Source organism: Sinohyriopsis cumingii, chromosome 4 (assembly GCF_028554795.1).
Source record: "Sinohyriopsis cumingii isolate HCF-2022 chromosome 4, ASM2855479v2, whole genome shotgun sequence".
NCBI lineage: Eukaryota > Metazoa > Mollusca > Bivalvia > Unionida > Unionidae > Sinohyriopsis > Sinohyriopsis cumingii.
In genome coordinates, this window is record NC_142964.1 from 15486302 (window position 1) to 15617305 (window position 131004).

Consider the following 131004-nt stretch of genomic DNA (forward strand, 5'->3'; position numbering starts at 1 on the left):
CTTTGCCGTGGAAAATGATTTTAAAACAATTATAAGTGATGATGACCAATTCAGAAGGGTTTTCTTTTTATTCCGAAAACTACGTCAAAGGGTACTCTTCAAGGCTATTTTTGTCTCTATGAAAAGAGACACATCTCAATGATTGCCAAATCGATTAAACTTGAAACCCTTTCCCATGATTCATTTGTGTTCATACGTGAGTGTTTAGGTATCTTATCTATGCTAAATATTTTTTATTTTAAAAAAAAAACAAGACAAAGAGACATCTACATTTCATCTTTCGTATATTCCCTTTAAATAAAAATCATATCTAAATTTCACGACACATCAAAAAGTCCATTTTCGATTCCTTTTATCACTGTCAGTTTCGTCTGTTGAATTGTTTCACTCGTATGTGATCCTCTTTAATGTCTTCTAGTTGTCTTGCCTTCTTGTAGTACATGACTGGTATGTGTTCCTCTTTAGTGTCTTCTAGTTGTCTTGCCTTCTTGTAGTACATGACTGGTACGAGTTCCTCTTTAGTCCTCTGGTTGTCTTGCCTTCTTATACATGACTGGTACGAGTTCCTCTTTAGTCCTCTGGTTGTCTTGCCTTCTTGTACATGACTGGTACGAGTTCCTCTTTAGTCCTCTGGTTGTCTTGCCTTCTTGTACATGACTGGTACGAGTTCCTCTTTAGTCCTCTGGTTGTCTTGCCTTCTTGTACATGACTGGTACGAGTTCCTCTTTTGTCCTCTGGTTGTCTTGCCTTCTTGTACATGACTGGTACGAGTTCCTCTTTAGTCCTCTGGTTGTCTTGCCTTCTTGTACATGACTGGTACGAGTTCCTCTTTTGTCCTCTGGTTGTCTTGCCTTCTTGTACATGACTGGTACGAGTTCCTCTTTAGTCCTCTGGTTGTCTTGCCTTCTTGTACATGACTGGTATGAGTGCTTCTTTTATTTCTGAAGAACACTCCTCATCCTACTTATGCTTGTTCTCGTTTTCATGAGACACTCTAAGGACTAACGTCCTTTTTCCTGACAGTGATTACAGATATATTTTTCTTTGTTTATATTTTCTCTTGTCTTTCATTTTCTTTGTCTTTGTGGACATTCTTGAGCCCGATGTCTATTCTCGTGGCATATATATCAAGTATTTTGACTTTATCTAAAATGAAGTAATCCATCGTCTACATGGAAGTATAGCTTAAAATGGCCCTCTGACGAGAAGGACGAACTGTTTTGACTCTTCCATCTTGTTCACATTCTGAAAGCTGAGCAAATACATACTTAGGGTGAGATGCTCTTTGTATATATAGGGAGAGAGTGTGTAAAACGTAGTCCAAAACAAAATTAGGATTAAACTGAAACGATCACACTTTACTGACAAGAAACCAAGAGGCGACTTCGACTTTCTTTGTCGCCTCATACGGTAAGTGAAGTGCTAGCACAAGAGGTTTATAACATGTCATGTGTGAGCCTAAACCAACATCTGTCACAAGACCAAGAGAATCAGTATCCACCTAAGAAATCATTCATATCGTGTGTCAGTGTTGTTTTAACGTTTTGAAGGAAGAGTAAATTTGTTCAAGAGAAACAAACAGTGATTATGAAAACATCGGAAAATTCTTCGCAAAGTGGTGAGACAGAAAATATCCATGAGTCAAAAGACAAGAAAAAGCAGGTTCAACACCCTTTTCTGTAAAGAACTTACACTTGTACCTTTCGATCATAAGGGAGGACCAAACTCACTTTAGGTCCATACAAACGATGAATGGGACTCCATGGTTGCTACAAACAACGGATACTCCACTCACCCCCCTAATCCTAATTTCACCAAGATATCAAAGTTACAACAAGAATTACAATCGTTGATGGATGGAACCAAGTTGTCAGAAACAGAAAAATCACTAACGATACCGTCAAGTAGTGTAACATTTTCAACTATTTCACAAGGAAGTTTAAAGCGAAACAGCTAAACCTATTCTGAGAGATTTTAGGACAATCATGAAAAGAGAAGAAAACGCCACGAAGACAGACACAGCCATGGGGATGGAAAAAGAAGAAAACATGCAGGAAATGTTTCAAACTACATCGGCTCTAATACCTAGTAGGGTTGAAGCTTCCTTGTTGACACTTTCCACTACTCACATACTAGAACAAATGAACGCTTAGAATTCAAAACAATTATGTCAACCCCTTCTTCAGCAGAATAATAAAGAGAGACGGGAAGACATAAGTTATAAGACATCAAGAAAAAATTTATCCAGAAACCGATGACAATTCTTGCCCATGGTGCTCGTCGTCAAACATCTTTGTAATCCCCCAAAATACCACACGAACATCAACTTAAAAGCTGTATGGAACAGTGGGTAAATAATCAAGGAGCAGCAGCGACAACAGTCAAACTTATCATGAATACATTTTTGGCCAGCATTTATTACAGCCATGCTCATGATGATAAATGTGGATAAGTTTGAACATTGTATCGTGCAGCTAAAATCAAACTTTACGGTGTATGTCTCCCAGATGTGTTAAATTGTTACCAGAGCAATCGACGTATACATTACACCAACCCATTCGACGAAACCCTTCAAGAAAGTGAATGAATCCAAAATCGCTGGCATCGAACATTAATGCAAGCAGATTTAGCTGTTGTCTCTAATTTTACAGTGTACTCAAACGAACAGTGTTGCATCTGCCACCAAGAGTATCAAACGTTTGAATTTACACAGCTACCAATGAGTTATTATTATTCATCAAGGGGAATAAAGTATGGAACTTGTGCGAATAATATTTCATCTACATGTAGGATATATACAAATATATATGTTTTCACGCAAAGAGTGATACTGAATACATTTTGGATTTTCACTGGAATAGAGATTCTGATAAATTCAAAAACAGAACTCACAACTCTTGGCGTCACTTTGACGACCACAAAGTATCTTCAATCCCACTGCTCTATCGTATAATCAAAAGGTGCCACCACGCATGGTCTGCCCTTCCCAACCTTCCAAAGGATCCCTAAAGAGCCCCCTGTTCACGCCAAACGCTTTGGTCCCGAAAATTTTGGTCCCTCACCAAGGTCAAACCACTATCTTCCTCCAATCCAATGTCACCACCAACAGTAGCGCAGAAGTTATATTAAACCCTACCGGGTCCTACGACTCTGCATTCAAATATATCAGCCAAAATCACACCTACGAATTCTTACAGCTAACTGACTAAAGCAGTGTAGTACATACACAAGACACGTTTACTTACAAATGCAGTGATAGAAGTTACGCATGCGTGCAGATAAATTGCTTGTTACGTATTAAATCATTTCATAGGAAGTACTGTAAAGGATTATTATTATAATAACCAGGCTTGTATATGAAACTGTATCCACGAAGAATATTCGTACAGAACGAAACGAATTCGGAACATCACTTCATTCTTTAATATATGCAACATTTAAACGAATTAGTATCGTCATTCAGTAGTAACTTGAAAACAGACCATTATGTATCTACTAACTTGGCGTTGTATGTCAAAGGTCTGATTATCTGTAAGATTTAGAATAAATACTCGAACATCAAATATCTCAAAGAATTCTGTCACATAATACGGATCACAAAGAGAGAATTCAATTTTATTTTTCACTTATCTCTACAACTGAATATTGCTCCCCTAAAGTGTACAGTTTCCTGACAAAACTTGTGCTGTGTTGTGAAGCTACTGTCTAACTCTGTCTTTTACTACCCCGGCTTTGGTGCAATCCACAGCCCGAGAACTTAAGAATACCAATTTTCTCATTGCACGTAATTTGCTCGCGCAGCTTGGGGTGCACCGAACTCAATACTTTGAAATAATTTAAGAAGAAAATAAACCACTCCCGGGTAACGCCGTGAGCGGAAACAAAAGCCGGTCACATTTTAGTTCCGGTATAATGCATAAACATTAATTATACACAATTTTAGGTGGCTGCGTATTTGTATTGCTGAGTCTCCTATCAATCTCTCATATATTCTATATTTAGACCTCTGGGTTCCTCTGGATCTGGAGTATCGGGATGGATTAGAAGGAGGATCCATCATGCAGGGGTTGTTGTGACATTGACGAATGGCGAGAGGTGGCTTATCCACAAGGGCAGTGGGTATGGTGACGCAAGCAGCACCGTGATAACAGATGCAAACTACATGTCCAGCAAGTAAGTTGTGCTGCATTGTTAATATGAACAATGACAATAATGTAAACAAAACAACATTAGTTATTATATTATCATTATGAGCACACTTGTCAAAGTGAAATTAGGACGATCTCTTTTTCGGAGAAAATAAATACTAAAAAATACTACGCTAATACAAGTAGTTGTATGAGGCACATATATGACAAACAGGAAATCCAATATTAAAATGTCCATACGTTTAACATGGGGATAGTACGATGGGGCCAAAAGTTAATCGGGATAAAGGATCGAAAGTTTATGGGGACAAATGGGAATGGTAAATGTTCACGTTAATAATGGAAAATGAGTCGTATGTTCATGGGAACAAGCTAGAATGGTAATGATAAAACCGTTAAGGGGTAAAGTTTCAAAAGGTTATGGGGACAAAACAAAATGGTAAAATTAAATTTTTAGTAAGATGCATTCTAATACACAACATAGCAGCCTTTGTTTACTTTCGAGATGTGTTTATAAATATATTTAACTTGCATGCATACAAACATGTTATCACATAAGATAGGATTCGGTGTAAAGAGGAATGAAATAAACACACATTCTTACACAGACATACTATCGCACAAATAAGGTACGAAGTATTTATCGACACACTACAATACCCTCACACATACAAATACCCTCTAAAGAACGGTATACCGATTTAGATCCTCATCCTCCCCTATCCAAAACAGGCAGAAGACGCCGTCCTCTAGTATACAATTATTAACCTGATTCCTATGCCGCAGGATTAAAGTAAGTACAGCCTCTTTGATTTTATAAAACAAATTATCACATAGTCGGTACACTTTGCCAACAGTGTGTGCAGTTTCGTATTTTTGATATTATAAAATGTGAACATATCACTTTATGTGATTCTGATTGGTCCAAATAAGCCCATGAAATTATTTTGCAGTATTGTCTTTACTGATTGCTGCGATCGTGGGAAAACATTTGTAGCCCTGCCTTCTGGAATGGTTTTGTTTTTTTTCAATGAACATTTTGGCGGCAATTTTTCAACTCGACTCGCGAAAGAAAATTGAGGAAAAATTATCTCGGCTGTCTGATTATGGACAATTGATCTCCACAAGGGTTTGTCGTGTCGTATATAACATTATCATCATAAGAAAAAAGCTAAAAACTCCAATACAAGAATAACAACAAGAAGTGAAACTAAGGGTATTGCTCAGTTCATAGCGGGGGTGTAGGGTTGGGTCCAAACAGGAGAGGGTCGGTGTGTAGTCAACCTTGTCCGATGGGGCCAGGCCACTGACTCTTCCTGTAGCTGTGGTGCTCTACAGACCATGACACACATTGTGAACAACTGTCCCTTGACAAAGTTCCTCGGTGGACAGCAGGTTTTGCACTTTACTAATGATGACGCCGTTAAAAGGCTGGGCATGTACCGGTCTCCAAACTGACAGAAGCTTGTCCAACCACTGCATATTTACAATTCCGAGTCAAAATCAAATGTGTTTACATATTCTGTTTTCTGCTATTCCAGGTCAAGTACTGCAAATATCCGGTCACAAAAAAATTACAGTAAATATGTGAATTTCTGCACCCAGTAGTCCTTCTTTCACATGAATATTGAAACAATGTAAAGTTTAGTTGTGAAGGGTATATAACTGTGGATCGTCTTCTGCACGGTGTATTGCAACAAACAATGCGACATCATGCTCATTGGACATTCTGTGCTGAAAAATGATTGAAACACAGATTTTTATGCCACAGATATTTTATGATCTTATTAAAAAATCTGAATATATCCATTGAATTTAACTCTCCATTTAGTTCTTGTTGAAAATTATCTTTACAACGTTGTTAAAATATAATAAAAAAGAATTCTTCATCACCCTCCCCTTGATTAACCCAAACTTTTCGCTTTCCGTACGGAAAATGTAGATTCTTAACTTTGTTCATCCAGCACTTACCGTGTTCGCCCTATGCATTTTTAGAAAACAATACACAGACAAGATATATGTAATAAGATACTGTCCTTATCATGCATTCACTAAAATACCAGCATTTATATCTTCTTAAGTATCTCCCTTTTCGAAAGACTACAGTTTAGTTGGGGTTTTGTTTCTTCAGTTATATCTTTTACTTTCAGTTGTTGCAATATTCATTTATTTATAATTATTTCGAAGCTAAATAGCAGTATCGGCAAAAGCAACCAAGTCATCTGCATACACAAGTGCAGATAAATTAGCGAATTCTAATGTTTACATCGTTATTCTGCTCAGAAATGTCTTTAAATCGTTTAAGAATAATTAAAATTAAAAAAGGTGATAAAATGGAACCATGCCTTACCCCAGCCGGGCAGTTAAATATTTATGTCAAGCCATTTGGTGTTTTCGCACAAGCTTTGACATTTGTATACATGACTTTCAGTATCGTAAGCATTTTACTACTAATATTTTGATTTACTAATTTATGATAAAAGCAAGCCCCTGTCAATACGTTCAAAGGCTTTCTCGTTATCAACGAAATGGCATAAAACCTACCTCTTTGTTTCCTTAAATATTTACATGTCAGTGTGTTTAGGGTAGATATATTATCTACAATGGAATATCCACCTCTAAAACCAGCTTGTTCTTCACCTAAAATATCATTTTCTTTGATATAGTTCTCCATTCTCATTTAAAATGAAGGTAAATATTTTGCCGAGGACTAGAAAAGGCTAATCCCTCTACAACTTTTAGGCATATTTATATTCCTCTTTTTGTGAATGGGTGTGATAACTGCCGTGGACCAACACTTTAGGAAGTGTCCAAGATCAGATAATTTATTGAATATAGATACTAAGATAGGTAATATTTCCAGTTGCCTTAAAAAATCACCTGAAAGGTGGTCAATTCCACCTGATTTTCCAGACTTCATACTTTTTATAGCATGTTGTATTTCTGATTCCCTTACTTCACCGTCCAAATTTTCATGACCAATATGAGTTGTTTAATTAATCTAAACAAAATTCCATCATCATATAGTATAACAAATAAGTCAGAAAAGTACTGGTACCATCCCGTGATTTAGACCGATGGCCTATGTTACAAATACATTAGTAGTAGTAGTAGTAGTAGTAGTAGTAGCACAACTTCGTAGATGAATATGTGACCGACGTGGGTTTGTGAGAGAGTTTACCAGTGGCTTCCAGTATCCAGTAGTTATATTTTATTTTTTGTACTTTCAGCAGTGACAACAACAACAAAAAGTTCCCTTTTACAATAACTGATAAAATTAGTGTACATTGAACTTGTTCTGCTTCATTTCTTCACCACATGGGAGCAGCCACTTTGAATAACTGTCTACTTTAGGCAGCGCGTTTTTCCCTAATAAGATATATAAATAAATTGTATTCACAATACATGGCATCAGCATAGTGTTAGGACTCTGTGATCTTAAACTAAGCAACAGAAAACAGCGAAAACCAGCAAGTTTTGTAAAATTCATACAATAATTTGTTTTACTAAAATGCAAAGAGAACTTACATTATTGTGAATTAAATCCAAAGCAGTCCCAAACGTTTAATCACAGATGCAAGCCTATGAAGTTCCAATTGAATTTTAGTGGTGTTCCAAATAAATTGAATTTTTTGTACGTTTATGTGGTATCGAATGTGCTAATGTGCCAATGGCCTGGAATATAGTGATGTGTTAAGTCCTTTTTTGTATCATAATAATATGGTCCAAATGCCATTGTCTGAACTCACTATAGTTCCAAAATTAATGTTTAAGTCCAAAACTATAATTTAGCTCTTTGTAATTCCAGTGAATAATAATTTGAATACATAAATCAACTAATACAACAACAAGAATAATTCTGCTTCGGATTTTTAGGTAAGACTAATAATCCTAATTTAAACAAGATTTTATATAGTTTGCCTCGTTCGCAATTTCTATTTTCTGGAAATATTTTGTGAACTTAACGGGAAATTTCCATTCTGGAACATTCTAAGGTCAGAATCAAGATTTCATCTTTGCTTCAAACTGAAGTAAACATGTTTCCAAACTATACTGATATAGATATTTAATATATACTCATAAAGAAATATTAGTAATGTATTATATTGTTTACAAAATAAATGTCACTGGTTAGGTACAGCATTACCTTGATTTTGGACGAAGGTCAATTACAAAATAGAGATATACATAACATATAATGCTGGAGAAAAGCCAACAAACTGTACAAATTAAATATACATAACACAAACATGCTTTACATTTTGCTTGTTGCAAATATACACAACATTATCTTACACTTGCCCGCGTTCAGAATACTGAAGAATTATACAGCAGACACATAACTGCTGCTAATGCTACTTATACTGTTCTTGTTTCTACTTCTAACGTCATTGATGCTGCTAGTGCCTTACTATTGTTGCTGCCTATACTGTTGTTGCTACCATCTGTTGCTGCTGCTATTAAATAATGATGTTGCTTCTACATATACTACTACTACTAGTGGTCTTCCTATGGTCATTGGCTGTCGCTTCCCAGATACGCTATCGTTTCAGCCTGCGATCATGTCGAAACCAACAAATTTATATGCACCACTGCTACTCTGTGGTTTTTCTTTGTGTTTTTTTTTAATTTATAGATCAAGCTATACAAACGAACATTCTATCACGTAATTCCACACAAATGACGCCTTTTCTTATTGTTTCTTGTGTATGTAATTCGTGTATTTCAAAATGATTACCCATTCGCATACCCGTTATATTTTATACCTCACTAGACCCGACTATCTGTAATTACATTGTTGTGTATGGAATTCCTGCCGAAAATTCTCTCATAATCCTTGAAAAAAAATTAATTTAAATCGACATTTAATGTAGTCTGATCGGACGCGAAACATGATTCAGTGAACGTATCCAGGTAAAGTAATAGTAAAATGAATGATTTCGTCCAATATTTAATCCGATAAATGTATGAAAGAGGACCTCTACTTTTGACAGTAACCTATCTTTGATGCTGATGCTGCAATTTAGACAACAAATGCGGTGAAGCCGAATAAGAAAAGTTTTAACATTATTATAAAGCTTTAATAGTATTATAAAGTTTGAATATTATAATAAAGTTGAATATAATTATAAATTTTGCATTATTATTATTATGAAGTTTTATTAGTATTACATTAGTATTTTAAGAGTCTGAGGTGAGAATTATTAAACGCAGAAAATTAAAGTGATTATTTTGAACATTAAAATTTTAAACTTTTTACAGTCATTTCTCTCTAATTTTGCCAACTTCGCTGTCCCAGCTCTCTTTTAGCTGGAAAGAGAAGCCATTTTGCCCACATATTAGATTCCAACATGGACCCTAATTTATTAGTCTAAGCTATTTTGGACTCTTTGTGTTCCTTGCTGCACAAAGTTTAGCAATTTCTCTCTCTAAGTGAGAGTAGTAAACGACTTTGATTTTTATAAGTTCCGATTTTGAATGAGATTGAATTTCAGGACAAAACAGACAAGGAAAAACGCTTGGTAATTTCTGCAAAGGACTTTAATTACAGTGTGACAGTAAAGCAATATATGGTAGGAAAAATATCATGATATATACTATTTACATTGAAAGACAATACGTTTTGAAATGGAAACCTGATACAAAGGAAATAAAGACTATTATGTCCATACGTATATTTTCTTTTATATTTCACTGCATTATTCACGCTTATAATAATAACGTGTGGGTTTTTTAACATTTTTTTGACGATACCGAGTCTTTAACCGGTTGCTATATACAATTTTCGGGGTAATCCCTCACGACTATTATCACTTCGATTATTACTGCTACTTCTTCTAATACAACGGCTACTACTACTAGTATTACTGCTGTTACTACTACTACGTTTCCGACTAATACTACTACACATGCTGCTGCTGCTGTTACACTACTATCATGACCACATTTTGTGATAGTGTCGCATTGCTACAAACTAATACCCATGCAAAAATGTGAAGTAGCCTCAACTAGTGTCGCATTGCTACAAACTACTACCCATGCAAAAATGTGAAGTAGCCTCAACTAGTGTCGCATTGCTACAAACTACTACCCATGCAAAAATGTGAAGTAGCCTCAACTAGTGTCGCATTGCTACAAACTACTACCCATGCAAAAATGTGAAGTAGCCTCAACTAGTGTCGCATTGCTACAAACTAATACCCATGCAAAAATGTGAAGTAGCCTCAACGAGTGTTCGCGGAATAAAGAAAACTAAATTATCGCTACAGTTATCAAAGTAATGTCTTTCATTACAAAATTATATTTTGTAGATGGAAGGCAGAGACAATATACGGGGCCCCAAGTGGCCGAGTGGTCTAAAGCGCTTACGGATCATTGCCATCTCACCTCTGTCTGCGTGGGTTCGAGTCTCTGATTCGGCCAATGTGGGTATATGAGAAAGCTTGCCAGTAGCTTCTCGTGGGTCTGTGGTTCTTTCTGGGGTTTTCCCGGGTTCTTCCTCCATCATTAATACTGGCCGCCATGTATGGCCTATCGTGTGCTGAAAAATGGCGTTAAACCCTACAACAGCAACAGCAACAGAGACAATATACAACTAAGGCTGCAGCGCTTACCTAAATTGTGTAAACGGTTTAAAAACAAACTGAACTAAACTGTATAATCGAAACGTTTAGAGAGACTCAACTTTGAATCTAACGACCCGTAAGGCTTACTGAACAGCCGAAAGATATTATAATAAGCATGGTGTACATCGCTCGGCTTGAGATTTGCGGTACGTCCTTTTAATGATACGGTTTAGTTTATAAGTCGCATCTCCGATAAATATATCTGACAGTTTTAGCAAAACATTCCCAGATTTCATTTATATTATTTCCTACCGTCACATATATGACAAGGTAGCAAAAATTTGATAAGGAATCGTACGTAATGCCTGGACCATGGGATGTTTTGTATAATTCTCAATGACTATGCACTTACAAACTTTAGTTTTATTATCTGACATATTGTTCAAAGCAAAATACTGAAGCTGACAGAAATTTCTGTCATCATTATCAGTAGATTAACTTGATGTGTAATCGTATGTAATGTGCGTTATAACAGGTAAGTTCAACGTGGTTTTTTTTTTGTTTGTTTTTTTTTTTACAATGTCACATGTGAAAGTCATAGATAATTACTTTAAGAAAAGTTTTCATAAAATCCATCCAAAGAATAATTTCAGGGAAAGATATGGAAGTATATAATTACCGTATATAATAGCTATTTCTTGAGTCCTGCTGCAAATTACACTGACCCAGATCTGCATAACGGGCCGGCAGATCTGGATTTGTGCAATTGTTAGTAGTAACCAGCAGAACAAACAATCTAGACCCTTATCTTCGGACTCCATAGACTACACAGGTCAGGATCTATGTTGCCTGCATTTTTACTCGACTTATAAGTTAGTTCATATGGTATAAGTAGTAATTCCTGCGTCCATGACAGTCCCATACAGGTCCGTTTACACGTTTACCAATTTTATACAAATTGATATGTGTAACCATTGTAGCCTCGACGAAACGCAGAACGTATACGATATATGCAACTGTATCATCATGTTAAGTCTAATTTCTACTTTTAATTGAAACGATATGCAACTTCTATTTTATCTTGATTTTAGGAATAAATGATTTAGCTATTTAAAATATGCAAACATTTCGGCATTAAATTATATATATATATATATATATATATATATATATATATATATATATATATATATATATATATATATATCAGATAAAAAGAAACAGACCATAGGTATTGAAAACAAAAATACACACATCAAGGACATGAGTTAATGGGGTCTGAGTTTCCGGAAGGGAGACACGTAAGAGATTCTATTTTCCTGCAAAGTTTTAGTTTCAACTCTTTTTGTTTTTTCTTCCAGCTGGAACCTTGAAAAAAGTGGGTATGTGAGTGGCAGCCGCACTGTGGACGATTTTCTGAGAGCAGGTGAAATTGATTCGTCCTACAATATTTTCTTATCAAATTGTCTGACTGCAGCCAATAAAATGTGGAGACTTGTGGATGACTGACAGGCGATATGTTTTTCTTGTACTTCCGGATAGTAATTTGCTGAACAACAGTACAATTAATTTTTTACAATAAAACAAACATTATCAAAGTGTCATTTTGTATTTACTATTTAAAGTCTGCTTCCTCTCTAACACGAATAACCATACTTGTGACGACAAAAGGTTGGTAAGGAAATTATCAGCTCTCAGTTTCATATATCACTATGACTTCTATAAGGCACCTTTTCAGTATATCTGGCACAATGTTGTCGAGAATGGAAACGGCCAAATTTCGTTGCTTCAAACACGGATGCCTTGGATTGCATGAAACTATTCTGGACAGCCTGACATGATATCTATCATTATATGAAACCTCCTTAACTGAACCAATAAACACTCGAACTAATTTACTGGACACATGGAGGGTCGTGTTAATCCGGGTTTCACTTTTCAGTTGATACAAATAGTTCATGGGTTGGCTGTCACAATGTCTTGCGAGACGGGTTAAAGTAATGGCTATAAAATGTTGACAAGTCAATCCACGTTAAGGCCTTTCTACATAAAGCAGTTTCAAGTAATGGTTATTAAACATTGACGAGTCAATCCACGTTAAGGCCTTTCTACATAAAGCAGTTTCAAGTAATGGTTATTAAACATTGACGAGTCAAGCCACGTTAAGGCCTCTCTACATAAAACAGTTTCAAGTAATGGTTATTAAACATTGACGAGTCAATCCACGTTAGGGCCTTACTACATTAGGCAGTTTCAGGTAATGGTTATTAAACATTGACGAGTCAATCCACGTTAAGGCCTTTCTACATAAAACAGTTTCAAGTAATGGTTATTAAACATTGACGAGTCAAGCCACGTTAAGGCCTTTCTACATAAAGCAGTTTCAAGTAATGGTTATTAAACATTGACAAGTCAATCCACGTTAAGGCCTTTCTACATAAAACAGTTTCAAGTAATGGTTATTAAACATTGACAAGTCAATCCACGTTAAGGCCTTTCTACATTAAACAGTTTCAAGTAATGGTTAAAATGCTGACATGTCAATCTACTCGAAGGCCTTTCTACATAAGGCAGTTTGTAGTTAATCACCAGTAGACATAATCTGGTAATTCAAATATTCTAATTTGTTTTCTTTCGAAGTTCAACGATTGTAAAGCTTTTGAAAATGGTATGCATGTTTATATACGTACTATTCACTCAAACATCATTTGTGTCATAACATTTATGTGAATTTAAAACTTGATATTTACTATGAGATGATACAAGATTTCTTAAAGTCTTGAATAATAGCATTTATTCCAGACACTGACTTGAAGTGGGGACTTATCATGTCTGACACAAATTTAAATGAGACTAAGCCAGACACTAACTTGCAGTGAGGACTTATTATGTTTGATACTAATTTGAAGTGGGAACTTACTTAAACCGATATTAATTATTCCTACCATGGTGAAGCAAGTTTGACTCAGAAACGGTTTGATTTTCTGCAGTCCACAGACGGTATCTTTCACAGCTAGCTATTTTACATATAGCAAAGAATATACGAATACAAATAATGCTTTTACCTTAGAATAAAAGCCTGCTTCATGCTAGTCAGGAAGCTACAAACAAATAAAGGTATCACTACATGCAGTGGTTGTGAATTCTTTCGAACAAAGTTAGGGAAGAAGTTTGAAGTGGATCCAACTGGTAGATAATGGAAAATTATAACAGATATCAACCTAAGATGTGTCTGGTTCACTTATTAGTATCGAACTGACAAAAGCAGCTCACATTGTTTTCTTTTAAAGCTAAACTTCTTCTGGGACAAGTGCTAAATCTCAGTGAATAATTTCCATATACAAAACGGATACACCTGTTTAATACACAAATAATCGCAATACCTTAATTATACCATCCAGATTACCAGTTTCTGTATTGTTATGGCTGTGATGCAGCGCGGACAACATACTTCTTTCTACCTGCAAGTTTAGTACAAAAGGTATATGCACCCAAGCAACCAATTCACTCCTCAGTGTTCATGGCGAAGATTCAGATTTGAGAAAATGTGATGCACGCGGTCCCAACACAGCCCCTATGAGTATGTAATATATATATATATATATATATATATATATATATATATATATATATATATATATATATATATATATATATATATAATTTCATATGGCGAATAACAGTCCTTTCAAGTGCCATGGTTCCAGAAAAAGGATTGCGTGTGTCAGGCATTAAGATAATACAATAAACTGATAACGAACAGTGCAAAACTAATTTCCAACCAGACTATGCGCATTCGACTCTAAATGAGTCTTTTCAAAAGCATATGCAAAACAGACAACAAGACAAACCAAAAAATAAAAGGCGTTGAGGGTACTAAATTTGACATGACTAATTCTACAGCAATAAATGTTCGACATTTATTATGTTTCAACTAGCTGGCTTTAACTTGATACCGATGCTGAAAAATATTTTATATTGACCTAGAAATCGATGAGCCATATGGCTATCTCATTTTTATTATTTTAATTTGCGTATCCGCAAATTATATCTCATATATTTCATTGTTTTATTAGTGATTATAGGTTACTGTGTAACAAATATGCAAATTAAACGAATAGTTTAGATGAAAATGTGCCGGCTGCAAAAAGACGATTTAATTGTGCGTGGCTGTAGTCTTCATGGTTTAAATTGCTTCAATGTTCAGTTATGCTTCTGATTACAAATGTACTAAAGAATATGTGCAAATAATAAATTTCTGTTGCACAGCTGACATAGTATATTACTAAGAAAGTGAATATACACAGGTGTGCCCTTTCGTAGTGTATTACTAAGAAAGTGAATATACACGGGTGTGCCCTTTCGTAGTGTATTACTAAGAAAGTGAACACAGCTGTTCCCTGGCGTAGTGTATTACTAAAAAAGCGAATATATTCTATGAATATAATAGGATGCTTACATAACCTTTCGAGAACTAAAAACACTTCTTTGTAATGAACTGATAAAGTAACCAGAAAACATCGTTTCGTTAAATGGGAACGATTTCTTGATACTGCATTAATAAAGTAACTAGCCAGATCTAATAACGTTCTGACAAGGAAGGAGGTCAGGCCGCCAAAATAGTCAATGTTTAACCCGAGTATACTGTAAACTGTATATTTCCGATTGATCCATTCCATGTGTTATTATCTATTTCAAGAAAGGCTATTCCATTGGAATTATCAATTTACCGTTGATACGATGGGATAATAACGTTCGAACCAGCCATTGGATCTATACGCTAGTTAACGTATTAAATAAAACGCTACATATATATAATACAGAACGATTACGGCGTAAATTCATGTTTACATATCTCAGATGGGTATTACTTTTCTGTCAACTGACAAGAAAATCTTAGCATTTCAGTCTGTATTTCAGCTTACACACATTTGTCCGTCTTTATATCAGGATGATTTATTGACTTCAGCTACAATGTTCATCGCCGGAGTAAAATCATTCTACTAAGAATATTCCAATAACCTCACTTCAGTCGATAGAAATTCACAGTGATATGAGTTGATACTGTCGGTTCTTCACTTTCCTTGGAATGCGTATTTTCATGAATTTCGTGAGTAGGAACCTTTCTCGGCCCACGAATAAAAAGGTTCATGAAAATTTCTTTTCTAGACTTTAAAAACCAAATAAACTTCTTCCAAGACATGAAGTAGGTCTCAATGAATACTTTCCATACACAAAACTGACAGAAATCTACCTGCTTACTACACAAATAATTACAATAGCTGAATTACATAATTTGATATTTGCCAAAATTGACTTCACAGTATAAAATGTTTGATTGACGGACCGATTCGCGTTGGTCAAAGGATTTCTTGGTTCATAAAACTTTCTATTCACTTCAAGAAAGGTCAATAATTACGTAGTATCTATCATGCCATGGTAGATTTTAAATCTTTGATGCTAGACAAATGTGATTCCAAGACAAATATACGAGGTCCTCTGTAATAAGAGACTACATAAATATACAAAAACTACATTCGTGTTTTGTTTCGAATCACCAGTAAGAACATGTTTGATAGGCGTAATGAACCATCATGCACAGGCGCATTTATACGCTTTATCAAAGGAGTTGTTTTCTCTAACTGAAAAAACAGCAAAGACTGTTTAATTTTTTTATTACATACTGTCCCTTTGTTCACGCATTCGAAATATTGTCTGCTCTTTGGGGAATTAAAAACATTGAAAACAGATTTATATTTATAACAGTACGTTTTGAAACATTACAACATCCATTTAGTTCCATTATTGGTGTGCAATACGGTAATCGCACGAAACGTTCATAACGAAGACCAAATGAAACAGGTAAGCTTAAATGAGTACAATAAATATAAGAATAATTTTCAAATGTAGAATTATCAACAGAATATAAACTGCATATTCAACGTCAATGTAACATGCATGAACCTAGCAAGACTGAGTCTAGTATTTGCAAATTCATATGTAAACTCATGATGTATTATTTTTCTTTGAACTGAGCTTGTAAATCGATTGGCTTGTATAGTATTGTCTTTCTCATTTGTACGGGACAGGAGACAAGGTAGGCAATTCGGGTTGAAAATCAGGTCAAGTTAAACAGATGGCATATATAAGTTTGTCGTTTTATAGGTTTAAGTTCATTTTTAGCACATGGTAGCAAGTATATCTGGTTAAGGATGAACCCAGGAAAACTCCGGAAAGAACCACCGACCCACGTAAGGTACTAGCAAGCTTTCTCATATAACCACATTGGCCGAGCCCAAGACTTGAACCAGCGCAGACAGAGGTGAGATGGCAGTAACCTGTAAAGGAGAGCGGCTTATACCACTCGATCATCCGGGATTCCTAGCATAAATAGGAGCAATAAATTAGCTCTAATGCACAACTGCACATCTATATCAGAAAGAAGCATAACATTGGCATTCTAATATACCAGATATACCACTTTGGGGCCAAATTATGTTAGCGTGTGTACAGATACAGCTTGGTAGCATATTTTTGTTTCAATTGCAAGCAAGACCAGTTACAAGTGATGTAATTAGGTAGACGGACATAGGTTGAGTAATTTAAAGATCGAGTACATACACACAGACTCATACATGGATAGACATGTGGAACTGCTATGTACGATGCATAAATATTTCAAAATTATTATGGGTAAAAGAAAAATGATAAGCACACCACTCTGCAGCTATAACAATGAAATTTAATTATGTCCTATATCTATGACGCTTTATCACTGTATACTAGGTAAAACCACCCTTGATTGACGGAATACTAAAACGAGTCATTTAAGCAAAATTCAACTCAATCTATGGGTATATAATAGTACTTGGAATGGAATTTTTAAAAAATTATTTAAGAAATCTCACAGGCATATTTTGCCAAACAAAAAGCACTGATGAATATTATGTCTGTATCCTTGATTTAAATTAATTTCTCCGATATGTCATTGTCAAATAGTGTGTAACAACCAAACACTCTTTTCTGTAGGATTTTATTGATTTTCTCCTAAAATGTGAAATCGGTCTTGATAAATGGTAAATCTGTATACCCTTTATCGCCATGCTAAATGCTCTTGCTAAATACATGCATTGATCAAGACATGAAGTCAAAACTATTCACATCATGAACCAGTAAATTGCAATTACGGTATTGGGTAGTTATCAAGTTTCTCTAGCCAATTATCAAGTATCTCTAGCAAATTATCAAGTTTCTCTAATTCAGTGAAATTCGTAGATTAAAGAGAGCATACCGATGGTTGTGCTAGTAACAACTAAAATTTATGCGTCTGATCCCGGCATTGACTCCGAGTCAGAGAGGTGAACAAACTTGTACGTCGTCCACGTGCTAATATCCTTGTTGTATCGGAGCACAAGTTCCTCTGAATATGGAATAGAACTCACAGAGCTGTTACTCTCACTCACAAAGTCCACGCCAACGTCATTTAACCAATAGTCCTCACAATCCCGCTCTGAGTCCGACTCGTCTGTGTAGTAATTCATAAGCGATTCAAGTTCCTGTTCCATTTTCTCTTCATAAATATCACAATACGATGAATCAGAGCTGTAATCAACAGAAGGTTTGTCGATATAACTTCCAGTTTTGGTGTCTACTTCAGATATATGAGACAGAACCTTTGGTCGGATGGGTTCATTTTCTACGGCGTGTTTGTAATTACAGCATCTCCAGTCAATGCTGTTGCACAGCTCGCTACCATCTGTGTACCTTTCATCAAAGGTGACATCATTTCTGGATGAAACGGTGGAAAGTGATGTATTTTCTTCCTTTACACAATTCACAATTCCTGCCTGTAAGGAAGGCAGGTAGCCGTTGAAGATTGTCCATGACGGGGTCCTTTTCTCAGAGGATCGTGGCGGAGTTTTGGAAGTAATTATATTCCTTCTTGTCATATCACTCTGCAACATCCTTTGTTTCCACTCTGAATCACCCAAAATATTTAACCTAGCATTTCTTTGTTCTAATTTATCAGTGACGTCTTCAATTTGTCGGACAAGAATCCCAATATCACTAACAATACCCTGAAGGTTGGTAAGTACTCCTTCCAAGCTGATGATAGTATTCTGAATACACACGCGAAGACACTCGTTACTTGGTGGAAGTGAACATGTATCCAGCGTTCGTACAGCCATATCACCATCGGCTAAATTTGTCTTTGTCCGTAAAACTGCACTTTTAAGCAATAAAATCTTACCTTGGATTGATAAAAGTAATACTAAGATTTGAAAACTTAAATAGGTTAACTTAGAACTTCAGTTTTGGAACCTAATATTAAACGATTAGGTAATTAATCACGTACCTAATATCAGACGATTACATATAAAGTCACATACCTAATATTATCTAAAATGGCCTTGTATATTTTCGCTAAAGGTTTTCGAAAATGTTAGGATGAATACGCAAATAATATTCAATACAGAAAAAAAAACAAAATCGTTACTTATTAAATGTCAGACAGTTCCATTTTATGCTCTGTCTGGCCTGCGGTTACTTGATAATGACAATCAACATATAAATATTCTGCAGATAAGAATTCAAAAGAAACCATGTCTTTAGGGCGGCTTGCTTGTGTAGGCACGAAACATTTAATTTCTACTGTACGTCTCGGAGCGTCACTGTTCAGTCTCTTCAGAAGAAAAACAAAAACATAATTTGATCTGAATGCTGGAAAGCGTCTAATATCAAGACGGATACAGTCTCATCCAGTTCGTGTCTTTCTAACTGCTCTATCGATAACTTATCGTTAATGCTTTTCCACTTTCAGAGTAATGCCGGCAAATATATGATCATGCAGTAGCGCTTCTGATGTTAGTGAATGGCATAAGAGGCTGACACTAAATTTGCCCACAAAATTAGTCTTATATATTTCTCAGCTAAGACGCGTTCTCGGCAATTCGATCAAAAGAACAGGACGCATTAATGCATACAATTAATGTATACAATAGTATACGATACTCATAATAATCGATTTTAATGTCGAGAGAATTACATATCTCAATTCACAGTAATGTATAATGCAAATCAGACAAAGTCTTAAAGGAAAACTACTACAAGCATCTAGTCACTTAGTTTACAAGCTCGAGATTATAACCATGCTTTGCGCTACTTTTAATTGTTAGCTATGACACAGATAAATCAAGACCGGAGTTTCCAGGAAAAATGTTTTTAAAGTAGTCCAGTGTACTGTTATCTTAAACGCATTATAAATCAGTGCTAAACAAACACTTACGTATCTCCTACTTTTAGAAGTGAATTCCAAAATAATAATTAAGAACACCGGAGTCACCTCTATTCACATTAGAAACCTACATGGAAACCGTGTTTTGTGGTTAACAATTATGCAAATGAAATGCTTTAATGCATTCAAAGTATAGTTTAATTAGTGAATAGTGATCATTACAGACTAGTGCGGTGCTTGTCTTCTGCCCCAGTTCTATTTATATACAAATCACACAAAACGCGTGCCTGGTTTAACACATTCCTGCCTCTCTGCGTCACACTTAAAATCCCATAACCATCTCATCACCGGTCACTTTTAACTGTCCCTCTGCCACTCCTAAGCACCTTGCAACTCCATACTATTGGAGAAGTAAATTTCATCTGCGAACTTTCTTCCTATGGTCTAATGAAACAAATGACACGTATCGTCTGTAAATAAAAAAGGTACCAAGTCCTTAACAATCGAGCAAATCATCGACTTTCTGTTTCACGTTCATCATCCATTTAGCTAATTCTCAGCTGTAAAAGAAATCCACTTTTCATTAACGTGATAGCTGTCAACAGTTCTCTTGCGCGGGGTTCGTCTTCTTTAATGAGTATCAACACACAGAATGTATAGGAAATGCAGTAAATGGTTCTTCTGCAAAAGTGTCTTTCAAATATTTCAGTGCGAAAAGCATAGTTTCACTGCCATTCAGTCCCGCATACACGCCTGAAATGAAAGTAGAACTGTGTAAATAAAAGTGTTACTTCATAAACAAAATTCTGATAATATTAGTGGACAATTATCAAAGTATGAAATCCAGCATTTATGTTAAATAATATTCTAGCGAGTGTCAGAACTTTAGTAAGGTCATGATTAAATCACGTGATTTATAATAGGGGTGTTAGCAAATCAGAAGACGAATCTTAACTGTAAACAAAAATGGTAGACAATTTCTTCTTCATATTTAAAATGCAAATATCTCATTTATGATCAAAATATATAAACTGGTATATATATATATATATATATATATATATATATATATATATATATATATATATATATATAAAGTACATGTAAGGTCCATCATCAGGGAATGTGCATTACTTGATTACTTCTTTTGCAAACTTTGTTTTTATCATATGTGTGTGTAATGAGGAGTGTACTTCCGTATCCACATGATACCATAAAAGAAAAGTTGGAGATTGCTTATTCTGTCCCCAAAATGCTACGGCCATCAAGCCCAGACATAGGCTTGATGTCATAATCCATTGCTCGGAGACTTTGCGTCAATTTTTAAATGTTTCCGAAGGCTAAACTTGTTGAACATGGATGTAATACTGACCATAGGACTTGTTGAACATGGATGTAATACTGACCATAGGACTTGTTGAACATGGATGTAATACTGACCATAAGACTTATTGAACATGGATGTAATACTGACCACAGTATTCATCATTTTTGCTTAAACATAACTACTTCTGACTGAAATATTCCAGGTTGCAATTGTAATTTTAAAAGGTTTGAAAATGCATGCCTTTGAATCTGTTCGAACCATGGCACCCAAAATTTATTTTATTTTCACCGCCAGGCTGCGATGCATATCTAGCATAGACAAAGACGATAAAGTAACTATACTGCCAAGTAATCGTACAATTAAAGTAACTATATTGCCAAGTAATCGCACAATTAAACTTTTCTCTGAATCTAAAGAAAAATTTTTTTAAAAAATATAAACCACTAAAAGATGAATGTACGAAAAGAATTTAATCTAAAACTATCATGCATACTGCCCTCAGTTGTCATTAGATCAAAATGCCTCAACGATTTATCTGTACAAAAATCACACTATACACAATATAAAAACTACAACATACAATTTCCCACTTGCACAATATCTTAGGAGCTGTTGGTTAATTAATATTAAGCTATATTTTATGGAAATTCTCGCTATGATCGAGACGGATTAAAAACAAAACCAGAAGAAGAAAAAATTGTAGAATGATACAAGTAAATGATTGCGTTCCTGGATATCTATTGATCGTTCTTGGATATCTATTGATCGCCGTTGGATATATATTGATCGCTCTTGGATATCTATTGATCGCTCTTTTTTACATAGTTACGGTCAGATTGTAGCTGCCACACGGCTGATATACAATTAGATTCTCCATTTGAAAGCTTTCACTACTACATGTCTGGTTCTCCAAGAATCGTCAAATTTGACATTAATAAGTATGTGCTTTGACAGTCCGTCTCCATCGGGCCAACATGAAAGTGAAGAACTGCGCAGCTAAAAACTTCAAAATATTCTCCATGCTCAACTGAAATGTTTTAATAAACTGCACTGAAGTATTAATTTAGGTCAAAACCACCATATTTTGTTTATACCTATTAAATTGGAGCTAAAGTAAAATACGTATAGAAAAAGAAACGGAACAGTGTGGGCGTTTTCATGATTATTGCTTGTATACACACATACGCGAAGTGGAAGCTTAACTGCATAGTAAACTATCAAATAGGGTGTCTGTGCTTTTTTTTAACCTTGCTTCACGCTATAGGAGATATTCGCACCCCATTGCTAAATGTTCTACCTAATCATGTCATTTAACGTTGATATACCATTTTAATTTACATCTACTTTGTTTCGCTTCAACATTTAACTGTGCTACGATGTTGATACAGAAATTGCAAAGAAAACATTGAGGGAAAATATTGTATCCTGTTGTAGCCATTCAAACAACAACAACAACCAAAATAATCAATATTTAACTACAATTAGGTGCTGATATTTTTGTTTGGCGTTAAATGCTTTATGAACCTAGACACTCCTGAGATCCACTAAGTTTATTATAATCACACTATTTCAATCAACATAATCTGTTGGTAATACTGGAATAATAGGTATCATCGCAGTCGTCTTTTTCACAATCCCGACGGTACTTTTAAAAGAATTCACATCAAGGATATAGAATGTCAAGACAATGCCGAGAAAACGTATTCGGCTGTTCGGGGGCAGGGGGAGACGGGGAGCGGAGGATATACATTTCTAATAGGCACCACTCTGATCTTATCTTGTCATTAGAACCAACACCCCGTGTAAACATGACGCCCTGCTATGATGCAGTCTGTGAGGTTTCAGCTAACTTTGGACGGTTTATTGGAACTGGATGTTGCCATGATAATCAGGCATGATTAGTTCATTAAGTGTACAAGAAGAATTTATTACTTAACAAAAAAAAAATGACTGATCGGTCTGCCCGTGATATCAATTATTATCGACGGAATATTATGATACAATCTGTCCGTCCGTACTGGTGTAATATCATTGAACAATGCTGATAACGTAAAATCTGGACACGTGAAACTTGGGTTACTGATAACTCCATGAGCAGAGATGATTGTGAAAAACTTTCCGAATTTTTTTCGAGCCCTGGGGAGAGGCTAAGGCTGTGTATGCGTGTGTGTGTGCGTGAGTGTGTGGGTTTGTGTGTATGCGTGTGTAGATTTGTGTGAGTGCATGTGGGGATGAGAATGTGTGGGTTTGTGTGTGTGTGCGTGTGTGTTCGTGCGTGTGTTTATTAAAGTGTGTGGGTTTGTGTGTGTGTGTGTGTGTGTGTGTGTGTGTGTGTCTGAGAAAGATAGTGTGTGGGTTTGTGTTTGTGTGTGTGTGTGTGTGTGTGAAATTACATAAATTTGGAATAACTCTCGATCTGTATTGTATCCCACGTTTTAGATATGAATATACATGAGTAATTACCCAACTTCCAACAAAACAAAAGACAGTGACCACAGGGCCATGCGCCTAATCCTAAGAATATAGGCCCTGTGTCATAGCAGACAAACTATTGATATCCTCACCCTACATTGTCGGATTACCAGATAGGCAGAGTAGGTACCCGCCTATGGGCCCCACGCCTTTTAGGGGCCCCGCAACAATAATTTTTTAATAATTTTTGTTTAATAACATAAAATGTTAAGTTGTTTAATAACATTAATAATTGTCAATATTTGTTTTGTGTAATAAAATTGGTTTAGTAAAATTGTTGTTTGGTAAAATTAAAAACGTATTGGGGGGGGGGGGGGCAAGATTTCGACTGCCGAAGGGCCTCCACGGGGTTTAATCCGGCACTGTCACCCTATCACTATATATGCTTTCAGGGGCATGAATGAAAAGAAATATGTTTATATTACAACTGACATTGTTCATTCCTACACAAAATGACTTATTTCCTGAGTCATAGTTGGATACTACTGAGATCCCACCATGAAACTACATACAAACTAACTAGACATGCAACAATAATGTATACATGCATCTGACACTGATCCGTGGGTCAACTCACACTGATCCTTGGGTAAATTCACACTGATCCTTAGGTCAGTCCACACTGTTCCTTAGGTCAATCCACACTGATCCTTAGGTCCATTCACATTGATCCTTGGGTCAATCCACACTGATCCTTGGGTCAATCCCTTTTCTATGAAAAGTAGCACCTAAGTCACAATTTGGAAGCTTCTGAGATCGCCAGCCCGTAATCGTGCGTACCTTACTAGGAATTAAAAGACAACTGACATGGACCCTGAGGGCTATCTACCCCTAGGAACTTAGCCCTCGGGTTATAACTTGGACTCTGTTCAGAAGCCCACCCAGTGACCATATATACACTTACTTGGCACGAAAAGACAAATGTAAACACGCAACCGACATGGACAATGGGGTCCATTTCTACACCAGGGAACTTAGCTGCTGAGTAATAGCTTGAACACTTGCGATCTAGTTGGTTGATTCATGAGTCTTGCATGGCTCTAAAATGCATCCGATTATATTATGAGACTCTGAAAGGAGGTTTTTATGTTAAAATCACTGGGATCTTCATACAGTTGTTTCAATTCGCATTATTATTTATTGTAAATTCGAGGGTGTAAGATGTATGCCTGCCCTGCCTCCCAGAAACAGATATTTCTTTTGGCTTTCTACAATACCATAAGGTCTCCGTTTGCACAAATAATTTAGGTGGAAACTCGTTGCTGCAAATGGCTGCAGTTGAACAGAGGCAAAGAGGATTACGAAATCAACTGTGAAAGGTTTATTAAATTCCATTATTGTGTGTACATTTAAACGAATTTAGTTATTACATTAGCGTGCGTTAATTAAAGCTACTTTAGTTAATTCAGGAGATTCGAACATTTTGCATAAACTGCGAGAAAGGTTGTACCTTGTAAATTCAAAACTCTTGCATTGATTTTTAGTATGATTCGACAGTATCAAGATTATTCAGACTTTTGACAGCACGCACACACGCACGCACATGAGCGCGCACGTGCGCGTTAAATACAAGTTATTACCATGGACATGTTATTTGCAGCGAAGGGGTTTTTGTGTGTAGTTTCACAGAGGAATTAAACATCTGAATTTGTTTGTAAAGTTAACTTGCACTTACGTGGCTCCCGTGTTCTCAAACAGGCTGCACTGCGCATGTAATACCGCAAGCGCGAATGGCCCTATAAACTATACTGCACATTGCAACAAGAAGACGGCATACATGTTGCAATACTGCATTCGCCTATTGGAATGCTTAAATTATTTCCAACAACGTAAAATACCATAAAAATTACTACTAATTCATAAGCACCAAAAGTACTTGGATTTCTTTACATTCCTGTATTATGTAAGCAAAGTTGCTGAACGTTTCATGACATCGGAATTTTCACTGAAGTCTAAATGTTTACGGATTAAAATTAAGTCTTAGAAAAGCGCCGTAATGGTTTTATACAGCCTGTCTGAATCACAGCATGTGAATCAAATCAGTGAAGCAATAGTAAAGCCAGTGAAATGAGCAAAGAATTTCGTCAGACTACGAGAAAGACGAGGTAAAGGTGGACATAAAATGCTTGTCTGAAAAGGAATCTAAGACATCAAACAGAATGGCGTGTTTGTAGGACACGGAGTAATCACTGACGTGTAATGTAACCCATACAATGCTGCTTACGTTCAAAATAACTTAGTAGCGAAAAGATGAACCAAGGAAACCCCATAAATGCATGCAAACTGAGACATTTTATTTTAGAGCATCGAAAGGGGATACTATATTTAAAAAGGGAATAAAAGTGTAATTATACAAATATTGGGTACACTTTTAGCAGACTGGGTGGAAATGATTCGTATAGACTGAAACTAATACACTGTCTCGGGAGGATATATATATATATATATATATATATATATATAGAGAGAGAGAGAGAGAGAGAGAGAGAGAGAGACAGACAGACAGACAGACAGACAGTCGCACAAAATTATCAGTGTTTTTTAAAATTTTAATTCTGAAATTTTAGCAGCATCATAATGGCATCAAAGACGATCCGCCGGACGAAATGACGTCTTTAAAAGTCCAATTTTAAAACCTTCCAACAAACAAAACAAAAGCAAATGAATTACGGTCCTCAAGGCAGCTTCTATAACAACTGTGTTGAAGAAGGAATTATTCTGTCCCATTATCGAACGTCAATTAAACGATGAAAAATACTACAAAAAGTCAAACAAAACCTTTCATTAGAAATAAAATCGAACATTTTCACATGTATTGATGAAGTCTCTTAGAATCTCTAAGAATAATACTTCGGTTTATAAAGAATCTGATACTATTCCCCCTCAAAATACGTACACCTCATACGTACATATTACCCAAAAATCATAAAAGCCCAAGAACATACTTTACCTTTAAATTATCAGGGTCGACTAATTATACAAGGCTGTAATTAGCACGCGGAGACGTATCCAAATCTATAGATAACGTTTTTTTTTTTAACCTTTAATAAAATATCTTTCTTTATACATTTAATATACTACTGATTTCATTAAACGTTCAGGTCTCTTCCAACACTATCTCAAAATTCCCTCCTTGTATCGTAAGATGTAACCTCATTGTATACAAATGTACCGCATGAAGATGGTATTGCGGTATGCAAACTTTTTCTAGACAACATTCTTAAAAATAACGAACTATCGAGTGAAGACATTTTAAGAAAATAAAACATATCCTGGGAAATAATGATCTCCAATTTAATAGTACAAATTACATCAAAATAATGAATTCTTCAGTCTGTAGACCTATGGCTAAATCATATGCTTCCATTTTCATAGGTACATTAGAAGAAAAACAACGTTGTTGAAAACGAGAATTTTAATCCCACTCAGTGTTCAAGATTTTTAGATGTCATCTTTTGTTCTGGAACCATGCAGAAGAAGAACTGCACAAATTTTCCTTATCGACAATGTAATTTTCACCCAAAATTAAATTTACCAGTACACAAGTATCAATCCTAGATGCAAATGGTTTGAAAAACTCTGATAATAATATCTCTTCAAATGTCCACGTCATATAATCTGATTTCCACCTGTATTTCCACCTGGAATATTAGTCTTAGTCTTGTCATCCTCGAACGTATCTAACAGGCATACAGGTGTAGCCAGACGATTTTCAATTACAAAATTCTTTGAATGAATGAAAAACATATTTCCAGATTGGGAATAATCTTATATAGGTAATTGATACTTTCGTGAATAAAGTCCGTATTCTTACTCAAAATAATGTTTTAAAAACAATAATCATACGAAAGAGAAAAGTAAATACCTTTCATATTACGATATAATCCTTCATTACCAAATATAGGCCTTACAGTTAATAAATAGTAGAGTCTCCTCAACTTAGCAAATAAAAACAGCCAATAAACACATTAAAAAAGCAAGCCAATTCTTACTTACAGAAGACCTAGGAATTCTGAAGATTTTGTGGGGTTTTTTAATCAGAATTTAGCCTACGGAAAATATAAAATGACATTTTTCAACATGTAAAAGTAACAGACGTAGGTGCTCTCAATGTACACATATTAGAGAAAGTACATAGTTTGGTAGCTCTAGTACAAAGTAATAGCTTTCTCTGCGTTATAACACTGCATATCAACTTGTGTAATTTGGGGCCCAAGATGGCCGAGTGGTCTAAAGTGCTCGCATTTACCGATCACTGCCATCTCACCTCCGTCCCCATGTATTCGACTTTCGGGCTCGGCCAACGTATGCACGTGAGAAACCTTGCCTGTAGCTTCACGTCAGTCACTGGATCTTACCACGTATTTTCAGGTTCTTCTTCCCCCAGTTATGCTTGCCGCCTTGTATGGCCTTTCATGTGCTGAAAATGGCGCGAAACCCAAAACGAAAAAATCGATTATTCATTACTGGATAACTATGAGGCGCCGTAGGGGACATAAGCTACTCCAATCAGAACATTACCGTTGAAATTTTAATGTCATATGTCCAGAATTCCAATCTCACGTGTTGTATCAAAAATGCTTGTCCTCAAAGTTCCATTTTCTATGTCGATAGTTTAGATTGTGTATTGAATCACAATGATTCTGCTGAAACTTCCATTTCGTATGTTGAGATTTTAGTTTTGTATGTATCTGTTCAATTACACAGCAGTAGTGAATGGGGGCACTTTAGCCTCAATGGGAATTAGCATTATAAACACCCCTGGGGCACTTTAGCCTCAATGGGAAATTTAACATTACGAAAACACCTGGGTCACTTTAGCCTCAAGGGGAATTTAACATGGGAAAACATCTTGGGCCACTCTAGCCTCAAGGGGAATTTAACATGGGGAAAAAGTCTTGGGTCACTCTACCCTCAAGGGAAATTTAACATGGGGAATTTTAACATGGATGGAACTGTAGAGCGTCAAGGGGAATTGAACATGGTGGGATTGTTTAGGGACAATGATGGTAGAGGGTCAAAGACAACAGAGACAGAGACATACATACACTAGCACAAGCGTGAGATTTATATATAAAGCATTACCAAGACCTGAAATCTTGCTGAGGTGTTCAAAACTTTGCATAATTGTAATGATGCTATAAATAGCTATAATCAAGGAAATGCTCAGCGACAAAATGGATGTGACTAAAAGTAACGCTAAAATGACGAAATTGTCCCAGAGTTTAAAGGAAAATAAACATATCCCCGAAAATTAAGTTACAATGGTTTAGACTAAAATGGATAAAATTAGTAACTACTTACAATATCAACTTGTGTGACGATCGTGGATAAACACCCATGTATCTATTTATAGCTATAATCGGCTAAAATTCACATGAAATCCCACTATTTATACTACAACTTGTGGGTTATTCCTTTGGAAAACCCCACTATATTTTTATAGCCTCAGCTTGAGTGACGTTCCTCAACTCTATGAACTCTAGTACATATGTATAGCTACAACCTGTGGAAATCCCCAAGTCCATATTTATAGTATCAAAATTTCCAGCGTCAGTGACGTCACTGTACTGGAAACTAGGGGATAAATGGCAACAGTGTTGCAAGTGGCTGACCTGAACACGCGCTACTGTAGCTAGGTAGAATGTATTGATAAAGGGAGTTTTATAGGGACAAACAGAGACCAATACACACACACACACAACGTACGCGCGCAGACATACGCACACACACACACATACACACACACACACACACACACACACACACACACACAGGGAAGAGGAAAAAACAAACCCCAAATATACTATCAACACAGAAGGGAGATAACAAAAACCCCAAATATACTATCCACACAAACGTACGCGAACGCATACAAACCCCAAATATACTATCCATACAAACGTACGCGAACGCATACAAACCCCAAATATACCATCCATACAAACGTACGCGAACGCATACAAACCCCAAATATACTATCCACACAACGTCGCTAACGCGTATAAACCCCTAATATACTATCCACACAACGTCGCTAACGCATAAAAATCCCAAATATACTATCCACACAACGTCGCAAACGCATACAAACACCAAATATACTATCCATACTCGGCAGGAAGAAGAAAAAAAAACAACCAAATATACGATCTACACAACGTACGCGAACACACACACACACACACACACACACACACACACACACACTCACACACACACACACACACACACACACACACAGGGAAGAGGAAAAAACAAACCCCAAATATACTATCAACACAGAAGGGAGATAATACAAACCCCAAATAAACTATCCACACATACGTACGCGAACGCACACAAACCCCAAATATACTATCCACACAACGTCGCTAACGCATAAATCCCCAAATATACTATCCACACAACGTCGCTAACTCATACAAACCCCAAATATACTATCCACACTCGGGAGGAAGAAGAAAAAAACAACCAAATATACGATCTACACAACGTACGCGGACACACACACACACACACACACACACACACACACACACGCACACCACAGAGGGAAAAGAAGAAAACCATTATACACTATCCACACGGAGTGAAGAAATAACCCTTTATATATACTATCAACAGAGAGTGAAGAAAATAACCATTATATTCCATCAACACAGAGTGAAGAAGAAAAAGTTTTTTGAAAGCACCTAAGCCCTCACATGCAATGACCAACTCTGCCAAACACCTACACCCCACTGCACCCCCCTCCCCAACACTACAAAACCCATTTAACCCGCTATCTTATGGCATCAGTGTGTGATTTAGGAAACATCAAGACACAAAATGATGGATGAATAGACTGACTATTGTTTACCGACTTGCATGCCTAAAGAGCGTGCGTGAAGGAAAACATCCTTCCATTTCAATTCTAACTAAAACATGATCCAGAGGGATAGAGAGAGGTGAAAGAGCACAATTTCATAAAGTGTGAATAAAAACAAAACACGCCATCCTTATTATACAATGTCAAGACCTAGAGATACTTACGTTTTCTTTCTGGTCTATTCTCTTTTAGAAGGTAGTATGAAATTTCACATCAGGGCCAACGCATCGGCTCACATTGTCAATTTTTCCATTTCCATGTCTTCACTGGCACAAGTTCTTCTTCATCTTCAATTTCTTCTTCTTCTGAATCCCTCTTCTCTTTTTCGTCTTGTTTCTGTTTCTTCTCTTTTCTCGTAGGGCACTCTGAATTCCAGTGTCCTTTCTCCTGACAACGATATTAGGTATCTTGACTTTTGTCTCTCTTTCTTAGACGAAGCAGGTATTTTGGAGACAAATATCCATTTACCTTTGCAGATATAGCAAACTTCATTAGCACACACTTTCGTATGACTCTCATCAAATCAACGACCAAAAGAGTAAGTTTGTTTGCCACTTTCACCTGTGAATTATGCTTTCGTATGACTTTTAGCAAATATTTGACCAGCAGGTCGATCTGTGCTGACTCTTCCATCTTCTTGATCGTTTGAGAGTGGAATGAATACTCCGACGCTAAGACACTCTTCTTATATACAGGGACCTGCTGCGTATGAAACCTAGTCAAATGTAATTTTGCAATAAGATGAAACGATTTCATTGAGGAAGTAAAAGGCAATGATGTACCGTATCGCCTCACACAAAACCTGAAGTGTTAGCTCAGATCCGTGTCAGCGATTTCGAAGACGACATAACTGAGCTTTCATCAATGCTCTCCATTTATGCCACAAAACCACGAGTCCTGATTCACGCCAAAAGAAATTTCGTTCGGTCCATAAAAAATAGTATCACATCCGAGAAACGCAAAAACGAACTTCCAGAAAACTGAGAACGACGGCTTACACCTACAACGTGAAATGTATGAGTTCAAGTAGTGCGTAAAACGTAGTCAAATTAAATTTTTATAGTCAAGACGAAACGATCTCTTTTCGAAGAAGAAAGCAGACACCAAGCTACAATTGCGATCTGTGTTACACAACACTTTTCAAAATGTATATGATCAGAGGTTTGTTCTAGCGATCTGCACGGTTAAATTAAATGTTGATGTATTTTGTAATAAGACTGACACAATTTCCATGGGATCGCCCATGGAACCATTGTTCGTGCATTAGTTTAATTTTTTAAAATATTTTTTTTTTATATAAATCGCCTATAGGATAGACCCAGTAAAGCATGGCCATTCTCGTCACTGTGTGAATAGCTACTCAAGTCAATTCGAAGTGAACGCGGTAAGAAAATAAGTATAGCCAATGAAATGGCTTACAACGGGTGATGCATTGTTTTGTTCTAGGACTGTGTGGCATAATAATCCCTATGTTCTTGCGTTGTTACCATTACAGTGCAGACAGACTGAAATGTGAACTTACAAGCTCTCTTTGTGTGTGTTGTACCATTTCTTCTTACCACATCAAAATACTGAGCGTCACAGTATTGGTTCGCGTTTTCAAGTCGACCATTTTTTTTATATCTCACTTAAACATTTTAACATAAACACTCACACTCACATCGGTAGAGTCAGAACAGATGTGTTACAGTATTGAGGGGCATGTTATCTTTTTTTTTTAAAACTAATAAATTTGGGGTTTGTATGAAGTAAAGAACCGAAAGTACAGTGAAACTCAAGGATGATGACCCAACCTGTCTGTCTATTGATGCGTGTATTTACTTAAGAAGAAATATGACCTCTAAAACACAAAGAGATACGGCAAGCATGATTAGAATGAACATAACGATGTTTTCCTTCACGCCCGTGAAATTTAGAGCTTCAATCCTCTCTGAAGACAAACTTGGTCTCCTTTTGTAGGGCTTGAAATAATAAAAAACCTGAAAAAATCTTAAGCACTTTGCTATAGATAATTTCATCAACAGACTAAACAACATAAATACCGTTACAACACTAGAAAGCCTTAAATCTTCTATCAAAAAGAAAAGCATCAAAAAATTAAAGATTAACGATAACTAACCAATGAAACCGAATTTAACAAAGGCAGTGACATGTGAAGAAATGGCTCTCACTTTGGAAAGGTAGGCGAATGTACTCTGTCATGCACCATCAACTTGAAAAAAAATTATAAACAGAGAGAAACCTGAATTCAAAATTCATTTTTTTTTCTTCAAAATTGTTTCGTTTCTTTTTTCTTTTTTTGTAACAAATCTAAGCACTAATATAGAGTGGAAAAGGGAAAATGCACATACAAGCTTTGATATTTCTGAAAAAATGAGGGGATATTCCTAACGTTCATAACCACCTATGGACTTGGACTTGTCTGTGACTTATCCACAAAACAAGATGTACATATTTCTGGTCAAGCTGCAAGTGTGTGCGTGTTTTTGAAAATGGTAAAAATTGGATATACAATTTTCTCGTGACACTTATAAAGTGAAGAGTCTGTGCAAGTGTCAAAAGCCAAAGTCATATAAGTTTTGTATTTTGTACGGCTTGTAAAGATTTCCACTTTAGAAAATGTGAAGTATCACAAGTTATTATCACAAACAGAAGTGGAACATAGGGGCTTGCAAGAAAGAAAATAACCCAGACAGTTGGTGTCATCAAGAGTGCTAGAGACGGTACCCGAACTTGCTTGCTTGCTTACTTGAATTAAAGTGATTTTCGCTCTAATGGAGCATATATCACTGGTTTAATAACGCACCGCGTGATTTTTAATTACTCCTGGGGAAGGAAAGAGAGCCTCATCCCCCAGGCTTTTATGTACTCACAGACTACTTTTAAATTTAGCCACTCAGGTGTAGGACTAACTAGTCCTTAACAACCTGACTGAAAGGCTTTAAACATGAGTGGGAATAGTCTTACCACACACTCATTTTTCTTAGTTGGTTTGAAATGCCACAGGTGTCAACCCAAGCAGTATGTAAAGCCTGCTACGATTGGTCGGTAGCGATGACGTCACATTAGGACACATGGGCGTGTGGCAGGTGGAAATCGTTCCACATTCTGCCACGTGTACGATGTCTGAGCGTGGTAAAGGAGGAAAAAAGGTGCTCAGCAAGCCAGCGATGGATGTTAAGTACTCCCCAAAACGCTAGCCCGTACTTATTTCAAATCAAGTCCCGTTTTTGCTAATGGACAATAAAAAGTACCAATAATGTGTTTTCCACCTGTGCAATTAGTTCAAATCTAACGAGTCTGTTAAATTTCCTACTTCCTAACGTATCTATCTAATATTAGTACTTAGTATACATAAAAATAACCATACTGGTCTTATTTAAATTAATATGTCTAAGCGACATATACAAGTTTTGTCACTGTTAAGTTTAACAAGTTAAGTTTGTTGTGATGTTCCAATGGGTCAAGTTTGTTTCGAGAATAGTTTAGTCAAGGAGGGATACCAAGCCAAATATGGTTCCCTATTTAATAAAAGGCAATCTTTTGGAGCCCTAAAAAGGGCTGTTTTTTTCTGCTAGAAGGTACTACGTCTCTCTTTCGCCCATACGATCTTTCCCGCACTCCTAGTCTCATGATTCTTGATATCAGGAAATGCGTAGCAATGATGGGCGACAATGTAAGCAGCAGCTTCTACAAGTTGACTGAAGGTATCCAGTGTAGGCTTGTCTGTAGAATTGGGGGAGAACTCTGACCCCAAATCCCCATTGAGAAGGTCCTGGTTTAAAGGTGTCTAGAGATTTGCAGGCAACGTATTGTATGGCTCTTATACATTGTCTTGCTTTGTTGACGTCATACAATGCTTGATCTAGCCCCATTTCGGTGTACTTCTCAACGAGGGTCAGCGTCCCCCTCCTCCTCCTCAACCGCCTCAATTTCCTCTTCTGGTTCTGATACTAATCCTTCAGTTGAGGTAGATAGTTTCAAATCCGCTGCTATGGTGTCTGTCGCTGTTATTGTTGTTGTGGTTGTTCTTTCAGCTGAGATTGCCTGTAGTATCGGAGTGAGAAAAGAAATTAGTGCCTCCGATAATTACATCTGAGTTTGCCATACCGTTTGTCTAACATAATTGGCCCTTTGTTTTGCCACCACTCTTTCCGGGGCGGGTTGTTTGTTAGGTATAGTCGGCTGTTGACTAGATGTTATTTGTGTTCTCGAGGTGGGTGGAGTGCTAACTGGCTAGGTCTGCATTTCTTGCTCCCGCTGCTGTTGCCTATATTTCTTCCCTCCACACCGAGTTCTGGGCCTAATTCTTTTCATTTCGTTGTACCCGAACTTACATTATCCATATTATCACCAACAAAAAAAAAAACGCACAGACCTAAAAGAAACACTCACTCACTTTTTACAGAACACTACTATTTTTAAAATTTTGATAAGCGACAGAAACGAACAACTTAGAGTCACACTTTCTAACCCAGATAAAGAAATCATGTGCTGATAGACTCACTTCTGTATTTTTTCTTCTAACTGACTAACATATCATAGGCAATGGAATGTTTTTTCTTTTCGAGAGTATGGGATAGCCCTGAAATATTTTTGTTGGGAACTTGAAGCTATGGCGATCGCTTAGGTTGTAAGATGGCGGCCTCCTCTGACGACAGGCTTTCTCACAGGATAAGGTCTGCTTCTTCGGAAAGAGAAGAAGAACTCTTTGGTGTCGATACAACTGTTGACAAAGCCTCTGTCAGGTTCATGCTGCTGCTGCGGTTGCTGCTCTCTCTGCTGTTTATGAAGTCTGTACTTCTCCGTCCATTCTTCTTTCTCCTTCTTGAATTCCTCCTTGAAGAGCTCTTTTTTCAGGTCTTCAGTGACTTTCAACATTATGATATTGTCTATCTCTTCAGGTCTCGGTATCAGACTTGTCATGACCCTATGCAAATTCACATAGGCTTCGTTCAACTTGGCTAATCTTGAGCACATCTTCGTAGGAAGATGAGTCGACAATGGATGGGCAGACTGGAGACTGCCCCGTTTTCATTTTCAAAGCGCGGACGTGAAGGAAATCATTACTACACGGTTTTCCAGTCGAACCGTTTAAATAGTGTTATGGGAGGGATAGAGAGAAGTCAAAGAGCATGAATCAGGATACCAATAGTTAAACAAACCACAAAGGCATTTTTTTCTTCAAAACACAACATTTTTATTCCAAATTACTTAACACTAACAAACAACTCTAACATTTTTTAACAATAATCCAACAATATAACATCAAACATTTTTTTCTAATCACAAACATTTTTTTTCAACTCACACATTATTTTGGACAGGGCTGACAACGTTGTGAATGAAATTGTGATTCCCACTGTTCTAAGTCATTAGGCCATTGATGGACACTACGTTTCCTAGTTAGAGACAAAAGATAAGCATACTGGTCACAAAACCATCGATCTACTTTCTCATCGTTTCTAGAAGAATGACGATCAAAATAAGTCACTAAATGTTCTAAAGAATAGCCCAGACTACGATGATGCAGAAAATACACACAATATTGTCCACACACCAAGGAATATGTGCCTTGTTATTTCACAATATTGAATCGTGTGGTCTGAGCATTTCTTCTCATAAAGTCGATGATATCGTCTTCCAAAGGGGGCAATCCATACGAATCGAAATATTCCACACATCCTTCTTGAGGAAAGTAGACGGCTACCCAGTGGGTTCCTGGGAGATGACTGTCGTCCGTGTTGATGACATAAGCTTGATGGTTTTGAGGTGTGCAATGAGGGAGTTAATCTTTAGCACAGACGACAGGATTCCAAGAAGCAGTGTACGAACTGTGGTTCAAAAGGTAAAGTTCCCAGGTATCCCTGTTTTGTGTGGGTTTTTTCTTCACAGGTAATGATAAGTGATCAATTCGATCCTGACTTTTTGCTTGAAAATGTCTGACAAGTAACCGTTTCTTCGCCTTGTCTCCCAACTCTGATCCAACAGAGCTTCGATGCGATGGATCTCTTGAGTTGTTAGTGGAGGACAATAATGTTCACGCAAGCCATTATACCACTGTTGTAAAACGTCTTCTTCCGAGATGAGACTCCAAGCTTCGTCCATATATTCGTCCAATTTTTCTTCTTGACTCAGCATCAGGCATTTATCGTGTTGAATTTGACTGGGATGATCGTTATGACATCCATAGCAATCTTTCTTGATCAATTCCTTAATTTTTTTTCTGTCAAGACTATAGCATATCAGGAAACTAAATGTGATTCTTGTTCTGGCCATCTTCATCATGATGACTTCTTCGTCTTTGTCTTGGGGTTCTCCTTCCTCAGGATCTTCACATTCCATGTCCAAAGAATCCCTACTAAATAAGCATTGATAAAAGTCTTCCATGACTTCTAATAGTGTAGAATGACTTCTCTCAAACTGTTGGTTTATATCGTATTGTCAAATTCAGCATACAGGATGACGTTCACCGTATTATCTGCGCGTAGATTTTCTGCAAACTGAAATTCCACACGCATCTGGCCGGATTTTATAGGGTGAAAATGTCACTCGTCGCTGTCCTGACTTACAATTCGTTAGAGAACCGTTTTCGAAAATGGAGTTTCACTGTAACTTTCGCTTTGGAGAATGGAATATTTTGTCCCAGATCTCCTTTTATAGCAATGTTGACAGTGTCTAAATACGACTTACTGACGGGTAAATAGTGAGGATGTACAAATTCACGGTGTACGTGATAGGTGTTTGCACCTTCCTGGTCATTGTTTGTGGTACTATCCTATTTGAAAGGAATGACACGCAGTAACGGCACAGAGGTGTGTCCCACCACGTTGTACTCCACCACATCGGAATACACAAAGATCAAATTAAGTCCTTGGTTCAGTTCTACCGGGTTTCCAAAAGCTCTGTAAAAATCCATATTACTGTTGATCTTGGGGCTCAAATTGTATGCGACCATTTCTGCATGTCCACCCAAAATTTCAAACAAACTACCATTGAACCTGAGGGACAATGTGTCCGTATCTTGAAATTTGATCATGAGACGATGAGCCACTTTATGGTACTCAATCTTCCCACTTTTTTTGGCTCTGTTCAGTGCTTTGCCAAAGGCTAAGTTGAACCTGTCCGCAATAGTGTCCACCAAATGTTCACCACTAAAAAAATAACCTGAAGGAATTTTCAAGGTGTAGATAATGAAGGCTGGATTGCTGGCTGGTCTTGTGTCCCCTAAAAACCCGATTTTATTGATTTCTTCCTCCAAATGGGCATTCAGGATTTCCACCTCGAAAGTGTTTTGCTTCTCGGTGATGTTTTTGATTTGCGTTGGGTGAATGATTTCCACTAAAGCCACTTCCCAATGGGCTTCGTGATCTAACTGGATGGTCTGAGGTAATTTGACCGTGTAACAGCACAACGTGTTCTTGGGAAACACCTCCATGGAACTGTCACTGGGTAAGATTAAGTAAAACTGGTTGTTATTGCTCATAATTCCAGAGTTTTGTGGCTCTCCGATGTGTTACTAGAAGTCAGAGGAGTGTCTCCTCCCAAAATGGGGTTGTTGTTGGAGTGGTGACTGGCACTGACACTGGACAAAAGGTTCCCGTTGTTCCCTTTCGAGGAGAATTTCAGGGAGGGATTAGGAAGCAGGTAACCGATGCAACTGCTCAATACAATGGTCCACAATTGTTGTCTCCTTGTTGCAAACTCAAATTGGCAATGGCTGCACCGATGACACAATACACCACGAAGGTTTGGCAGAAAAAGACGATTTGCGTTTTAGGCACACGTTCTCCATACCACACCCACAAGGGTTGTTTTTGTAAATCTTGCAGAGAAGAATTGGGTGAAGGAGTGATCGCAGTAGCTGAATCTGTGTGAAAGGGAATGATGGTCACTTCTTTTTATAGTCAATGACGTGCGAAGCGTCGATCCAAGAATGAAAACTTGGCAGATATCCTTTCCAACGTACTTTGACTTCTTTGACACGTCGTTTGCCCACTTTACGGTTTCTGCGTTTTGACAATGCCTTTGATGTCGTACACGTCGTCCTTTTTGGTGACACGACTTGATTTGAAATAAGTACGGGCTAGCGTTTTGGTGAGTACTTAACATCCATCGATGGCTTGCTGAGCACCTTTTTCCTCCTTTACCACGCTCGGACAGAAAAATGAGTGTGTGGTGAGACAATTCCCACTCATGTTTAAAGCCTTTCCGTCAGGTTGTTAAGGACTAGTTAGTCCTACACCTAAGTGGCTCAATTTAAAAATAGTCTGTGAGTACATAAAAGCCGGGGGGATGAGGCTCTCTTTCCTTCCCCAGGAGTAACTAAAAATCACGAGGTGCGTTATTAAACCAGTGATATATGCTCCATTAGAGCGAAAATCACTTTAATTCAAGTAAGCAAGCAAGCAAGTTCGGGTACCGTCTCTAGCACTCTTGATGACACCAACTGTCTGGGTTATTTTCTTTCTTGCAAGCCCCTATGTTCCACTTCTGTTTGTGATAATAACTTGTGATACTTCACATTTTCTAAAGTGGAAATCTTTACAAGCCGTACAAAATACAAAACTTATATGACTTTGGCTTTTGACACTTGCACAGACTCTTCACTTTATAAGTGTCACGAGAAAATTGTATATCCAATTTTTACCATTTTCAAAAACACGCACACACTTGCAGCTTGACCAGAAATATGTACATCTTGTTTTGTGGATAAGTCACAGACAAGTCCAAGCATATATAGGTGGTTATGAACGTTAGGAATCTCCCCTCATTTTTTTAGAAATATCAAAGCTTGTATGTGCATTTTCCCTTTTCCACTCTATATTAGTGCTTAGATTTGTTCCAAAAAAAGAAAAAAGAAACGAAACAATTTTAAAAAAAAAAAAATGAATTTTGAATTCAGGTTTCTCTCTGTTTATAATTTTTTTTCAAGTTGATGGTGCATGACAGAGTACATTCGCCTACCTTTCCAAAGTGAGAGGCATTTCTTCACATGTCATTGCCTTTGTTAAATTCGGTCTCATTGATTAGTTATCGTTAATCTTTAATTATTTTGATGCATTTCTTTATGATAGAAGATTTAAGGCTTTCTATTGTTGTAACGGTATTTATGTTGTTTAGTCTGTTGATGAAATTATCTATAGCAAAGTGCTTAAGATTTTTCAGTTTTTTTATTATTTCAAGCCCTACAAAAGGAGATCAAGTTTGTCTTCAAAGACGATTGAAACACTAAATTACACGGGCGTGAAGGAAAACATCGTTGTGTTTAATCTAATCATGCTTGCCGTATCTCTTTGTGTTTTAGAGGTCATATTTCTTCTTAAGTAAATACATGCATCAATAGACAGACAGACTGGGTCATCATCCTTGAGTTTCACTGTACTTTCGGTTCTGACTCTACCGATGTGAGTGTGAGTGTTTATGTTAAAATGTTTAAGTGAGATATATAAAAATGGTCAGCTTGAAAACGCAAACCAATACTGTGACGCTTAGTATTTTGATGTAGTAAGAAGAAATAGTACAACACACACAAAGAGGGCTTGTAAGTTCACATTTCAGTCTGTCTGCACTGTAATGGTAACAACGCAAGAACATAGGGATTATTATGCCACACAGTCCTAGAACAAAACAATGCATTACCCGTTGTAAGCCATTTCATTGGCTATACTTATTTTCTTACCGCGTTCACTTCTAATTGACTTGAGTAGCTACTCAGACAGTGACGAGAATGACCATGCTTTACCGAGTCTATCCTATAGGCGATTTATATAAAAAAAATATTTAAAAAAATTAAACTAATGCACGAACAATGGTACCATCGGCGATCCCATGGAAATTGTGTCCGTCTTATTGCAAAATACATCAACATTTAATTTAACTGTGCATATCGCTAGAACAAACCTCTAATAATATACATTTTGAAAAGTGTTGTGTGACACTGATTGCCATTGTAGCTTGGTGTCTGCTTTCTTCTTCGAAAAGAGATCGTTTCGTCTTGACTATAAAAATTTAATTTGACTAAGTTTTACGCACTACTTGAACTCATATATTTCACGTTGTAGGTGTAAGCCGTCGTTCTCAGTTTTCTGGAAGTTCGTTTTTGCGTTTCTCAGATGTGATACTATTTTTATATGGACCGAACGAAATTTCTTTTGGCGTGAATCAGGACTCGTGGTTTTGTGGCATAAATGGAGAGCATTGATGAAAGCTCAGTTATGTCGTCTTCGAAATCGCTGACACGGATCTGAGCTAACACTTCAGGTCTTGTGTGAGGCGACACGGCACGTCATTGCCTTTTACTTTTTCAATGAAATCGTTTCATCTTATTGCAAAATTACATTTGACTAGGTTTGATACGCAGCAGGTCCCTGTATATAAGAAGAGTGTCTTAGCGTCAGAGTAGTCATTCCACTCAAAAACGATCAAGATGATGGAAGAGTCAGCACAGATCGACCTGCTGGTCAAATATATGCTAAAAGTCATACGAAAGCATAATTCACAGGCGAAAGTGGCAAACAAACTTACTATTTTGGTCGTTGATTTGATGAGAGTCATACGAAAGTGTGTAAGTGCTGATGAAGTATGCTATATCTGCAAAGGTAAATGGGTATTTGTCTCCAGAATACCTGCTTCGTCTAAGAAAGAGAGACAAAAGTCAAGATACCTAATATCGTTGTCAGGAGAAAGGACACTGGGATTCAGAGTGCCCTAAGAGAAAAGAGAAGAAACAGAAACAAGACGAAAAAGAGAAGAGGGATTCAGAAGAAGAAGAAATTGAAGATGAGGAAGAACTTGTGCCAGTGAAGACATGGAAATGGAAAAATTGACAATGTGAGCCGATGCGTTGGCCCTGATGTGAAATTTCATACTACCTTCTAAAAGAGAATAGACCAGAAAGAAAACGTAAGTATCTCTAGGTCTTGACATTGTATAATAAGGATGGCGTGTTTTGTTTTTACTCACACTTTATGAAATTGTGCTCTTTCACCTCTCTCTATCCCTCTGGATCATGTTTTAGTTAGAATTGAAATGGAAGGATGTTTTCCTTCACGCACGCTCTTTAGGCATGCAAGTCGGTAAACAATAGTCAGTCTATTCATTCATCATTTTGTGTCTTGATGTTTCCTAAATCACACACTGATGCCATAAGATAACGGGTTAAATGGGTTTTGTAGTGTTGTGGGTGGGGGGTGCAGTGGGGTGTAGGTGTTTGGCAGAGTTGGTCATTGCAGGTGAGGGCTTAGGTGCTTTCAAAAAACTTTTTCTTCTTCACTCTGTGTTGATGGAATATAAAGGGTTATTTTCTTCACTCTCTGTTGATAGTATATATAAAGGGTTATTTCTTCACTCCGTGTGGATAGTGTATAATGGTTTTCTTCTTCTTCCCTCTGTGGTGTGCGTGTGTGTGTGTGTGTGTGTGTGTGTGTGTGTGTGTGTGTGTGTGTGTGTGTGTTCGCGTACGTTGTGTAGATCGTATATTTGGTTGTTTTTTTCTTCTTCCTCCCGAGTGTGGATAGTATATTTGGGGTTTGTATGCGTTAACGACGTTGTGTGGATAGTATATTTGGGGTTTGTATGAGTTAGCGACGTTGTGTGGATAGTATATTTGGGGTTTTTATGCGTTAGCGACGTTGTGTGGATAGTATATTTGGGGTTTGTATGCCTTAGCGACGTTGTGTGGATAGTATATTTGGGGTTTGTATGCGTTAGCGACGTTGTGTGGATAGTATATTTGGGATTTTTATGCGTTCGCGTACGTTTGTGTGGATAGTATATTTGGGATTTGTACGCGTTAGCGACGTTGTGTGGATAGTATATTTGGGGTTTGTATGCGTTAGCGACGTTGTGTGGATAGTATATTTGGGGTTTTTATGCGTTCGCGTACGTTTGTGTGGATAGTATATTTGGGATTTGTATGCGTTAGCGACGTGTGGATAGTATATTTGGGGTTTTTATGCGTTCACGTACGTTTGTGTGGATAGTATATTTCGGGTTTGTACGTGTTAGCGACGTGGTGTGGATAGTATATTTGGGGTTTGTATGCGTTAGCGACGTTGTGTGGATAGTATATTTGGGGTTTTTATGCGTTCACGTACGTTTGTGTGGATAGTATATTTCGGGTTTGTACGTGTTAGCGACGTGGTGTGGATAGTATATTTGGGGTTTGTATGCGTTAGCGACGTTGTGTGGATAGTATATTTGGGAATTGTTTGCGTTCGGGTACGTTTGTATGAAAAGTATATTTGGGGTTTGTATGCGTTCGCGTACGTTTGTATGGATAGTATATTTGGGTTTCTATGCGTTCGCGTACGTTTGTATGGATAGTATATTTTGGGGTTTGTATGCGTTTGCGTACGTTTGTGTGGATAGTATATTTGGGGTTTGTATGCGTTCGCGTACGTTTGTGTGGATAGTTTATTTGGGGTTTGTATTATCTCCCTTCTATGTTGATAGTATATTTGGGGTTTGTTTTTTCCTCTTCCCTCTGTGTGTGTGTGTGTGTGTGTGTGTGTGTGTGTGTGTGTGTGTGTGTGTGTGTGTTCGCGTACGTTGTGTAGATCGTAGACTTGATTGTTTTTTTTTCTTCTTCCTCCCGAGTGTGGATAGTATATTTGGTGTTTGTATGCGTTAGCGACGTTGTGTGGATAGTATATTTGGGGTTTGTATGCGTTCGCGTACGTTTGTATGGATAGTATATTTGGGGTTTGTATGCGTTCGCATACGTTTGTGTGGATAGTATATTTGGGGTTTGTATTATCTCCCTTCTGTGTTGATAGTATATTTGGGGTTTGTTTTTTTCCTCTTGCCTCTGTGTGTGTGTGTGTGTGTGTGTGTGTGTGTGTATGTCTGCGCGCGTACGTTGTGTGTGTGTGTGTATTGGTCTCTGTTTGTCCCTAAAAAACTCCCTTTATCCCTATTAAAAAAAAATTCTACCTACCTACCTACAGTAGCGCGTATTCAGGTCAGCCACTTGCTACACTGTTGCCATTTATCTCCTAGTTACCAGTACAGTGACGTCACTTGCGCTGGAAATTTTGATACTGTAAATATGGACTTGGGGATTTCCACAGGTTGTAGCTATACATATGTACTAGAGTTCATAAACAGGAACGTCACTCAAGCTGAGGCTATAAAAAGATAGTGGGGTTTTCCAAAGGAATAACCCACAAGTTGTAGTATAAATAGATAGTGGGATTTCATGTGAATTTTAGCCGATTATAGCTATAAATAGATACATGGGTGTTTATCCACGATCGTCACACAAGTTGATATTGTAAGTAGTTACTAATTTTATCCATTTCAGTCTAAACCATTGTAACTTAATTTTCGGGGATATGTTTATTTTCCTTTAAATTCTGGGACAATTTCGTCATTTTAGCGTTACTTTTAGTCACATCGATTTTGTCGCTGAGCATTTCCTTGAGTATAGCTATTTATAGCATCATTACAATTATGCAAATTTTTGAACACCCCAGCAAGATTTCAGGTCTTGGTAATGCTTTATATATAAATCTCACGTTTGTACTAGTGTATGTATGTCTCTGTCAATGTTGTGTTTGACCCTCTACCATCATTGTCCCTAAACAATCCCACCATGTTCAATTCCCCTTGACGCTCTACAGTTCCATCCATGTTAAAATTCCCCATGTTAAATTTCCCTTGAGGCTAGAGTGACCCAAGACTTTTTCCCCATGTTAAATTCCCCTTGAGGCTAGAGTGGCCCAAGATGTTTTCCCATGTTAAATTCCCCTTGAGGCTAAAGTGACCCAGGTGTTTTCGTAATGTTAAATTTCCCATTGAGGCTAAAGTGCCCCAGGGGTGTTTATAATGCTAATTCCCATTGAGGCTAAAGTGCCTCCATTCACTACTCACAGCGGTGACTGGACATTTTATTGTGTTTGTCAGAATTTTTATATTTATATCGTGAAATTATGTGTTTGGTGTTAAAAGTAATATTACACAATGTCCACTTTAACAATTCAAAATAATATCGAGTATTAAGACACATCATTCGTGTATTCAATTATACGGCACAATTACATTTCATGCATTTACAGTTTGAAAGTTACCATTCACGGGTCGAGAATTACTATGAATTTCTTCACTAGAGGTCGCTCTCGCCATATGAAATGGAACTTTCCTCACAAACAGTTGCATACAACGTATTAATTAGGGATTCTCGACATATGATATTGAAATTTCAACCATCGCTTTGTAATTCAAAATATAGACTGTAGAACGGCGACATAGGAATTAGAACTTTAAACCACCACTGTATCATTCAAGACATAAAATCTAAAATCTCGATCTAGAAAATGGAACTTTAAGGACATGCAATTTGATCCAACACGCGATATTGGATTTCTCGACAGACGACATCGAAATTTCAACAGCAACTTTCTCGTTGGACCATCTTTTGTCAACTACGGCTCCTCATAGATAACCTGTTTTAAAAAATGTAACATACGATATATTGGACAAATACTGCAACAAGTTTCCAAGAGAAGGAATTATCACATCTATCATATGAAAAGCACTGTACCGAACCTCACTTTTCCTCTAATGTTTCAGTGATTTTAATACAAATAACCACTATTTACGTAATGTTTCCTTCATGTCAATTCAATTGATAATGTGCATCGGTTAATACTAAATCATGGCAATTTTTTTTTTATATAATTTTAATCAAAGAATATATATATATATATATATATATATATATATATATATGACTGTTTATATCTATATTGTTATTTCACTGGTTCAGTTTTCGTTAAAGGCTCATGCATCATTCTGAGCCCATTTGAGATTATATGTAAAATATAGTTTTTATTTTAATGGAATTAGAGAGAAAGAAGAAATAATGTCGTTCATTCTGCTCAGACGATACACTTTTCATTTGTTGCGTGTGAAAAGTTTCCTATTCCGATAGACCTGCCATTTTGTATAATGCCCTTTGTACAATCGATTTGAAATAAGACCACCAAAATGTTGATCGAAAGAGAATAAATGAAAGACGGGGTAAGGAAAATTTCCATGGTCACAGCCTATCAGTAAAAGAGAATGCTGCGGAAGAATGTCATTGATTTATTTGGACCTATCAGAATCATATAAAGTGATATGTTAACATGTTGTAATATCCAAAATACTAAACTGCATACACCATAAGTAAAATGTAGCAACTATGTGACAAATATATTGTCAACCGTTTCTTTCAAAATAGTTTGTGCCTGAAGAAGCATACAGTAAATGGACTTATCCACTTATCGGTGTTTGCATTCATTTTAAATTTTCAATATATATATATATATATATATATATATATATATATATATATATATATATATATATATATATATATATATAAACACACACATACACAGTACAGTGATTAAACGGTGTGAGAAACAAATGATACCCGCCAACATCTTTATGTTGTATACAGACTTTTGGTTTCCTGTTCCAAAATTGCTTTGCTCAAGGCTCTGTAGAACGATAAACCAGTCAAGAAAGTCGCATGTACACTCATTCCAACTAGAGATAAACTATCGTCATGGGTGAGTTCTATTTGCGCACCTTTCCAAACAAAATAAGAAAGATATAAGAGGCGAAGAACGAATTTAATGGACACCGCCTACTAATAGCAAAAGGTTTTAGTGAAGTGACAAATCCGACATATTCGTCCAGTCCTAGTAACATTTCCAAATTCTTCCATCAAGTTCGCCTTGCTACTTTTATATCAGGGATTAACGAAGGGAGTAATGGGAGTATATAAATACTGCACTATTGTTGACATGAAGCAGCCATCAAGAAAAGCAACTTAAGGACTTACTTTATGGCAGTCTGAAAACTTACGGCGGTCGTTTAAAGAAAAAGAATTTCCTCGGTTTTCTTCCTTGGTTGTACTAGCTAAATAAAAACTACCTTATATAGCTTGGTTCTTTGTAAAAGAACGTTTAATTCCCTTTATTTTGGTAAATGATTGATGGTTGTACTTTGGGTTATAGAGTATACAGATTGGCCATATATGCACCAATCCAAAAGCTGCTAACTCCGCTTGGTCATTTTCACTTACTGGACTTCAAATGTACATTGTAAAAAAGAGCAGATAACATTTTTTACTTTGTGTATATTTTATGATTCATTCATTGCACTTTCAAAAGACGGTATTGGCTAGTCGTTGCAAAATTCGTTTTACCTATTTTAAAAACTGCTGGAAACAGTGTACTTTAGACTAATTGAAGTTGAATTTTTAGCACATGGGATCAGCTATTATGGTCAGCAGTGTGCTTAGATTATGTACAAGTTACCACAGGTACAATGTGCAAAGAAATTTCAGCCACTGTACATGAAAGTAACAGAGGTATGTCAACATTCTCTCCAATTTGCCTGTTTTTAGTGCAAACAACTTCACCTTACATCTCCTGTCACTCACTCAAACGTACATAATATATGCTGACACCACCCACCCTACCCCGTCTTGGAGGCAGAGCCAACTAGAGGGGGAGGGGCACCGGAGATATATCCCCTGGTCCCGGGCCCGTAAGAGGGTCAGGGTCGAGCGACACTTTTTAATTTTATAAAAGAATAATTTTGCTTGAACAAAAACTAGGAGAGGCCCAGGTGTTTCTTCCCCCAGGGCCCGTGATCGCTTTCTAAGGCCCTGCTTGGAAAGGGGGGGGGGATTCTTAGACAGCCGGAAGTGAAACGTCTCACTTAATAGCGGACTGAACGGAAAAAGAATACATATAGCAAGCTTCATTTGAATGCTATATTTACTGACCGTTTTTATGTGATACATATAGAATAAACTATATAGCATGCAGTGTTAGAAATTAGTTTTGCATCACATATCCAATGCGTAAAGATGCATATCGATTCAAAGAATCCATTCGACGGATACTGCTTGCTAGAAGTCGAAGGTAGAAATGATTATCTGGCGTACGCACAATGTGAAAATTTGCTAATCCTCAAAATTATCAACTAAGCTAATCCTTAATTTCCGTAGACGATTTCTTACCCTAGACTAAAGGAAGACAGGGGATGTCCAACCCAGTAACATTATCCTGACACAAGCCCAACCAGTCATAACACTTATCTCTTAATGCTGAGTGCCTAGCGAGGCAGCTGTAAGTATTATTTTTATGACTCGGCCGGGGTTCGAACATCTGACCTTACGCATCTGAGGCGGACGCTCTAACCAGTAGACAACCTAAGCGGTCAGATAGATAGAGAGAACGTCACAAGTTGAATAAATAGTCCACATAATCGGGTATTAAAGACAAACATTACATGCCATGTTTCCTTATAGTCCTCAGTAAACTGGTATCCTTAACTCCACGCCGGGCATGGTGTAATTTCAGGAGGTTCATCACGTGATGTGTTCTTTCCTGAACATTTTGCATGCAACGAAACTCAAGCTGCCCGCTTTATAATTTAGAAAATCAGCCCAAGTTTTTATTTATATATATATAAAATCTATGAAGCCGCTTTGAAGAATGTCACAAATATAGTCCATGCAACGAAATCAGCCCACTACACTACTAAGATCATGGAAAGTTCCAGCTGCAAAGAGCTCTTCGAGATTACTAACAAGCTAATGTCAAGGAACAAATCTACACCACTTCCAACTCCCTTCTATCCAGTCGACCTTCCGGACATGTTTGCAAATTTCTTCCGTGACAAAGTACAAACCATTAGAGATAAGCTTGACACCACTATTTCAATTGACTCGTAGTCACCATACAGTTGGGATACAGAATTTGAGCAGCAACCATTAGCAGCATTTGAACCTGTCTCTATGGATTTCGTACGTACAATCGTGATGAAGAGTGCACCAAAGTCATGTGAACTTGATCCAATTCCACCATCACTGCTGCTTGAGTGCTTAGATCCAGTACTGCCTTCACTAACTGATGTTATTAATACCTCTCTCTCATCCGGGGAATTCCCATCATTTTTTAAAACTGCCGATGTAAAGCCTCTGCTGAAAAACCAACACTAGACCATAACGATTTAAAGAACTACCGCCCAGTTTCTAATCTCCCATTCATATCAAAATCTTAGAAAAGGTTGTTCTATCCCAGCTTGTATCTCATCAAAATTCAAACGGTCTTTTTAGCAATGTACAATCTGCATATCGCCCTTGCCACAGTACGGAAACTACTCTTCTAAAAGTAGTTAATGACATTCTCTCTGCGTTGAATAGCGGAAAGATTACAGTCCTCACCCTCCTTGATTTGTCTGCAGCATTTGACACAATAGACCATGATATACTACTTCACCGTCTCCTGCATGTATTTGGCGTTCATGATACAGCCTTACTGTCGTTCAAGTCCTACTTGGTCAACAGGACACAAATTATATCTGCAAATGGAATACACTCCAGCCCAGTTGATCTATGTTGTGGTGTTCCACAGCGGTCTGTTCTTGGACCTGTTCTCTTCATTATATACACTTAGTCGCTCCCAAGTGTCATAGATCATCATCCAGTCTCACCAATTGTACGCTGATGACACCCAAATATACAAATCTAGCCACCCAACCGAAGTTGATGCTACCATCCAAGGGGTAGAGAGGTACACTTCTGATGTGAAATCATGGATGACATGTAACAAGCTGCAGATAAATGATGATAAAACTGAGGCCATCCTGATCACAACACAAATACTTTCTCATTCACATCCTTTACCTCAAACAATAAATATCAGCAACACCAACATTAAATTCACACAATCAGTACGAACCCTAGGTGTTACTCTGGACAGTACTCTTACATTGCCCCAACATGTCATGAACATATGCAAGGCTGCATTTCTCGAGCTGATACGCATCAGCTCAATTCGCACATATCTTTCAGTTAATGCCACTAAAACACTTGTGCGTTCATTAGTACTTTTAAGACTGGACTATTGTATCTCAATTCTGTCTGGTTCATCTCAATATCTGCTCCAGAAACTTCAAAAAGTTCAAAAACAGCTGCTCAGATCATACTTAGATTACAACGATTAGAGCACACCTCCCCGCTGCTCTGTACCCTACACTGGCTATCCATTCGATCCAGAATCAAACACAAAATTTGTTCTCTGTGCTACGTTTCACTGTCGGACTGTAGTCCAACATACCTATCCGACCTCACCCATGTGTACACACCAGCAAGATACTTACGCTCCTCTTCTGACATTCGTATACTCATTATTCCCACTATGAAAACAAAGTCATATGGACAACGTTCTTTTGCATACCAGGACCCAGCAACGTGGAATGAATTGCCCACTGAACTTAGACACAAAGACACAGTGATCCCATTCAAGAGTGCTCTCAAAACTCACGTATTTTGATGCAAGAACAAACTTAAAGACCTAATAATGTTTCCTACCTTAAGTATTCTCAGCATGTTTTTTTATGTTTTCTAATTTCATGGTGGTTTGTTTCTGTAATCATATAATCATATGTTTTTATCTTATATATATATATATATATATATATATATATATATATAAGGTTTGATACAGATTATGACAGACAGACAACATTCATGAAACGGATAAACAAGAAGAAGATAAGCTACTGCTAAACTCGTGAAGATATATAATGTAATTGAATCGCATACCCCCAACGATGGTGAATGCACAACATTTCGTAAAAAATATCAATCGTAGAAGATTAAAGTTTATTTAAAAAGGAAGCTCTATCAAATTTTGCAAATTCGTTTATGACAGCAAGACTGGGACTAACAATTAGTTCAAGATCTTAAGAAAACTATAATTTGTAACTTACTGAGAATAGAATGCATCTAGTGATCATTGGTTTTTTATGGGGGGTTGGGGATATCGGGTCAAAAAGAGTTAAGATGCACATATGTATCTAAAAACTGCATTATATTGCATGTTTGATATTCCAAACGACCGCTTACCAATCCTATCGAGTTATCTCTAAATGTTACCTCTCTTTGTTGAGTACTATTAACTTTCAACAAAAGTGGATAATATTTATATACTTTTCAAGCTTTAGGTACTTTTCTAAGTTATCAATGTTATTCTTGTATAATTACACACTCTTTCCAAGCCATTGTAAGAAAGAAACACTTGGGTTAAAATCGCATCATGTTATCCAGAAGAAAAAAAAATGACCTCGTTAGGTTGATGGCAACACCAAGGAGATCTTTATGTATTAATGCGCCGTTCAAGTGTTCTTTGACTTTGTTTTGTAAACAATGGTTACAATATAGTTCAGCTAATTATTTCTTGAGATTCGTTATCATTGTATGCCTTTTTGTTATTTTAAGAATTGAACTTCCTATTTCAAAGATTTCATGAAGTCGGGAAGCTTTGAAAATATTCGTTAGGACAGTTCATGCAGTCCCTAATCGATTTAAAAATAAAAAAAAACTGCAATCTCTACTTATGTCTGTTAAGTCTATAAATCAACGGAGATATTAAATATAAACGAATATTTCATTGATTATACTCCCTGTGAATTATCTACGGCCTAAATTTGCATGCATCAGTGCGCTGGCTTTCCATTACCTGACACAATATTCAATCATTGGCACATCACCTTTCTCTGTTGGGAATCTGGTTCTGGAAGAACAAGCCTCGACTCAGCAATAAAGATCCTAGAATTTACATGCTATTCTGTTCATAAAGAACTACAGTTCAGGTGCTTGTGTCAACGTACGATCCTTTTACTATTTAACCTGAGTCTGCCAAAGGACAATGTCCTCTTCAAGCGTTAAACAAATTGGCTCAGTGAGTAATACTACAACATACAAACGATAAGTGTTGGTCTGTTGGTAAATGAGTAATATTACAACATACACACGGTAAGTGTTGGTCTGTCGGTAAATAAGTAATATTACAATGTACAAACGGCAAGTCTTGATATATAGGTAAATGGGTAATATTACAACATACAAACGGCAAGTGTTGATCTGTCGGTAAATGTGCGATATAGCAACGTATAAACAGCTAGTGTTGATCTGTCAGTAAACGAATGACATAACAACATACAAACGGCTAGAGTTGATATTTCGGTAGATGAGTGGTATAACAAAAGTACCAACGACTAGTGTTGATATGTCGGTAAATGAGTTGTATAACAACATACAAACAGTTATTATTGATCTATTGGTCAATGAGTGATATAACAACGTACAAACGCCTCGTGTTGATGTGTCGGTAAATGAGTGATATAACAATGTACACACAGCTAGAGTTCTTCTGTCGGTAAATATTTGATATACCTACGTACAAAAAGCTAGTGTTTTTCTGTCAGTAAACGAGTGATATAACAACGTACAAACAGCTAGTGTTTTTATGTCGGTAAATGAGTGATATAACAACATAAATCTGCTATTGTTAATCTGTTGGTATAAACTCTTAATTATCTTCATTTTATTTTGATAGCATAATACATGCGTTCAATGCATAGTCTCCTAGACAAACAGACGAAGCCTCTAATTTCAGCAATGTCTGCGTCATATTACACAGAATATATTTCGATACATACATACATACGTACGTACGTACGTACGCACGCACGCGCGTATGCACACACACATGCATACATACATACATATATTTACATGCATGCATGCACGCACGCACGCACGTGCACACATACATAAATACATGCATGCATGCATGCATGCATGCATACATACATACATACATACATACATACATATACATTCATACATAGGCGTGGAATTGTCCCGATAGCTTATTGGGTTTGTACTGAAATCAGCAGAAATGAACTACACGAAAATACAAAGACTTTTGTCATAAATGTGTATATTCGAATAATTATTTCTGGGCATCAGCAGCATGTAATATTCTCTCTCTCTCTCTCTCTCTCTCTCTCCACTGTCTTTTATATATCACATTTCCTATGGCTATGTTTTTACAAAAAAAGGACGTAGCATCCGTTAAATTCAAATAAAAAGGTATAGATTTTCTATTTCTTAAAAGATCAAAGCATCGCCTCACTTCAACAGATAACAATGTCTATCGATCTTCTAACTTCTAAGTCTTTAAAAACGAAAACAAAGAGTCTCATTTCAACATACACCAATGTCTATCGATCTTCTATGTCTTAAAAGGCGAAAATAACAACCATTTCAATAGATACCAATGTCTATCGATTATATAAGTCTAAAAAGACGAAAATAACGCCTCATTAAAACAGATACAACTGTCTATTGGATTTTCTAAGTCTTAAAAGACGAAAATAACGTTTCATTTCAATGGACACCAATGTTTATCGATCTTCTAAGTCTTAAAAGACGAAAATAACGCCTCATTTCAACAGATAACAATAGCTATCGATCTTCAAAGTCTTAAATAAAGAAAATAACGCCTAATTTCAATAGATACCAATGTCTATCGAACTTCAAAGTCCTAAAAGACGAAAGTAACATTTCATTTCAATAGATACCAATGTCTATCGATTATTTAAGTCTTAAAAGACGAAAATAACTCCTCATTAAAACAGATACCAATGTATATCGATCTTCTAAGTCTTGAAAGATAAAAATAACGCCTCATTTTAATAGATACCAACGTCTATCGATTATTTAAGTCTTAAAAGACGAAAATAACGCCCCATTAAAACAGATACCAATGTCTATCGATCTTCTAAGTCCTAAAAGACGAAAATGTCTCATTTCAATAGATACCAATGTCTATCGATTATTTAAGTCTTAAAAGACGAAAATAACGCCTCATTTCAATAGATAACAATGTCTGTCGATTTTATAAGTCTTAAAAGACAAAAATAATGACTTATTACAATAGATACCAATGTCTATCGATTATATAAGTCTTAACAGACCAAAATAACGCCTCATTTCAATAGATACCGATGCATATCGATCTTCTAAGTCTTAAAGACGAAATTAACGCATCATTTCAATAGATACCAATGTCTATCGATCTTATAAGTCTTAAAAGATGAAACTAACGCCTCATTTCAATAGATACCAATGTATATTTAAGTCTTAAATGACAAAAACAACGCCTCATTTCAACAAATACCAGTGTCTATCGATCTAATAAGTCTTAAAAGACGAAACTAACGCATCATTTCAATAGATACCAATGTATATTTAAGTCTTAAATGACAAAAACAACGCCTCATTTCAACAAATACCAGTGTCTATCGATCTAATAAGTCTTAAAAGACGAAACTAACGCATCATTTCAATAGATACCAATGTATATTTAAGTCTTAAATGACAAAAACAACGCCTCATTTCAACAAATACCAGTGTCTATCGATCTAATAAGTCTTAAAAGACGAAACTAACGCATCATTTCAATAGATACCAATGTATATTTAAGTCTTAAAAGACGAAAATAACGCCTCATTCAATAAATACCAATGTCTATCCATTTTCTATGTCTTAAAAGACAAAAATAACGCCTCATTTGAACAGATAACAATTTCTTTCGATCTTCTATGTCTTAAAAAACAAAAATAACGCCTCATTTGAACAGATACCAGTGTCTATCGATCTTATAAGTCTTAAAAGACAAAAATAACGACTTATTACAATAGATACCACTGTCTATCGATTATATAAGTCTTAACAGACGAAAATAACGCCTCATTTCAATAGATACCAATGTCTATCGATTATATAAGTCTTAACAGACCAAAATAACGCCTCATTTCAATAAATACCAATGTCTATCCATTTTCTATGTCTTAAAAGACGAAAATAACGCCTCATTTGAACAGATAACAATTTCTTTCGATCTTCTATGTCTTAAAAAACAAAAATAACGCCTCATTTGAACAGATACCAGTGTCTATCGATCTTATAAGTCTTAAAAGACAAAAATAACGACTTATTACAATAGATACCACTGTCTATCGATTATATAAGTCTTAACAGACGAAAATAACGCCTCATTTCAATAGATACCAATGTCTATCGATCTTCTATGTCTTAAAAGACAAAAATAACGTCTCATTTCAACAGATATCAATGTCTATTGATCTTCTATGTCTTAAAAGACTAAAGTAACGACTCAGTTCAACAGATAACGATTTCTAAAAAAATCTTCTTAGTCATAAAAGATGGCACCATCGCCCCGTTTCGACAAATAACAACGTCAGGGTGCATAAGAATACTAATTAATCATCGGCTTCCCAAAATGGCCCGTAGCAAATTAAAGCAGTCGAACCACTGCCTGAATGTAGATCAATGCGACATATCTTGTGAAAACTGTAAATAAAACGTATAACACGTACACAGGCTAATGAATGTGAAGACGTCAATATTATGCTCACTGGAAGATAAGTAATGTATTAACCCATTTATCAAATGCTGTATAGAAAAGGAAAATTATAATCTTTTACAAGGATATACAAAACAGACAACAAGAAGTTAATATGTTTAGCTTTATAATCCAGTCCTGCTCACACATGGGCGCCCGCAGCATAGTTTATGGAAATCATATATATATATATATATATATATATATATATATATATATATATATATATATATATATATATATACTCACACACACCGACAAGTTTAATCATTTAAATGAAGCTGAAATTATGTCACAAGATTCTGTTCAAAACGCTTAGTAAATATTAGCTTTAGTTTCAGACTGCTTACTATACTAACTACGCAACTAACTCTCCCAGCCGTGACTGACTCACATACACACACACACTGCAAAAAATCATATGGACGCCCATGATCTCACACTATCATAATAAGCAAAACAATGTGGAATCACATTTAAACTTCATATTTTTGTTTTTGTTGACGTTTTCGTTGAGAGTGTATTTATTGTTCTATATGCTAAGCAAAATACCCATATATTCAGGAAATGCTGAATAAACTTTATCTGCAATTTCATTTTGTGACCTACTTCTTCACATTAATTGAAACAGAAAAAGGGACATTGAATGTAAAACCTGAAAATATTGTTTGTAGTTATAAACTTTTTGTTTAAATAGGTTCTTTGGCAGTTGTAAAGTACCATCCTGGCAACTGATTGAAGATTGAGAATACCGCCTGATCTTCATGTGTCATCATCAATGACGCATGAAAACCTGTGTTCTTTTTCGATAATATATTCCATTTCTGAGATTATATTTGCTTGCGATTCTAAAATGATCTCTCTCTGAACCCGATCTGCATCTAGGGCAGGCATTAGGCCGATTGTACCGATTTGCCCCAATCAGGCCCCGTGCGCATAAGTAATTTGTAAAATATATCTATAAGAAAGAAAGTAATCTTAAACTATGGAAGAAAATATTAAGTTTAGTATAATATACAACTTGTGAGGAAAAAAAAAAGTTTATTTTCAGATGCCGTGCTCACGGGGGTGGGGGAGGAATAAATTCATGGGACCTTGCCAAAATGATCTAAATTGGACCCCGTTGCTAAGGCCGTTACTGTCTGCGTCTGCCATTTTCCCCCAGATATGCCTCACGCGACATGTTGACATTGCTAACAGACTGGTTTACGATTATTTTTATAATTATACACAGAAACAAATTAAATAAAGCCCACGACCAGTTTAGATTAAAGGGATTCACCTGATACAGCTTATCAGCCAGGATAGTGTGCTTCTCAAACTGGTATTCTGAACAAAACTTCTTGAACTTCGTAGCATATGTGTACTTTGCGTTTGTTCGAGTCTGAATATTATTATATACATGATAATGAAAGATATTAGTTTCTTCGTTTTAACTTGAATCCATACAATGCCCCCTCAACACTGTAATCCATCATTGGACTCATGACAGGAACAAAATGAAGGAATATCGATATTTTACTCGTATACAGACTCACAAATATATTTGTAATAAGGAAATTAATTTAGGGTTCACCAACTAACTGCGAAAGAGAAACATGATTTATTTGTAGAGATAATATTGATGTTTTTCATGATATCGTTTGTAAGATTATATATATAGAGAGAGACAGACAGACAGACAGACAGACAGATAGGTAGATAGCTAGATGAATAAATATTGACCTTTAACTCGGAAAACGACGTATGGAAATAAACAAAGTTTCCCAACGTTTCTAAGTCCACGAGATCTTAGGGGACAAAAACATACAAGAAAAGGTCACACGCGTGGACGAATAACTACTTACATCAAAGAACAGAGAAGCAAGCTATAAATAATGTTAAATGTAAAACGGGAGAAACATATTGCAGAGAATTACCTACATGATTAAATTAGCTTTGGCATCTATGTAACAATGTGACGCCCTGGAAACCAATACTGATGTTACCACGAGCTTAATTATGACATATTTTGGTCACGTATTAGAGTCATTTATAGTTGTGAAGAATTATTCCTTTAACTTAAACATCCACAAAAAAGTTCGACTATGAGATAAGAAAACCTATCAGCCTCGTCCCCCAACCCCACCACACACACAGACATACCAAGGTAATCCACGCGAGCTTCATGCTGAGAAAAAAAATAACAATAATCTGAAGGAAACAAATCATGCAGAGTGACAAAAACACCTTAGATTACCCCCATGACTCGTTCTGACATAGGACCCTCTCTATCATAATATATAAGAGAGAAGGTACGTAACTTTCCAATACTTCCTTCCACCCATGACCCTCGAATTCCTTCCACTATTTCCGTCTTTAAAGGCACACGACCATACTATATGGTTTGTTTTACTCCTGAGATACGTTTATATTCATCAAGCCATCATTGAATTTTCTGCGTTGTGCCAAACTGAAGTTACTGGCTCCGAAACGTGCGATTTTCGCGAATTTGTACTGCTGAGACATGTCCGAGCTCATGTGATAATAAGTATAACCCTTTGAGCCAATCATATTTCGGCGTTGACCTGTGTGCCCCATAGTTTACCTATTTTGAAAATTGAGTCGCATGTATACGATGTATGTGCAGTGAAGAAGACAATGTCTAATTCTTGCATGGAACATAATTCCTGAAGTTGAATCGAGTTAATGGTAAGTAAAAACTTACTTTTGCATCTACCACTGTTCTGTAATTCAAGAAGGGATGCATCGTAGAGTCGCAAACATGGTACATATAGCTCTTTTCACCGGTTTTCATATGTGCACGCACTTCCCTCAAGAGACAAAATTCGCGAAAAAGTTTATTCTGCCGCAACGCGTCATCAAAGTGAAACATGCCTGAAATCGCTGTTTTGAGTGAGCAATTTAGTCAGCTCAATACCCAATAGACGATATAAATTTGACCGGCCAGGCAAATACCGTCAGCGCCGTGAGTGAACTAGACTTTGCTGGTACAGACCCTCCCGTGAAGGTGAGCGACAAAGGAAAGGTTAAGTGGCGCAAGCCAGAAATCGCAATTTATATATTTGGTTGGCAAAAGGCCTCTACCCGCTACGTATCATCGAAAAGGTAAGGCAAAGTGAGATCAACCTGCTGCTCTGTTAGACGAAAAAAAAAAGAGCGGCTATGTCGGGATGAACAATCATACGGTGTACAAGTTAAATGGCTACAGTTAAACTAAGAAAGTCTGCTACTGGTGCCTTCATATCTTCGTCCGAGCGAATATGGTGGAAGCCCACATCAAAGACTTCCGTGCTTGCCGGGGGCAGGCACGAATATCCTGTAGTTTCAGAACCACCACTGCCAGAAGCGTGTTTAATACATCATCTACGCGGATTACAACGCAATGAACGTCCAAATGGAGAGCTGTACCCGTACTACGTTGAAGAACGAGAGCTACATGCATACAATTCCTGATCAGATCGCAAGAAGTTTTGCAAGACAGCCGTCCACAGTGACGGAGTCTGTATAAGGCCAGTGTTATATGAGGAGGGCGTCGCCACTTTTATCCAGAGCCTCAAGCCTGAAATGGTGGAGATCCAGTATGTGTTTCGAAATCCGGCCAAGAAGATCACGAGTAGGGGAAACTTTTAAAACTTCCAGGGAGCAAAGGACAGGCACCTTGCCTTGCTTATGGAGTTCTTTCGCACTACATCACATTATACGGAGCACGACATTGACCTTCGGCTTCGTAAAGGCGTCTACATATACGAACACACACGCAGCTGTAAGCGGTTCGAGGAAACAGCTTCCACAGACATAGGCTTTCCACAGCCAATTCAGTCCATCCGACAGAGTCGGAAATATCCAGGCGCAGAATTTGTGCAAGATGTTGCCGAACCTGGGAAACTATCACGACCTCTACCTCAATATCGACGTGCTCCTGCTAACAGACGCTATGGAAGCCTTTCGTGACACAGTATTCATGTACTATGGCCTGGACCCAGCTCATTATTACAGTTAGTCCGGCATAATTTTAAACACCTTCCTGAAGAATATTGGAGTTAAGCTCATCTGTTGACAGATATCGACATGCACCTATTTTTTGCGAATAACCCAAAGTGCCCAGACTATAACAACAAAATTCCAAAGACCTGGATATCCTACCCTTATTCCAACAACCTCCAGTGTAAGGTCATGATGTAGATTCTGCCAACAGGTGGCTTTACATGTGTCAACCTACCCACATTCGAAACAAATGCGTTACACGCGCTAAAGGGTTAGACCTTTAACACTCTGAGATGCTCAACGACGCACACAGCTGCTAACCGCTTGTCTCAGAGATACTGAGCGTCCCAGATCGCCGGATTAGTGGCAATCAGAGTAATTAAATCAACAACCTGTGGGGTAAATTCACCAAAAATAAGAAGATAGTTCAAAGCCTGCTCAAAAAGGAGCACCATGTAATATATTACCGAAATCTCAACATCAGACTTGAGATGCACTTCATTAAGGTAAACTGGGCAGTAGAGTTAAATCAAGTACATGGATGGCGCCATGTTTGCAACTGGATACAGATCTACGAACCAAAGCGAAGGGAGATTACGACTATCTAAAAGAACACCGACTGCTTCGCACTGGCAACAAGAATGTCGTTGGCAAATTCAGTGAGTGCATAAGAGTTGAGACCATATCAACGTTTGGTTCCTACTCAAAGATGTGCGACATCTTGATGGCAGACGAGATGGAAATACAAAAAGCAAAAGAAAGTCTTCAAAGTAGTCGTGCATAATGACTTGAATTACGATCTGTACCAAGAAGCTCTAGCCGAGGGAAAGTAGTTTCATCAACAGTTGGTGTCTCAGTGCTGTGACCACCACAAAATGGTCTATAGGTTAACTGCAATTACAAAATGGTCTATCGGCACTGGACGCCCAGACGTGGTTCAAGCCGGACGGAGTCACTACTTGGGCATATGACCAGTACCGAACAGAACAGGATCAACCAGCCTGGCAAAGAAGTACATCAGCCAGTTCTTCGGCCATGGATACAAATGAGCTGAGGTGATAACTTGGGTAATGTCCTCCAGAAGGTCGAGGAGCTTGTAGGCAGTGTCACATATAGATTGCCGATGTACATACAAATGCGTGAGTGTGTGTGTGTATTTTGTGTGCCAGCCACAAGAACGTATGTATTTGTTGCCAATGATGCAGCTAAACGGGCTATTTTCACTGCAGCCATCCTTTTCCGCCCATGCTGAGGGAAGGAGTACCTCAACGTGCTCTTTGCCCTGGTACAAGAATGCCTTAAGGTGGTAGGCAGCTATCTTCAGACACAATCTGCTGTTCCTAGCGAATGTAACTTCTACGCGGACGAGAGCTTCAGGAGAGATGGCGAATCGGTGGATGTGATGTGATGTCAATCTTATGAACTGCGGTGTACACGATGAGAGATCAAAAAGGGTTGGTATCGTTGCGTTGCCCACCTTCTAAATCTCCTGCTGATGTAGGTACTACACCATGAAATTTGATGGCAGGCGTTACTCTCTCAAGTCAACTGTCCTAGATACAGTCGCTGCATAAGTCATTGACCACTCAAACGTGGAACGAACGCATCAAAAGGATTTTTGTTTGTGAACATTGTGACCTCGCCAATGAGGGCCAACGATGCAGCTAAACGGGCTATTTTCGCTGCAGCCGTCCTTTTTCGCCCATGCTGATGGGAGGAGTACCTCAACGTGCTCTTTGCCCTGGGCCAAGAATGCCTTAAGGTGGTAGGCATCTGTCTTCAGACACAATCTGCTGTTCCTACCGAATGTAACTTCTACGCGGACGAGAGCTTCAGGAAAGACGGCGAATCGGTGGCTGTCATGTGGTGTCAAACTTATGAATTGGGGTGTAGACGAAGAGAGATCGACAAGGGTTGGTATCATTGCGTTGCCCACCTTCTAAATCTCCTGCTGATGTAGGTATTACACCATGAAATTTGATGGCAGGCGTTACTCTCTCAAGCCAACCATCCTAGATACAGTCGCTGCATACGTCATTGACCACTCACACCTGGCACGAACGCATCAAAAGGATTTTTGTTTGTGAACTTGTGACCTCGCCAATGAGGGCCGCCTCAACGGCAGGAAGCGACCAAACCCAGTTAGTGTTACTCTTTGCAGTCTCGCTATCCGTTGTTGTTTTCATTCTGGGTTTAACGCCATTTTTCAGTACATGATAGGCCACAGATGGCGGCCAGTATAACTAGTGGTAGACCAACGCGGGAAAAGGCTGGTAAAAACCACTGATTAAAGGAAAACTACTGGTGAGCTTTCTCACACACCGGCCGAACCTGAGGCTCGAACTCATACGGACAGAGGTGAGATGGCAGTAATTAGTAAAGCTAAGACATCTGGACCACTTGGCCAACCGGGAATCCCCTGAACGTGCTTGTGTCGAAACAGCCGGTACAATGGATAACTTACTGAGATTGTATAGTTCTATTTTGTTAGATATCGTTACATCTAGCTACAACTTCATTGGTTTACTAATAGGTTGTACCTGACAAGAATTAGATCCCATTTCGCAGAGGGGTCAACATTTCATTTGAAAGGAACTCTCAAATGTGTCCAGTGTTGTGTGCAGTATAGTTTTAATCTTGCATTGTCTGAGTGCTATAACAGTCGTCTATGACGAAATTATTTCGTTTATTCGTGGATTCTGTGAGAGGTCCCATTCATAAACATCCAAAACTGACTTACATAAAAATGCTACTTACACGCCTTGGTTATGAAGGACATAATTATTATGGTCATTATTTTGATTATACGCAGCCACAACTGCAGCTGTTGTTGGCGTGGAAGACCTTCTGATCCAAAGCTTAGGACACTTGTCATCTGCATGATATACACGCTACATCAGTGTTGACCTTAAAGAGATTCATACTGTTTGAAGGTAAACGTATAAATACGTATATGTGAGGTTTGCTTCAATATATACAGTACTCTCTAAAAGTGCTTCAATATATATACAGTACTCTCTAAAGATACCACCAAGACTAAGATATGCACTTCCAAAATTTGCTTGCATTGACTTTACAAGTGTTAAAATGAAATACCGATGCATGTCGTTCAGGATGTGTGTATCTTGCTTAGTCTTCATTTTCTCATTTCAGTTTTCAGTCAGCAATAGTGTTTTCTATCAATGACCCATTACTAAAATTTCAGCTCTGTGCAAGTTTTAAATCTCTAGTTACTCCTGCCTTATTCACACACTGTCAGCAATGTATTTGCTTAGTTTTTTTCTGTCATATCGAGGCTTCTTACTGAATGCAGCTTGCTTGCTACCAATAGTTCGTACCTTGGTTGGTATAGTTTCTCCAGTTATTGCGCCCTCGTTTCATAAAATTATTACATTTCTAGTCACCATCCCACATTCTCTTTAAGGCTCACTCTTTATATTTTTGCTTTAAACAGAACATATCAAATTTGTTTTGACTTATTCCCCTAATGGAATACCCCTGTTCTATACTAACAAAAACATTATGCCTGTTTCATAAAATATAATTTCGTACCGCTTAAAAGTATGAGATCGTTCCGCTCCCTATCCCCTCATTCTGCCCCATCTCCCTCATCTAGAGTTGTAGTATCAACTCAGAATATTATGTAACGCGGGGATCAGCATAACACAGACTCTACTTAATCCATGGTCATCCCAAAATTCATTATTTTTCTAGGATAAGCCTCGTACCGATTCGGCGTTTTGTCGAAAATAAAATGTGAAACGGGTTGCTTAATTATATTCCAACACCAGATTGTTGATTTTGTTTCATGGCCGGCTATGTCGACAACGCTACAGCCAATACGTTTTACAAGTAAAAATACAACGTGTAATTAACAAATATTTCGGACAATATTTACATGAAGAAGAATCATTAAGGTCGTTCTTTATACAGTTAGTAGGTTATATCATACTGTTGCTTTAAAACTTTAATAAAAACATAATTTGACTATGATTGCTAGATGAACAGCGTTTTGGGTAATTTGCGATTACGTCCAATAATATGTAAGTGGGGGGATGGATGGATGGCTACATGTATCTACAGCGTTCAACCTTTAATTGCACATACGCATAATACTGGTTTTATACTACCGAGCTAAAAATAGTCACCAGAAATGAAAACAGTAACAAAACTTGCCAAAATCGTTAGCATTATAAAAATTTCCAAAAAGAAAATAAAGACGCATTTATATTAAAAAGGTTCAAAGCTAAAGATAGAAAAACAATAATTTTTAAACTACATAAAAAATAGGCAAAAGTAAGAATGACAGAATCCTTAAAATAAAGTACACGATGACTTTAAATGGCTTGACAGCGAGAAACCTAGTTCGGCTAAGACCCTAGCCCATGTCAAATCCAACCTACATAAGAAGCTTAGAATAGAGCCATTTTCACACCGAGACAACATTATTAATGCATGGTCAATTACTAAAAAGACTTCCCAAGTACAACTGTTAATATCGTCTGGAACATGAAATATGTCGGCAGGCTTATGGGGTAATCTAATTGTATTCCAAATCAACCCACACACTGTTCATGCAACGCTAGGTTTAGTGTCATTACTCCTAGCAAGACGAGTAGTTTGAACTGCTTTTCTACAAATAAAGTTGCATTGTTACTTCAGAAAACAAACCATACTTGGACTTTGTATATGTTTTTAAGTTATGCAACACATGCAAGTACTGACACGTTAATTATAAACCTACTAATTATACCTACGGGGGATATAACAATTATACCTAGAGGGATATTTTCATTTTCCAAGTGAATATCCGATATATTTCATCTTGCGGCACACAAACGTATTTTTTGTCACGAGTGACGATGGTCACTACTGAAAATTGTAATTATCTTTTAATTAGATAGTTTTCTTCCCCTTTAATCAAAGTTTAGAAACATACTTAACTTCCAATCCACAAACCCCACGTGGAAGTTCACCTATGCTAATATATGTGCCCATTTTTCATTGCAAGGAAAAATAACAAAAAGAACAGTGCTTTGGGAATGACATTATATGTTACAATAGATAAATATATCCGACAACAAAAGCACCTCCTTATTTACACTGTTAGACAATGGAGCAGCAAGGGACATAACCATGTAGAAGAACAAATAGCGACGAGTCAAATAGGATTGAAAAAAGAGCTTCCATACCTTCAAGACACTGTAGCTGTCATTTAGGTGACACAAAATTCGTCGTCCTGGCCCTTAATATAATTCCTGTTGAAACATATTGTCTAGCGTCGGTCCTGGCGTAGTATGGCATGATGGCAAAAGTTACATTCACATGTAAAAATATATAAGGATATATTTTGAACTGTTAAATATAAAGAATGATAAATGGAGAAATATTTCACAATCAGTTTACATTTTTTTTTAGCTATTAATGACATAATAAAGAAAAGTACTGGTGAAATATTTATCGTATTTTTACATTCTTGTATTTTTCACGTGTTAAAAATACATCTTTCTTTACATGCAAATATGACTTTTACCCATCTTGTCACGCAGTGGGTTGCTAGGTTAGAATATACCGGAGTTATGCGAATGGAAAGAACTGTTTCTATTTGTGTCCTAAATCAACAAAATACAAATGGTTGCAACCTCAAATCATTGAAATTTTCTTTTTGCCGAACAGATACTGACCTGCCATTAGATCTGAAAGAAAGATGACTGGCTTATAAATCCTGGAAATGTATTCTCTGTTGTTTGCTCCTTGTTCACATTAGAACCTGGGGTAATGAAAAGGCTGATAAGGTGCACTGCAGACACTCATTCACGAATGGAAGATTCCATATTATGACTTAAAATATTACGCAAAATAGGCATGCCTAATAAAATTGACAAAATATGTGGAACGAAAGAAAGCTTTGAAACTTCGAATCCACCACTGAAGAGTGGCATCCATCGTATAGAACAAATTGCAGAGACGATGAGGCGTTCTGCCGCATGCGTATTAAATACAAGTACTTAACCCATGCACACCTACTGACGCGTAAAACTTGCACAGAGTGCTTACACTGCCAGTGTAACCTTTCCAGCTTATTTACTTAAAGGTTGTCACACATAAATAAATTTGAATTTTAAAATACTGATTGGTGTGTATAAATGAACTCTGGTTTGGTTAAGCCAACTTTAAGAGGTTAAGCCTTGTGTAAGACGTTTTACGTACCTTGGTTAAACCCTCTGTAAGACGTTTTACGTACCTTGGTTAAGCCCTCTGTAAGACGTTTTACGTACCTTGGTTAAGCCCTATGTGAGATGTTTTACCTAGCTTGGCTAAACCCTCTGTAAGACGTTTTACGTACCTTGGTTAAGCCCTATGTGAGACGTTTTACGTACCTTGGTTAAGCCCTATGTGAGATGTTTAACCTAGCTTGGCTAAGCCCTCTGTAAGACGTTGTACGTACCTTTGTTACGCTCGCTGTAAGATGTTTTACTAGGTTCGGTTGAGCCCTCTGTAAGATGTTTTACTAAGTTCAGTTACGCCCTCTGTATGATGTTTTACTTAGCTTTCTTAAGCCCTGTTTAAGATGTTTTACTTAGCTTTCTTAAGCCCCCTGTAAGATGTTTTACCTAGTTCGGTCAAGCCCTATTTAAAATATTTTGCCTAGTTCGGTTAAGCCCCCCTGTAAGATGTTTTACCTAGTTCGGTCAAGCCCTATGTAAAATATTTTGCCTAGTTCGGTTAAGCCCCCCCCCCCCCATAAGATGTTTTACCTAGTTCGGTTAAGCCCTATGTAAAATGCTTTGCCTAGTTCGGTTAAGCCCCCCTGTAAGATGTTTTACCTAGTTCGGTCAAGCCCTAGGTAAAATGTTTTACCTAGTTCGGTCATGTCCCCTGTAAGATTTTTACCTAGTTCGGTTAAGCCCCCCTGATAGATGTTTTACCTAGTTCGGTCAAGCCCTATGTAAAATGTTTTGCCTTGTTCGGTTAAGCCCCCTGTAAGATGTTTTACCTAGTTTAGTTAAGCCAGCTTGAAGATGTTAAGCCAAGTTTCAGTTGTTAGTAATTTTGGCTACGAAAGTAAAGTGTCCTGACTAAGAAGCACAAATTTTCACCCTATAATTTAGAGATTTTATTTTTTGACCGTTATTTTTTATGTTATATACTTTTCAAACATTTGGAACATCTCTTCCTTCATCTTTTTCTTCTAAGACTTCACATTTACGTTTGCAAGGGTTCATCCTCATAATGATTTGTGTGGCATTTTTCAGCGTTATATTTTATGAACTTAACCTCATGGCCAGCATTGTAATGACGTACTGTTAAACCCATTAAATGTATGCATATATACATATGCAAGCACACAAGCATGCATACATACAAATCGTTCAATTCTCTACATAGCTATGTCCCCTGCAGCAACCTTCCTAACAAACGTTGAAACAATAGTCACTTTCCGATTAATCAAAGTCAATATTGTTGTCAGACACTGTCAAATACTTTATAATAAGTTAAAAATCATAATTTATTCCAATAAATTAGCTCATTCCAAAGTCTTACCGCTCTCCCAAACTATAATCAACAACGTTTTACTTACTGTAAAAAATGAAAACAAAATTAAATTTTTATTTTCTAAACTTCAACTTGGGGACACAAATTTGTATACAATAAAATAAAAATTAATAATGAAATGGAATTCTGATTAATCAATGTCTTTCTTTAGAAAGAAAAAACGACGAGTCTTGAATTTTTCTTCGTAGTGGTTTAAAACTGCCTGTCAATTTATGTGTATAAGATTATTTGGTCACTAGGAATACACAGAGCATGCTTTGAGTTCCAGCTTTCAGTCCATTCTCTGGCTAGTCCGATAAATCAGCACCCTCCCCCAAAAAATATGTGTCGATATCGATGGACGATATGTGGGTATGATGTCACCTGTTTATTAGAATTTGCGATTCTGTTGCATGCAAATATTTTCGAAACAAACCTGCGTACACTTTAGACACTTGCCTATATATGGTAACAACCATATGTAGCGCAAAATTTAAAATGGCCACAAGAAAGAGGGTTGTGCTATTCCTCGTGGATTTACAAGCCACCAAACATAGGATTTGCTCCGGAAATATAATGTACACGTCACCAAAGGAACCTTTCAGCCGACGACAGCTACACAACCGCGAGCAATACCTGTAAGTGTATAAAATGTACGCCGAGGTGTGCAGGCAAGATCGTCTGCAGGTTTTTGCAGTTTTTAATGAATAGGCGATATTAGTCCCTAAACCGCAATTCAATATCACTACGGGTGTAGGGCTGATTTATCTGCCTATTCTCAGGCCCACCACAATGCCTCAGACAGGTTATAAGGTTACAAACAATTAGTAGCATGTTTTTCTTCACAATTTTATTATCATGTATTTTTTAAATTAAATTTTACTGGTTTATGAAAATTGGTAGACTGCGTTATAAATGTGGTGGACCAGGATCAAAAGTCAAAGTCATCATAACACACAATACCACTGTGATTTGGGAAAACCGGAAAGGTATGCATGGGACAAAAGGTTTTGCCGTACAACAATTAACCGAGGTAAAAACAAAAATATTTAAACCTAAAAGAACGGGCCCTTTTCGAATGTAGAACGGTTTCATCAAGGCCTGGTCTTCTATTGTTCCTCTACAACTCTATTCCAATATATTCCAATTAGAACACTCACAACAAAGCCTTGTATGCGCTATGTCTCAATACACACCCAAACTTTTCAGACACTAATTGAGATTTTACATATCTTCCTTTACTGGACCGGTTGGTAACAATACAAATTTTCACAGAACACTAAGCAGTTATCGGATTAAATAAAGTCGGTCATAAAATCTGGAATTTTCTATAATGGCGTTCTGCTTAGTCTCTGAAGTGTTGAAGTTTCCAATACTTACATTTTAAAACTAAACATTGCTTTCGCTCTTTTTCCAGGTAACCCCAGCAGTTCAATTAGAAGAGTGCCAGAATCGTAATATATAGGTTGCAGGTTGGATACCCGCCCAGGCAAACCCTGGTCGGCAACCTTGGTGAAGGCACATATGTTGTACTTATCCAGCATAATACAACACATAATGTGCTATATATGACATTAAAGCTTAACCCCACCCCCACACTCCAAAAACATTTGTTATATCCGTACTTCTAACAAAGACATCGATATTGTCTGACGTATATCATAAGCAGCGTAATGTAATGTTTCAAGCCGAGGAGACTTTTAGTGATACAATAGCTGGGTATCGCCTCATTCCTTTAAAAATGATAACAGCTATCATGCATGAAATCTTTAGTGCATTTTGCGCATGACAGAATTGCATACTTCTTTTGCATGACATTCAGATTTGGGAAATACAGTTTTGACAGAATAATGCTGAAACCTAAACTGACTGAGTATTTCAAACTGAGACATTACTCAATCGACCATCCTCTTTGTGGCAAAGGACAACGAGGTATTGTTTATACCAGACAACAGGGTGTCATATCTGTGTACTAGACACAAGGTTCGCAAAGCTATCTGATTATATTCAGGAAGCTAATCCTCAGCAAATGCATGCTCGTGAAGTAAATAAAAGTCTCACAAGTTAAAGTGTAGATTGGGTAATGTTAAACTTTGTCCTGCACACTGATGCCGTTTCGTGTGCAGTGTTGTGCATCAAAAGTGGCCATCGGTCTTACCACTGGGCTGTTTTGCGATTTCTTTCACGTCAAATAAGTGTATTTTGTAAACATTTCCCGCCAAAAATCTTTCTAGGGAACGTATCTGTCAGGCAATGCACGGCAATTATTATTGTTCTTTGTAATATAGCAAGTAAATAACATACAGTAATACGTCACGTAACAAGCGCACAAAAATTAACAAATAGAAGTACAGCTGAAAAGCAATGATGTGCTTTGCAACAGTCTTTTGTATCCAATTAAAAAAATAGATACTTCATTCGGTTTCAAAGAAACATTTTTATACCTGCACATCAACTAAATTTTAGTTTCACATCACAGACGAGTTTTACATGTTTGCAGATGACCCTAGTAATGGCGACTGGCGTCACAGATTGCTCTAACTAGGACAGGAATCCATTTGTCTGTGAATCAAGTAGTGCTTGCATATATCTCTTAGTTCCATCAAAATCCCAGTTATCGAATGGTTGTGTGAAGCTTGGCCCTGATTTCACTTAATGTTTCAAAGTATTTCTTCAGACTGAAAGTTTGTTATCGCTTGTTTGTAATATATCTCACAGTATTCTTTACTAGGGAATTCGATATTATATGACACATCGTGTTTCAAGTTTGTTATGAATTTATTGATGCTACCAAGTAATGAGAAGGATTACAACAACCTGCGCAAGAAAACTTGAAATCGCAGGTGAAATTAAACTTTTATGGCCTCTAAATGTTTGCCGACTTGTTCTGGTTCTTCCATTTTCATGACGTGTGAAGGGTTTAATATGAAGAACAAAAAAGGTGAATAAAGGATAATAAAGTGTTAGCTCTCAACTACACAGATCCAACTCCAGACTGTGTTTGCGTGTATTTATTTGCCGTTAAATTACTTATTGGTGATAGCGAAATTCCCCGTGGGGGATGTACTTATCATTTTCTCAATTGCCCTTAGATCAGACTGTACGTTTTCCGCCATCTGTCTTTAGTCAATTTTATCTATTTGAAACAGTATTGTCACACATGACTTGTGCCTGGTATGCAGTTTCTTAACGGATGACTGTCAAAAAGACGCTAATGTTGACATTCAATCGATATCACAGTATCCTAACCAGAAAGTTCCACAATGAGTGTATGGATAAGACCTCGGACATGTGACTTGAAGAGTGCAGGTTGGATTCCCACCATCTGATCAGCACGGATAGGCAAGGGCGGTGTGTCCTTGGGCAAGGCACTTTTCTCTGCATATCTGGGCATGATACAATAATAACCACAGCCTTTCCTGTGCCATAAAACACCAGAGTAAACTAAAACCTAAACCAGGAATGAACTGTAGAGGCTATATACGGTAACTCGTGAGTAGAGGATCTCGTGTTCGATACAAGACTAGCCCAGCTCTGGTGTCTCTAAAAAAGTCACTTAGCTCCTATTTCCTCAACATCATACAGCCAACAATGATTTTAAAAAATACCGTTTAAACCAACAAAACAAATAAATAGTCTGTATTATTTTTCTTTCGCTGCATTATAAATCTCTCGATTTGATTTGAAATGATTTGCCACGTCCTCTTTAAATAATTTCTCAGTAGCCATTTGCTGACTGAGATTTGGAAAGGACAGTTAACCCCGGTACTTGCACTTGTGCCGAAAGTTGATATGGATCGTTATCTTCTCCTACCCTACCCTACCCTACCCTACACTACACTACTCTCCAGGTACTAAAAGAACAAGTCAGCATGTATGCCACAGGGTACGGGAGTGGGGCAGGGAAGACAGGTTATTAAAATCATACTAAGTAGAAACTTTACTTCTCCTGCGAGACTTTCCATAGATTTTACGGATTCCACAGGATATCATGCTTATCATGAGACTAGCACCCTACTAAGATTGCACTTAAAAATGTTTCCCCTCCACTCTCAAACTATATCGCCCTTTCCTCTCCTCCCCCAGCAATCATTTACACTTCCATGAGAGATGGTGTGAATGACGAAGGCGTACAGTTTGGAAATGATGTGACACAGGACAGACTTGGCTAAATTTGCTTAAGCAGATACTTCTAAAAATGTTTCTCTGTCCCCTTCGGAATAGACTGGTCCAACATATTTAATAATGCTTTGCTAACCTTGGTATTTAATGCAGACTACTCATCAGTCTTGTGCTTAAATCTCAAGAACAAACAATAAATGCTTCAAAATGAAGCCGAACTAGGTGGTTGCCTATGGCGCCAAGTTAAATGGGGCGCCAAATTTAAGGAGAAATTATGAGGCGGGGGGGGGGGGGGGTCAGCGCCCATTGCATGGTTTGCTGGAGGCGCCAGTTGCATGGAGTTATTCGAGGCTTGCACCTTGCTTAGTATTTGCCATATTACGATGCATAATAATGAGGACAATGAGTGTGTGTGTGTGTCTGTGTGTGTGTGAGAGAGAGACAGACAGACAGACATACAGAGGGAGGGAGAGATGTGGACCAAAATGTGAGCCAAGATGGACAAGCAAATAAACAGCAAAACTACTATCGGAAGTCCTGTAGAAGGTGGGAGGGTCATATTTTGTATACAGATGCAAGCACTGAATGTCCAATAAATGATTTCAAGTTGCTAGAACTAACTTAAACGGGTTACATTGCTTCGCACAAAAGGCTAGATGGGGAATTATTTTGGTGACAAGCGGTATCCACATTCAAAATGAGAGATAAATTTCTGATATGTTTTAGAGAGTGGATACATAAAGACGATGATGAATCGTGTAATAGCACATACACCAAAATAAACATTAATTTAATTGAATATGGCGTCTTTTCTATCCTAACTCTATCAAACAAGGGCGTTCAATTTCTGGCACTCTAGTAAAACTCATCATCAACCTCAGTGAGTCGTACCGTGCAATTTGTTTTTACTCGTACCCTATCTATCACTCTTCACACAATAATAATAATAATGATAATAATAATACACTTTTTAAAGAGGTTAGCTATAATGTTCCATTCGCCTAAATGTCCTTAGGATAACAAACTATTGTGAATACAAAATAACATTCTACTCGCCTACAATGCCCTTAGGATAACAAGCTATTGGTATTGCGAATACAAAATGCACAAGAAAGCACATTTAAAATAAATAATGTTTAGCAGTACATAATATGTATGATAAACGTTACAGTCGCCAAAAATAAAATGTATTTAATTTGAATATCGTGTCTCTTTTGTCGTAATACTTAAAACAAGATTATTAAATTTCAAAATGATTGTATAAAAGCTGACAAACCCCGGTTAGTCTCTGGGGTCGAGTCCTCATCCATATTGTGCAAGAGAGCCAACGACTAAAATTGGCCAGAACTTAAATCTGAGCAAGTTCGACCCAGTTTGAAAGTAGGAAGGAAAAAGGGATTAGAAGTAATATCCACTTGGTAGCGATATCTGAGTCGATGACCATACATTTGATAAGCTTATAACATGTTTAGTACGCAACACCTTGATTCATGTATATCTAATACACACCCATAATTGGCATTACACCATATCAGTTACCATTATGGCCTGTATGAACAAGACAGAGACAAAAAGCAAACGACTGATAATTATTTCTATATATGACAATTCCTTTGATTGAGCACGTCAAGTGTATGAAATATATAATTACGGGTAAATGTATAATGTGAGCAGGCAGCCGATTCTAAGGACCATTGCAAATTATTTAATACCACTAAAAAGAGATCAGATAAACGAATGTATTATTCATCATCGACAAGATATTTTTATCTCAAAAATTAGAAAAGTTTACATGACACTGGTGTTTGACAAGGGACAGAAGAAACAATTTAAGTTTGCTTACCCTCACTTGTTTATTCCGTTCGTCATTATCCAACAAAGACCGTATAATGCCACGATAGTATTGAATTGCCGGTACAGCTGAATGACTTCACAACCGCCGACAAGTGCAAAAGCAAATCCCACATATACACACTTGACTATGTAATTGTACGCATGTGCTCTTGATCAATTACATAGCCTTTAAAATACCTGAAGCGGTTTGAGGTTTATACAGGAAGAATAATGCCCGTACGCAACATAATGCTGGCACGAACGTAAAAAAAAAAGAGAAGAATGTTGTGTAGTCGCTTAGGTCTGATGCAGTGTAACAGTACAGAATTTATTGATTGGAGAGAGAGAGAGAGAGAATTTTAATTTTAATCCTTATGCATTCACATGTAACCCTGACCACAAAAAAGGGAGAGATAGATGATAATGAAGTTGATGATGGTGATAATGATGACGACTATGATAACGATTATTTTGTCCCTAATGTGAGGAGAAATACCAAGAGAATGAAACGAAAGTGAAATCTAGTACAGTAGAACTACTCACACCAAAAGTGCAAATCTTACGATCTTTTTACCCTCTCAAAGGATTATTATAGTTTTCACTTTCTAGTAAAGCAACCATCATGTTAAAATATCTTCAAAAGTACATACTAACGAAATGAGTTACAGAATTAGACCCCCCCCAAAAAAAAAAAAAATGCTTAAACATCCAAATACAGATTAAGTCATTAATTTCTAAGAGCATATTTATTGCATCAGATTTAATTTTTATTGCATCAGATTTAATTTTTATATATGTGACGAGGTTAACTAAACACTTCCTGACAGTGCAACTGGCTTTGTGATCTATCTGTCCTTACACTCGACTGGCTGAATGTACCTTTGTGATCTATCTGTCCTTACACTCGACTGGCTAAATGTACCTTTGTGATCTATCTGTCCTTACACTCGACTGGTTAAATGTACCTTTGTGATCTATCTGTCCTTACACTCGACTGGCTAAATGTACCTTTGTGACCTATCTGTCCTTACACTCGACTGGTTAAATGTACCTTTGTGATCTATCTGTCCTTACACTCGACTGGCTAAATGTACCTTTGTGATCTATCTGTCCTTACGCTCGACTGGCTAAATGTACCTTTGTGATCTATCTGTCCTTACACTCGACTGGCTAAATGTACCTTTGTGATCTATCTGTCCTTACACTCGACTGGCTAAATGTACCTTTGTGATCTATCTGTACTTACACTCGACGCATATCATGAGATGGTCTGGTTTGGTATGGTGTTTTTCGGCAAAGCATCACATGTAGGTTATTTAGTGTCAAAACAAATGGAGTAAAGCGCCTTGCCCAAGGGTACAACATATTAGCCAACCCAGTAGGATTTAAACCCGCACCCTTCCGGTCGCAAGTCTGACACGCTAGCCACTGAGCCACGGCAGCAACTTGTCGAGCATGAATCGTCCTTGATCAAAAAATAATTGACACCTTTTAAGGGAACAATGGCCCAGTTACATATATAACATAATGAAAAAATGAAAACAATAATGGATAATGATCATATTAAGTTTGCATCAATATCCTGGGACGGATCGAAGTAATCAACATGATTGATGATTTTATTACAACACGAGGAAATTAACATTAGGTCTCAGTGTTGTGTGATTTTGGAGACATACAAACATGTCGATAGGTTTCACATGATGGGCGATTATAGACCCAGTCGGAAATTAACATTAGGCCACCATGTTGAAGTGTATAGGAGACAAAAATATATTGTCTTAAAACTGGTTCAGATTTATCACAGGATGTGTCTGTCCGGATTGAAATGGTACCAATGTAATATGTTGATTCTATTTGACTGGAAATGTTAACAGCTGAGTTCATCTGCCCTCTAACTGAAATGAATATCATATTGGTGACTCCGTCTGGCTGGAAATGTGACAGTGTCATATTGGGTTCTGTTTGGCGGGAAATATATCGGTTCCAGTGTGTCTACCCTCCAGCTGAAATGAATACTGTAGGTCACATGTTCATCAGAAGCGTGTGTGTGTGTGTGTGTGTGTGTGTGTGTGCAGGGCCGCATCATGTCAAGTGTTGGGGGAGGTGAGGGCTATTTTAATTTCAAAAGGGTCCTGACTTTCCTCGAAAGGGCACCAAAGTAAAATTCTTCGTGTCTATCTGATAAAAGAGTGCATAATACCCAACACACGATCGCAAGAATAAAACAATAGTAAAATTTCGAGCGACAACTATACTCTACGTTTTTACCCTGGACACACCAACCCCCAATCCGATCATAGTATGTGTTTGTGGGGGGGGGGGGGAGGTAGGGATCAATAGATAAATCACTCCTCAAATAGGAGTGATATTACCCTTAGGTAGTGACAACTGGACTCCTGATCTGGGTATACCTGAGAGAGACAGATATGTAGGTTGAAGCGGTGTGTGCGAGTGTGTGTGTGAGACAGAGAAAGAGAGAGATTTCGTGCTGGGCTTTTATTTTAATTTTCAGCAACATCATAATGGCATCAAAACGTACTTACAGAAAAATAAATGAATTGCGGTCTTAAAGGCAGATTCTTGAGCAACTGTGCTAAAGAAGGAATTATTCTGTCACATCATTGAACCTTAATTAAATGACGAAAAGTACTATAAAAAATTAACCAAGACCCTTCATTAGAAATTAAATCGAGAGAGAGAGAGGGAGGGAGAGAGACAGATCAGATGCCCAGTGTCTTATGTATGCACATCAATTTCTTATTAATCAACGATTATCCATTATATCGGGGTGGGTGTGGGTGTGTTTGTTTAGCTGAGCTATCTTACTCAAGGGACAAACATTTCTCGAGAGTCTCTCTCACGACTTTCAATTAGCATTTGAGGCAGATTCAATTTTTACACTGTACAATGTGACCAATCGGGCAGCACTTTCTGAACGACATTTTTCTTTTACAGTCACGTCACTTGCTAGAAAGATCGTGGTTTGCCTGAGCTCGTGAAGACATACTTTGCAAAATGTTATTGTCGATACCTAAGTTAAGATTTTTTTCTGGTAAAGTTGTGAATTTGCGCGTGCGCGTGCGCGCACACATACACACACACACACACACACATTTGTCATCTAAAATTCAAAGTAAACGTATAACAGTATGGAAATTGAAATTTTCAAAATCGCACTTGAGTAAATTGTGTGGTCCGATAATTATTTTTTTTTTTGGTCAAGCATCGATCTAATACTCTATTTACCATCATTCAGCTGTATTTGCACAAAAAAAAAACTATCGATCCTATTTTAAGATATTAAGAGTACATGTAGATTGCGTTGGCACTATAAATAGTTGTGGTCGCGTTTCTAATACTAAAACCTATTCGTAAGTTTACGGTTATTTCCCCATTGGATAGGTCAGTCAGGTGAGTTCTTAGAAGAATTCAGTTATTTCCCATTGGATAAATCAGGTCAGGTGGGTTCTTTTGCTATGTGGGGTATTTACAAAATGTCACGTAGTGAGTGGAAGTAAACTGCGTTTCTGCCCCATATGCTTGCGTACAAGGAAAGTGGGATTGGAAAAAAAATTTATTCTTATTTCCTATGTTTTTGTTGTAACTTCAGTCTACAGATTTATTTAATTTTTGTGTTTTTCTTTAATTATTTCTGAGGAAACATTGGTTTTGATTGTTCACTGGAAGTATAAAGAACTCACTGGATTCAAATATCATTCCTGGACTATTGTGAAATTTTTTTTTATTCAGAGGCGTTCTGGACAAAGCCTCGTTGATATATCAGGAATGTTGGCAGACCAGTACATTCGACGATGTGACATTATTCGGAACATTCGATTCTTTAGGACTTTTGATATAACTTTCGGAATTTGTTTGCAAATAATTCACAATACTTCAAGTTTCTCTTAAAGTTTTATTGTATAACTTTCATAATTAAATTATTTGTTATTTTTTACACAACTTGTTGGTATTGCTTCTTTCAGTTATTTAGTTTAACATTACTATACCAGTAGCACTCATTTTAGTGAGAAACTAATTTGTAATGTTGCAGTAGAGTACAATTTAGTAAACAAACTGTCCTCTACTGTTTCGGTTGGATAATCGATACCTGGGTGTTGGATAGTAGATACCTGAGTACTGAATAGTAGAACACTAGGTTTTGGATAATACATAACTGGTTTGCTGGATAGTAGATTCCTGAGTATTGAATAGTATAACACTGGGTTTTGAACAGTAGATGGCGTATTGATGAAGTATTGATTGTATAGTATAGGTGCCAGATAGTAGCAAACTGTGTGTGGTATAGTGGATAACTGGGTTTTAATTTGCGCAACAATATCTCGTATCTGACTGATCGGTGTAAAATTTTCATAAGATCTCTAATGATCCAAATAGCCCCATCTGTACCCTTTATACCACTTAAACCAGTGCTGTTCAACCTGCGGCCCGCGGGCTGATTTTCAATGGCGCGCCAGAGCTCGAGCGTTTTTGTGTGCATTAATGTATAATAAAAAAAAAAAGTCAATGGCCTTCTGTCATAGTATATCTTCTTAACCAAGTAATCGCGTGAGCTGGAATCAATAAAATCAAACAGCGTTTTACAGCTAACGCAATCTATCGAATGATAATGACAAATAACCAGTCAGTTAGTATTTCAAAACATCCTGTCATGTAGAAGGCTCGAGCCGTGATAAATAAAAATAAACACATCCCGCCAAAATTAATAAAACCGGAAACGGATATCTACAGCACGCTAGCGTGTCATTTTTTTGTAATAGTAATAACTACAATCATTCATAAATATATTTATTTCTAAACATCTAAAAAAAACAAAAAAGACTGATATGTCAGAATTCTATCACTGTTTTGAAAAGAAGAAAAAAAAAAACAATCTACAGAGGCATTACATGTCCATGCATAAAGATTTCGACAAACATTATTATCTAGTTGGTACGAAGGTAAGAGAAGACAAAGTTGCTTCCCTAAAAAAGAATCTTAATGGCCAGCAAAGTGTTTTTCGTCGACTGTTGAGCTCAAGTGACTGTGCTACTGAGGACTCTATAAAGATAAGCTGGGTGTTAGCTAAAAAAACAGAGACCATATTCAGATGGTGAAACTGTTAAACTAAGTTTCCAAGAAAGTGCAGATTCTTTATTTCCTGAGTTTAAGAACAAAGATGAGATCAAGAAACAGATATCACATCTTCAGCTGTCTCACCAGACGGTAGCAAGACGTGTTGAAAATATATCATGTGATATATTTGAGCAGTTGCTTTTTGATTTGAGGAATCCAACCGATTTCAGTCTAGCATTGGGTGTGTCATGTGATGTCACTGATACAGAACAACTTATAATTTGGGTTAGATTTGACATGGAACATACATTTAAAGAATTACTGGCACTGGTTCCATTGCAAAATACAACAAGAGGTGAGGATATATACAAGGCACTGAAGGAGTGCTTATTAAGAAATGACACTGATATGAAAAAGCTCGTATCGGTTACCACGGATGGTGCTCCAGCAATAGTGGCACGGAGATTAGGCCTGATCGGATTGCTGATGGCAGATGACGATTTTCCAGGTTTCCAAGCTTATCATTGTATCATTCACCAGCAAGCCCTTTGTTCAAAAATGAAAGATGGTGCACTCAAAATGTCATGGATATTGTTGTTACAATTGTAAACTTTATACGAGAAAATCCTTTAAATCACCGGCAGTTTAAAGCATTGTTAGAAGAGTACGAAAGCAATTATGGTGATTTTATTCTTCAGAATGATGTTCGTTGGCTGAGCAAAGGGAGGTACTGGCAAGATTCTGGGATCTAATTGAAGAAATCAAAATCTTCCTCACGGTAAAATCCAAGAAAGAATTGTTAAATTATCTGGAAAAGCCAGAGTTAATTGTTATGCTAGCATTTCTTACTGACATCACAGACCACCTGAATAAATTAAATTTGAAACTCCAAGGGCAGCATCAAATATTGTCAACTCTGATGAAGGAAATTAGTGTTTTTGAAACAAATCTGGGCTTATTCATCAGTCAATTGAATCAATCAAATTTTTTACACACTTTCCTGCACTTTCCAAGACAGTACAATACTTTCCAGATCTAGTCAAAAGTGAGCAGTTCAACATATCATTAGAAAAGTTAAAACTGGATTTCTCTGCTCGTTTCAAAGACATTCGCACTCGGCTACTTTCTGTTGAAAATCCATCCACATGTGATATTTCTATCGTAGCCACAAAGATGCGGTTGTTGGGAGGAGATGAATGTGCAGTGCAGCTTGAAATAATTGAAATGCAACATAATATGGCTCTTCGTGACAAACACAAGGATACGCCGCCAACTGAGTTCTGGATGACATATGTTTCTTCTGAGGAATTTCCACACATATCGAAATGTTGTAAAAAGATATTTACAATGTTTGGAAGTACCTACGTATGTGAAGCTGGATTTTCTGCAATGATGAATATCAAGTAAAAAAACAACGAAACTCTTTGACCGACGAACATTTAGAAAATCTAATGATGGCAGCAGTTGCTGAATATCAACCGCAAATAAATAAAATTGCAAGTACAATTCTCAGCCAAATATCTCACTAAAAACGTGCTTGAACTTTTATTGCTATACGTTTGTGCGCTGAACTATTACAAAGCATACATACATTATTACTTAATAAATTTTAGAAAAGAAAAACAATTGTGAATAATTTTTGTATGGTCGTTGCTTTTAAGTTTTCTGCTGCGGCCCTCGGCTTCAAGAAAATAAATTCAGTGGCCCATCGTGTCAAAAAGGTTGGACAGCACTGACTGAGACAATGCTATTCTGTAAGCCCAAACAAACGACAAATAATAAATGGAAGATTTCCATGTTAACTCAAGAACATGTATTTTTGTCTCTGTTTCAACATAAATGCACATTCTGCTCGTGTTTCGGTACCGACACCAGCATATATAATTCTAATATGAAAGATAATGGCTGACATTAGACGATATGTTATTGTCATGATAGACTCCAAATTTTATGAAAGCAAATTGTCCACATCATCAAAGTTAAGAAAAGAAACGACTGAGACAGGAATAAAGAGAGCTGTAACACAAAATTTACTAAGGAAAAAATAACAAATCTGACTTTTTCTGTTACAGAACTAAATATTAGCCTATTTTAATATTTTAAGATTACTAGTTAGCAGTGTGATTTAGAGGAATATATTTAGAAACTGCGTTTCAAGCTGAGATGATTTCCAAATCATGTAGATTCACGATAAACGCAAAATCAAAGTCATTTCTATGGTTTTAAGTTCAAACCATTTCCATTTTAAAAGCAAAATAAGACCGGTAACTATGAAAAACACAAACACTCTAATCAATGTTATGTTCCAAGACATGCCGACGAAGTCGAAGACATTCTGAATGTTGCCCATGACAAGGAAAACAAACAGGCATGAGGTATGTATTATTGAATGATGCCCATGACAAGGAAAACAAACAGGCATGAGATGTGTATTATTGAATGATGCCCATGACAAGGAAAACAAACAGGCCTGAGATGTGTATTATTTAATGATGCCCATGACATGGAAAACAAACAGGCCTGAGATGTGATTATTTAATGATGCCCATGACAAGGAAAACAAACAGGCATGAGATGTGTATTATTTAATGATGCCAATGACAAGGAAAACAACAGGCCTGAGATGTGATTATTTAATGATGCCCATGACAAGGAAAACAAACAGGCCTGAGATGTGTATTATTTAATGATGCCCATGACAAGGAAAACAAACAGGCCTGAGATGTGTATTATTTAATGATGCCCATGACAAGGAAAACAACAGGCCTGAGATGTGATTATTTAATGATGCCCATGACAAAGAAAACAAAGAGGCCTGAGATGTGGATTATTGAATGATGCACAGGACAAGGAAAACAAACGGGTCTGATATGACAGTTATTGAATGATGCCCTGCACAGGGAAAAGAAACAGGTCTGTTATGATGATTATATCTTTTCTGGACTTTGATTGGTTACAAGAGAATGGAATTTACATTGATAAATTGTGAGTGACTCGTCGCTGTTGGAGGTAGCGGGGCTTATTTTGCATTCTCTCTCTCTCTCTCTCTCTCTCTCTCTCTCTCTCTGAAAGCATGGGATGATATGGCGGCATGGAGATAAAGAAGGTATTTTTATTTTTTTATATCTTTATTTCCATATATCCCTTCTTTACATCGTACCCTGTGTGATCAGTTTTTGTGTTAGTGATGGTCATTCCTAATGGCTCCTTGGATTATCGGTGTGGTTTTATTAATATATTTCCCGTTATTTTACCCAAACACGTTACACCTAAAGCATTATGTGTATTCCTAATAAAGGCCATAGGGTTTCATTTTAGATCAACTTCCTCCAACAATGATGTGCTTTCGCCAGCATAAATGTCAACTAGAGACCCATAATGCTAAAAACCTAGGAACATTGTAAACATAGAATTTCCCCTTGTCACTATAAATCCTTGTCACCATAAATCCTTGTCCCTATAAATCATTGACACTATAAACCCTTGTCACTATAAACCCTTGTCACTATAAATTCTTGTCACTATAAACCCTTGTCACTATAATTCCTTGTCACAATAAATCCTTGTCACTATAAATCCTTGTCACTATCAATCCTTATCACTATAAATCCTTTTTCACTATAAACCCTCGTCACTATAATTCTTTGTCACTATAAAGCCTTGTCACTATAAATTCTTGATACTATCAATCCTTATCACTATAAATCCTTGTCACTATAAACCCTTGTCACTATAATTCTTTATGACAATAAATCCTTGTCACAATAAATCCTTGTCACTATAAATCCTCAAAATGTTAACCTATTATAGGCTATCTAAAGCTGTGAAAATTGAATTTGGATCCTGAACTTGAAAAAAATATTATGGAGTTGATCTCGTTCCTTTCCTTCTCTCTCGTCCTCCCTACCCCCCCCCCAACCGTACTTAAAATCTGCCTATGTCTACGCAATATATAAAGATGTGTTTCTATAGTATTACTGTTTCAAAGCTCGAACCAATATATTGTGCAATCAGTCTCTGAATTGGCGAAAATATTGTTATCCAGTGTGTGACAATCTGAACCGAAAAATAATACTACCTTACGAGAAAAATGTTATCATGAAGTCAAAATCGTTAGTTTGAATGTAACAAAACAAATTAATCTGGACAGTAATCTGTTGTACTTAGTGTTCTCGGATTCATAACACAACCAGACAATATACTAGCGTCATCCATACAAAAATCGTTTCTTTGAAAAATGTATCCAAATATTGCTACTCTAAAAGGTGAAAATTTATTCATAGGTAATATTTTCCACTGCGTATCTTAGGTCTAAGCCAAAACATGACTTTTTGTCACATTCAAAAAATATCGATCATAATATTTTACCCAATTAGTTATTGGGGTTTTTTTTGGGGGGGGGGGTAAAGTACAACGTAACAATTGGATCTCCTTCGGATGCTATTAGAACGTTGCCAAAGGGAGTCGAGAAAAAATGTACTTTCCGTGTTTACAAAAATGGCTAATGTCATCGTAAGGAAAATGGATGAGCGAACATTGGATACTGAAATATTCAGTTTTTACGAGCTATCCTAATAAATACACTCTCTAACAATACATTCCATTGCTCTCTTGGTCATTGCAAATTATCGGCAATTTTCAAATTATGGGCAAGTTTCTCAAAATGAGGAAAATAGTTATCTGCTTCTTTTTCTTTACAAGGGTTTACTAACCTAATATGTTTGGTAACATTAAAACCTGAACTTGGGTGTAGGAGTACTTTCTGTGTACCATTTCCAACACTTTAATATCAACTGCATTTCTATTTCTTCTCCCTGTATTTGCATTTTCATTTATGTCTTCTCTTTCTCTTTCTTCGTCCTTAATTTGAATTTGAATTAGTCTTTCTCTCTCCTCTTTTTGGATTTTTATCATTTCTTTCTGAAGCTGATGTTTTCGTGACTCTATTTGCATCTGTATTTTTTTGTTGTTTTTTTTTTTTTTTTTTTTTAGTTCCTTTACTTTCATTTCAGAGCCAGATTAAGGTTTACTTATCGGACCCAAAGTACTTGTGACGAAAAGTTTCTTTTCCACAAAATACTGTTTAAAAAAAAAAACTAACAGTCATGTCTCGTTAATCCTACTTGCTCAATGACGATTAACCAAATAGTTAATTTTAGCCATTATGTTTTTAAATGAAATAGTTCGATTAACACCCTCTGTGTGTACGATGATAATCATGATGGAATGCTGATGAAATGTTTCGATGTTAATATTCATGGGCAAATTGTTAGGGATGAATGGTACTCTCCTAACCTAGGCTCGGGACTTCACACATCCTGTGGTTTAAACTTAATTATTAATTATTATCAATATATTTTGTTCTAGCTAGGATTAAAGAGAACACACAGAGACACACAGAAACACACACACACACACACACACACATATATATACTTCTCTATGATTTAGTCTTACATTTAACTCAACTATGCAGGTTTTATGTTTGCACTGAAGTCGACGTCTGTCTGACTTACAGATTAATTAACTGATAACTTTATTTCCTCCGCATTACAAAGAGTAGAATATGTCATAAAATACAAGGACGAACAATGGAAATATTAGCGGCTATTTGAGAAAAGAAACTGAATTATTAAACTGAGTACATAGTTGTTAAAAAGATTATTTAACGCTGCTCATCCAGCACAGAAGTAAGCGATAACATTTCCGGAGTTCAGGCAAATATGAATAGGAGATTCCTTATTCTACACCCGGATGTAAAACAAGCAAGAAGATAGGAATACAGAATCTGACATTTTAGCATTAAGCATACATTTTAAATGAGTAACAAGGGTACAGAACACACTGGATTGTATGTTGGTGCCCTGCCAAACGTATCTTGTCTACTTTTTCCACGCAGAAGCAACAGTGACAGACAGGAGATGGAAATTCATAATACGATCAGCGCTAATAAGAGCTAGTAAGTCTCTAGACATCATTCCCAGAAGACTATTGACAAAATCAATATCAGACCATGAATCTCTAAGTACATGTAAACGTGTACTCGGAATCGATAGCCTTGTATCCAGCGCACTCTAAGACAGATCTTTACGCTGACGAATCTACATTGCGTTTATCTGGTAAATCTCAAGACTCCATTAAAAATAAGCTTCAAATCGACCTCAACAATATATCAGTTTGACGTCATCAAAACAAAATGCATATTAATATCTCTACAATGAAAATGTATACCAATCGGAACAAGGCAGCGTCTATCTACTAATATGGATTTAATTCTAAAATTAAAATGGCTTAGACGTATATATTGTCAAAAATCAAAAACTTCTTGGTATCTACACTGACCAACATCTCAGCTGGAATGCGCATATCGATCACCTATGTGCAATGGTAGTCAAATTAATAACTCTGTTTAAATTGCTTTCGAAATTTCTACCTCCCCAAACACCTGAACTTTATTCTTTTGGGTTATATACTACCACTGATAGATTACGGCTGTACCATATGGAGAAACACATCCAATTATAATCTGTATACAATACGTACGAGTTATGCTGAAATGTATGTACCTGTGTATTGAATATTGTTCATATATGTATATGTTTCCCAGTATAGTCACGCATAGTCATTCATGTATAATATGAATGAATGAGTGTGCGACGATACCTGATTATGTGCATGGTCTTGTATATTTTTATCTATTTGTTTAACATAGACAATTACAAAAACTGAGGACCATATGGCAGATGGGTCAGTCATCACCAAATGTGTTATCTTCGTTAAAGAAAGTTTATTATTGTTTATTTTTATCAATAATGTGGCACCAAAACCTATCTCTGTCTGGTGTAAGGATGTTACGTGTTCCTATGAAGTGATTAACGACATAAGTACACAAGATATGACAGCGAATACAAAACAAAAACGGTATCATCAAACGATACAGACAACAATTTTAACAGAGTTATTAATTTGACTACCATTGGGTTTTGATAGTCGAAAAGGCGGAGTTAAAATACTCTTTTTGCGAAAAAGGCTGCATAAAATGTGCAGAGAAAACAGCATAGTCGTATCTATGTAGGCTTCAAAGGGTAAAATACCCAGTAAACTCAGTGCAATTTCAGTACGTGTGTATCTAGAGAGTCCTTTCATATGGCTGATGCAAAAACGATGACCTCTCTCTGATCTAAGTAGTTGCTGTTGGCTATAGTTGTTCCAGGTTTCACAACCAAACATTGCGCGGGTTAATGCAGTATTTTAATACAGAATGTTCGCTGTGAGTGGGATAAAGCCTTAATTATTTACTCCAATATCAATAAAGCTGATCAAGGAAACTAAAGCTTATCTTTAGCCTGTTTTATCCTAGTATCAATTTTGCTTTACTACGATACATTGATGCCTAAATGTCTACTTGCTGTTTCTAGTACAGCATCAGATTCCAGGAACCAAATCCCGTGTCTGCTTATGTAGTCAGATGAGCTTCCATTAAAAACAGCAATATTGCTTTTATTGGAATTGTATCTGAATCTTCACTTTATAAAGACAACGTAAAGCCAAGAGGATAATATTCCACCTTGCTGTGTGCCTCGTAACACCAGAGAATCGGTTGGAAATCCTTCTTGAAATGAAAATTCTGTTGCACGTATGTGTACATAGATTGACAACCACATTCCATAGCCTGTGACGGACACCTATGTGAACTATTTCTAGAAAAATCCGCCATGATGCCATACCGTTTCAAACGATTTCTCGGTAAAAATAAAATGAAAGCTGCGTTTTCATTAGCATAACATATTCGTTAACCATAAATGAAGTCATATTGCAGCCTAGACACTTCTGAAAGCACACACACACACACACACACACACACACACACACCAAGTAAGTTCACTGACAACTTGGTAGATTTTAAATGTTTGTAACCTAATTAATATTTCATTTCAAAACCTTCTTGCATCCTCCCTTAAAATGGTAAGTATCAGACATCCTAAACTGTCTGGAATGTGTCCAAATTTCAACATAGAATAATAGAGAGTAACCAAGACTAACCTGATCACAGTGCCACCATACTTAAGGTGTTCATGACTTATAATATCATACCCACTGGCCTTTGCAGACTGAACATTTGAAAGCACAGATTAAGTTCTCCAAGCGTAATAGGATCAAACTCCTCACTTACAATGCTTTCGTTGCACAACTGAACACAATCACTAACGTTTTCACGACACAGCTCACGTCGGATGTCTAAATTCGGTGGTGTATACAAAGTCTCAAAATGTATGATGTACACTGAGAAATCATATATGAAGGATCACAACAAATACTATAATTAAATATCTTTTCAAACTGGTGTTTACTTCTCTGTCGGCTCCATTTAAAAATTGTCCAAATTAGATTCTGGTCATCCTTCGCGTACTTATCTATGTTTTCGTGTTCTTGAATTTAATAGTCTGAAACATGAATTCTATGATGTATACGAAAAGCTGACTTGACAACTTTATAAGCAATGAAAAATATAATGTTTTGGCAACTAGATTTCCATTGCTGCATCCACTCTTGCCTGCTTTTGATCATAGTTTTGTGCAGATACATTAGCTTTTGATTCCAGAAAGGCTTTTAAAAATGTTTGAATTTTGAAATAGGAAGGGATCTTTTACTTATGGTATATATAGCATTAATACTTTTGCTATGCAGTACGTCTATTTACTCCCCGTTATTCGGATAAAGGACTTAATATGTTCTAATATATTATATAATACATCGACATATTCTTGTCGTATACGAGAGTCAACCTTTCTCCAAATTGAACTTTAAGCGATTGAAGTTCGATCCGCAAGCGGACTAAAATTAAAATTTTAATGATCCAAGTAGGCGTCTGTGATTCCAACAACTTTATGCATTATCATCAGCGATCAATGCTTCTTTGTCCATATCCACTTTTGACTTGCCAATTACGATGTGATTAATTAAAAAGACTTGCTCGCACCAGAATAAAAACCTTATGAACAGAGGGGACCTTGACATATGTCAGCACTGCATAAAGAAATTAAATTGTTACGATTGAAAAGGGAACAAAACAAATTATTTCTTGTGGCTGTTAAAGGATTAATGAGATTAGAGTTAAGGTCACCCATAAGAAGGACGATACCACATTCTGCATACACAGTCTGTAAAGTCCATGCTGCTTTTCAATGTACTCTGAATATAATTCAATAGAGTGCCCGTGGAATGGTAAATAAACCTGAATGAAGAAAAACAAAACATGTTATAATCTAGTCTTAATCCGTTACCGACAACGCGGGCATCGTCAACGTCAAAAGGAGCGATGTCATTATAGTACTTGATATACCAAGCAATAGCTGAACACCCTTTTCCGCTGATCCTTCGAAACGGCCATACCGTACCCTGGTCAACAGTGGCAGCAGACCTATATTTGACATTAGTACAGTCTAAGAACCGGAGTTGTTCTTGAAACCACCAATGTTCAGATATGCCACATATATCTATTTTATGTTTTGATAATAATTGTCAATATAAGACCCTCGATATAATACCGATGGCATTCCATTTGAGAATTGTGTAACGTTTCATGAATTGTTACATGTAAGACATAGACGAGCAAAGCTGGTAAAGTGCAACAGCAAGCACAAATTTAAAGAAGACCAGAAACCTATGGAAATATAGAATAATAATAAAAGTACTATAGCAGAAAACCTTATTCTGAAGTATCATCTGCGACTGTAATGCCAATATTTAAATACTGGCCTATCTTCTAGGAGCTGAATTTCCGTGACCTCGTATGCAAAATTTCCGCGCCTATTCGGTTACTTTCGGGATGTGACGTCATAGTAGCGACTCCAGCAGCCCAAGTGGGAGTTGCCAGAGCAAAAGACAATACCGTTTTGCGTTGCTTACGGGTGTAATGGAACATTAAGAAAAGCCTGTGGACATATTTTTTTTTTCTTTTCCGAAAGATAAAGGCATCATGAAAGAATAGGTGCATTATTACAAACGAGTCGATTTCAAAGCAACACCATACAGCACTATGTGCTCGTTACATTTCTCAAAGGAATGTTACGAGAGGGATCATGAAAAAATAGCAGCTCAAAGATACGTAAATGCTAGGCCTAGACTAAAAGTTGGCGCTGTTCCAGACATACCTTTGGACATTTTAAATCCCGGGAAAAGAGTTAAACGTGTGACTTACGAAAATAGGCAGAAGGACGAGTAAGTGACCACAAAATGCAACAATCAATCCACATATCTTTTATCTAAAACAGCAGTGCTAAAAACAAATCTGATAGCCCGACACCCTGGGCCCCTTCTGGTTTTAGTTCCGGCTCATCCTGTATTCAAAGTGAGGTGCCCGTCAGGCTTGTCGAAACAAAAATTGTTTGCCTGAGGAAACTTTGATCGCGCTGGTGAAATGAGTAAATGTACTTTCAAGATGTTGACATACATGCCTTAACACGGCACAATCTAAATCAAATCACCACTGTCCTAGGTGAAATTTAGATTTGATTTTAATCAAATGGAAGCTTTGCTAAAAATAAGATTCTAAACCTGTCGTGTTTCGAGAAAACACAATTTTCAGTAATCTTATAAAAAAATAATTTTAAAAAAAATGCATTGTATACATGTAGTTTGCATAAACGGTAATCTGTATTAATTGGAACTGATATAAAACTATTCCTTGGGCAGTTTAAAAAGCAGCGATTTAAAAAAAAGGTCAAAGTTTCACATTAACTGTCTGACAATAGAACGGGGGGGGGGAGCTATTGACCCCCCCCCCCTTGCCCCAATGTGCGACCGCCCTGCATTGATCTTGTGAACGGACATACTTCAAAGAAACCATGTTCGACAGTGTGTGTATGTGTAAGCATCAGCAATCAGCAATACCAAATAAACGATGCCTATTTTGTTGTTACTTACGATACCATGGACTTCATTTTAACAGTTCAAATTTGTAGTCACAAGTTACCCGTACATGTGGCAACTGTTTTTCTCAGTTTTATGCCCCACCTTTTTTCCTTAGGTTTAAGTCTTAATGCATGTAACACTGTTTGCTGAATAAAATATTTAATCAGAATTAGTTCTTTAGGGCCACATATACTGCATGGTATATTTTGTTTTATTCCTTGTAATTTAATCATGGTAATTAAACTTTTCATATACGGTAAAGGAATGTCAGGTGTTAACTGGCCGAGTTTCTTTGGCGGAAATGGAGATGCGATTTTGTTTGCAGAGAAAATTTCAACGTGATCATTCATTTAAGCTAATTGGTGACAATTTTATTCTTTTAATTATTTTTTTTTACTATAGTACTGTTGTAGTTGTTTAAAAAATCTGAAATTTACTTGAATAATGTTTAATCTTCACGTTCTATTTACTGAAGAAGAAAAAAAGAAGAAAAAAACTGTTGTATGATATTAATTATTTCGTCCAGTGCCGGGTTTAGACGTGTGTGCGTGTGATTTGAATTTTTAACGTAGCTTTAACAATTTTTCAGTCATATCGCTACGATGTCAGTCAGCAGTGTGGCAGTTTAGACTGTGGATTGCATACGTTATATTTAAAAATGGTTTGGGGTTGGGTTTTTTTCTTCTGACAAATGAAAATTGACAGACATAATGTAATAATCGGGACTTCGCTGCGCAAAATTGAGAGATATTACGAGATCGGGATGTACATGAGGAAATACCCCCAAAATCGGGAGGTTTTTCTCCCGGCTTGAGAGTTGACAGGTATGAACTGTCCGGGCTTGTGGAATTTCATTCAGGACTTTAGTTTATTTAAGTCACCAGCCCGGGCCTGTGCCTAACAAATTTCTTTTAGCACTTACCAGTACAGTACATAAACTATTATATCAGACTGCAGATTCAACTTTTGAATGTGCAACCCAAATGTGGTCTCCTGTCTGCCTCGCTCGCCAATGTTTATGTTTGTATTCGAGGACTCGCTAGTATAGCGTCACGGTACCACGTGATCTGTCGTCTCATCAAAACTCGGAAAAACTCGGCAATTTACGGAATCGTGGTATCTTCCACACAATATAATCACTACCCGCTTACGATATTTAATTTATAAACATTGCAGTCGAATTAAAATCTGTAGAGAATTACATACGTAAAAGGAAAATTTTGATTTCTAGTCTCCTTTAAGTGTAATACTTGTAAAATATATATCTGCAATTTATTTCCTAACACAAGTGCATACGAATGAACGATCTTTATGTTCGTCTCCAAGATGCTTTTAGGAAGTTGTGTTGCGCTGCCAAACGAAAGTTGAATGGTTATTCAGTGCTCTAAAACCAGGATATCATTTCGCCCTAAACCTGTCTAAATCGTATAAGGGCAATTATGCTACATGTCCAAATGGCATGCTGATTTGTTTTAATAATAAATAAAAGCTGTTCAGGGCAAATATACTTTTACAGGGGCAAGTGCTTCTTTAAATTTCAAGGTCTTACATTATTCTTTTCTTCGCGGAATCTGAATATTAATTATCATTACAGTGGAGTTGTGTGTTTCCGCGAACATATAACATAATTAATAGATACAGCAATGCAAACAAATGGAAAAATGGCATTTACATTAGACTGATACAAAGGCAATCCATACATGTGATGTACTTGACTCTGTCATAATTTAATCTTAAGAAAGTAGGGCATGACAAATGGTTAGGTATTTTACCGTCTGTAGCAATCTGTTACGTATTTCGATGGTTATTACCAATGGTGAGGTATTTTACCGTCTACAGCAATCTCTGTTACGTATTTCGACGGGAATTACCAATGGTGATGTATTTTACCGTCTGTAGCAAACTATGTTACGTATTTCGATGGTTATTACCAATGGTGAGCTATTTTACCGTCCGTAGCAAACTCTGTTACGTATTTCGATGGGTATTACCAATGGCGAGGTATTTTACCCTCAACAGCAATCTCTGTTATGTATTTTGACGGGTATTACCAATGGTGCGGTATGTTACCGTCTGTAGCAAACTCTGTTACGTATTTCGATGGTTATTACCAATGGTGAGGTATTTTACCGTCTGTAGCTAACTGTTACCTATTTCGACGGGTATTACCACTGGTGAGGTATTTTACCGTCTACAGCAAACTCTGTTACGTATTTTGATGTGTATTACCCAAGGGGGGTATTTTAGCGACTATAGAAAACTCTGTGACATATTTCGTCGGGTATTTCCTATAATGATGTATTTTACCGTCTATACTCTGTAATAAACTGTCCCGTATTTCCGCAAATGATGTAAGCGAACCCACTTTTTACAAGTCTTTATGCATACATACAAATATTTGTTAATCGAGTTACTGTTAATAACTGAATGATGTTCTTGTTCATAGATAACATGAAAATAATTGAAAATTTGCTCACGTAGAGTCAGTCAACGGTGATTATAGTACTTAAATGTACTGGTCCATTATTGTAACAATGAAGATAACTTATTTATATTAATATGGACAAAGCTCGTGAAACATACAATATTTCATAATAGATTTTTAGGCAAATTAATACTAAAATGCCTTTCTTTCTGCCAAAAACCTGAAATAAATTTCAAATATTTGTAAAAACCCAATAATTTAAAAAATATGTGCTCATTGCAATGTTGATTTTGACCACATAAGATAAAAATGACTTTGTCAAGAAGACGCTAGTTCTTAACCTATGTACTAAATCTTTCGGGCGTCTGTGAATAATTTATAAATGAATGAGGCATGAATAAATATTAAAAGTATGGCTTCCAATAACCACAAATGGAGGATACGATAAGAATAAAATCTCTGCTTTGTCCCTTTTTTATTAAATCATTTAAGTTGAAACTATACTGAATATACATCTAGTGGCGTACTAAGAGTAACTGGCGCACGGGGTCAAAGGCGTAAATGGCACCCAGGGCGACGGTGATGGCCCAAGGCGCCGAAGCCGGAGGAGTTTTCTTGGAAGGGAGCTAGTGCCCCCTCCCAACAGCTAGGTGGTTTGGTGGAGCGCTGTGAGCTCCCTTTTGCGAGGCTAGTGGCCGCCAACGATGTTCCTGCAACTGAATGAAATTTGGTGCCTTTCGTGGCATCTAGATTCTATAATTCACACACGAAAATCAAGCACGATTGTGTGCATCTCTGTCATTTCCACATTAGGTACAATTATTTCACTTCAAACATATTGCATTTTAGCATGGACAGAAACCATAAATTTTAAGAAAATCGATTTATATGTGAACCGTTTGTTTACAAAAATATAATTCCCAGATACCCGTTCCCATAAATCTAACAACCATAGGTTGTTTGACGGATTCGAAGCTAAACGTTTATTTTAACTGAGTTGTGCTCAGGCGATAGTAATAATCGATGTCTGCATTCATCTCACTTGCTGTGATGCGAATGAGGATTAGCGGGGTGTTGGGGGCCACCGATGGATAGCGTAGCAGTTTGTTCATAAAGCATATGTTGCAGCAGAAATGAGTTTGCAAATTCTTGTTAGACGGTGCGTTATATAATTTGCTGAAACTCTGACATACAAGAGTAACAAATTTACAAACACACAATTTCGGTCATTTTGCGGAAACAATTTATCTACTTTTCTGGCGCCCTGGGCAACCGCCCCGTACGAACCCCCCCCCCCGCCCCGTTATTAAGGTACTGTATGCAGCCTACATGCACAATTCTTAAATCATACAATACGTAGTTTCTTTTTTAAAGCATGTGTGATACGTATATCCTAGAAAATAGGTGATCCTCGGTATCGTGTTAGTGGACGATGCTAGACAGATTGTAACAATATAGTTAGGAAAGTGTCTATATTAAATCTCTGTCATATGTTTAAACTTTGTTTTCCACCTTATCTTGCTATTAATTATGTTAGGTACTTCATGTTTATGATATTTATATAAAACGTTGTGGACCCCGGTGGCCGAATGGTCTAAAGCTCTCGCCTTTACTGATCGCTTCTTTCTCTGACCTCTTAGTAGTTCCCGTAGGTCGATGGTTCTAAATGGAGTTTTCACTGGTTCTTCCTCCACAAGATATACAGGACGCTATGCATAGCCTGTCATGCGCTGAAAAAAATGGCGTTAAACTCAAATTATAAACAACATCATCTAAAACATTGTAAGTAGTTGAATATATATGATATTTTAATATTTACCTCAGTATTCGAAGCAAAATTAATTTGCATTTTGTATCATTCTTAATTCCTCGTTGCCCATTTTGTATATGTAAGTGTATTCCACGTTGACCATTTTTCATATGTAAGTGTATTCCTCGTTGACTATTTTGCATATGCAAGTGTATTCCTCGTTGACTATTTTGTATATGCAAGTGTATTCCTCACCGACCATTTTATATATGCATATGTAAGTGTATTCCACGTTGACCTTTATGCATATGTAAGTGTATTCCTCGTTGACTATTTTGTATACGTAAGTGTATTCCTCATTAACCATTTTGGATATGCAAGTGTATTCCACGTTGACCTTAATGCATATGTAAGTGTATTCCTCATTGACCATTTTGTATACGTAAGTGTATTCCTCATTGACCATTTTGGATATGCAAGCGTATTCCACGTTGACCTTAATGCATATGTAAGTGTATTCCTCGTTGACCATTTTGCATATGTAAGTGTATTGTATGTTGACCTTTATGCATATGTAAGTGTATTCCTCGTTGACTATTTTGCATATGTAAGTGCATTCCTCGTTGACTATTTTGTATACATAAGTGTATTCCTCATTGACCTTTGCATATGTAAGTGTATTCCACGTTGACCTTAATGATTATGTAAGTGTATTCCTCATTGACCATTTTGCATATGTAAGTGCATTCCACGTTGACCTTTATGCATATGTAAGTGCATTCCTCGTTAACTATTTTGAATATGTAAGTATATTCCTCGTAGACTTCTTTGTATACGTAAGTGTATTCCTCATTGACCATTTTGCATATGTAAGTGTATTCCACGTTGACCTTTATGCATATGTAAGTGTATTCCTCGTTGACTATTTTGTATATGTAAGTGTATTCCTCATTGACCATTTTGCATATGTAAGTGTATTCCTCGTTGACCATTTTGTATGTGTAAGTGTATTCCTCATTGATCCTTTTGTATATGTATATGTAAGTGTATTCCTCGTTGACCATTTTGTATGTGTAAGTGTATTCCTCGTTGACCATTTTGCATATGTAAGTGTATTCCTCGTTGACTATTTTGTATATGTAAGTGTATTCCTCATTGACCATTTTGCATATGTAAGTGTATTCCACGTTGACCTTTATGCATATGTAAGTGTATTCCTCGTTGACTATTTTGTATATGTAAGTGTATTCCTCATTGACCATTTTGCATATGTAAGTGTATTCCACATTGATCCTTTTGTATATGTATATGTATGTGTATTCCTCGTTGACCATTTTGTATGTGTAAGTGTTTTCCTCATTGATCCTTTTGTATATGTATATGTAAGTGTATTCCTCGTTGACCATTCTGTATGTGTAAGTGTATTCCTCGTTGACCATTTTGCATATGTAAGTGTATTCCTCGTTGACTATTTTGCATATGTAAGTGCATTCCTCGTTGACTATTTTGTATACGTAAGTGTATTCCTCATTGACCATTTTGGATATGCAAGTGTATTCCACGTTGACCTTAATGCATATGTAAGTGTATTCCTCATTGACCATTTTGTATACGTAAGTGTATTCCTCATTGACCATTTTGGATATGCAAGTGTATTCCACGTTGACCTTAATGCATATGTAAGTGTATTCCTCATTGACCATTTTGTATACGTAAGTGTATTCCTCATTGACCATTTTGGATATGCAAGTGTATTCCACGTTGACCTTAATGCATATGTAAGTGTATTCCTCGTTGACCATTTTGCATATGTAAGTGTATTGTACGTTGACCTTTATGCATATGTAAGTGTATTCCTCGTTGACTATTTTGCATATGTAAGTGCATTCCTCGTTGACTATTTTGTATACATAAGTGTATTCCTCATTGACCATTTTGCATATGTAAGTGTATTCCACATTGACCTTAATGCATATGTAAGTGTATTCCTCGTTGACCATTTTGTATGTGTAAGTGTATTCCTCGTTGACCATTTTGCATATGTAAGTGTATTCCACGTTGACCTTTATGCATATGTAAGTGTATTCCTCGTTGACTATTTTGTATATGTAAGTGTATTCCTCATTGACCATTTTGCATATGTAAGTGTTTTCCTCATTGATCCTTTGGTATATGTATGTGTAAGTGTATTTCTCGTTGCCCGTTTTGCATATGTAAGTGTATTCTTCGTTGACTATTTTGTATATGTAAGTGTATTTTTCATTGACCATTTTACATATGTAAGTGTATTCTTCATTGACCATTTTGCACATGTATATGTAAGTGTATTCCTCATTGACCATTTTGTATGTGTAAGTGTATTCCTCATTGACCATTTTGCACATGTAAGTGTATTCCTCGTTGACCATTTTGTACATGTAAGTGTATTCGTCCTTGATTATTTTGCATATGTAAGTGTATTATTCATTGACTATATTTTATATATAAGTGTATTCCTCATTGACCATTTTGTATATGTATATGTAAGTGTATTCCTCGTTGATTTTTGTGCAAATGTAAGTGTATTCCTCGTTGACCTTTGTGGATATGTAAGTGTATTCCCTGTTGACCTTTGTGCATATGTAAATGTATTCCTCGTTTACAATTTTGTATATGTGAGTGTATCCCTCCTTGACCATTTTGTAACGTATATCCTGAACCATGCAAGTAACGATCATGTGAACTTCTCGGTTTATGCCATGATTGCACAAGTAAAAGTTGTCAACATCTGTGTTGCCAAGTTCCGTGTGTGTGTGTGTGTGTGTGTGTGTGTGTGTTTCATCACGGGAACACTTTGTAGCTTCTTAACATTTCTGAGGAAACTTGTAAAATTGAGGGTTCAGCATGTCGGCAGTTATTTACATTGTAATTTTTTTTTTTTTTTTTTGCATTGCTGGGTTAAAGTAGTCTCTACTGATATATTCTGAAAAACAGAATTTTCATTCTTCATTTTTTTTTTGGTGCAAATTAATTGAATATAGGGTAATCGTTTCACACTCCAATCAAATATGTTCTTGTTTTTACAGTCTTGGTTAGCTCCTTTAATGATTTCTGATGCTGTGCTAGACCTCAAATTAATTAGAAGAATACAAATTTGTAACGGACAATGACTCGTCAGGGTCTAAAAATGAAATGGTATTTTCGTTTTTCATACACGGTGCGAATGTACGGCTTTTGTTAGTGATTTTAACATTAGAATACCTTGATCATTTGTTTCGTATTTTTCCCCAGAAGATATCTTGCCAAATGTGTATGTATCTCAAGAAAATATTATATGCACTCAACTTGAAATCACTGACATAAGACATAGTGATGTCGTTTACAAACATTCTATCCAGGATGTTTACTGTAAAGTTAAGATTATCACTTCAACTACATCAAAAGATGTAAAGAAATACCATTCACACTCGTTGTATCTGGATTTAGCATTGAAATGCAAACATGTGCAGATTGCTCACCTTTGGTGCTGCTTTCGAGCATGCGTGGAACGTGATGTATAGGGTTAATATCCCTAATTGTTTTAATTATTTTTTCTTGTTTTCCGTGATACATAGTTGATATAACTAGACCTTGTTTGCTTCACTATTTACTATCTAAAATACGTGTATCAAATATAAACACTAACAGCACATCAGACGTACTTTGGCTATGTACGTTTCCTTCCACTAGAAGGCGTTTAATCCACGTTCCTCTAAAGTTACATTAGGACTAGCTTATGACTGTAACATGAGGACTTGTTGATGAGAAAGTTACATCAGGACTAGTTGATAATAAAGTTAAACCAGGACTAGGTGATGATTGCAAAGCAAAGCATTATCCAAGCTATTAAAGTACTGAGTAACCAGGCCTGAATATATCTCTCTAGCCGAAGTCATTCAGGTATTGAATAGCCAGGATTTTTGTCTGGCCCAAGCCATTCAAGTATTGAATAGCCAGGATTTTGGTCCGGCCCAAGCCATTCAAGTTTTTTGTCTGACCCAAGCCTATCAAGTATTGAATAGCCAGGAATTTTGTCTGGCCCAGGGCATTCAAGTATTGAATAGCCAGGATTTTGGTCTGGCCCAAGCTATTCAAGTAGTGAAAAACCGGGCCTGAATACGTCTGTCTGACCCGATCTATTCAAATACTGAGTAACCAGGCCTGAATACGTCTGTCTGTCCCGATCTATTCAAATACTGAGTAACCAGGCCTGAATACGTCTGTCTGTCCCGATCTATTCAAATACTGAGTAACCAGGCCTGAATACGTCTGTCTGTCCCGATCTATTCAAATACTGAGTAACCAGGCCTGAATACGTCTGTCTGACCCGATCTATTCAAATACTGAGTAACCAGGCCTGAATACGTCTGTCTGTCCCGATCTATTCAAATACTGAGTAACCAGGCCTGAATACGTCTGTCTGACCCGATCTATTCAAATACTGAGTAACCAGGCCTGAATACTTCTGCTAGTAGAAACTGTAAGAATTAATGCATAGTAAATAGTATACATAATTTAACAGACCTGGGGTCTCCAAAGCTGTAATATGATGGATAGGGAGGATGGCTTTTCTATGTCATAAATTTAACATATTGTTCATGTCAATGAATATATAAACTGTTGAATGAACGAATTTAAACACTGAAATGTATTAGAAATGAATAGATTGCGACTTACTTTGGTATTGGTATTAAACCGTTCGTGTTGTAAGTCAAGTGTGATTGTCGGTCATGTGGTAGCAAATGTCATCGAATTAAACCTCGCACATCCTTAAATACTCACATAATCTTCCCGAATCTTATTTTATAGGAATCTGTCACACCCATAAATATGTTTATCACACTTAAATTCTCATCCAAATCATCGTTTGAATAGCACTAAATTCGATGACTCCAACAGCTAACATCACCGAAATACGTCTGCAGGCAACATGGCCGACACTAGATCACATGACCGGTTCCACACAGTAAATTTATCAAGTTCACATGGGGGGGGGAGGGTAAATTTCACTTGTTGATTGTAAATTATGGCTTTCTTTTATACAAGTATAAGTGGTTTTGAATATTTAATAGTGTATTCTTCATTTGTATGCTGGTCAATATATTTTCATTGTTATTAGCGTTCATCGGTAGTTGTGTACTCTTCACCCAGGCTTAAGTGTCTTGGTTACGACTTTAAGTACATTGACGTTTGACGGACACTACATAATAAGTAATGTTTATATATTTGCTAATGACAGAGTGTAAACGGACAGGTGATGAAAGTTAAATTGTATATGAACCCTCAGTTTGTGAAGCTGTTTGTAGAGTATCTTTTCGGCACCATCAGACCTGTTCGGCGTCTCGGACAAGCAATAATTGGTTAAATTTACGTCATATGACTATTTTCCGAAGAGAATAAATATGAGCGAAATTCGAAATTCGGCAGATGGCTGTCAACAGTTGCCCCTCTATCAACATCTCTCCACCAAATAAAAAGAGCACTGGACTGATGTAGTTATATTTACAACTTTATTGGCTGACATTAAAAAGCTCATATATACTTATAAAAACAAGACAAGTCTACGAATTTCAATTTCTTTATTCTCAAAATAGACTGGAGTTACACACACACACACACACACACACACACACACACACACACATATATATATATATATATATATATATATATATATATATATATATATATATTACAACAATAGGAATCAATTCAAATCAGACCAATTCAATTATATGCTATTGATTCAAGCTTAATATAAAAGTAATATTGTGCCACATAAATAAGCAGCTATCTCCCACCACACTAAGAATTTAGGGCTAACTTTCAAATACATACTCCGTGGGTCGTCCATTTCTCACTGAATGACTACGTTAAGGTTATGAAGGCCAGCATAATATAGCATATGTGTATTGCATGTGTTACACGTAATTAAACACATTCATTCATGTTTTAGTCATATTTCTTGTATTAAGCATATTATGACAATTTAATAGTCAAAATAAAAAGATCCTGACTTTGAGCATTCTGTAAATTTATTATTACATTTACACAAGTTAGCCCATACCCCCACCCCCAAATCGGTTACAATAATGCAGTTTCTGTGTCTTGTCATTTATTACTTTAAAAATGCGGTTCCCAACATCAGGTCGAGACCCAAATTCAAGACGGGGGGGGGGGGGGGGGCGGGTCATCCGTAGGGTCGCATAATAATTCATTTATTGATGACATTGAATAAGGCTCAGTTGGGTTGTGAATGGTCATCATGGTGTAGTATAATTAATATTGGACTATCTATAGGACTAGTTGCTAAATACAGCAGGCATCATTGCATCAGCAATAGTTTATAATTTAGTATTCGCTGATAATTGCATTGAAAGGTTTATTATTTGTAAGTTTTATGTGTCTTAAAGAAAAAATACAACACTCATCAACAGTCATTTCTGTTTTATGTTTTAAAAATAATCATTCTTGAAATTGCCATCTTGCGTTTGGTTTGCTGCAATTTTGTCATTGACCTTTAAATCGTCTGTCATTTGTGTGTTTCATTATTGCTAATTGTTTCTCGAAATTTACATTAGGTGTTTTCATTATACATGTGTTAACCTTGAATTGAGTTCGAGAATAAATACATATATGTATCTCTAACTATTAGTTTTATATCTCACAATTCCTGTTTCAAATCACGTTGCTGGCACCAAAATGTTTCTTCGCCACCAACACTGTAATTTAGTTTACACATTTCGCCTGATACGTATAACTATTGTAACCTTGTTCAACATAAACACTTTCTCCATCATGTTCTCAGTGTCTTGTGTTGTTTGAAACAGTATATAATGCTGGTTCATGTTTGTGCCTGTGTACTTCAGTGCAGGTGATGTAACTCTAGTCCTTTTTGTGTATGTGTGCTTCAATGCGAAATATGTATCGCTAGTTCTTGTTTTGTGCCTATGTACGTCAATGCAGATTGCGTAACTTCTGATACATTAATTATGTATGCGCCTTGTCTTCTAATAACACATTATCTTGTAGAACGAAATAAGTCCAACCTAAATATTTGTTTTTGTCTGCATTGTGCTTAAAACAGCGGTTACTGCAGTGTAATTTGTCTGCGTACTGGTTAAAATAACAGTAAATGCAGTGTAGTCTTGTCTGCATACTTGTTAAAACAGCATTTACTGAAGTGTAACTTTCTCTGCTAACTGTTAAAACAGCAATTAATGTAGTGTAGTTTTGTCTGCGTACAGGTTAAAATAGCAGCTGCTTTGGTCTAATTTTACATGCCATAAGCAGTCACTGCAGTGTAATTCTATATGCCAATGGCAGTCACTGCAGTGTAGTTGTTTATGCCAATGGCCGTCACTGCAATGTAATTGTATATGCTAATGGCAGTCACTGCAATGTAATTGTCTATGCCAGTGCTGTCCAACCTGCGGCCCGCGGGCTGATTTTAAATAGCCCGCCAGAGTTCGAGCATTTTTTGTGCATTTATGTAACAAAAAAGTCAATGGCCTACTTTCGTAGTATATCTTCTTAACAAGGTAATCACGTTAGCTGGGATAAACAAAATCAAACAGCGTTTTACAGTAACGACATCTATCGAATGATAATGACAAATAGCCAGTCAGTTAGTATATTAATACATCTTGTCATGCAGAAGACGTGAGTCGTGAATAATTAAAATAAACACATTACGCCAAAATTAATAAAAACCGGAAACGGATATCTAGAACACGCTAGCGTGCCATTTTTTATTTATTTTTTTTGTAGTAATAACTACAATCACTCATAAATATACTTATTTTAAAAAATCTAAAAAAAATGACAAGTAGTTCGAAAAGTTATGGAAAAGGACCGTACGTTTAATAAGTCAAGGGAACTGGATTTTGTGTTCATATTGTCAAAGGATAAGCCGATGTGTATGATATGTCAGATTTCTATCTCTGTTTTGAAAGAAGAAAAAAAAAACAATCTACAGAGGCTCCACACGTCCATGCATAAAGATTTCGACAATCATTATCAAATTGGTACGAAGGTAAGAGAAGACAAAGTTGCTTCCCTAAAAAAGAATCTTAATGGCAAACAAAGTGTTTTTCGTCGACTGTTGAGCTCAAGTGACTGTACTACTGAGGCATCTATAAAGATAAGCTGGGTGTTAGCTATGAAAAAGAGACCATATTCAGATGGTGAAACTGTTAAACAATGTTTCCAAGAAAGTACAGATTCTTTATTTCCTGAGTTTAAGAACAAAGATGAGATCAAGAAACAGATATCACATCTTCAGCTGTCTCACCAGACGGTAGCAAGACGTTGTTCAAGTTATAGAGCGTGATATATTTAAGTAGTTACTTTTTGATTTGAGGAATGCAACCGGTTTCAGTCTAGTATTGGATGTGTCATGTGATGTCACTGATACAGAACAACTTATAATTTGGGTTAGATTTGACATGGGACATAAATTTAAAGATGAATTGCTGGCACTGGTTCCATTGCAAAATACAAGAGGTGAGGATATATACAAGGCATTGAAGGAGTGTTTATCAAATAATGGCATTGATATGAAAAAAACTCGTATTGATTACCACGGATGGTGCCCCGGCAAAGGTGGGACGGAGAGTAGGCCTGGTCGGATTGCTGATGGCAGATGACGATTTTCCAGGTTTCCAAGTTTATCATTGTTTCATTCACCAGCAAGCCCTTTGTTCAAAACTGAAAGATGATGCGCTCCAAAATGTAATGGACATTGTTGTTACAATTGTAAACTTTATACGAGCAAATCCTTTAAATCACCGGCAGTTTAAAACATTGTTAGAAGAGTACGAAAGCAATTATGGTGATTTTGTTCTTCATACTGATGTTCGTTGGCTGAGCAAAGGGAAGGTACTGGCAAGATTCTGGGATCTAATTGAAGAAATCAAAATCTTCCTCACGGTGAAATCCAAGGAAGAATTGTTAAATTATCTGGGAATGCCAGTGTTCATTGTTATGCTAGCATTTCTTACTGACATCACAGACCACCTGAATAAATTAAATTTGAAATTGCAAGGGCAGCATCAAATATTGCCAACTTTGATGAAGGAAATTAGTGTTTTTGAAACAAATCTGGGCTTATTCATCAATCAGTTTAATCAATCAAATTTTATACACTTTCCTGCACTTTCCAAGAATGTCCAGATCTAGTCAAAAGGGATCAGTTCAACAGATCATTAGAAAAGTTAAAATTGGATTTCTCTGCTCGTTTCAAAGACATTCGCAGTCTGACTCCTCTGCTACTTTTTGTTGAAAAATCCATCTACATGTGACATTTCTATCGTAGCCACAAATATGCTGTTATTGGGAGGAGATGAAGGTAATTGAAATGCAACATAATATGGCTCTTCGTGACAAACATAAGGATACGATGCCAACTGAGTTCTGGATGACATATGTTTCTTCTGATGAATTTCCACACATATCGAAATGTTGTAAAAAGATATTTGCAATGTTTGGAAGTACCTACGTCTGTGAAGCTGGATTTTCTGCAATGATCAATATCATCAAGTCCCAAAACAATCTTTGACTGACGAACATTTAGAAAATCTAATGATGGCAGCAGTTACTGAATATCAACCGCAAATAAATAAAATTGCAAGTACAATTCTAAGTTAAATATGTAACTAAAAACGTGCTTGAACTTTTATTGATATACGTTTGAGTGCTTAACTATTACAAAGCATACACACATTATTACTTAATAAATTTTAAAAAAGAAAAACAATTGTGAATAAGTTTTTATGGTCGTTGCTTTTAAGTTTTCTGCTGCGGCCCTCGGCTTCAAGAAAAAAAAATTAGTGGCCCATGGTGTCAAAAAGGTTGGACAGCACTGGTCTCTGCCAATGGCAGTCACTGCTGTGCGGTTTTAAATGCCACTATCACCAGCCCATGACTCATATTCCTTTCTTACCTGTGAATCGTATTGTTTAATTTCTATGTTTGAGGTACGGTTGGGTGGGGGCGTTGTTGGGGGGGGGGGGGGGCAGGGCTTTTGTTTTTGTAAAGTGCGAAACTTCTTTGTACGTTTCCAGTAGTATCTGCAATCATCTTTTATTGTTTTATTTTCCAGTAATGTATCTTTATGTGTTTAAGAGTAAAGAGTCATATCGATCAGATGAAGTCATTTCATATACATACGATTATTTTGTCGCATTGAAAGATATGCATCCGGCAAAGATATTTGTAATCAAATAACATCGTAAAATTCGAAACAAAATATATAAACCAGTGCACAGTTCTGGAATTGTTTTATTTTTATATGTCAATAAGAAATTCTACATCGTAAACTTACAAGCCACATTGTCCCAGTGAAATTTGTCTTTGTCAGATTCGATATCACGTTGTAGTGGCCTTTATGAAACTACCCTATTCATATACAAACTTGAGTGTTGAATTACAAACCTGTCAAGTAAGTTGTAAAGAAAATAATACTTTTTGTGTAAAAGAATATCATGTCTTTAAAGATATTTAATATGTGTAGACTGGCTATTGAAAAGGACTGAGTGGAAAGCTAAAGACTTGACATAAAGCTTTTCATTCGTAAGTCTATTAATCTATACCAGCCTCTGAGTATATTTGTGACCTTTAAGACGTTAAACCTTGAAATTTGAAACTTTAATCTTTCTCGCAATTAATAATTCTTTAACCCTTGACGTTTGACATTAATTTTGGCAAAACCCAGTCTAGCGGCAGAGTGCTGGTTTTGCTGAATAATATAGTTCTTATACAATTAAAGGAACATATAACGTAGCGCAAATTTAGACTCACGATCAGGAGTGTACTGGCTCTATTCCCATCATATTATCAGCACGGATCGGCCACCATCGTTTTGTCTTTGAGCACAGGATGCTATTCTACTTTCCTGAGCACTCTCATCACACACACGCACTCGCACACGCACACACACACACTCCTCCACAATTAGTGTGAATGGCTCCCTGGATCCACCTTGACATTGCACGCAAACTGTTTATTGAAACATTACCCACAAAGGACAAAACAATATAGTAGACAATGGAAAATAACTCCTGCAAGTAAAGGCCAAATTAATTTACGAGTTACCTCCCATAAGTACAAAGGCGAAAATTGATTGTATTGCCTTTGTATTTATTATTCTCGAGTGGACGGGAGGGGGAAAATAGCTCTCACCCATCACACACTCAAGAATGAGCGAGGCATTTTTCTACAGCAAATTTTCTTTACATTTCGATTATGAAAACTATGCCCTAGGAATGCCTAGTATGCTTGTGCAGGAACTTCAGTTTATTCACCCCACCCAAGGTCATTTAAAATTATAAGGAACTAGACAATATACTGCTATATAAGCGCAGTTCCCCAAAGGGGATCTCCTCTCCATCTTTTCAAAACGAAAAACAAATTATGTGTTATTATGGCATTGTCTGTGGCAGTGGAAAACTAACACCAACAGACATGGGAAATACAGGCCTAAACAGGGCCGGCACAAGGGTATTTTGCATCACCTCTCCCCATCGGGGACACGCTTATTACAAACTTACAAAAATGAATACTGCATAATGTGGCATTATTCATTAGTATTAACGTTCGGCTTGATATTTTATTAATTTCATTATTTAGCATAGTTATTTAATAACAGTAAATGAATACTACAGTGTTGACATTGTTATTGTTTTCAACCACGCTCTCTTTTCATTTATTCATTTGTTCTCATGCAGTAATGTCAAAAACGAAATTTGGGCTCCTATTTTTTGCACACATACCACCACCAACACTACTCCCAAAAATCTTGGCATTTTAGCCGTCCTCCAATTTCGCATAGTGGTTAACCCTGCTCTGGGTCTAAATGATTTATTTATGATGCGGTTCTTGTATCAATTACTTAGATGCACCACTTTCAATGCTGAATTTTACTATTATGAATTTTGACAAAAACAGTACTATGGAAAGATTCACCAATGACCGTATAAGGCCATTGCCAAATTCTTGTCATTAAGTTGTTTGGACGGGCATAACGTTAATCTAATAGATACTCATTTTTTATATAAAAAAAGGTGCACAGATTGCTGTAACAATATTCTCAGAAAAAGAATAAATTAAAAACATTTACAAAACTAACTGTATCTATAATAGCTTGGTTATTCTCGCTAATGGTGGTCCGTCCTTAGACGTATTTCATATATTATATGAAATAAATTTGATGCAACGATTAAGAAACAGTAAGACGATGTGACCTAACTTTTGAAAGTTCAGGTACTTAACAATTTAACTTTTTACGTTAGGCATTCTCTTGTTAATGGACTTAAAGGCACATCAGTGGGGCAAGTGACATGAAATAGCAGGTTTACTGTGAGCTTCTTTTGGGGCCACTGATATACGTACTGTAATAGACCTGGGGACTCTAAAACGTTGAGATGTTGAGTAGGGAAGGTGGTTTTTCTCATGTCATAAATGAAAGTCAATAATTATATACTGCTAAAACAGTGAATTTTAAACATTGCAATGCGACTGGAAAAGTAGTGATCGCGATTTACCCCAAATATGTATTCAATTGTTCACGTTATGTGTCAAGTGTGATTGCTAGTCATGTGGTGGCAAAAGTACTGTCATCGAGTTCAATCTTGCGCATCGTTAAATACTCGTAAAATCTTCTAGAACCTTACTTAATATTAATGTATTACATATAAAATATGCTTATCACATCTAAATTACAGCCCAAATTCGATGACGTCACAATCTCACGCTACAAAATACGTCTGCAACCAAGTTGGCCGACGCTAATATCACATGACCGGTTCCACACACTAAATTTGTCAAATTTAACATTTAAATATTTGTATTTCACTTGTTCATTGTAAATGTTGTCCTTCTATTACACAAGTATCAGTAATTTTGAATTTTTAATATTGTATTCTTCGTGTTTAAACTAGTCGGTGTATTTTCAATATTGTCAGCGTTTAACGGTACTTGTTTACTCTTCAATCATGCCTAGCTGCCTTGGTTGCGACCTAAAAGGCTTTGGTGTTTAACGAACAAGACATCATACATTTTTATATAGTTCCTACTGGATGAGTGTAAACGGATAAATGATGCTTATTAGCTTGTAAGATAATCCTCAGCATGTGTCACTGATATAAGAGTATCTGTTCGGCACAATCTGACCTGCTTGGCATCGCAAACAATCAATGATTGGTCAGAATTACGTTACATGACTATTTTCCGAAGAGTAGAAATAGAAGCGAAATTCGAACATCGGCTGATAGTTGTCAGTAGTAATGGTATACATATTTACAGATCTCAACAAAATTACTGTCTTTAGGTGGTTACTAAATCGGATTAAGAAGCCAATATATAGCTTTAAAAACAAGACGATTTAATAAATTTGAATTTCTAAGTTATCATAATAGACTGAAATGAGATCTGTGGTACAACAATATGATCAGTTCAATTCAGTCAAATTCGATTCATTGCTTTTAATTCAAGCTTAATGCAGAAGTAATATTGTGCCATATTGAATATAAGTAGTTATTTCCAGCCAAACTAAGAATTTAAAGCCTACTTACAAAATATTTACACTGTAGGCTGTCCATTTCTTGCTGAATGATTAGAATGGGGATATGAAGGCTAGTACATAATAGTAAACGTGTATCATAAATATTGCACTTAATCATTTATGTTCATGTTTTAGTCGTATTTTCCTTCTAGTAAACATTTTTTCATGGGGCCCCCAGTGGCCGAGTGGTCTGAAGCGCTCACCGTTACGGATCACTGTGTCGCAGAATAGAAACCGTGTGGGTTTTTGGACTAAATGAATAAGACAAACACAATGTGAGAAAGATGGAAATTTATGAATTGAATTAATAAAGAAAAATATATGATGTAAAAATACAATGATTCTCTCACGCTCTCAACATACGATTGACTCAAATCACTGTACACAGCATTCACACATTGAAAATAGACCAAAATATTAATTCAATATGAAGTACAGATCCAAGAAACCTCATGGACTGCAGATACGCTTCAAACAGTATTTTACACTACAAGAGAGATTCACATAATCTCGAATATGAACTATATTAAGATTCAAAATAATCTTGTGAACACAACTAAGATTCAAAATAATCTTATGAACAGAACGAAGATTAAAAATAATCTTACGAACATAAAAATGCAATTGGAACAACAACTGATCCAAACGTATGCTTCTAGACCCCTTGTACAGTCGCACGATTCCTTGGGTTGGCCCACACTCTTATCGCCCGCTCGCACCCTTTATGGATCCACCACGTGTACAGTCATACGTGTACACACGTACAGACTGCATAAAGCACCCTTTTTAGTTTGCTACGTCTACGTCCGTGGCACAGACATACGTACATGCATACATACATACATACATACATACATACATACATACATACATACATACATACATACATACATACATATCAACAGCACGCAGCCTTAAATACTCTGGAAACTCCAGACAGCTCTAAACAACTTTACACAGCTTCAGACAGCTTCAGACAGCTCTAGTCATATTCGCAGTCGCAATCACAGTGACAGACACAATCACAGCGACAGACACAATCAGCCCTATGGCTGGAGAACAATGGAGAGCGTACACTCCTTGACGTGATCCGAAACGACCAGTCTCGGTTTTAGAAATTTATCTTACTTAAATCCATAGGAGAGTGAGCAAAAGTCAGGGTAAAATACCTGTGCATATCATGTTTGTAATGTTACTTCGTCACAAGTAATTTCTGGCGAGGTACATGTTAATACAGTCGCTTATCTGGAAAAACACGTATTCACCCTAGATAACGTTGTACGCATGTACAACGAAAAATAGTCGAATAGTTCTAAAGCAAAACCAAGTTATTTCTTTGCCTAATTCTGTGACACACTGCCATCTCACCTCTGTTTGCGTGGGTTTTGAGTCTTGGGTTCGGTCTAAGTGGGTATGTGAGAAAGCTTGCCAGTAGCTTGTCGTGGGTCGATGGTTCTTCCCGGGGTTTTCCCGAGTTCTTCCTCCACCATACTGGCAGCCATGTATAGTCTATCTCATGCTGAAAAATGGCGTTAGACCCTACAACAATAATATTTTTTCATAATTTTGATACAGTCCAAAATAAAAATGTCATGATCTGACGCATTTCTTTAAACTTAATATCTTATTTATAAGTTAGCATATACCCCCCCCCCCCCCCCGCCATCCCAATCTATTACAGTGCTTTTTTACAAGTGCATCAGATAACTGTACATGATGTCGGCTACGTGATGTTGAATATGAAAATCTAATTAGAATGTGGAACATGAAAAAGGTTACACACCTGAGATAGACGTACCCATGTATATATAACAAGGAGTGTTTACTTCGATAAAACTTGAACTTCATAAGTACACTCACAGCTAAAATGATGAGAATCCATAATGGGGCCTGGGAAATATATGTTAGTTCAGAACTTGAACCAAAACCTTAACAAACTCGTGACGTCGCCGCCGTTGAAGTGACTGCTAAAGTGGACTTGCCACAAAATCGGCATATGTTATATTGCATTAGAATGAAATGACTGGAAGTGACCTTTCTGGTACCGACGGAATCACACCTGTTTAATTTGTTATCCTACATAAAATTCACAGTAATGAGCAGAGAACAAACGTGTAATTTTCTGCCATAGTCCCTAATGCAGATTTCTACTCAATGCATGTGACATTCTTTATTAGTTAGCAAATCTCAAGCTAGACTGAGCTAAGAGATATTAATGCTTATCGTGGGGACTACAGTAAGATGTAATAACAGTTAGATATTAATACTTATCGTGGGGACTACAGTAAGATGTAATAACAGTTAGATATTAATACTTATCGTGGGGACTACAGTAAGATGTAATAACAGTTAGATATTAATACTTATCGTGGGGACTACAGTAAGATGTAATAACAGTTAGATATTAATACTTATCGTGGGGACTACAGTAAGATGTAATAACAGTTAGATATTAATACTTATCGTGGGGACTACAGTATGATGTAATAACAGTTAGTGTTAATGATGTGATCCATTGAAGAGAATATGACAAACGTTGCACCTTTGCAATAAGTTTGTTTTCTTTGTATTTTTAGCAAAACAGTTGCATTTTCTCCCACGTAGTTTGCTCCAGGGCACAGTTTATTTTCTAAGACAGTAGTCCACGTGGAGTGTAATTTGATGCTATACTTGAGGACAGTAAGGTCCAATGACAAGGACTCATTTGGCACACACATCAAAACCGAATCGTCATTGATATTTTGGAGTATGCTAGTAAGCATTTCTATAAATAATTATTATTTCTTTTGCAAAGATCAAAATCTTATTTATGTTTTATATTCTTTAGAGTATTTAAACTTTGAAGTTTTAAAAAATGTGCCAAAGTTTGGCCAAAATCTCCACCACTGACTGGAAGTAAGATAACTGCTCAAAAACAAACAAACACATAGTACTTCTAAACTATTAATGAATGAATCTATACACAAAATCTGTCACCAATGTGCGTCGAAGCGGAAATATGTAAAGTTCTGAGATTCACTGGCTATGTCTGAAAATACAAAACTGCTTTTAGTTGTTAAAAAAATTAACAGACACACTTTAGAATATAAATAGTGACATATAACTCGTTTGTATGTTGGTGTCCATTAAAGAGTGTAATAAACTCGTTTGTATGTTGGTGTCCATTAAAGAGTGTAATAAACTCGTTTGTATGTTGGTGTCCAGTAAAGAGAGTAATAAACTCATTTTTATGTTGGTGTCACTTACAGAGTATCATAGACTTATTGTGTGCTGGTGTCCATTAAAAAGGTTATAAACTCATTTTTATGTGTGTCTATTAACGAGTGTAATTGTTACGAGTCAAGGATCTTACAAAAAGAAACAGGGCAAAAGAAAAGCCAACAAGCTTTGTAGAATTTAACAAATAATATATTTCCCGAGAATAAAAGTGAAAAAATGAGAAAAAAAGAACTTACGGTTTTACGAAGCAAATCCAAAAATAACCCAAGAATTAAAAAATAGAAGTCCTAGTATTAAAAAGGTCTAAATGAAACTGAGTTAAAATAATGATGAAATCCAAAATGGAAGGTAATGACGTAATTAATGGTCAGCGAAATGCTTGCTGAATCATAAAAAATATTATTTCAGGTTTATAATTCTGTATAAATTTCGATAAATGTCCTTGCCCAAGAATTAATCTAGAGCACTAGTATTTCCAGGGAAAAGAATAACTTGAATTCAAAATAATTTGAAGAAAATAAAATAATTAGCCAAAAACTAGACACAACATAAACCACCTGAACGTCTCAAGTATTAAGGCACGACTGACAATTCTTTCTCAAAACATTAGTAATAAGTCTAACTAAGACGCAAAACAGATGCCCGGATGTGGATCAACCTTCTAGAAATGGAAGCTTGTTACATGATAAATATCACGTAATCAAGGTATGGCCTTGACTGAACTTAATAATTTTACTCTGAGAAAGATTTTTTTAAAAGTATTTTAAAAAGTTGTTTACCAAACGTCACTGCGTTTGTATCATTTGGCGTTTACCAATGAAAATTTTAAAAGAAGGTCAGGTCAAACAGAACTGATATTAGTTCTTAACAAAATCATGTCCAATAAAACATTATTACATTACAATACGGTGTAATGGAATAAAATTAAAAAAATTAAAATATCAGACAACAATTAAATTAAATCAAACCTACATAACAGTCATAAGCTCATGTGCATGTTGGTGTCCATTAAAGAGCGTCATAAACTCATTTGGTGTCCAATAAAGAGCGTCATAAACTCATTTGGTGTCCATTAAAGAGTGTCATAAACTTATCTGATGTCCATTAAAGAGCGTCATAAATTCATTTGGGTCCATTAAAGAGCGTCATAAATTCATTGGGTCCATTAAATAGCGTAAAAAGCTCATTTCGATCAATTAAAGAGCATCATAAACTCATTTGGTGTCCAATAAAGAGTGTCATAAACTTATTTGGTGTCCATTAAAGAGTGTCATAAACTCATTTGGTGTCCATTAAAGAGCGGCATAAACTCATCTGGGCCCATTAAAGAGCGTCATAAACTCATTTTGGGTCCAGTAAAGAGTGTCATAAACTTATTTGGTGTCCATTAAACAGCGTCATAAACTCATTTGGTGTCCATTAAAGAGTGTCATAAACTAATTTGGTGTCCATTAAAGAATGTCATAAACTCATCTGGGTCCATTAAAGAGCGTCATAAACTCATTTTGGGTCCATTAAAGAGCGTATAATTTCATTTGGTATCCATTGAAGAGCGTCATAAACTCATTTAGTGTCCATTAAAGAGTGTCATAAACTTATTTTGGTGTCCATTAAAGAGCGTCATAAACTCATTTGTACGTTAGTATCCATTCGTAAGAAGATATTTAAGCTTTTGATAATAGTGAGTCTTTGAATTCGACATCTTCAGAGCCGATATCTTTAGCCTTAAAAGTTTAGCGTATTTCTCACAAGCGACAAGACTAGGAACCCCACTCGTTATCTTTGCTCTGTGTATCATCTTAAATGGACAATGGATCCAGTGCAACATGTCCTCTTCATGCTGCTGCAGTACTCAAGGTGTGAGTACATTCTGCATCTGAATGAAGCTTTGATTATATTCAAAGCTATGCAATCAAGTGTCAAATTAATGTTTATAGTAGGTTCATTTGTAAAAACAAATTTTCAAAACCTGGTATTTTCCATCTTTAAAAAGGTAAACAAACTATTATCATTAGTTTTCATTGTAAGACTCCTAAGCCGGGAGACTTGTGTTAAAGTTAAAACAGATCTGTTCAGAAGGTTTGTTGAGATAAGGCTATGTAATTGTTTCGATTTTTCTTGCAGTTGTTTTTATTAATAGTTCGTAATTGCAGCCATTTATTATGGCGGAACAACATCATTTGTATAAATCTTAAAGGCGTTCAAGCAAGGACATTTTCTGCCAACTTTTATCAAAGCCTGTTGAGCGCTGATTTAGAATAAGCTTATAATGTTTTTTTTCTTACTCTCTAATATCACCTTTTTTTTTTACTGCAAACTGGCAAAATTTCTATACGCTTAAAAGTCGTTCATGCCAGAATGCTGTCTTTAAATTGTTTTGAAATTCAGTCAGTTTGATTTGGAGAAGCCGTTTAAAGGTGTTTAACATTTAATAATGGTGGCTATATTTGAAGGTAAATTGGCATTATTTGTGTAAATATTAATGTCCTTATTACCTGAATGTCTTCCGTCAATTCCTGCCAAGCAGGTTCTGAGAAGTGGTCATGTAAAATTTCTTTTATTTTTAGTGACAGTAGCCATATTTGTTGGCGGATTGGAATAATTTGTAAACATTTGAAACTCCATTGAGCCATTATGTTTTCTTTGAAACTCGGTCAAATTCTGTTTAGCTGTTTTTCAAAAGAAGCCCTTTTAATGGTTTTCTTTTTTGCACCGATGCCCATTTTGATGCTGTATCGGCATCTTGTATAAAATTTCATAGTACTGCATGTCTTCTGATAATTTTGGTCAAATTATGTTTAGCAATTTGTAAAAATATTGTTGAATTTTTTTATTTTATTTTTTTTTTATTATTTCAGCTCTGGTTATAGTTGATGGCAAATCATCATCGTTGCGCAGTTGGAAAGAACGTCGAGCCAATATAACTTCTGTCAAAATTGGTCAAATTCTTTTCAGCTATTTTAGAGAAGTCGTTTAAAGCTTTTCACTTTATAGAAACAGCAGCCATATATGAAAGCGAATCGACATCATTTGTACAGTTTTGAAAGTCCTTCATGTTATGATGCTCTTTGCCAACTTTGGTTATGCTTGGTCTTTTGGTTCTGTGCCAACTTTGGTTATGCTTGGTCCTGTAGTTCTGTACCAACTTTGGTTATGCTTGGTCCTGTGGTTCTGTACCAACTTTGGTTATGCTTGGTCCTGTGGTTCTATACCAACTTTGGTTATGATTGGTCTTGTGGTTCTGTGAAGTTTAAAATTGCAGTTGCTAACGGATGCAAAACAATCAACAGATGCAGAGCTATACTAAAAGATTACTCGGCCTTACTGTCAGGTGAGCAAAACATCGGCCTTGGTTACTGTTGCTTTTCTGGCAATAGTTGCATTGGAATGAAATGACTGGCATTGTAATGAAAGTGACTTTTTTGAACTGGCTGAATTGCACCTTTTTGCTTTATCATTGTACACGAAAGTCATGAGGATGAGTTCAATAAACATTTTATTTTCTGCTTAAATGCCACTTTCGTTTGAATGCAGGTAACATTTTTCGCTGACTTGAAAAACTTTACGAAAAATCAGAGAAAAGGTAGAGGAATGCTTTACAATCAGTACGTGTAAAAATATCATTCTACTGCATGATCGAGTAAGATCTAAAGTTAAAAGCACAAATCCTCTGAAATAGTGTGAGTTCAATGATTTGTAAACATGCATATATGATTTCTATAAAACTGACTAAGCTTTACAACACTACAATAAACACGGCATCGGTGGTTTCATTCACAATATTCTGTCATATATTGTATCCATTTGAAAGTCGAAAAAGGGCAATAACTCTTTAACAAATACGAGAGAACAGCTGTAAGTCACCAGAGTATAAGTTGTATGATGAGATAAAAACAAATAAACCTGGGCCAAATCCTGCTGCTGTAAATATGACGTTTCAAGCTGGACTAGAAGATACACCAATGGGCAACACCAGGGCTAGATACTTGATTGCAGCCACTGACATTCCGCCACCTAGCAGAACATACATGTAAAGGGCCTCTAACCTTGTAGGCAAAGCAACTGTGAAGCTCAATGAAATGGACATGACAGACAAGCTGAAACTAGTCTGACAAGTTAATGTTATGCGTGGTATTCAGCATCCTGAGCAAATAAATGTTGCTTTTGATGCAAGATACAATGCCATTAGCTTTGGACATGAAAAGAAACCTGGCCAAAGTTCACCATAAGCTGTTGGAATTGCCTGCGAAACTGTTACAGAGAAGCAATACATTGTTGGAACTACAATAGAAAACATGCTGTGTTGGACTGGAGCATGGCTGAAGGGGAAAGGTTTTGATGTGAAATGTCCAGGAGGCCATGTTGACTGCACAGCAAATCTGTCACCAGTTGCACCACATTCAGAGTATGAAATGGCAAGAGAAATGGGAAACAAGTTTGTGCTGCAAGAGATTCTCATTAGACATGCAACAACAGATTGGGATGCACAGGCTGCTGCTGGCTTCCAAAATGCTTACACCATTCTGCATCAAGTGTGGAAAGTAGAAAGACTGTCGGATCCCATCCATTTGGGTCGTTTACAGTTCAAACGGCGTAATTCTGCAATATTTAGTGAAAACATGTTTCCAGGAATAAGAACAAGAGAAGGAAAAAGGCTCAAACAGAAAATTGTCAGCCAAGACATTAAAGCACGTTGCGGTTTAATCTTCAAGCAAATGATGGAGGACAATAGTGGTGATGTTACAAAAATTAAATGTCAACTTCACCTAGTATTGGATGCCACTCTGCGCTGTTATTCAGGGGACTGCTCCAAATGCCGGCATTATTCAAAGGTCTGTGGGGGAGGAAGTACTAACAGCTGGTGGATGCGATCAGCATACATGGACCCTCATCAAATGACTCATCTCAACATGACAGAAAATGATAAGAACATCCTGCTAGAAGTTCTGAAAATGAAACTCTCCTGTGATGTTGTAGAAAGATTGCGACTGAACACAAACACACAGAAATATGAGGCTGTGAACAGATCAATCAGTGTTTCATTACCTAAAAATGTGAACTATTCCAGAAACTTTGAGGCAAGAGTGCATTCAACAATACACAGACTCAATAACAGCCTGGGATCATCACTGAAAATAAAGGTGACACACTTGGGAGGTAAACTTTCAACAAGGACTCTGAGATCACTGGAGACAATGGATAAAGACTGCACTTACCATCACTTGTATCAAAAGCATCCACAGACCAGGAAACATATTCTAGCAAGACGAGGAAATATAATACAGGCCCATCTGAGGTACAAGACACAGCAAGGCAATAGGAAGTCTGACTACTGCAAAGGACTGTTAGATACCAAGGGCGATCACTCCTATGCAAAGATTTAGCAGGAGCCAATGGACACTGCAGACAGAAAAATTTATCCTAATTCCATGTGCAAAATGAAAGCGCTCAAATACACCATGAAGAACACATTGTACAAAAGGGAAAATTGTAGTGGGGAAATCCGTAGGTAACACGACGCATGTTATGTGCAGTTGTGTTACTTACTACCACCTGATGAGACCTATGGAGAGGTAGAAACAGTTTTCTCTGAATATGAAGACACAAATAAAGAAATTAAAAAGCAAAATAAATAAAGATTAAAAAAATCAAAATTAAAATAACATGACATGACAAGACATGACTTACTAGACTAGCTGAATGAATGAATGAATGAATGAATGAATGAATGAATGAAAGGAAGGAAGGAAGGGAGAAATGTATTTAAGAAAGCACTGTCATACCAGCATGGTCTACTAAAATAAAGACCACACTCTTTCCTTTCTCCTTGTTATTCAACACATCCATCCATCCATCCTTCCTTCCTTCCATACCAGACATACATTGATATGGATGTGGGTGGGTGTAAAGGATATATCATGATACCTGAATTTATTCTATATTACAATTTCAACTTTATCATGCAGTCTGGATGGTCACCATGGCCAATGCAATGACCATAACCTTTGCAATACTGCCTATTATTGTTAATGGAATGAAGCTATAGAATCAGATGATCCACATTCACACACAAACTATTATGGCATAAATGGGATGCATCTAGCTCCTTCGGTATAGTCAGACTTCTCAACTTCACCATTACTGTCAGTCTGTGAACATGTTTTTTCTTCCATGTGTTTGTCACAGGATCCTTATATGACAACAGGCCATATAATCCATTGGCTGTTACATTTCCTGCCCATATTTTACAAACACTATTATGTGCTATTACAGAATTCAATGAAATTTTTGCTGACAGGCTTTGAAAAAAATCCTCCATTGCAACTTCTGTATGGTGTAGGAATACATTGCTACTAATAATAATGAGTGTCATCTCCAACAGATACCATTTCTGTAAATTTATAGGGAAAAATTTATTTTTAAATTTTTAATTTCTTTAAATTAATTTTTTTAAAAAGATAATTACATTTTTTAAATTTTAATTATATTTTCTGATTGCTACAGTCAGTATACACAGGGTGTGAAAATCTCATGTGTCAATATATGGACATAGGACACAATTAATTTTACTATATGTTCTCTACATTTGTTTCTCAGTACTGACCTTTCCACTGTGTGACAATCAATACAAATCATATGTTAATCTAAAATACCTTCAAAGATGACTTCACGGTGAAGTTCTCGTCAAAGGTTGACTTGCTCTTTTTTTAGATGCTGGACTGTCAACATAGTAGCATGTAAACAGAACACAGATTTCACTTCCGGATCATCACCAAGGCCGTATTACTCACTGTGCACTGTCGCCGAAATACACACAGACAACAACACCCTGAGCTCATATTATCAAGAATAAACAGTTACCTTTAAATCCCTACCAAAAATGCATAAATAAAACTCTTCTATCACTACCAAAATGAGATAGGAAAAAAATGTTCTAAAAATAGACTAGAACTACATTCGTGGGTACTGAACTGGAAGTATTAATTGTGATGTAATTCCATATGGAATCGGTTCACAATTAATACTTCCAGTTCAGTACCCACGAATGTAGTTCTAGTCTATTTTTAGAACATTTTTTCCTCTCTCATTTTGGTGGTGATAGAAGAGTTTTATTTATGCATTTTTGGTAGGGATTTAAAGGTAACTGTTTATTCTTGATAATATGAGCTCAGGGTGTTGTTGTCTGTATGTATTTTGGCGACAGTGCACAGTGAGTAATAAGGCCTTGGTGATGATCCGGAAGTGAAATACGTGTTCTGGTTACATGCTGTTATGTTGACAGTCAATGATCTAAAAAAAGAGCAGGTCAACCTTTGACAAGAACTTCACCGTGAAGTCATCTTTGAAGGTATTTTAGATTAACATATGATTTGCATTGATTGTCACACAGTGGAAAGGTCAGTACTGAGAAACAAATGTAGAGAACATATAGTAAAATTAATTGTGTACTATGTCCATATGCGAAACAAACTAGTCCCGTTGCCCTAAAGTGATTGTGTCATGCGTTAAGGTACTAATAAAAAGGGTGATAACTCCAACAAAAATAATCCCGGGTGAGCCTGCTATCGTTCAACGAGTAACAGAAACATGCAAGTTTGTGAAAGCAAATTGATACATTTATTAAAACTGTTTAGTGCAAAAAAAGATTTGTTGCACTTAATTGCCACATTGTCCATCTCATGTAACAGAATAAAATGTGTTTCAGATTTCATAAAAAAGAAACATTGGGTTGATTGATCGGTATATGATTTTTATTAAGACCATTTTTCCATCCATTTACCGAAAGTAAACCACGTCTGTATGACCTAGTTTTATTTTGTTTGGGAAAAGATATTGTCAGTATTACTCAGAAACACGATGGTAGACGCTAGATATGTACTTGCTAACCAATTACTTAAATAATTTGCGTTTAATGCAAGTTTTTGGAAATTTTAGCCTACCCCAATTAGTAAATAGCAGGCAAAGACAGCCATTATTGAATCGTGCTTCTGGCCCAGGGTGAACTAAAATATTAAGAGACGTAGTAAGCATCAAAATGAGCGTGATGTTTAATAATAATAATATTACCTATGAATTAATTGATATGCAATCTGGTTTACAGCTTTCTTGAATTCGTTTGTTTATTGTCTGTTGTATTTGTTTTCACTTCTTTTTTGACAATAGAACATTTGTAGGCCAGAGGCTGGAAAATTGAAGATCCGAATGTTCAATTAATGACCGAAATTAAGCCTTAAAAAGTCGGAAGAGAAAAACATCGGATTTTGTATTGATTTTTTTATTTTGTTTTGCCGATTTTAATGAAAATAAAAATATAAATATGAAATTTCAATTATTTGGGATTAATGACATTTGCTGTGTAAAATACTATAACATAATGTACAAGTCTTAACATAAGAAAAGCAAATATTTCAGACGTTGTATTATGTATATACATTTTAAGATATGTCGTGGCTTTCGTTAGATTTTGTTCGGTAATGAGTGTAAATATTTTGCATAATACAGTACATGTATTGCCATTATTGCATACACTCCTGCGTTTCCAGTGCTAATATCCATAACTGGTTTCATCTGCTTATATTGTTTCTTATGTTTCTATTTATACTTTCCTTTACAGGCTATTCAATTCAGTCACTACGGAGTATTAATTTGCCAACGCATAAATATTGTCAAAATTTATATATAAAAAATTAATTGGATATTTTTATATTTTAATTGTTAATTTTTTTATAAAAGTTTTTGCAATGAGGAGAACTGAGTATAACCATAAACTTGTGACCCTCAATGTTTATCGCCCTAGGTCACTTCCTTTGCTTGAATGGACAAACTGGCAAGCTCATTACATTTCCGTTTTTAATAACGGGGCGATATCGCATCATTTGTACCAATCTAAAAGAGCTCTATGTCATAGTCATATGTTATTTGTCAAATTTTGTCAAATTCTGTTGAACGGTTTTTGAGAAGTCACTTATAGGCTTGTACATTTTTTACCATTAATGCCATGTTTGATGATGGATTGGTACCATAAATAAAGAAGTCTCAAATTCGATTTAAAATGTTTTCGATTTTAAGCAACGGTAACCATATTTCACTGCATAAAAATGAAAGTCCGATATACAAGGTGCTTGCTGTCAAGTTTCTTTGAAGAAATAATTTAAGTTCTTTTTCTTCTATTCAGCATAGATTTCTATGTTTGATAACGGGTCAGAATTTTTTGTACAAATTCAAAAGTTTTCGTACCAGAATATTTTTGGTCAAATTTGGCCAAATTCATTTCAGCAGTTTTGGAGAAGAAGCCGTTGAAAGGTTTTAAACATTGTAATAATGACCTTTCGTATCTGATATATATATAATCAAAATTATAATACATTCTTAAATCTTGAAAAGTATATTTCCATGGTATTAACTATTTATGCTAGCAAAGCTCTTTCGAGATTCGCATGTTTCAATCCTAGACTTTATATAGAGACTGGTAAAATGGATAATTTGACTGCATCATAGTGTGTAATATTTGTTATCGCAGTAATTTGCCGTTCATAGAAGATGAACATCAGGCATTTTTCATTGTAAACTTTACCAATATCTAAGAGACAATCCTTGGTACAAATAATCCATCTCTAGAAATCGTGTATGGCATCATTTTGTTCTTCACATTGTTGTATTATTTATATACCATTTGCTCCGTCGACAAGAAATGTATATTTTTAACATAAACACAATATTTATATGCGTTTTTTGTTTGGTAGAGTTTGTTTTTGTATATATTATTGCATTATGATCTGTCGCATAGATTACAAATTAAAAATCTTGAATCTTAAATCTTGTGAAAAGATTTTGCAGGAACGCAAGGTAATACCAGTTCTACCTCTTAACTGTCGAGTGTTGAAACCATCTCTGATATCCATAAGCAATAACAAGATTTTAAAATTATCTGGTGTGGTGCACATATTGAATGCTGGCACCATTTTCATTTAAGAAAAAGTGGACATCATTATAAACCTTTTAGTGAAAAACCCAAACCATAATGATCACCTATTCATTACGGGAATAGTGACAAGATTTTTAAACCAGCTGTGATGGAAGCCATATTGGATGTGCGTCTGGCATCATTTTTCAGTTAGGGCAAACTAGGTATCATAAGAAGTCTACTGGAGAAAAAAACATGTTGACATACCCATCTATTTGGTGAGGACCAGAGATTAAAAACGTCAGGCATGCTTGATGTCAGATAGGCACTATTCTTGTATTCAAGATCAACTGGACATCGTAAGAATTCTGGTGAAACACCCACATCAAGACGACTTTCTATTCAAGTAGAGTTGTGATAAGACTTTTAAGATAACAGGCATGGTTACAAGAATCGATGTCAGATTGGCATAATTTGTATTTAGGATCCATGCGTCATAAGAAGTCTTTTACCGAAACCCCAATGCTGACACATCCACACATATATGTGGAGAAGCGATAAAAAGATTTTCAAGACGTTGCCATGGTGGCTATACTGGATATCAGATTGACACCATTTTTGTTGGGCACCAACTATGAATCATATCTTTTGCAAGCCCCCCCACCCCCCACCCCGGTTGATATGACCATACATTTTTGGATGTCAGATCGGCACCATTTTCATATGGGTCCGCGTCGTAAGGTCTTTTAGTGTCCATCCAAATAGAAGAAACTGCAATAAGATTTTCAAGATGGCTGCAAAGGCGGCAATATTGAATCTCACATCAGCACCATTTTCAGTCAAGACCAACTATACACAAACGTCCTTTAGTGAAACCCGGTGTTTGTATGACCATTCATTCAGAAGTAACAAAAACTAAATTTTCAAGAAATAAGAAATCTTTCAGTAAAAATACCCCACCCTCACCCCCGGTTAATATGACCATACATTCATGAGAAACGATAACAATATTTTAGAGATGACCGCTGTGGCGGCCATACTGGATACCCGAGAATAACCATTTTTACTTAGGATCAACTGAGCCATGGGATGAATGTGTGTGTGTGTGTGTGTGTGTGTAACGCTTCATGCATAGCGATAATAAACTTGTGCTAACAGATCGATTGACGACGTTAAACAGACCATCCCATAAGATCTTTTGGTTTCCGACAAAAGAAACCGACAAAAATGTATGTAAAAGTTTCATGAAAATCCTCAGAGTAGTTCAGGAACAGTAGCTTTAAGAAAACTGTGCTAACGTGCTACGGATGACAAAGACTATCCAATAATCTTTATTGTCTATGACCAGACCATAAGAGCTAAAACTGCACATTTTGCATTGACAAGATTTTGTTATGCACTGCTACAAGACAAAAAGGGCAACAACTCAAACAGGAATTGCAGGAAGATAGTGATTTGTTGCTAGGCACATCTTCAGTTGATAATTAAAATATTTCGTCAATCACAGAATGCATGATTAATTGCACCAACAAGAGTCGGTTGAAAGAATCAGCTTATGGACACAAGGATTACTCTAAACCCTGCCTCTAAAGAGGTGCCTGGTGGGCATATCATGATTACCCTAAATACTACAACAGGAAGTAGTAACAGCCGATTGACTCAGCGTAGTGCTACCTATTCAAGTTGAACCGTGGTGACCCATTTTTTTTCCCCACTTGGACTAGGCTGCTGGACTTGTGGATTCATCAAACAGTGCTAGGAGGATGAAGATTGGATAAAACAGTAACCAATCATTGAGGCATAAAACACGTCACAATGACTCAAGTATGGAATCGTTTTGTATCAACAAGCTTGATTCAGAATTAAAAAACACAAACATCATGTAAATTAAAATTCAACAAAATCTGACAGTGAAATTGGATGACAGTGATCTTTGAGTATTGCTGCAGAAATGTGTCCCTTCGCTTTTTGCTGTAGTAGAATCAGGAAAGAAAGAAAAAGATCCAAGCTCGAGATAAGCACGCCTTAACAAAGACCATGTATCGATTACTTCTAAACAGCACATTTCATGTCAACTACGACTGTTCTCAAACAAAAGAAAAACTCTGGTTTGGAGCACAGATGCCCACTTTATTTCTTCTTGAAACTTGGCATAAAATCTGAACATGTTTATTCCAAATACGTCTGATCAACAATTAAAATAAATTATACTGGCTGTTTCATAATGATGGTTCAGCGTAGCTGTTTTAACGAGTTTCTTGTAACATCCTATCATCTTTACAAAGCTGATCTCAATATACACCTTTTGGCACTTCCAGAGTGTTTATATTAACAAATGAGACACCTAAATGATGGTATATAAATTAAATCTCACACACATGACTGTATAATAACACTGTGCAAGTCTTGCTTGGGACCAACAGCACAGGGATATTCATCACAATTTATCTTTAAACAAAGATGTTCAATATGAACATTTTATAACCACTGTTAACATTGCTTACAGTGAAGACAAATGTAAAATGCTGGAATATATCAAGTAAACAAACATAGCTGTGTTTATGAGCATCAACTCGACTGAAAAATGTAAATCATAATAAATGATAACAGTTCCAATATTAAAGAGCTCACAAACAGCTCTTGATTATATTATATTGAAACCTGCCTGACAGGACAATTCCATCAAAACAGGCACCTGTCTAATAAAGACTGAAGCATCAGTGTCCCTTATTAGTGTATTTAAAAGACAATGTGTCACGTAACATGCTTAAAACCGGATGTACTCATAGAAAAAATATGTAAGCACTAGTATGCATTATGTTTTTCTGGTGTAATAATTTTTGACATAATATTGTAATCCATCTCTATATGATGGCAAGGCATAAGATGGTCCCTTTTATAAGGCAGATTCATGTATGATCATTGATACCATGTCATTATTTAATAGTAATACTATGTACAAAATATCTCAGTATAAGGTATCCCATTGCTATGGCCTCATTGAATGGCATTATAGTGAGGTAATAAAGTACCAGTAAATCTCGACAGTAAAGACAATTGGGTACTGGTGTGAGAATAATTTAATAAAACTTTGCAGCACATTGTGAAGATATAAAAGACACCTGTCTGCTGAAATTGTTCTGTCTTTACTGCCCCTTATTAACAGGTTTCACTACATGCATTACAAGAATTCACAAGAATGACAAAATACAAATATTTTTGGTAGAAGTACAATATAACTCCAATTCTAACATAATATCAGAGATTCTAAGACAATAAACTGAATATCCCCATTCTCTTATTTAGGACAACTGTCCATAGTGCAAATAGACAATACAATCTCAGATCTATCTTTTGAAACTTGCATTGCTGTACATTCTCTTCACAAAGTCTGCCAGTTCTAGTCAAAGCAAATCTGTAATTACATATTGAGTAATTCAGAGTCCTATATGTTGGTGAAAAAAATGGCTGTCACCCAATTTTTTATATATTGATTTACATGTTTAAAGATACTGCTTAAAATAGCACTTGAAAATCAACACTTATTTACGTGTTGTGACCAATGAAGTAGGTAAATAGATGCAATTTTATGAATGCCAGTGGTTAGAAGTATTCATGTACTTTTAATATCCAAAGCAAACATCCGCATTCATGAATATGATTTGACTCTCTTAATTATCTATCAGTAACATATAATTGTATTTGAAAGGATAAATAACATGGCAGAGTCTTAACTGCTCTAACTGACCTTTGATTCCTTTTGCACTATATATCTGATGTACTGTATCTCAAAAATACCACTTAAGGATAAAGCTACAGTATTTTTGAATGGATAATGAATTGCTGGTTTAATTGTCCATTCAAGTTTATGGCATACTGCAGTGGTATTATACTATTTGGCTGGGAACAATAAAACAAGATACATCTGTGTGCTAAGTTTCTCCCCATAATTAAAATTCTTTCTGAAAAATGTTACTGGCATCAATCAAGGTATTCTATGTATCCAAATCTGGATCTGATAGAAGTTTTCCATACTTATTTGTGTCATTATGCTCACAGGCCATTACAGAATAAAACCGAAGTCAAAAACTTCACCATGAATTCAATTTCAGAAAGCAAACTATCACCTATTTAAAAACAGCTAAATACAAAATCTGGTCACTACATTCATAAGTACAGTGAAACGAAAATATTCAAGATGCTAAACATGAACCAAGGTTAAGTAGGTCTGCTTTTCAAACTCATTCACTAAAGTATGAAAGTTACCAGATCTGCCAAATATCAGTTAGTACCAACTGTGTATTGCAAGATGTCTCCCAGTCAAACCCTATATCCATGCATCCATCTCTTTAAGAGGGTTAGCGACAACATGAATATTTAGATCACCTCAGTAACAAAGGTTGCAATGTTGGAAGTCAGGAAAGCATCATCTGCATTCAGGGTCAACTAAATGTCATCACCTAGTAGGGCTAAAACACTGACAGCTCATCAGCATATTCAAATCACAATGTTAAAACAAATCTATATCAACTGATACACATAAATAACCATCTTTAAAGTATATTTTGCAATGATTCTATTCAGGATATAAAATTCCAATTTTTTGCATATTAACATTGCAAACTTTCATGGCTGAAATGCTGAATACGAAATTTTGTTATCAATAACAGACATTACTCGTCTAATTCTGGACTGACTTTGCATGGAGTATGTACAGACAAGATATGAATCTCTAAAGCTATTTCTACATATAACATCATTAAAATTTTAACATAGATGTTTTATATTGCATGGTCCCATTTCATTACACCTTTCTTGGTAGTAGCACCAGAAAAACAATCACGTTCAATAACATATAGATTATCTTTCTCCTGCAGCCATTATGGATCTAAAACATTCATACTGCCTGCAAGTGTCACGATCTTATAATAAAACAATAGTAATATTACACATTCTATACATCAGTATAATACATGATAGCTTGCTTTTTCACTGATGAAAGACTTTTGGCATTTTGTTATTTTTCAAGCTGGTTCCTTTTACATGAAGTATAAATAATGTAAACTGGAACACTACATGGTATATTTGGGTCATTTAAAGTAAAACAACCACTGAATATTACTGGATGTGATTTTGCTTATCACCTGTACACTTGGGATTCAATAATGCTGTTGTTGGCAGCCATGAAGTCAATACAAGAATTATTAGAGACCATGGAACTGCGTTGTTCCCATATTTTTCTTCCTTGTCTCTTATGGAGGTTTGGCTGGATTAATTCATACTCATGCGACAGATATAGATTACAACAAATGTAATGATGTTCTAAATATTAATTATGCTACATCCATTTTGATAGTTTATAAAAACATATCAAACAAACTGTACACAATGCTTTCTGCCAGTGAAGAATGATGCAGATAAAAAATACACCCGATTTTGTACATGTAACTTCAAGTAGCAATTTTTGTAATACAAACTGAGCATGTGATTCTTTCATACTGGTAAACACCTTACATCACGTGAACATGCCTGTGATGAAAAAGCAATTATCAAGGAAGCAATTATTATCTGTGTGTTTGAAGTAGAAGCTCCTTTTTTATATTATTTTGACTACATTTGCAGGTTTTTATGAACGAGTAAAAGTGTCATTTACTTTAGCAGTTTATTTCTATGTCATACTGTGTTAAATTATTTAGCAGAACTGTTAATCAACCAGAAGACATAATAAAAACCCATTTCAGTGGTACCAATGAAAGAATCAAATGAAAAGTCTGAACAGATGTGTATGATACAGTCAACACTATGTAAATGTTCTGAGGATCTAAAAATATGTGTTTCCTGGACAGAACACATAGGAGAAACTTTAGTTTCTTTTTTTTTAAAAACAACAAAAATGTTCCCTCAGTCTCTATTAAATTATTGTAGAAAACTTCAGGAGCCATGTATATACACTATGACATTGCACATCACTTCTTAAAGTACTGATAAATAATGATTCCCAAGTGTACCTTTTATATTGAACAGTACTGACTCACTATAAAGCACTTCTGTATAAAGGATTCCTTTATAAAATGCAGGTACAGTCATAAATCCTACTTTATCAAGTCATATTATTTATAAAATACCCCAATATAAGGACACCTCTACTATAATACGGTCTATTTTTATGGCTCCTTTAGAAAGTGTTATTGTGAGGCAGTACTGTTGTCTCATCAGAAAAACTTTATGACTTGTATGTTTATTTCATATGCTTCATACAGAAAAAGGAAAAAGATATTTTCACATGACATAATTGCTGATTTTATCCAGTAAATACTGTCCATAAAAGACTGGGAAAAGCATGTTGTATTAGGCCCTTCTCTTGTAAGATGGCATAATCAGCATCTTATATAAAATGTTGTGTGATAACAAAAAGAAACAGGATGTTGAAATGCTCTTATGATAACACCATGTAATAAACTGATACTTTAATGCAGAGGGTGACCAATTTTCTGACCCTTGTACATGTACCACTGTGAGTTCTCCCAAGTTAAAATTGCATGCTCTCCACAGTGGGTAGATTTTCTCACTTATAAATGGTGAACAGTATGTTACAGTCAGTGTACAGCAGCATCCTGTGCCCCATTTTCTTGAGAGCCAAAGCACAGTACAATAATAAAAATAGAACACTAGCTACAATACACTAATGATAATAGAATACTAACTACTCTACACTGATAATAATAGAACATTAGGTACAATACATTAATTAATAATACAATATGTATTGAAAAGAGAAAATGCAATATTACTCTTCTGTACAGTGTCATGAAAAACTGGACAGTCCAAAGGTCAAGTGATGGTCGATGGCCTGGATTTAAAACAAACCAAGTCTTATCTTAAATGTAGAAATCTACTATATAAAATTTAAGCCTGTATTACTTCTGATAAATAAGTGTCTAAAGTTAAGATATTTTAAAAATTAGAACATAAATCTATACTTAAAATTGTATGTTGCAAAGATCAGAAATAGAACAGCTATTCCTAGTCAAGTTAGAGGGAACAAATTACTGTTTTTCATCTTGTATTTAAAAAAGATGGGGTAAAATATCAAAACTGAATTCCATGATGACATCTGATTTTCAAACTTATGATAACTTGAAAATATACGTCATTGTGAATTTGGTCATTTTACAACTCTGTACGAAAAGTAATATTGAAATTCATGTAAAAGCTATTTACAACACCTAATTGATGGGATGTTTTTAAATTCTTTGAAATAAACAGCTATATGATACAGAAAGCAAATTTACAATTAAAACAAAAATCACTCAAAAAATTTCTTGCAATTCAATTTAGACATTTTTCTAACTTTGCAATTATGGTTGATAAAATATAGCTAAAAGACCTCATTCAAGACATATCTATAATTTATATTATATTCCAAACCCAAGATATGTCTATTTAATTTTCCTGATTACACAAGTGAATCTAATTTACTTAAGTAATAAAAATTCATCTTCAGGAATCTACAAAGTATGGTAAACTTTATTTTTTAAAAATGACAAACACAAACTTTATCAAAAATCATAGACTATATCTGTTACAATATGGAACTTGTTACTGTATGAAAGGTGTTATTCTTAACTCACTGCAACATTTACTGACAGCAGCAGAGAAAATGAATGCATAATGCAAGGTACAATCAGCATCTGCAAGTAACAAAAAATAATGCATCCAACCAAGACTCCGTAACAATCATGTGCTAAATGATTCCATTAAACTGGTTCAGACCATCTAATGATATGAGTCCTAATGAAGAAAAATTCCTAGAAGGCAAACGCCAAAATTTGCTCCCATTTTCTTGCTTGTTTGAAACTGATGAAAAACCTGATAAAATATGAGTAATTTAAAAACATCCCATGTTTCGCATCATAAACACATAATTAAAGGACACCACAAAAACTGGAAAAGAAATCACTGTGCTCAACACACATTTTACAGTTTTCAATGATCATCAATTCTGATCAAATTAAAACAAAAGCTGCATAAAAATTTGTAAACATATTGATCCTGCATGACAGCAGAGGCAGGGTAGGTATACATGCATGAAATATGATAGCTATTCATCCTTGTGTTTATAAGGACCCTGGAGATAAATGATCAATTAAAACTTAACTAAGATTCTCAAACGGTAGAGACCTTGTATAAGGGTCTGTGTGTTGGGTGCATGAATATTAAATGGTACATATTACTGAATTTATTCTAATTTTGACCACTAGCCCTTTCAAGGTTTGAGAACTATTGCCATGCAGAAAACTTGAACTGAAAACTTATCCATGATTTTAAAAAGGACCTTGATTTATCTTTTCGGGTTAGAGGAATGGTGGTGTTGCATGGAGCTGAAGGACAATACACACCAAATCAAATGTTCAAGGAGGGATGCAATCCCTGTAGTTGGATCTGGGACTTTTAGTCAGGTTGTGTGAAGATGATTCTTAATAAATATATGGTTCAAGTATGAAAGGAATCCTTCAGAAGGTTGGGGACTTATGACCATTCTGAAATAATTTAAGCAAACCTTTAACCAATATTGACAGACAACCTGATTGATGTAGCCTTCAGATTATACATAAGCAGGAATAAAGAAAAACTTTCTTCTATTTGGCAATATAACAACATATCTGGATTCTGTGGATTCTTCTGTGAAGATTTTAAACTGCCATGTAATCTTCATTAAGAATCAATTAACCTAGCTTATTCACAGTCAATCAAAAACCCTCACAGAACAAGAGTCCCTCAATGGGACTTGTGTTCAACGGGGCAAAAAGAATTTGCAGGAACTGAAGATATGACCATCACATCCTTTTAACTGTCGAGTTTTAAAACCATCTCTCATGTTCTTCATCAATAATAAGATTATCCAAAAAGCTTATGTGGTGGACATAATGGATGTCTGATTGGCATCATTTTCATTTTGGACTAAGTATACATTAAAGGTCTTTTGGTGAAAACCCCATGACATTGTCATCTTCTATTCACAGGGCGTAGTGACAGCAAGATTTTCAAGACAGGTGTTATGGTAGCATTAATGGATGTACAACTGGCACCATCTTCATTTACGGCCAACTAGACATTGTAAGAAGTATATCAATGAAAACCCCATGTTGATATAACCATCCATTTGGGAGGAATAAAGGTAACAATATTTTCAAGTTAGCCACCTTGGATTTTTTGGTCACCAAACAACTTCTAATGTCAAGGATTAGTCATTTTCATTCAGGACCAACTAGATACCATAAGAACTCTTCTGATGAAAACCCCATGTCAAAATGACTTTCCATTTTTGAGAGGCAAAAGAAAGAGTGTCTGAATAGCCATATACTGAACATCAGCATCTATGTGATTTAGGATCAACAAAATATTACAAGTCTTTTAGTGAAAACTCGATGCTGATATGACAATTCATTTCGAATTAGTGATATAAAGATTTTCAAGCTGGCACTTGCACATCAGATCAGCGCCATTTTCACTGAGTACCAACTAGACAGACATCATAATTCTTTTTGTGAAAAGTCCAGGTGAATATGACCATTCATTCACATAAACAAGCAATAACAAGATTTTCAAGATGTCTGATGCAGCAGTGATATTAGGGGTCAGATCAGCACCACTTTCACTGAGAGAAAACTGGACATTTAAGTCTTTCAGTGAAAACCTCACACTGATATGACCATCCACTTGGGAGTAATAACAAGATGATTTTCAAGATGGCCACCATGTGGCAGTCATATTGGCACCATTATTACTTAAGACCAAGTAAACCTCATAAGAGGTCTTTTAGTGAAAACCCCATGTTGATATGACCAGCCATTCAAAAGGAGTGGCGATAAGATTTCAAAATGGCCACTGTGATATACTGGATATCCAAACAACATCCTTTTCATTCAGGACCAACCAGACCCAGGGATAAATGTGTGTGTAATGCTTCCTGGCAATCTTCCAAGTAGTCTGGGAAGAGTTATGAAAACATATTTGTGCTAACAGATGGATGGACGACACATGAAAAGGCCATCACATTATCTCTACTGGTTATAGACCAGTAGAGCTAAAAATGAATCTCTTCAGTGTATAAAAAAAAAGCAAATAATTATACTTAGAAACAATAATGTTAAAATCTGCAGCTACAATGATAGTTTCATACACTAAACACACAAATTTAGCAATCAGAGTTTCTAATGCAGCCATTATATACAAACAACTGTATCTTATAGGCCTGACATTTACTTTCCAGATATTTACTTGAATGTGTGTGAATGCTGTTAAGAATGTGTGATCATTAAAATGTAAAACTAACACTATATGGTGACTAGTTATAAGTGAACTAATAAATACAGATATAGTCAGTTGATATTAGGCTGGCTGCATCTACACTTATCATGCAAATGAAAGAAAAGTTTTATTCAAGTTCAATAATAACAATAACAGTCATTGTTTCCAACTCAAGAAGGACAGTCTCTACCTACAGATCATCCACAAAGCATTATAGAAAATGACCCAGACATCTACAAAATCCCAAGGAAAAGTCTTTTACGTGTTGAGAAACTCACAGATAATAGTTTGGACCTACCATATGTACTGGCTTATAAGTCGAGACAAATTACAAACAACAAAAAAGATCCTTATCTGCTGTATCTTAATGTGTCTGCAGATCAGGGTCTATGTTGCTTGTTCTACTGATTACTCCTAAAAAACTGCACAGACCCAGATCTACTGGTGCATTATGTGATGGCAGTTCTGGGTCTGTGCAATTTGCAGTTGGATTCATCTTATAAGCGAGTACACATGGTACACTACATAGAATGAACTTGAACATGTGCGGAAAATCATAGAAAATATCTTCAACATTGTTATGACATTGGAGATAAAATCTTGGACATCTGTAAATTAACAAACAGAAACAATCTTGGAAATGTGAGGAATACCACTGAGAAAGAAAAAAAAAAACATAAGACTTGTTCAGAATGTGTGTAGAAAAGTCCTGTACATGTAGAAATTCAAAAGTCAGCAAAATGATCCAGACATGTACAGAACTTGTTTCACAGTATTAATTCCGATGGCCCATGCAATGCAAAAACTAATTAATTCAGCACTGATATTCCCCATTCTATTATCACAATGTTTATGCAATATGACTTCTGTCATCAGTAAGAATACTAAGTCAATCTGATGCTATAAGTACAAAATCATTCTCCTGTTTAGGATGTGGCAAGTCTTGAAATGTAAAAAGCAATGTGCCATATTTTCAGCTCAGAAAATCTTTGCTATTAACAATAACAACAAATACCTGAATGTTTTTCTATGCTATATTTAAATAATCATTCCATCTGATTGCACTGTTTCTGTGTTGCAAATATGTAATTTTCCCACTTAATTACAATGTTTGTCGCACTCTTCTAATATACATTTTCAAAACTAGTTATTGGTTATTAATGAAATTGTTCATGATGGTTCATACAGGCATGGAGTGCTTTTTGTCAAGAATTTCAGAGACGTTATTAAAGACTTTCAAAAGTTTTCTGTGAATAATCTGCTTAAGGACATTAAACCTCCACATTTTACTACAAGTACTGGTCAAGTACAACCTGATCAACCAAATTTCCCAATTTTTGTTCATTCATTTCTGCCCAATATAAAAAATTATTAATTAAAGTAAAGATGTCTTTTATTAACTTTTATTGTCTGAATTTATGTGAATAAATTCAACATATTTT

General features: G+C 36.3%; 2 protein-coding genes and 1 long non-coding RNA gene across 4 annotated transcripts; 1 reads left to right on the forward strand and 2 right to left on the reverse strand.

The window, feature by feature from the left end:
* Positions 1–4002: 4002 nt before the first annotated feature.
* LOC149800660 (uncharacterized) lies at positions 4003–12313 on the forward strand (the record flags this gene model as incomplete). Its single annotated transcript, XM_089954700.1, is given in 2 exon segments — positions 4003–4173; positions 12076–12313. Coding segments are annotated over 2 exon segments (319 nt in total), but the record flags the coding sequence as incomplete, so codon positions are not given.
* A 5123-nt stretch (positions 12314–17436) lies between these two features.
* On the reverse strand, positions 17437–72549 carry LOC149800661 (uncharacterized). Of its 2 annotated transcripts, none has more exons than XM_089954698.1 (2): positions 72395–72549; positions 17437–20702 (listed from the first exon to the last, which is right to left on the reverse strand). In XM_089954698.1, exon 2 carries the CDS (start codon positions 18901–18903, stop codon positions 18034–18036), a length of 870 nt encoding a protein of 289 aa, XP_089810824.1. In that variant the 5' UTR covers positions 18904–20702; positions 72395–72549; the 3' UTR covers positions 17437–18033. The 2 variants fall into 2 exon arrangements, with proteins under 2 accessions (XP_089810824.1, XP_089810825.1); XM_089954699.1 differs by lacking the exon at positions 72395–72549 and adding an exon at positions 28107–28168.
* Positions 72550–91257: 18708 nt separating this feature from the next.
* Positions 91258–97498, reverse strand: LOC149800662 (uncharacterized). Its single transcript, XR_016420417.1, has 2 exons — positions 97245–97498; positions 91258–92529 (listed from the first exon to the last, which is right to left on the reverse strand). It is a non-coding gene; the product is annotated as an uncharacterized LOC149800662 (long non-coding RNA).
* Between the last annotated feature and the right edge of the window lie 33506 nt (positions 97499–131004).

Coding starts and splice junctions, on each gene's coding strand:
- LOC149800661 (XM_089954698.1), bottom strand. CDS start 18,903: ATGGCTGTACGAACGCTGGATACATGTTCACTTCCACCAAGTAACGAG.